Here is a 144,179-nt window from a genome sequence, read left to right on the forward strand (position 1 = left end):
ATTACTATGCGAATTCCACACTACCATAAAACACTTTGTAACTAGTGACAAAATTTTAGCAGCAAAATTGAAGGTACACTGACACTCCACTATTTGGTACATACAATATGCTCACCCTTCTCTGGCTTTCCCTTGCCATGTGTTTTGGGACAGTGCATGGAATTTACTTAACACACACAGAAAATGCATTCACGAGGGAACACATCACTGCCACGAGGTGAGCGTGTGACAATCCTGCAGTGCAGAAATTGCTGACGAGTGCTGCTTATTCAAGCAGAGCTACACACGTTCATGAAAACAATATTTCAATTCAGCCGCCAAAACCATTGCAGAAAATCAGTAATAACTACAATCAGCTTTGTCGAGTAACTTTCCAAAGGATTATCAAAACTGTGTTTAAGAGTACGAACGTCGAAAGATAAATTTGTCACAGGAGACTCTGCTGTCATTGCGACTCAGATCGACGGCCCAGCAGGTTGGTCAGAATAACATGAGCAGGAAAATTTGTAAGTACCTGGTACAGGACATACACTACTTGTGGAGAGATGCGTTACACACAAATTCAATAGCATTTGTGACGTTACTGATTATCAGGAAGAACAACTTGAAAGCCTCTGAAGATATATCCAGAACTAAAGATAACGCCATAGTAATAAAATGAGACAAATAATGTTGAATCCCAACTCGAGTTTATGTGATATTGGAACACAATTCATCTCACACATAATCCTAATCTTCTCTTCAGTACTGTTCAGGGTACATATAGTATTCGTATGTTTGCTTCTAAAGTCCTGTGTCTTATTTACATTCAAGGCATGCATTATACACTTTAAGTAATGCCTAACGTAATATGGTGGCTTAAACCATTTTAACTCTTTTCCGTGAAGATGGATCAAGACTGAAACTGGTAGATATTTGGGTTTAAAATAAAAGCAGCTGATGGTTCAAATATGCAATTTATACATCACACATAATGGGTTAAATGTTCATGGTGCCTTCACTCTGTCAAGTGAAGTGCAAAGTGACGAAAGACTGTTCTGAAACGAATGATACGCTAGCCACTCCCAATGCTTCTGTGGATACTGGCCATACATCGTAATATTTTTATGCCTTTTGTGACCGTACAAGCTGTGGGGCGAGATTAGAGTGGCAGTTTCTCGTCACAGAGCACGTGGCTGGCGGTTGCTATGGGGCTGTGGCGAGCGGCTAGCGTCTACACAGCCTTGGAAAAAACCCGAGTGCTCGGCAAGGACGCATATGGCCGTGTCTGCGCACTTTGAGAAATTTATATGCCTGAGAAATGTAGATAAAAACAAAACTAAGCATGACAGGGAGGTGCGAGTTGGCACTCATGGACAGAAAAATATGTAAAGCTAATTATCTAGATGCACCGAAAAATATACAGGGTGAGTTGCATAAGACTTAACACCCCCTTTATTCCGGGGGCGATTGCACGTATCAGCATGTGGTTTCCAGCGAATCATAGTGGACTATGGGGCACATACATTGGTACACGCACAATAATCACAATGTTTATATTGACCGAGATAATGAGGCAAGTACATGTTTTTTAAATGGGACGTTATACTTTGTTTACCATCATTCAAACGCTCTGGAAAAGACGCGTATAGTGATATAACACATGTTGCTACTGTGATTCAAACTTTGCTTAAAAGAAGCTATGAAATATTGTGCGATTGAAGGTCGAGGCGGTCAGAAGCAGCTGCAGACTGCAATCACACCTCACGCAACCCGGAAAGCAGGCTGCGTCGTACAACTAGTAGGTCATACGACTTTGAATCAGTAGGACGTGCGTCTCCTATCAAGACGTAGTTGCTGCTGGAACATTACGTCAAGATATGTACACAAATCAGGAGAAGTTAGACATATTACTTTTGTATGGCGAATGTCGTAGGAATGCTGTCTAAACCGTATGGAGGTACAGGGATCTGTATCCTGATTGTCAGTGTCCAACTCGCCAGGCCATTGCAAGAATGATTACTACACTAGTGCGAACAGCCAGCTTTAACAGCAAACAGAGGAGGAGGAAGCAGACAGAGACCGACAGAGACCACGTTTATCGATCCTCATTCTGGAACGAGACGTATTGCCGCGGAATGTAGGGTCAGCCAGACAAGTGTCATGCACGTTCTGCACCGGCATAAGTTTCACCCATATCACCTTTCACTCCATCAGGCACTCTAAAGACGCGATTTTGAAAGTCGTAAGGAATTCTGTCAGTTTGCTCTGCGACACCTGCGAGATAATACATTCTTTAAACATGTGCTCTTCACCGACAACGATGACAATGACGATGATGAGTTGGGTTGAGGGGGCGCTCGAACTCACGGTCATCAGCGCCCCGACGAAAAATCAACATGAAATCTCATAGGTGGGGACGAAGGCTGTCCCCACATGCAGAGCAGTTTATAACGTACTAAAGCCTGCCGCCCTTCCCCACGAGTTTAGGGATGAGACCTGATAGTTCACAAAATTTCACCACTCTGTTAACACTGGTATCGGTATCTGCGAGGACGGTGGGGAGATCTCCAGCGAAACCAAGGGCTGCCCTATTATCAGTATACAGGACACACGTAACCACAATATGCTGAACTGAAAGTGGTACGCCACAAACTTCACAGAAAGGTGGATCCTCCCACCAGAGGAGGAAGCTATGTGTGAAAGGGCTATGCCCGATGCTCAGTCTGGTAAGCAAAACCTCCTTCCAGTGGTGAGGCTGACACAAAGTCCGCCAAGCTTTTGTGATCAGTTTGAGTGACCGCAGTTTGTTGTCAGACACTGCAACCATTCAGTCTCCCACTGACGCATGATGCATCTGTCAGAAAATGAGACAATGGCGTGCAACGGGATGGGACACTGATGGACAGCACTATCCCAACATGCTTCTTTGGCAGCTTTATCAGCCATGTCATAACCCTGTATCCCAACATGGCCAGGTACCCAGCAAAAGATCACCTCCTTGCCACGGCAGTCATGGATGAGCTGGATCAGTGAGTCTACTGGATACATTTGGTGAAGTGCTTGCAGTGCACTAAGAGAGTTCACTGACGAAGCAACATTCACTAATCACACGAATGTAAATTTACGTATCGTCCACTACTGGGCAGCTGAGAACCCACACTGGCTTCATCAGGTACAGCACCAAAGGCCATGGCGCGTCAACGTGTGGTGCGGCACTGTAGGAAATTACATTTCATTACAGGAATATTAAATGGAAATAAGTATGGCGACTTTCTTAGGAACATTCTACCTGTTCTGCTAGAGGAGATACCACTCAATGAGCGGTTGTGTATGTGTGTGTGGTCCCAGCTCACTCCTCACATGTTGCAAGTCAAATATTGAACGGGACATTTGCCGACTGCTGGATTGGACGGAATGCTGCAGCACAATGGCCTGCCAGGTCCCCCAATTTGACTCAACTTGACTTCTTTTTGTGGGGAACACTGAAAGATGCGGTCTACCGTGAAGCCCCAACAATGCCAGATGGCACGGGCTGCCGAATCGTCACAGCTTTCTCCGCCATATCATCCACTGCCCTTTCGTCTGTTACCCATTCTCTTGAACGTCGATTACAGATGTGTCTTGCAGTCGAGGGTAAACCGTCTGAGTACATGCTTAAGTAAGGTACAACGCCATGTTTTGTTAAGAAAACTATGAATTGTGAAGGTTATCAGTAGATATCAATGTATTATTAAACGATATGTGTCAATGAGCAGTAACATCCTTGAAGCACAAATGTAATGTGTGTGGACAATGTGTATACCACATAGGTTGTCCTTCTGTCTTATTGTTTGGTGGGAGGTGGTCAGCATATGAATTTGAATAAAATGATTATCTTATCAAGCAAAGCTTAAATGAGAAACTGCGTGACAAAGCAGTTGCTATGTTCACACAATAACTATTCATTTCAGCCTGGGAATGTCCATGCATTTGGCATAGTTCTCATAATCCCCTTTTCATATGCAATTAGCTAGCATGTGCCACAGTTAAATACGAAACACGACTTGCCACCCTTGTACCTATAGTGTATCGTGAAGGCAGGTTTTGCCACGAGAATGATCTGGAAGGATCATTCTGATTGGTCATTCAGATCAATAGCCAATCAGAACTAAGAAGTTCCCGCATGCAGATAATTAGATAGGCAGAGAGGAGAGGAGCATCAAGATAGTCGCTCATTAACCTGTTTCCGAGTAACACCACGTTAGATGTCTCCGTGAAAATAATATGAAAAATGATAAACTAGCGAGTTCATTGCGTTTAAAACATGACGCGACTAAGGCGGCTTAAGTTACGGACATTTTGAGGGAAGTTTGATGTTTCTGAATAAGTTAGTTGAAGCTTTATAAGCGTGTGATCTTTTGGTCGCAGAGACAATTTCGCGTGACATATTCCGTGTTCTTTACGGAACACTTTAGTGAGCACTTCTGACACAGAAGACCACTGAAACGACCGAATGTTAAACTCACTAATAGTGGTGGGTCAGTGACTATTGGATCGCAAATTTAATCGGGTCAGACTTGCAGAAATTCTGGCTGCTTCTTTGTGTGAAAATATGTTGTATAGACTGAACTTGGAATGAGCCATTGCCTTATTAAATATAGACTTGATAGCAATTTCAAGTGCTTTATTAAGAATAACAAGCCATTTCAATAGAATTTTCAAATGCTTACTGAAATTAAACTCCATCCTCTGAACACACGAAATTTTTTAATATGAACTTACAGGAATTGATTTTCAACTTGAGTTACGCAGCCTCTGTGTATTAGGTAGGGGTTTCATCAACGCTGCTTTACACTGCCTAGAGTGTATCTACTACTGCAGAGTGAAGGGACATTGGAAAGAAGAAATATAGAGGTAGGTGAACTGTTCGAAGGACGTTACTGAGAGAGAGTATGGAGACAAAAGAACGGCAGAACGATCCTGCCCCGCCGCAATAGGTGTTCAACAGCAAACTATTGTAGCAGTATGCTGATGTTGCCTGCAACCTATTAATGAGGCTTATCAACATTTAAGTGAGACAAGATATTAATTAGGAATGGTCAAAATAAATTAGGAAACTAATTACATACACAATACTAAGCACAAAATTAGACCTGGTGCTATATTCCTTAAGAATGAGGGCCAACCTTTCTTTTTAATGGAAATGCAGATTATACTCATTCATGTTAATGTTAATTACGCAAAAATGAAAATAAAATTAATTTAAGGAGGCAGATGGTTAGAGAAGAGAGGAAGTAAAGAGATCCTAGCTAGCTTCGTCACATTATAACAGAACGTCACCTTGAGCCCTAAACTAGTATAGTAATACTCGATACAGTAAATAGTTTGGAAGTAACCAATACTCCAATGTCCGATTTGAAGACTGTCAGATTCCTTATATCTATCTTTACACACTTTAACCTTCTTCACGTGGCAATGGTGTCTACAACTTGTGACTATTGAGTAGCATGTAATAGTTTCCAAAGCACATTGAATATACCATTTAGCGTAACCTTGAAGCATGCAGAAAACATTAGCCAGCCTTTTCTGTGCATTCCTCTGTATTTAAACTAATGGCCCGAAACACATTGGCAATTGTGAGAAACATAAAATTCTTTTGATTGTAAATTTGGTGAAAGACAATAAGTTTCATTTTATATTTGTGTAGAAGTGTTGTTAAATGTGAGAAGATTCATTAAATAGTGATGTGCATAAACTAAAGTGACTTTTTCTCTAAAAGACAAAATACCACATGTTACGATAAAAACCAGTTAGTCTCATCCTAACAAAGAAAACCACATGAACCTCTCAGCGGAATCACTCCTAGACTCAATGAAGCCACTATATACTATGAAGAAAATAATGAAGCCATCATCATAAAAGCTATGTGCAAACACTGTTCGTACTTGTTAACGACCTCCATCTAAATTTGAGCCTTCTGTAGATCCTAAATTTACCATGTGGACAAAGGAGTAGGACTTGAATATGATCTAACTTATAGACTGTGGAACTTTAGGAAGGAAGAGGTCTGTTAAAACATGGTGAGTGTATCATCTTCAAAGAGGACCCCCCATGCAACATTAAGCCTCCCCATAGTGTAACACCTGTTCCACCGATAAAATCACACTGCCGGGTTCATTGTGTGTTCCCACTTCTCATCATTTGAGGATACGTCCAGCATCGTCTAACATTATCATTTTGCTGATCCAAGTTTTATCATGTGGGGAGGCATAATTGTTGCATGGGCATATTGATGTCAAAATCTCTGAACATGGTACACTCACCAGTCATCATCATTGTGACACTGCCTCCTTCCCGATGTGCTTCTTTTCAGGGATGCATTCGGACTCGATTCATTTTTACAGATGATAAAGTGCAATTACACAAAAACTGAGTTTGTTGAGGAGCTCTTGGAACAAGAGGATATTTGGCGAATGGACTGGCCTGCCATTTCCCAATTAAAATCCTATCGAGCATGTGTGGGATGCCTTGGGGAAACATACTGCAGTACATCCATACGCAACAATGACCACCCAGCAGTTTTCAACCACACTGGAGGAGGGAATGGAATGCCTTACCAAAAGAACTCTTTACCAACCTTGTTGCCAGCATGGGAGCAAGTTGTAGGGCATGCTTTGCCATCTGTGGTGATCACATACCCCATTAAGGACCATGTCCCAACCTCTGCAATGTCCAAGAAGCATAATTAACTGCGACGACTTCAGTATAATTATTGTCTTTCAATAACAGCATAATTTCTGTTAGTCTCGCGGTCTGTTTCTTTCACTTCTGTACTATACACTAGCAGTTCTTCCTGTTTCACAAAGTTATATTACTTCACAGTGACACATCATGCGAAAGTTACTTTTGTCCTTGCGTTTTTCACACCAGTGTATGTAACGAGATACAGCAAGATCAGATAGCTCCACTTCCTGCATTTGAACTCCTTAAATAACTTTTTTCTTTTTTTCATTTTTACGTTTTACACATAGTATATTCAAGTAGGAGGGTAATATCCGTGGCATGTGTAATGAGGGGTGGTTCCGACCAGAGCAAGGAAGGAAGTTCACAGCCCGTGCCTAGAGGTCACACATGTGCGTCACGTGACTATACAGAGCTAGCAGCAGCATCCATCAATTGTCCATACACTGCCAGATGCATTGCGAACAGTGACAGGGAGGCGTCAAAAGATGAGCAAAGAGGTGTTGTTCGTTTTCTGACAGTGGAAGGAGGAGGAGGAGCAGACTTTCATCGACGAATGTCACAAGTGTATGGCAAACACTGCATGTCCATTGCAAGCGTCAAGGCGTGGCAAAGCGCTTCAGGGAAGGATGGGTGTCGTTAGCCGATGACACACGGTCTGGAGCAGCACACTGCGTTACTGATGACAACATCCGGCTGTTGGATGCACTCATTACCCAGGACCATCGAGTGACAGTGAAAGCCATAGCCACCATGGTCGGATTGAGTGTCTTAAGTGTTCACACGGCCATGAAGGAATAACTGCACATGCACAAAATGGGTTCCCCACAGTCTTCAACCACACCAGGAAGCATGTTGAATGGCTCCCTTCCGAGTCACTTCTTACAGTACGGAAAAACAGTGAATGTCCAGCATTACTCACAAACCTTGACCACCCTTCACCAAGGGATCAAATTAAAACAACCTGTGGGGTCATTCTGCTCCACAACAATGCAAAGCCTCATATAGCTAACACAGTCACAGCACTCCTGCAGAAATTCAAATGGGAGGTTCTCTGCCACACTCCATACAGTCCGGACCTCTCCCCCTGTAATTATGCCGTTTTTTGTCCCCTTAAAAAGGCTCTGAGGGGCAAACAATTCACTTGAGATGACAACATCCAGCTGTACATTCAGAACAGGTTAACATCGCAGACTCAGGAAATTTTTGAGACAGCCATTCACCACCTTGTCACAGTGGGACAAGTGTCTCAACAGCCAGGGTCAATACTTGTGACATACAGGTACTGGTTTCTGTAATTATGCCTCCGGCTCGTTTCTTTTTGAACGCCCCTTATAAAAGTTGTCATGGCCAACAGTTGTGTACATAGTGGCAATGCCGTGAGATTCTGTTATACTTGTGAACTCACATTGTATACTTATTCATCATTCTATACTGGTGTAGTCTACTTTTACCTGACAACAGACTGACTCAAATGAAAAGTTATTAGTTAAATGGTCAGTAGTGCAGCCTGGAGAGTAAATTCTCCAGACAGCAAGTTAGGAGATGACACCACAGGACCCACTGTAAAATTTAAAATGCATGTACAGAGCTCGTTTCTGATCTCTATTGGTAGTATCTTTCTGTATAATCCATTGGGGTGGGGGGGATAATCAGACAAAGCTATGTGACACAGCTGTACTTGCTACAATTCTATTATTCAATTATGTATTTTTTTGTATTTTTTTTTTTCTTTTACATGTAGTACACACTTAAATACAGCTCCACAGCCAGAAATTTGTCAGTCTGTTATTTGCTTCTGTTGTATACAGGTGCCATTATGCCTGACACTAGATTGTGTCTATTATGTTATTGCACTGTTTTGTTTTCCCCTTTAGTCACTCTTTCAAACCTGCTTGCTTATGGGGTCACTTGCACACCTCGTGTTGTCTTTGCGAATGTCTCACTTAGGACATTTGTTGTTTGTTATTTCCACAGATATTCGAGTCTGTTTGGGTTTTTCCCAGTTCACTTGAGATTCTGCTGCTTTGTGGCCACAGCACTATTCCTCCACAAGGGAATACAGAAAGCGTAATTCTAGATGTGAAAATAAGTTAGAAATCAACCTACTGTATCTTCTAAAGATTCCTACACAAGAAGAAAATCCTGAGATTTGCTTTTCTGAATGACACTTTAAGACTGAAAATGACATGTGCCAGTGAGAGCTAAGAGCTTCGACTACTACTGTGTTACTTCAGCTGAACAAGTGGGTTGTTATGGAAATCTTGGGAGAGAAATGAATAAACATACTGGCTGTAACTACCAATTTCGTGTGCGTGCTGCTTCATAGTTCACGTGTGAAGTTTTTTTTTTTTTTGCCACTAGAGGCCATTTGATCTACTAATATGACAGCAGTTTTGTGCGCAGCATGCCGGCTGCACCACCTGTTGGAACTAATGTCTATGTAGGCTGGAGCACAAGGCTCTGCTGGCCACTGACGTATTGCTAATTGTATTGTACCTTGTCCACGCGCCGACTACCTTGTCTTCCATGTGTGTGTACTGTTCGAGCAATAAATTACAGTGTTCTTGGTTAAGTACAATACTCAAAATAATTTCAGTGGTAAACTGTTCACATAAATGAACAATTTCAACTCTTAACAGTGCTAATATTTTAGCAGAAGTGAGTTGTTACACTGCTGAAACGTCGAAGCCGTTTGATCTGCAGCAGAAAATTACATATCTGCAGTCAGTATAATTCTTGAGCCATTATTCATCTGGAGAAAGTTCCTCTGGCAAATATGAGGAAGACGATACGTAAAAACACTTATTTTGGGAGGATATATTACAAGCTTGTCCTTGCTCCTGGCAGAAGAGGATGACCCTCTGAAATCAAATTCTCTAACAGAATGAGAGAACAACAAGACCATTTTTTCACACATTATAAAAACACGCAAGCATTCATTTCCTCAATATGGCAACTTCAGTGCCTCGTGAAACAACAAACACCCCTCCAACCACGAACCTGGCACTCCACTCTCGCAACAGGGAGATCAAATTTTTGCCAAAAACCAACCAAAATAAATATTTTAGGCAGCATATCAAAACAGAATATTTTAGTTAAATGCAACTTTTCACTACGAAAATAGTTTTGTTTTTAAGAATGGCATTTGTGTGTTAGATGAAATTTACATCTATGCCTCTATTTTGGTTGAAATTTTGAAAATTTCACTGTTATTGCTTTGTGTATACTACACTTTATACTGAAGTCAGTTCATGTACATACAGTGTATGTCCCATATTTTGCACTGTATTCTAAACCATTTGTCTTAAAGGAAAGCTCAAAAATATGTAAAACGCCATCAATACCTTGCTGTTTTTTTTCAATATCAATACTTTTGTTCCTATATTATCACGAGACGTATATAACTGTATGTATTGGTATTGATACCAAATATCTTATTGAATCTGGTATTGGAACATCCCTATATCCAGCAGCAGTACATAAGCAAATACAATCTATGGGCAGCAGATGCACTCAAAGATGCCCACTAGCATTTGTTTTGCCTGAAAACACACCACACACACACACACACACACACACACACACACACACACACACAATATTGCATAAGGACACAGTTTAGGAAAAGGGATCTGACGGCAAACCAAGCTTTCAGCATTAAGGTCTGTTTGCCAGTCTAGCCTCCAACCACAATACCACAATAGGGTCAGTTCACGTGGTTTGTCATTGGGAATCCACAGGATGCAAACACACCTGAACATAGCTCTTCAAACTGAAGAGTTTAAACCTTACCAGGACATTTAGGCAAGAACATCATAAGATAATTCTTTGTGTGCCATCATTCCCAATTGTGACCTCAATGGCAGCACAAGCTAGTCGGCACCACAAGGACACATGCACAGCTTATGAAACACTGTACACAAGCATCAATCCACTTGCCCCTAACACCATTCTTCTCGTACATCTTCCTGTAACAAAAGGGAATTTATGTTCATCACCTGACAATATTATTATAAGATAATTTAAGATACACATTTTTACAAAACATTTAAAATATGTTAAAAATGGAGTACAAAAGACATGCAAATGGTCATAATTATCTCAGTGAAAATCATTGTTCTCCTTTTTGTTTATGACTCTGCAGTACTCTGATACATTGAAATTGCAATGTAATCTCTTTGCCTATGCAGCTAAGCAACTGACTCCTTCACATCCCACCAATGGGTATGCGCACACACACACTACTGCACCAGCTTTATGGCGGTGCGTGCGCACCTGCTCTCACTCATTTACCACCGATAACTGGAGGCTGGCCACTCAAGGGCTAGTGCTCACAGTCCTGTTGGATAACTTTTATTGCTGTAAGTTTTCTGGCAGTTTTTACCACAGTTATTCCTGTTAGGAGGGTTTAGCCCAGTTGCCGATTTGGGAATGCTACTTGTGCTGATTCTGTGTAATTTATTTTGTACTCAGGATTACGGTAAGTTCAATTTCACTACTTTCTGTTTTGTTTCAAGCTATGGTTTAAATTTTATTTGTACCTTCTTTTAGTGTACTAGCCCGAGAGATTTGCATTCTACTTGAATTCAATGTTTAACCTACTTATGGGAGTTCAAATAACATTTCTTATATTCTCACTATTTTATAGTTGTCCTTTGATTGATTTGATATGCTCTGTTTACACGAGTTGAAACGTTTTTTTGTCTGTGCTTTATTAAATTTCAGACAGAAGGTCTAATTCATTACTGAAAATCTTAGCTGAAAATTGCTTAATTTCAAATATTAACAGCTTATTGGTAATCATCTTGCATTTACATGTTTATGTCAAATTTCACATTTTATACCCGTTACAACAGTTGGGTGATATTTTTTTTTTTTTTTTTTTTCCTTCATAAATTAGACTGTCCTGGATGAAATCAAAAGTTTCTTATGGCGTGCCATCTTACCACTCCTAGCTCCTGGCTTGCTACCACATTCCAACAGTAGCAGAGCATGGTTGATAGGGGGGAGTGTTGGGGGGTGGGGTGAGTGAGCTTTCATACCAGAAAAGGTATTAAGAGTAACAATTTATTTTGTGAAGTATTTTGCATAGTGTGTACTTCTCCATTTTTTCCTTACATTATTCCATTCTCAATCATGGCTGTAAGGGAAGTGGTCAGGACTGGACATCTGAGAAAAGATGAATTGATACATGAATTACAAATCCAGAACCAGGTAGTCGAATGCAGTGTTAGTGAATTCGCACAGTGCACCCTTGCAGCATTTGACCCCCACTGCAGCAGAGCCCTGCTGTCCTGAGTAAGTCAAGCCATTGTTGTTTGCCTTATGTCCCTAACCAGTGTGCAACACAGTATTTGACCAACTTAAGGACAGCTGTCACTCATGGTCTCCCCATTTCTGGCGCAAGCTCATTTCTATCATTTAAGTAATCTGTTACAGGATTTGTTTAAAATGAATACTGATGTGAAGCAGAGCACAAGAGAAAGTTAGGGAATTTCATCGTCATGCTAATTTACTGGAGTGGAAAGAAATTCCTGACAAACACATAAGCATTGATGATGATAGTATTTTGCAGCATGATAGTGGGCTGCAGATATGGGAACATTTTAATTGTTTACCTACCCCTGTCATGGCTATTATACACGAGACTGATAAACTGTCAATGGAAACTAGTGACCAAATTTTAGAATTTTTGTATTTGTTGGTTAAATTACAATAGGCTAATGTTCTCCAAATTCTTGATCTTAGAGTCTTCAGACCATTTACCCATTAACTATAAGGTGGTTGGCTAGTATTATTGATCATGTTATTCCAGAAGGGGGTGCCTCGAGTGGTTTGCGTGGTGGGACTGTTAACCTAGGTTTGTCAAATAGGCTGAGAAGGTAATTAATTAATGAACATTATTTTTGGGTACAAAGTCAACAAGAAACCTTTGTTAATTATATTGAGGATGTCAGACTGGCTCAATTAGCATTGTGAGTCACGGTCCAGCTCTCGGCTGATTAACACTTTTACCGCCTCTGTAGATGTTTCCTGTCTTCTATTTTCAGTATATTTCTTAAATTTCATGCATGTTTTTCTGTTCCAGAGGTGTAAGCTTGCATTTATGACGTGTAAGTTCAGGAAGTCAGTACCAAGCTTTCATTTCTTCTGAACAGCTAGCTAAATAGCTCATTGAGGCATCAGCATCTATTGGTGATACATCAGAGGGTAGCAAGTTGCATATCTAAGATTATGTCTGCTTTTATGGTTTACTCCTTAAGTTAGTCTTGCTAGGATGGGTAGATGTATGCATGCTGTGTGGACGCAGGAGCAGCTGGCCACAGCTCGCAAAAAGCTGAATGCGCTTTTGGCTATGGCCAGTCACCATCAGGCTGATGCCTCCGAGTGTAGCTATGGCAGAGAATTTGGGGCGTTATATGAGACACCGTAAGTGTCGCTTGTTTCATCCACAGGCTCTGCTACCAAGACATCACCTAGTGAATTCGCCCTCACAGCAGGGAGAGTGGCAGGAGGTAGCACATGCGCATCACTCTAGGCAGAGGGCCAATGTGGAGACTGGCTGTCTAGTGCCTGCGAGTGGATAGGTGGCCGCTCCTTTAGCAGGGTATGAGAAGGCACATGATCAGGGGAGGAGGGGTTTACCAGTTATCGAGAGCTCCACGTAGGCCCTTAGCCAGATGACATTCAGGGCAGGAAAGAAATCCAATGTGCACTTGGTGTGTCTGCTGGGGTGCCTTATCTGAGATGTGGAGGTAGCCTCGCCTGCTACTACGAAGCATGCAGAGTGCAGTCATCTCCAAGTTGTGGCTCAAATCGGCACCGATGGCATCTGTTGCATGGGCTCTGAGGCCATCCTCAGGTCATAAAGGTGACTGGCAGAAGTGGTGAAGGCTGCTGTCCTTTGTGATTAAAAGCTATGACCTTAATTCTCTGAAGAATCTACTGCAGTTAAGTTGTTGTTGTTGTTGTTGTTGTTGTTGTGGTCTTCAGTCCTGAGACTGGTTTGATGCAGCTCTCCATGCTACTCTATCCTGTGCGAGTTTCTTCATCTCCCAGTACCTAATGCAGGCTACATCCTTCTGAATCTGCTTAGTGTATTCATCTCTTGGTCTCCCTCTACGATTTTTACCCTCCATGCTGCCCTCCAGTACCAAATTGGTGATCCCTTGATGCCTCAGAACATGTCCTACCAACCGATCACTTCTTCTAGTCAAGTTGTGCCACAAACTCCTCTTCTCCCCAATTCTGTTCAATACCACCTCATTAGTTATGTGATCTATCCATCTAATCTTCAGCATTCTTCCGTAGCACCACATTTCGAAAGCTTCTATTCTCTTCTTGTCTGAACTATTTATCATCCATGTTTCACTTCCATACATGGCTACACTCCATACAAATACTTTCAGAAATGACTTCCTAACACTTAAATCAATACTCGATGTTAACAAATTTCTCTTCTTCAGAAACACTTTCCTTGCCATTGACAGTCTACACTTTATATCCTCTCTACTTCGACCATCATCAGTTATTTTGTTCCCCAAATAGCAAAACTCCTTTACTACATTAAGTGTCTCATTTCCTAATCTAATTCCCTCAGCAACACCTGACTTAATTAGACTACATTCCATTATCCTCGTTTTGCTTTTGTTGATGTTCATCTTATACCCTCCTTTCAAGATACTGTCCATTCCGTTCAGCTGCCCTTCCAAGTCCTTTGCTGTCTCTGACAGAATTACAATGTCATCGGCGAACCCCAAAGTTTTTATTTCTTCTCCATGGATTTTAATACCTACTCCGAACTTTTCTTTTGTTTCCTTTACTGCTTGCTCAATATACAGATTTAATAGCATCGGGGAGAGGATACAACCCTGTCTCACTCCCTTCCCAACCACTGCTTCCCTTTGATGTCCCTCGACTTTTATAACTGTCATCTGGTTTCTGCACAAATTGTAAATAGCCTTTCGCTCCCTGTATTTTACCCCTGCCACCTTCAGAATTCGAAAGAGAGTATTCCAGTCAAAATTATCAAACGCTTTCTCTAAGTCTACAAATGCTAGGAACGTAGGTTTGCCTTTCCTTAATCTAGCTTCTAAGGTAAGTCGTAGGGTCAGTATTGCCTCACGTGTTCCAACATTTCTACAGAATCCAAACTGATCTTCCCCGAGGCCGACTTCTACCAGTTTTTCCGTTTGTCTGTAAAGAATTTGTGTTAGTTTTTTGCAGCTGTGACTTATTAAACTGATAGTTCGGTAATGTTCACATCTGTCAACACCAGCTTTCTTTGGGATTGGAATTACTACATTCTTCTTGAAGTCTGAGGGAATTTCGCCTGTCTCATACATCTTACTCACCAGATGGTAGAGTTTTGTTAGGCCTGGCTCCCCCAAGGCTGTCAGTAGTTCTAATGGAATGTTGTCTACTCCCGGGGTCTTGTTTCGACTTAGGTCTTTCAGTGCTCTGTCAAACTCTTCACGCAGTATCATAGCTCCCATTTCATCTTCATCTACCTAATCTTCCATTTCCATAGTATTGTCTTCAAGAACATCGCCCCTATATAGGCCCTCTATATACTCCTTCCACCTTTCTGCTTTCCCTTCTTTGTTTAGAACTGGGTTTCCATCTGAGCTCTTGATATTCATGCAAGTGGTTCTCTTTTTTCCAAAGGTCTCTTTAATTTTCCTGTAGGCAGTACCTATCTTACCCCTAGTGAGATAAGCCTCTACATCCTTACATTTGTCCTCTAGCCATCCCTGCTTAGCCATGTTGCACTTCCTGTCGATCTCATTTTTTGAGACGTTTGTATTCCTTTTTGCCTGCTTCACTTACTGCATTTTTATATTTTCTCCTTTTGTCAATCAAATTCAATATTTCTTCTGTTACCCAAGGAGTTCTACTAGCCCTCGTCTTTTTACCTACTTGATCCTCTGCTGCCTTCACCACTTCATCCCTCAGAGCTATCCATTCTTCTTTTACTGTACGTCTTTCCCCCATTCCTGTCAATTGTTCCCCTATGCTCTCCCTGAAACTCAGTACAACCTCTGGTTCTTTCAGTTTATCCAAGTCCCATCTCCTTAAATTCCCGCCTTTTTGCAGTTTCTTCAGTTTCAATCTGCAGTTCATAACCAATAGATTGTGGTCAGAATCCACATCTGCCCCTAGAAATGTCTTACAATTTAAAACCTGGTTCCTAAATCTCTGTCTTACCATTATATAATCTATCTGATACCTTCTAGTATCTCCAGGCTTCTTCCATGCATACAACCTTCTTTCATGATTCTTGAACCAAGTGTTAGCTATGATTAAGTTATGCTCTGTGCAAAATTCTACCAGGCGGCTTTCTCTTTCATTTCTTAGCCCCAATCCATATTCACCTACTACGTTTCCTTCTCTTCCTTTTCCTACTGTCGAATTCTAGTCACCCATGACTATTAAATTTTCGTCTCCCTTCACTACCTGAATAATTTCTTTTATCTGATCATACATTTCCTCAATTTCTTCATCATCTGCAGAGCTAGTTGGCATATAAGCTTGTACTACTGTAGTAGGCGTGGGCTTCGTGTCTATCGTGGCCACAATAATGCATTCACTATGCTGTTAGTAGTAGCTTACCTGCACTCCTACTTTCCTATTCATTATTAAAGCTACTCCTGCATTACCCCTATTTGATTTTGTATTTATAACCCTGTATTCGCCTGACCAAAAGTCTTGTTCCTCCTGCCACCGAACTTCACTAATTCCCGCTATATCTAACTTTAACCTATCCATTTCCCTTTTTAAATTTTCTAACCTACCTGCCCGATTAAGAGCTGTGACATTGCACGCTCCGATCTGTAGAACGCCAGTTTTCTTTCTTTTGATAATGACGTCCTCTTGAGTAGTCCCCGCCCGGAGATCCAAATGGGGGACTATTTTACCTCCGGAATATTTTACCCAAGAGGACGCCATCATCATTTAATCATACAGTAAAGCTGCATACCCTCGGGAAAAATTACGGCTGTAGTTTCCCCTTGCTTTCAGCCGTTCGCAGTACCAAAACAGCAAGGCCGTTTTGGTTACTGTTACAGGGTCAGATCAGTCAATCATCCAGACTGTTGCCCCTGCAACTAGTGAAAAGGCTGCTGCCCCTCTTCAGGAACCACATGTTTGTCTAGCCTCTCAACAGATACCCCTCCGTTGTGGTTGCACCTATGGTACGGCTATCTGAATCGTTGAAGCACGCAAGCCTCCCCACCAACGGCAAGGTCCATGGTTCATGGGGGGGTGCAGTTAAGTAGTTGACAGGAATGGTGATGCATGAAAGATCGTGTATTACAGCTTCTACCCATGTCACATTATTAAGGGTTTGACAGTACTTTCTAAACAAACACTGGAAGCAGCAGATAAGTCATTGTTTCGTGTCCTTTTATCAGGTGATATTTCTCCAGTTTCAGGTCCTCCACCGAATGAACACTTACCAATGATCTGACGTTAAAAAGTCTTTATTGTTTTTATGAAGTGTCATACAGACCTCTAATCTGGAGTCAAGGTACTTTCCCCTCAGGTCAACTTTTATTAAAAAGACCAAGATGAATCTGTCTACACTAATAGTACTGCAGTATACTTTACCAATTGAGATCTGGCCATTGTACTGCATTATTAACCACCAGCAAAGCAAATTCTGATTTCTACACAAAGGAGGAGGATTTAAATTCAAGCACCACCTTCTACGCATTCTCTATACAACAAATTTCAACCTGTACATAATCACCAGGTGTTATTTGGTGAAAATGTGCTATTTTGTTGGTCACTTCAACAGGAGAGTTTGCCACATATACAGGGTGGTCAAAAACAGTCTGTTAAGCTTGTAAGGGTGTTGCAGGATGGTTGTGCGAAGAAATAATTGTTAAGGAAAAAATTTGATACATTGCACCATATCTGTGTTAATTAACACTGAAGTTAGCTAATCATGGCACTGTGCATCCGACTTCAAGCAGCGTACCAAATACAGTAAGAGTCAGTTTTTCTCACAGTGAAGATGATAGTGCACAGGACTGTTCAACTTTTGACTCTGGTTTGATTACTACTATCATCCCACATTCAAGTTTTACATCCCTCTTGTTCGGTTTTAGGAAACCGAATGAAAAATAGGTATGGGAACATAATATCTGACAGGCCACTTGAATTTGCACGCACGAAGGCCTGATTGGCTAACTTCAATGCTAACAAACTCTGAAACAGTGGGACGTATATTATTTTTGTTCTTAACAATTATTTATCAGCACAGTCTACCCTGTAACACCCTTACAAGCTTCCCAGATTGTTTATGACAACCATTAATTTCCGAGTGACTTCCATAACATGGTGGTTGAAGAGGGTTAACTGACTTAATTTTGCTGGAACTATTTACATGACCAGTTCTTAATTTCCTTAATTACTCTGTAACCTTTTGCTCTTTAGACAGGAATGACTGCCACACTTTCTGCTAGTGTCTACATCTATTCATCCACCTTCCCCGTACTATAGTGCAATAGTCCTCATTCCAGCATAGGGCAGACTGATTCTAAGCTACCTAGACAAAACTGGAATGAATATTAGAGGCTTTGTGGATCACAATTGTAATGACATCCACTGTGTTCATAAACAGCATAACCTTTTTTTAAAATTTAGCCACCTAACTGTATTGCTCCCAGTTTGACGACGTGTGTATCCCTCTAGGTGATTTCCTCTTGAGCACTGCTATTTTGGCTAGTATAATCCAGTTTGAGAGTTTTCACTGGAATGTAAATCATCATGAACTTCCCAACAGGAAGTGTTCACAAGATCTAGTGATGATGAGAGGGTCATGTCTGAGAATAATCCTGCTGCAATGCACCATTTGCTCTTTGCTCAAAATAGAGAGAGCGCATGTCATAATGTAGCTTACTGTAATTTGGCCCTTGTAGCAAATGTTAATAGGATCACATAACTGTGCATGGAGATAAAAGACTGTATAGGGGTAAGGGCAGGGGGGAGGGGTTAGTCAACATGGCAGCAATAAAGCACACACTGTGTTCAGTGGTGTACACATTCCGATGGCAATTGCTTTTAATGTGATGGTAGGAGAGAATGGGATGGAATCGTAAATGCCACTATAGAAAACAGCACCAGCAAGTAAATGCTTTATTCTAGCTTTGAAAATGATCACACTGTGACAAAATTATATGAAACAGTAAAAAACGGTTTTGAATTTATACGACCAATGCTGCAGTTTCCCTTGTTTGTAATACTTGTGTGGTCATGGTGCACAAATTTCCTAATGTAGGTTAATTCTTACAAAGAAGAAGACAGCAACCAGCCACTATTAATACTGCTATTTATTTAGGTAAATAGCACCGTTACCAGTTTCGAACTGGCAAGTTCATCATCAGACGCCTGTTCACATAATTTCCAAGATACACTTTACTTCGCCACAGTGGAAGAATACAAATTAAAAACAGACGATAATGTAAAGTGTACTTGGAAATCATGTGAACAGCCATCTCATGATTAACTTGCCAGTTCAAAACCGTTAATGGCGCTATTTACCTAAATAAATAGCAGTATTAATAGTGGCTGGTTGCAGTCTTCTTCTTTTTAAGAATTAACCTACATTAATTGTACACAGCCATGGTCTCACCATGTCAGTTTTAGACAAAACAGGATTAGAATTTCCTAATGAGTTCTATCTCAATTATAGAAAACAAGCACACACCTTTGTACACACCAAGATTTTACTCTTGTGCATTTTGCAATCCTTTAGTGCACACATGCTGTTATCATCAAAACTGTCTCCTGGTGAGTGATGTGTATAAAGCATGTTTCACTTGGGGATATTTACAAATGCCTAGACTTTACTAGCTTTGGAAAGAGGTGGTGTGGATTTAAGGGAAGATATAATTCTTACTATTAATATGGACTCCTGTTTATATGCTTTCATTTTTGTTTTCTTTAGCATCATTACACAAAATTGATCACTGGTACCAGAGAGCACTGTTATGCAGATACATGAGATACCTGACACAATGTCACCTTTTGTGTGTGCTAGGCAATGTGCATTCTTTGGCATACAACCCGGCCACAGACTAAGTCTGAGTCATTCACTTAAGTCATCACAAACTGGCAACCTCTCAGACTCCTAAGTCAGGCCACCTGCACAAAATGGCAACACTTCAGGATGCAGAAGTTTCTGGTGGAAGTGTTGTCTTTTGCTTGAGCACTTGCTGTATCTATTTCCAATTCAGTGGTAAATGTCTCAATGCAGCAGACACTGACCATTACCTGCCTGATGCAACATGTGTCTGCATATCTGATCACAATGTGGCACACCTTGGCCAAGTTTCTGTAGTCTCATTGACAAGTAAAAAATTGCCCACTATTGTAGTTTGATTTTCCATGTGAAGTAATTTCCTTAGATGAACACCAAGCAATAACGCAATAGTACTGCTATTGCTCATACGGGAGTGTGAGGAATACTGGTGTGTGTAATATACCATCACACAGCCACATAAAATTACTTTAGCGTATACTTTTGTAGCATTTATGTCTGCTAAGTTGGTGCACAGATTGCTATTAGTGTGTTTATCGAATTTTCTATTTTGATTATAGTTCCAGTAATTGTCTTGCAGCTACTTATTGGATTTTGCATACTTTAATCTTATTGACATTGTGTAAGATTGACAAAACAGTCTTAAGTGCAAAGAGGTTAACATTTGTGACACGATGTTTGCTTTTGGTGAAGGAAGCAGAGGAAGCTCAAAACATCTGTACCATGTGTGGTGCAATTGTTATTGGAGAAATTATGTCAGAAAATGGTTCTCTCATTTCAAGAAATGATCGTTCTAGCATGAACAATTTTCCACATTCAGCAAGCCTGGAAACTGCCAAATGTGATGAACTGTGACCATTTAACTTATGTGTGACATAGGCATTCAATGGGCAAGGTTCGGAAGGCCAAGCATTCCTATGCAATGTTGGCACTGGTGGTGAGGTTGATGTGATGCCCTTGTGGTAACTTCTTAAGAAGAAATTAATAGCCGAGCCCTAACAAAAGACATCTCCTTAGACAACAAGCAATGGAACAGATAATATTTTGCATCTTGTGCACAGAAAGGATTGTGTGGTATGAACTGCTGCTCCCAAGGGTGTGTGGGTGTGTGTGTGTGTGTGTGTGTGTGTGTGTGTGTGTGTGTGTGTGTGTGAGTGAGTGAGTGAGTGAGAGAGAGAGAGAGAGACACTTGTTTTGGGTACCAAGTAAGAAAAACAACCAAGAAAACTATGTAAAGTGTTGCTGTTGCATAAAAGTAGATGCCTGCCCTGTGTTGAGTTCATAAAAAGCTATCCAAGAGCTCCCTTATGCCCTTATTCTTCTGATCCTGCACACAAATATTTCTTTTTTGCTCTTTATCAAACAACTAGCATGAAAATTCCTTTATAGAAAATACCCTTCAAATCTGAACCACTAGGTGTCTACAGCCATGGAATCAGCAAACTATGTAGGCACTGTCACACTGTTTCAGATAAATTGAGATAATAGTGTTTTGTACTGTTGATGATTCATTTCTTTTATGTTTACTCTTGTGTTCAATAAACTAATGGAAAAATACTATAAAAATATGCACTTATATAAATGAAATAACTTACTATTATAACCTTAAATGCGAACATTTTAGGTTAGGCTTTACCGTGACTGTTATTGACTGTTTAGAAACAGTGACTGGTAACAGTAAATTTGTTGTTTGATTTAATATTATCACCTAATGATGAAAGTTTCTGTAACATAAGCATGCATAAATCTACACGATTTACTAAGATATTATGCATTTTGGTCCGCAACACAGTTTCTGTTTACTTGCATCATACTCAAGTAGTACAAAAAAGTGTCAGTTGGAAGAAACACAAAGAAACTCCATCAACAAATAATTCAGTGACAATTTCATCAACGAAATTAAGTATTTGTGAAAAGTCAAAACTTTTTTGGCAGAAACAGAAAAAAAGTCTGCAATATTGTAAGTTTTTAGCCTTTGGGATATGAGTACTGAAAGTAGCAAGATGACTTATGATGTTGTTGTTGTTGTTTTCTTAAGAGGTCCTTACTGAGTTTTCATCTGGCTGTTTGTAATTCTGTCACAGAAGAGGTACAAAGCTACTTGGAACACAGCTACTGCAGCAGTCACCTTCCAGAACGGCCATGGAACTATCAAATGACTGCAGCATCCACCTTCCCTCCAGTGCCCCAATGGTGGTCAAGACACACAATTTCCAACATAAAAGAGGAGATTAGTAGTAGTTTCTGGGTGGAACGACTCTCCGGAGTCAAAAGCATGTAACTGATAACCTGATTTGACTCCTCATGTGAAAATCACTATGATTCTTTAATGGAAACTGCACAATATCAAATGGATTTAAAATGATAATTCTGTCTTATTCTCAAAGATACAGATGCCGCGGTGACCAATGGACAAAACAATAATGTTTTTTACTCTTATCCCTGTAGCCAGGTGTAAAGGCTACAGTGTAGTTATTAGTAATACAAAAGGAAATTACAGTCTCAGAAATCCAGTTCGGAATTAGACTTCCCACGTTAAGGGCTCTGAAGTTTTACTCAGAACTCATATACCTGTCAGTTTATACGCTATGGTAGCATAGCAAAATGACCACCTGTACCAAACTCGCCAACAGAGGATCCAAGTTCAATCCTAGCTTCAGGTAATTTTTTGTTTTATTCTTTAATGGTTTTAAAAATTATAACATCTTTTAAATGAAGTTAATGACCTAAAATATTATCAATTAATCTTAAAGAAATATTTTATTTATGAAATGACTTTTACAGCTAATTAAAACAAAATGTTAATTTCAATTAATATTTCTTTTTAAAAAATCTGTATAATTTCAAACACATTTTCAGTGAAGGAAAATTAAAGCTTAATTACCATTGCAATAAAATTTTCGGTAGAGTAAAATTTATAAAAATTAACTTTTACAATATTGTCTTTGTCAGTTTCATATTTTATGTGCAAGCGCCAGAATGGTAATTATCATAGAAACATTGAAAACTAAAAGTATTCCGACATCTTGCACAATTTACGAAGGACAATTGTTTACACAAGCATTTTTTAAAAAAAGGGTCTGTTGGAAAACATACTCCATCAACAGTCATGAAAACTTCTCTTTTATCAGAAAGCCTGGAAATGTAACTGGTGTAACGGATCATTTCATTAAAAATTAGTGATGACAGTTGATGATGCACTATCAATTGTACTTCTATACAGCCTTCATGGGAATTTATTTCTCTATTATTTTCAGTCAGACAAGCGCAATTTTGTATACACTGTGTTGCATTCTTTTAGCTGTCTATAAAAATAAATGTCATGAGGTTGAACAACAGGAGTACATTTTGGAATTTTAATCATCCTGAAAGATTTCATCATATAGTTCTAACACTTTGGTTGTCCACCGAAGGAGCCAATAATTAACACTGCTCGTTTCCCCCAATACTAAACAATGGTTGAGAAAGTTAATATACAGTCCTGTCATTGGCTTCTCAGATTTCAAAGACATTATTAAGGTTCGCAGGAGAGCTTCTGTAAAGTTTGGAAGGTAGGAGACGAGATACTGGCGGAAGTAAAGCTGTGAGTACCGGGCGTGAGTCGTGCTTCGATAGCTCAGATGGTAGAGCACTTGCCCGCGAAAGGCAAAGGTCCCGAGTTCGAGTCTCGGTCGGGCACACAGTTTTAATCTGCCAGGAAGTTTCATTATTAAGAGATATTTATATTTCTGCACATATTCATTTACTGTTTTTGAACCTGTGGGGGGGGGGGGGGGGGGGGGGGGCGGCAAGTTACTGGGTGCCTCTCAAACAAAGAAATACTCGAGGTAGGACTTTTTCCAGACACAGTGAGAGCATATTGAAGGGTATATGTATGCATCAGTTTATTCATGTCTCATCTTTACGAAAATAGTTTTCCTTTTTTGTCAGCCAGCGTCCTGTTTTACACTGATTGATACTGACATCCTGGAAAGAGAAAACAACTGAAACCGAAGTATTTTGTCATAGAATCATAAAAATTGAGTGCAAAATAAATTTGTAAAAACTCCACAATAATTTTTTATAACAGATTTTCATTTTTCATTGTCGAAGTCCAGTCTTATTTTAAAATTTATGAAACCAGCTGTCAGAAGCTTTAAATTCGATATCTGCCAATAGACTTGCTGCTGCCAAAGAAAACTGTTTGAAATTCCAAGATGTCGCTTGTTGGTAATTCTCTCAGGCTTCAACAAAATGAGCATATGTCCAGGTATTGAATGTTGTGTACTTACCAAATTAATTGCCTCCGCTTTTCTCTCTTCTTCGAATTGGGGTACATAATCCTTATTTTTAACTGGCTGCAGCCCTTTTTGTAATGTTTGTAGTTTTCACATGGTTTGAGCCTTTGTAATCTTAGCTTCAATTTTGTAATCCAGAGACAGATGGTCAACTTTTTTTCTTCTTCTGGTTCATATCATCTGACGAACACTAGTTTGACTTTTTGAAAAGGTTTCTCATCACAGTTTCCAATTTCTTAAGCACATTAATCATCAGTCACAAGTAGTTTTTCAGCCACCATGTTCATAGTACATTTATAAATTTCTTTACCCATCAACACTGCTTCACAACAAATTGACACTAAAGATTCCAACGTAAATCAAATCATTTTCAGCAAGCAAGCTTTCATAATAAATGGCTGGATCTTCAAAATTCACCTTTGACATTTTCCTGTATAATGAATCTTGACCAATTTCATCTGTGGCTTCTCATACTTTTGCGATGTCTTCATTAAATTTAATTCACAATATTTTAAAACTTCCGATAATATTTTGCAGTACAAAATGCTCCAATCTCTGAATATCAGGAATGAACTGGTACATTAGTTCAAGTTACTATACAAATAAAGGTGGGTACAACTGTGTGTATTATTTTACAGCAGGTAAGGACTATTTGTCAATTAGTCTTCACACTTCCTCACCAGTTGCCCATTTGTATGTAAAATAGGGCAACAGCTATGCTCTTCTCTTTCACGTAGAAACCGATTCCACAGATTTACAACAAATATTTTTAACTTCTCTGCAGCTTACAATATCACTAAATTTATAATAATATTTAATATATAGTTATTAAAGCTTTAATTTACCTCCATTACAAATGCATTTGAAACTATTCAACTTTTTAGAAGAAAATATTAATTTAAATTCACACTTTATGTTAATTAGCTGTAACAGTCCTTTCATAAATAAAATACAGTGGAAACTCGATTAACCGTCATCTTCGGGACCGTGGTCGTGACGGTTGAGCGAATAGACGGATAACAGAAACACTGTGTTCTTCCAAAACATAACCTCAATCAATTATTGTATGTATAGACACATGTAATTTTCACAGTAATATAATAATGTTTCGGAGCGAAAACAAATTAAACATGATTGTAATAGCAAATAAAGCTATTTATTACATGATAAAAACATCCGTACAGTAGCTACAAAAGTTGCAAAATACGTTATGTACAGTACTGTACTGTACTATAAACTTACAGGTGAAATAGTTTATCTAGCTTGAAAATAGTCAGCCAATTTCTTCTGCCACTCTAACCACTCTGACACTTCTTCTGACGTCAAATTTGTGCTGATTTGTAAATTATTGCACAAACTGACCATCTTGTCAACTGTCACACACTCAGGTTCCTCCGATTCTTCACCTCTTGGTTGAGGCCAAAGTTTATTCCAGCCGTTCTTGAGATTTGACACTGACAAATCACTCCATGCACTGGCAACATTGAAAATGGCATCTTTAATACTGTAAGACCTCCAAAACTGTTTTACAGATGTTGATTCATCAGATGAGAGCAAACTTTCAATAAATATTTTTCTGTAATGACGTTTCATGTTTTTGACGATTCCCTGATCCATGGGCTGTATAAGTGAAGTTGTGTTTGCTGGAAGGATGAGACATGTTATGTTGCAGTCATCACTTTTCATTTAACAAGTAGGGTGCGTTGGGGCATTGTCTAATAGCAATAGCGCTTTCTGTGGCAACTTTTTTTCAGCCAAATATGCTATAACTTGAGGTACAAATTGTTTGTGAAACCAGTCAGAAAAAATTGATTGATCCATCCAAGCACTCTTCTGGGCGTAGTATTGTGCAGGGAGAGAATTCAAATTCAAATTCAAATTCTTGAATGCACGAAGTTTTCTTGATTTTCCAATCACAAGTAGGGGTAGCCTATGATCACTGGTCGCATTTGCGCAAGCCATAGCAGTGATGCGATCTTTTTGTACTTTGAAACCTGGAGCAGCTTCTTCAGAGAGTGATGCTAATGTCTTTTGTGGTAAAGCCTTCCAATGAAGCCCAGTTTCATCACAATTGTAAACTTGCTCCCTAACAAGATTCAATTCAGCCAGTTTTTCTTTAAATTGTTCCCGGAACTCAGCAATTACAGAGCTATCCGCACTGAGATTTTCTCCACTGATATCAAGTTGGCGAATGCTATGATGAAACTTAAATTTGTCGAGCCATCCGATACTTGCTTTAAAAGATGAGTCACAACCAAGTTTGTTGTTCATTTCAACAGCCTTGGCCATTATTATAGGCCCTGAAAGTGGAAGCCCCTGACTTCTTGCTTGTATAAACCATCGGTACATTGCAGTGTCCAATTCATCATATTTTCCAGGTTTCATTGGTTTCATCGTCTTTCTTGTTCGCACATCTCCATCCATGCTCTGCATTGTTGACACATGTTGTTCTATTTTATCAGCATCACGTTTTATATCGTTAACTGTTGTTCTTCCAATACCATAAATCAGCACTACACTTGTTGCAGTTTCGCCCTTTCTTAAGCGTTTTATAATTCCAAGTTTTTGACTAAGTCCCAAAACAACACGTTTACATTTTCAGACATTTATCAAGTCACTGTATCACACACACCTGCACTAAATACGGTAGTGTAAAATATTAGTCAATAAAGCTTATTTAAGTGGAAAACACGTAACACGGCACAGCCCGCTAGATACACTGCGACAATTACAGTCTTCTCACCACAACTGGAAACCGATCCAGTGGTGATTGTTGACTCACAAGTGAGATAAAGACAAGAAAAGTGGGAGATGTGTTAGCACGTCAACTGAAGGTCATATTTTATGTACCATTCTACGGCGGGCGGGTACATTCAGTTCCCAATAAAATAGAGTAAATAAACAAAGCGAATGCATCACTGCACCTTAGAGCATTCTGTTATTACAGTATTATTATGCTGTTACAGCAGTGACGGTTAACAGAAACTGACGGTTTAAAGAGTGACGGTTAATCGAGTTTTCACTGTACAATTATTTAAGATTTAATTGATGATAATTTAGGTCATTAACTTTATTTGAAAGTTGTTATAATGTTTAAAACAATTAAAAAACAAAACATTACCCAAAGGTAGGATCGAATCTGGATCACCCATGTGGCATGTGAGTCCACTACAGGCACAGTGATTTCGCTGTGCTGCCATAGTGCACAACATGGCCAGTATACAAGCTGCATGTAAAACTTCAGAGCCCCTTTTTCTCAGAGTCTTCTAGCTGGTGTGCTTTACAACTTTTATGCGGGGGGGGGGGGGGGGGGGGGGGGGGCTTGTTGTTTACTATTAACCTGCAAGTCTCATCCCGAACTGAATTTCAAAGACTTTAGGGTCCCCCCGTCAGATGGGCAGACTGCAAACTGGACATCAAAAATCTGTAGCTGTCAATTTTGTTTTTTTGGCATAAGCTTGCTGCAAATTTAGAAGTGCGTTCACAAGAGAGAGTTCAATTTTTTGGGGCATCTTCAGTGGTTACAGTGCAATACTCTTTAGATCATTTTTGACATAAAGAACTATAAGTTGGTAATCTTGCACACTGCAGGTAAAGGTCATATACTGAATTTTCTTGAAGGGAGAGAAAAATTCAAGGAGGCTTCACTATCACCATCATGAATCTTAACGAACATGCGGTCTGTGACAATTTCATGCAACAACGACTGGTACACTTGTTAGGACTGACTGCTGAGTTAAGCAACTGTGCAGTAACAATTCCCTATAATGTGTTCCCGCACAAGCTTCACAAGGTCGCCTGTAATGACGGGTGGCTGCTGCACAGCTCCTCATGACCATTTTGGTGCTCTGCTGTGAACACACTGCACCAGTAACACACCACCTGCTTGCTTGTGGTGTTAGGACAATAGATCTGACACAGCTGATTACGACTTTCAGTTGGCATTTTGAGGGTGTATACGTGGACAAGGAAAATAAATTCCCAAGTTTTTCCCGGATTTCCTGGTTAAAAATACACTTTCTCCTGGATGAAAACACTTTTTCTGTGTTAGTAAGTGACAATATATTTTCCCTCTGAACTGTAAAACTTATCGATCCTATGAACGGTTATGTTTTTATACATGGGTGTAGAATTTCCCAGCGCTTTAGAAAACAAAACTCAGGGAAGAAAACTCCTTTAGGAAAGATGTTTAATGTGCAGCAAAATGTACACTGTATATTTTCGTATTAAAAAAGTATAAATTTGAATGCCACCAAACACCGCACGTTACTTTCCAAACCGTTGTAATCGAGATTGCAATGCGCTTTTGAAAGCCAGTAATAGCTCATGTCACATGATCCTGCCAGCCAATGACAGCGGATATTCAGACCACAGGACACGTGATGTAGTCAGCTAATAGCAACATCACTGGTAAGTAGCGCGTATACACAAACAGGAGAAGTTAATATTTTAAATTAATATACATACTGTTGCTACAAGAAATGCAAAACTTTAACATATAATATTGGTCTCTAAGGTTAATAAGCTGCAAGAGAAGCTAAGCTTTTACATATAATGTTGATATCTTTTGCGTGTGTTACACTTTAAGATATATCACACAAATGTGCCACTAAAATTTTTATGAGAGTCCAGTGACTTGTCCTCAAAGTTTTCCACAAATAAATTAGCTACCGCAGTGGAGAGAGAACTTCCCACAGCACTACATCAATTTGCTCATAATAACAACATGAATGTCTGATCTTCTGGGCTCTAAATCCTTCTAAATGGCTCGTTATCAAACGCTCTGTGATTTAAGAAATTCGTCATACATTCTCGCACATAGTTCAACTTGCGTAAAAGGAAATTTACTTTGAAAGTAATGCTTTTCAAACTACCATTCGCAATATTTTCCCACGACCTGTTAGAAATAGGTTCGTTTCAGTAGTCGTCATAGACTGCCAGATAAAAGGTGCCACCGCACTTTGGTAGCTGCTACGACACAGGAAGCCCATATCTTCGTATGTGTAAAACATTAAAGGATCTTACATTATCTCATAAAAGAAAAAAATACATCACAGGTCCTGATTTCGTGAACCATACTAAAATTGCACATTTCAAGTGCATACTTAAAGAGCACATTCGTATGTGCAGATTCCCAATGAAGCAGGCCTTGATCTGATATTAAGCTTTTCAGTGTGGGTTTCAGGATGTAAATTTTCTTGGAGTACCAGTACTGTATTAACTAATTTTTTATTCTTTATTATGGCATAATGCCATACGTGCTACAAAATGAAAACGTGCACTTGAAATGTAGCAAGCAGTTGAAATTAGCCAATAGTGTGGAACTAAACACTTTGTTTCAAATACATTGACTACCTCAGCATAAAAGATTAATAAAAACCAAATTTCTTTAGCAAACCGACAAAAATAACTTCATTGTTCCACAAGGCAATTAATGCACGACTGTCAGAAAAGTGGAAATAAAATAAAATCTGAAACTAATAACGTATATTAGCCTTCCATAATTATGTGAATGTATTTTAATTCACTTGACAGTTCCCGGCCACAGAAATCCATTTTGTTTTCATTTGACGTGAGAGCAGTAAACGAAGAGGAAACAGCAAAATCACTAAATGTAAACACGGGTCACGTGGAGACTACATACTTCCCCACTGCTCTGCGCATCAGCCTCGGATCTACGATATTAGGGGGCAATAATAAGATAGTGGCGCCACTCACGCGCCCCCCCCCCCCCCCCCCCCCTCTCTCCCTCGAACATTTGAGATAAGAGGTCAAAAATTTTAAAAAAAATAGAGTTTTCAAGAAATGTTCATTTTGTAGCACACATCTTTCTGAAGAGTCTGATACATAAAACATATATGTTCGAGGAAATGTAAGACAAGTTATTTGGATTTAATGGTGCCACAGTGCAGTGCCACCCCTCTTCCCACAGCATTCTTCGATCATTTCTTCAATTCTTAGCTCCTAGCATTGTAGTCTCTCTAATCTTGTTACAGCTTTACATGGCGTGCTTTCCTTTCTGCGACAGAATCTATTACCTCATCGAAGTTTGTCAAACGTTTTGCTACATGAAAAATCGAAATATCGTTGTCTAATACTGCAAAAGCTGTTAATACAAACAGTACCTAAGAATGGTGTAGTTTCTCGATCTGATTACATCTATTTTGTCACTGTTTGATAGATAAAACGAAATAGGCCTTTATAACACCACAGAAATTTTAACACACACCAAATAAACGAGACTGTTTTGGCACAAATGGTCATTTTTATAACACGACAGAATATAATTCAGGAAGACCAACATAAAATGCCTATTACGCCTACTACAAACAAAAATCCTTATGTTAAAAAATAGTTTCACATTTCATTCATACACTCCAGTTACTCGAGCACGAGATCAAAAAGTAGTAGTATGAGATTTTCATATAAATTTGGAATTTTCATATTCTTCCCTAATTTGTGTGATGTCCCCCTTTCTTCCCCTTCCTCATTCTAACTAACAATCTTGTCATGACTACTTCTAGAACTATTACTGCCTTTGTCAAAACTTATTCACCAGTTAACTTCACTAACCCTGCCAGAATCACTGGTTTAGTTATCCCCGATTATTCGCCGGTTAGGCGTTGTTATGTTTGTACAAACCATTTTCCACGCTACTTCCAGAATAGAACTTAAGCGGCTGCTAGACAGGGACTGTACAATTGGCCCTTACTAGTGTAGCGATCTGGCAAAAAAATTTCTGACAACATTTCATTTTCTTGGCTATACCGAGAAGGTAATACGTTATCTTTCTTACCTGTAATCCCTGTTAGTCGTTTATTTTCACTCTGGCAGTCGGAATCTATGGATTTCTCTAGTAATTATAACACCGCTGATCATTCGCAAACCCAAATAACAACAATCAGACAGTGGATTGGCGTTCACTCGTTTGGCTTTACTCCACTCAGCTTGTATATCCCGGTCCCCATTTGCCTACAGGCAAGTTTATTTCTAGATGCCACGAGGATTTCCTTGACAGAGACATCATGTACACTATGCACACATTCAAAAATCAACTTACGATTTTTTTTTTTTTAACCATGGGACCAAACTGTTGATGTCATCGGACCCTAGGCTTACACACTACTTAATCTACATTAAACTAACTTGTGCTAAGGACAACACATACACCCATGCCCGAGGTAGGATTCGAACCTCCGACAGCGTGAGCCGCTCGAACCAAGACAAGTCGTCTCAGACCGCATGGCTACCCCATGCGGCTTATGATTCATTCAGAAATGAACTTACAGAGTGTGTTCAAAAACCAACAGTGATGCGCATCAAAATCATATGAGTAATCGATAGACCAATGTGCGCTGGATGCTAGGTGCTTTGTGAAACCAGGTTGTTTTTTCTCTTCAAGAATATGACTTCCACCATCATACAATAGTGAAATATCTTGCCGAGTACCCAAGAAAATTCCGGTCCTATGTAAAATAACTACATGGGTCAAAAGCTTCTACCCAGTCACTCTTCAAGCAGTCTGGTGTGGCATGGACATAGTAATAGGCATTGAGAAGCAACTGAAAGCGTTTATAAAGCAAGAAGGTCAAGATGGAATTCCAGTTTGGTTTTACTGAGAGTACTCTCTGGCATTGGCCTCATATTTAGAATTTATCACTTATCTCTCGTCCAATACAAAGTCCCAAGTGGCTGGAAAAAGTCAACCATAGCTGCTGTGTATAAGAAGGGTATAAGATCAGATGCACAAAATTACAGAGCTATATCCTTGATGATAGTTTGCTGCAGAATTCTTTAACATATTTTAAGTTAAAATATAACAAATTTCCTTGAGACAAAAGCTTCTACCCACAAATCACCATTGACAGACAGTATACCTCATGTCAAACTCTGCTTGCCTTGTTTTGCATAATATTTTGCAAATTTTGGACAAATGGCAACGTGTAGTTACTACATTCCTATGTTTCCAGAAAGCATTTTGCGCCACTGGACACTTAAAGATCCACACAAAGGGAATAGGCTCTCAAAAATGTGAGTGGCTCAAGGACTTTATGTAATAGAACCCAGTATGTTGACCTAGATTGTAAGTGTTAATCAGAGACAAGGATATCATCAGGAGTTTCCCAGGGAAATGAAAGAGGATCAATCATTCTCTACATACATAATCTGACAGATAAGAAGAACGGCAATCTGTGATACTTGCTGATAATGCTGTAGTGTATGGGTAAGTGTCATCTGACTGACTGTAGGAGGGTACAACATGACTTGAGGCACAATTTCTCTTTGATGTGATCAATGCCAGCTTTCTCTGAATGTGCAAAAAAGTAAGTTTACACAGAAGAGTAGGAGAAACAATCATGTAATGCTAGAACACTGTACTAGGGGTGTGCTGCTTCACACAGTCAAGTTTATTCAGTCACTAAACATAATGTTACAAAGCAATATGAAATGGAATGAGCACATAGTGTTGGTTACCATAAAAGACAAAGGGTCGGCTTTGGTTTACTGGGAGAATTCTACGAAATTATAGCTCATCAATAAATTAGCCCACATACAAAACACTTGTGGATGCATTCTTCAGTACTCCTCGTGTGTTTGGGGACCCCAATAGGTCGGATAAAAAGAAGACATCAAATTAATTCAGAGGCATGCTGCTAGATTTGTTACCAGTAGATTTATCAACACGAGTATTATGGAATGCTCTGTTAACTCAAATGGGAGTCCCTGGACAGAATACGACTTTTTTTTTTGTGAAACACTATTGAGAAACTTAAAAGAAATGGCATTTGCAGATGACTGCTGAATTAGTCTAGTGCTACCAATGTACATTTTGCCTAAGAACCCAAAGACAAGATAAGAGAAATTAGGGTTCATACATAGGCATATACACATTCATTTTTCCCATACTCCAGTTGCTGGATGAACAGGAAACTGAATGGCTAGTAGTGGTAAATGGTGCCCTCCACCATGTTATTGGCTTTCTTAGTGTGAATGTAGATGTAGGTATTATTACCAGTGACAAGATACAGTTCCTGTATGTTGACTTAATAAAAATAAATTAACTTCTTAGCTCTATTAAAAAAACTCTAGCAGAGGGCTGGGTACATCCTTCATTTTTATGTGGTGGCATAAAGAGGGTGATGTATACTACCAGCTGCTCCCCACATGTGTGTTCACTGCAATTGGCATTTGTTGTCAGAACTGTTGCAAGTATGTTTACAATGGAGAATGTTTCTCAAGATTTTGTTGCCGATTTGTTGATTTTCGATCTAGTAGCTTGTAACTATGAGAGGATAGGTAAAAAGCTGGCAGAAGCATTGAAGGTCCCAGTGAGAATGTGACCAACAACTACGGCAACTTGCCTTTGCTATTACTTAACCAGTGCCGCGGCAGCATGCGTTCCTTGCTCAATGCCGTTGTGGTTGACAACACAGATAATTCACAATGTACAAGATGAGATCAGTTTTAGATTCAGTGTGAAATGAATGACCTTCCTCGATTCAAAAACTTAAAATTTTTTAACTCAAAATCATAGTGTCCGTGAAAAATCACTCAAAATACTTTACTAACCTGATTATTTAAAATGGCAACATTAGGGCCACCATGCCCACCCTTATACCTAACCAAGCATTGTACATATTTTACATTGCATATATTATTGTAAGCATGGCATACTAAACTTAGAAAAATAAAAATTACAATAATACACATATGGAAAACACTCAGTGTTTATATTCCTACATGCTAAATACAAAAATAATTAGAAATTACAATAAGGTAGGTTGGGCATATGTACTGATTTTGGGGAAGTACTATGAAGATGACAGGAGGAATTTCTACAAGTTTTTCTTATAAGTAGCATAAGATTGAACTACACAGACTGTGGGGCAACTTGTTCCATATGCAGACAGCAGTGACAGTGAAGGATTTTGCCAATGATTTTGTTTTATGAATCAACACAGCTAGGATACTAGATAGGTGAGGCCTTTATCACAAACAAGCACTCGTGGTTAGCTTTAACCATCTGGTATTTTCAATGCTTGTACCACGTTTAATTACATCAAAATAGTGGAGGTTCAGAAGAATGAGTGACTGCACAAGTTTGCATTTCAGATCCTGGGGAAATAACTTTCAAAATTTTTTGAGGGCGTAGAGGCAAGATGAAGTCTGCCGGCATACAGTCGCAGTATCCTCTGCCCAATTTCGTGTTCATCCAAAATTAGATCCACGTTCTTCACTGCTTTACGATACAGTATCTGGATGCCGTCAAGTTGAATGGGGGGGCAACTGATGGTGGAATTCTGAACCTATTAATTTCTGATGGGAAATTAAGATTACTTGCAACTTTCCTGCATTTAGTGGAAATCCCAGGTTTCTCGCCTGTGTTGCGCTGAAGACAGATCATCATTCTTCTGAGCATTCACAGTATTTATATCTTCAGGTCTGGACCTTGTGGCACTCCTCAAGGAAGGTATTTCCAGGAAAATTTTTCGTTCCCACAGACAACCCTTTGCCGTTTTGTTTTCAAGTAGGTTTCAAACCACTTCAGGGCACCAAGAAATTTAGCTCAGCAGTAAGTCAAAATTGACCGTATCAAAAGCATTTCTGAAACCTAGTAAAGCCAAAACTGTGGCCTCACAATTGTCCATGGCACATTTTAGGTCATCAGTTACCTTGACTAGCAAAGTGTTAGTCCTGTGGTGTTTATGAAAAATGGATTGATATTTATCTAACAAGTGAAATACGTACAAGTGTCAGTAATTTGGTCGTGAACAATATATTCCAGGGCTTCGGAAACAGTAGCTAATATTCAGACAGGTCAGTAACCACGAGGCAATTGAACGTTTCTGATCTTGGAAATAAACTATGCTGCTTTTCCACGATTTGGGATATCGATCACAGAGTTGCCAAACATATTCTGCGATGGCACAAAGTACAAATCATACTAGCAACAAGATGAATGTTCTTCCATAGCTAATGTGCTTTTTGAGCAGGCTTTAAAGTAAGGAGCACAGCTTGCATCAAAGACTCAGCTGCTGCGTTGACCGAGAGACAAAATACCGGAAGTATCAGCTAATGACTTTTACTCCCATTTCTGTATCTAGGGTTAAGGTCTAGAGCATAGGTACTTACAATATTCAGAGTGATCCACTGCAATGACATTATAAATTAATATTGTATACAATTACTTTTCTGTCTTAAGCATAAGGCAAAGTGAAAAGCTTATTCACCAGATGCGATTTTCCCTTCTGGAGCACCAGCAGTTTTTTATAGTGTAAATATTACTTTTAGGCAACATATTTTCATCAAAAGATTTTTCTTAAGAATACTGTCATTTGCTCTACCCCCAGACAAAGGAACACAAAAGAGAAGACAACAGATGACTGATTACAAAATACTACCATCCACAGAGAAATTCTGGAAGCTTCAAGCAATGTAAGGCCTCAAAGTATTTGTGTGGACACTTTGCAGAAATTTTGTGCAATAACTCACTGGAAAGGCGTGAAGAAACGAAAGCAGGGTATGTAAAACTGAATACAATACACTGACAGTAACGTCTCTAGTATGTCACCTTTAAGCAAAGATACCAGTGAATCTGTAACAACCACAAGAAGGATAAGGTTATTTCTGCCCGTAATGACTACAGAATAATCAATGTTTGTTCATAAAAGCAAAAACCATCTGATGAATTAGCTATTCTGTCTGCAGTATGCTTATGACAGAGAAACTAAAACAGCAACAAGAGGTTCATCTAGTAGAGCATGGGGCAGATTTTCAATGCAATGTCTTGTAGCCAGCATAGTTTGCTCTTAATTTATTGCCTGATTGTTTCATATTAACAATGTTTCTACATGATCACAACATTTACACAAGAATTATTGAGAAGTAATTGCCATAACAGACTGCTAGGACCTGACATGTCTCGTCCTCAATCAGAGACAAAAAGCGACTTGTGAATTGCGCGAGCTCCTAGTGGCCCTAGAAGTTCCAGTTCTCTTCATAACAGCTGTATACAAATGGAGTCATCCAGCATGTGTACTAACCTCAGCCACTAGCTTGTTAAGGTCTCTGAAGTTGCCGCAGTTCGTCCCATTGTGAAGAGGAATCATATGTAAGCTGCAAATCAGAAACTGAGCAGCAACAATCACTCTCCTACCAACTTGATCCTACAGGTGCATAAACTAAATTTTACAAAATATACCTCCCCAAAGAACCAGCTATAACCTGTCCCACAAAATACTGAATCAAGGTTGCCAAGAATTTTAACAGTCAAGTCAATAGGGCCTGCAGTTTAAAAAAAAAGGTAAATCATTCTAGGCTATTTAAGAACACACGTACTTGTCTTTTTGGTAACTGTAGTGCATGTTACACCATTGAACAGTTAGGTAAAATCCTCCAGCATCAATTGCTTTATCATCGTGGTGACCAACCATCTGAAATAATTTTAGATTTATACCTACATTACCAGCTTCCAACTGAGTGTTCTGTTTTTGCTCTCACGGTTTATGGCAGTGATACTTCTATGTGTAAATGTGTGCTGTAAGAATAGCACGTTGGACAAATAAACTCTCTGGCATATCGGTGCTGTGACCTCTGCCACTTCATTTTGAGTACTGTTGTTGCAAGTTCTTCAATGCCTTTTATTCTTATCAATTTGTAACATTAATAATCGAAAATGAAGAACTCTGTACATCCTGAAACCCTATGTAGTGACAGTTATGTAGATAATATATGAAGCTACATAATTAGTGACACTGTCTAAACATTTTCACACCTTTCAGTGTGAATGGCGTAAATGGCTAGCAGCCAAGTTGTGTGAGAATAGCAGTACAGACTGCAAACATTTCCACATCACCTCTGAGGAAATTATCAGGCTCCAGAGTAAAAAGCTTTATTTCGACAAATACGAGTATGAAACACACACAGAACAACAAACACAATGTGAATTCATAAGACAGCATGAAGTCAACAACGCACGCACCATCATAATACAGCAGATGCTTTTGGTGGGGAGCAGGATTATGCTTGGCAATATTTAAAATACCTGCAGGTTCAAGTAAAACACACTGCGTAACAACCAGATATAACAACAAATGCTATAGCAGAGCCAAGCTCACAGTTTGAAACAACATGGTATCCACCCGTCGGTTTCAGCAGTTCACAACCACAGAGCTTTTAATTGTGGACCCTGCCAATCAAACCACCTCAACCGCACATGTGGTTTGCGGTGATGGAAAACATATTACAACAAAGGAAAGGTCACCAACGACACAGTCAATTCACTTGTTGATAAGCAACTTAGACCATCAAACCACAACATTCATATTTGACATTACAATGCACCTGTTGGCAGACACAGCTTACAGCAAGCTGAAGCAAGAGCTAATCTACCAATGCAAAAAACCAATTGACCTCAGGATCAGAGACAGGTGCTAAATCAGGTAACAGAACACCATCTTTGTTCTGGCATTACCTCCGCAACTTAGTACACAGGCTCCACAGTGTTTGACAATTCGTTACACATTTGGCAGCAGGAGCTTCCATCTCAGCCTCATATGGTATATGACACTCAAGTCAACTCCAACAGCTGCAATTACATTGTCAGGCCTGTTGAATAAAATCTACCGCAGTCAGTCAAACCCAACTGAAACTACATCTCTGAACTGCGCACAGCCATTATGCTGCAAATCCCGTCTAAAGTTTCTGGTAAGATTAGAGATTTAAGAGCAACAGTGGAGGCACTGACAATGCAGTTACGCACCAGCAGCGATGACAGTGCTCCATTAATAGAAATCAAGATCACTTCAAACCAGCAACACTGCACAACAAAACACGACAACAGCAGAAAGACTCTCACAAACTGTGTTGTTATACATATTTTGGTCGAGATGGGGCCAAATGCACATCACCACCACTTCCCTGAAGGACAACAAAGTAACAGTGTAGTGCCTACATGCCATCAACAGTCACCCTCTGCACATAGTCTACCACACCAAAATGATTATGTATCACACAAACATATCAGCACAATGTTATTGGGAGACATCATCTCCGACAGCTGCATACTCCCTGTCAATCATGCACCTTGGAATGAACAAGATGTGCTGTAGGCTGCTAATAATTCAACACACAACATATGTGCACAGTCGATGTGCTTTTCTCTAATTGGTTTATGTGGTCTCTTGTTACTGCTGACTTCTTAACATATTTTGCACTAGCAGTTGATGCACAGGGAGCACGATTGTTAAGCTTTATAGACAATAGTGCAGTGTCCTTGAGTATACATCATATAACAAGTATTACACAGAAATGACAATACATTCCCATTGAAGAAACGTAATGCAGCTGAAACACTGAACCCTTTGGACGATCACACAGAAGAATTGGCAAATGTTTCAGAAGAACAGGTTCAATGCAAGTAAATCAAACACTGTATAGTACACTACAACCATACAACACTAGGACAACCCATCTTGCTCTGTGCACACAGAATTGTGTCTGAAAGGCTGAACAGACGAAGAAAATATTCTAAGAAGTGTTACAATCATGAGTTATTTGGCAGTCTGACAGTTTGTGGTCATCACCCTCACACCTAATCTGCAACAAAGTTGGATCTTTGAGACCATATAGAGATTACCATGCACTAAATGAAAGAATGACCCAGGACACATACCGGGTGTCCAGCATACAAGACTTCTTGTGTTCATTGGCTGGCGCTGAAGTTTTTAGTGCTCTCAATAGTGAGAGAGCCTATAATTAAATACCAATAGCTGCTAATTGTGTTCTGAAGACAGCAATGATTATACCGTTCAGTTTGCTCAAATTTTTATTCATGCCTTTTTGGCCTCAAGAACACACCACAAAGTTCACGAAGCTTCATTGACCAGATATTCAAAAAGACATCCATTTTATTCCACTTTAACGATATTTTTAATGTGCTCTCCTAATGCTCAAGTGCATGAACAACACTTGTGCCGGCACGCACATGGTTTGTTGACCATGGGATGGTAGTAAATGAAAAAAAATGCATCACGAGGAAGACTCAAAGTCACATTCTTGGTCCGTTGGTTTAAAGGAGGGGGAGGGAGGGGGGGGGGGGGGAGGTGAAGGGACTAAACTGTGAGGTCATCAGTCCCTTGTTCCCAGAAAAGTAACTACACAAGGGAAAGAAGAAAATAAAGGAGAAGTACAGCACAAAAACAGGAGAATGGAAGAACCAGAAGATGACAGAAGGCCAGCCAACACTGCTATGGACAAAATAGGAAAAGAAAACCACAGAGAGAAGCAAGAAACAGGTAGAAGGGATAAAAACAAGAGAGCATATGACTATGGCTGACCGACCATGAGAATAAAAAGGGAAAGCCAGCCACTCTGCAACACATTAAAACACCCAGCCTAAAAGCATCAGAGTGGAGAACACAAAGGGATAAAGGACATGTGCTAAAACTTATATAGCATGATAAAACCCACAGTCACATATAAAACGTAAAACTAAATTAGCCGACGAGGCGTTATCAGCTAAAATTAACCCCTTAGCTTACAATGTCGTGTGAGAGATATAGCATGCAGACCTGGCCAAACATCACCTAGATGTATCAGAGACGTGGTATGTTTACCGCTCCGAACAAGCGCATGTCGTGTGAGAGACATCATTGGTCAGCTGTGCCAAATGTAAACAGAACATCTGTGACACGTTGCAGATCTGATCAAGTACACGTGGCATACACGAAGTGTTCTTCGGCACTATCGGACCTGCCGACATTATAAAAATACTTTCACAATGTTCCCAACATGTAACAAATGTGTTCACGAGGAAAGGGAGAGATGTGGTGGCATAGCCAACAATGATTTTGCAGGATATTTTGACAGCAGCAGTGACAGTGGTAGCGATGTTTTACCTACTGTATGAAAACTGTGTAAGCGGCTGGTGATTGAAGATGATACTGACGAAGAAGAGCAAACCTACCAGCAACAATCAGAGTCATGGATGTGGCAAAAGGAAGACAATGAACCAAAGATCTGGACGAATATACGGAAATTCCCAGAATAAAGGAAGCAGCTTTACAGCACGTGAGTACAGGCATAAGAGAATTAGACATTTTCTATGAAATATTTAATAGTAGATTTTCGGAAAACATCTTAACTGAGACGAATAGATATGCACAAGACGTACTCAACAATGAATAGAAGAGAGAAAAAACAGACCATAAGTGGTCTCCTATCGGCTGTAATGAAATAAAAATATACATTGCGCTATGTATAATCATGGCTGAAGTACGGAAACCGTCGACTCAGATGTATTGGGCTAGGAGGGCCATTATAGAAATGCCAATATCTAGGAAGACGATGCCATTCAGGAGATTTCTGCACATAAGTAGATTTCTGCATTTAGTGAAAAACAGTTTAGCCAACAACACAGAAAAGCTGTACAAACTAAGGCCAGTCATAGATATGTTCAATCAAAAATTTAAGGAAGTGTACATAATGCAAGAGAATATTACCCCTGATGAATCATTAATTAAATTTAAGGGGTGTTTTATCCTACAAACAATTTAACCCATCAAAAAGAGTGAGGTTTGGTATTAAAATTTATAAATTGTGAGAGTCAAGTTCAGGATACTGCTATGATTTTAAGATATACACGGATAGTAACAAATGTGATGCTAGTGGTAGTGGCTCTGAAAGTGTAGTTCTGGAACTATCACAGTCGATATTACACTAAGGGCATACGCTATTTAGATAACTGGTTTTCTTCACCGAAACTTTCCAAAACTCTCCTCACCAATCAAACTAATGCGATTGGAACAGTACGCTAAAAAAAATATGCCCACAGACTTCCTGAAGGCAAAATTAAAGAAGGGAGAATATACAGTGAGAAGTTGTAATGGAATATTGGCACTAAAATGGAAAGATAAACAACACGTTTACACACTTCCCACAAAACATTCAACAGCAGAAATGATTGCCACAGACACCACTCCGCAATGTGTCGTGGAAACCAAAATGTGTCATCGAATACAATAGAGGCATGATTGGAATTGATCACCAAGATCAGATGCTCGCATGCTACCCTGTGATCAGAAAATGTATGAAAGGATACCGCAAGATATTCTTTTAGCTATTTGATGTTGCTTTATTTAACACGTACTTTTTGTATTACAAAATACATTGCGGCAAACGACAGAGCTACACAGTATATAGGATCCACATTGCAGAATCATTGTTGAAAACTACACCTTTACCGGAATATAACCAGAAGGGACGATTAGCATACGGCGATATACCACAAAGATTGCACGTGCAACACTGGACACATTTTCCCAAACATATTGATCCAACACCATCAAAAGTAAATCCTGCAAAAGCTTGTGTAGTGTGCAGAAAGCATAAACGACGCAGCTAAACAATGTGGGACTGCAAAAAGTGCACGGTTGCATTACATGTGCCAGATTGTTTTGAACAATGTCATACAATCTAAGACTACTAAATTCGTGTACATGTCATTGTGAAGACGTTGCGTTTGAAAATATGTTTGCCAACGTACTAACGTAACAGGTCCCAGAATGTTTTGAACAAAATATTATACAGTCTCAGATCACTGCATTGTTGTGAATATTATTATTAAGATGTATTTCATCAATGTATGTTTGCTTATAAAGGGAAATAAAACATTTGTGAATATATCATTGCATTTGAGACAATGAATGCTTCGTTTCCAATGGCCAACTAATCGTCATTGTTTATGATATCTGTAGAAATGTCACGTTACTGGTATCTCACATACGTACTTACAAAACTCAAGGACATCTGCACGACTTTGGACGCCACCAGGCATAGTGCACCGCAGTCTTAGCGTGTGTAAACACCGGAAATTGTAAGGCGCATCCATACCTTGCAGCCACTTACAGCTCACGCTAACGGAACTAAAATCTTAAGGCAAAGGGTTAATGCCAATGAGTCCAGTAACTGAAGAGTCCATCGCAGGGCAGCCAAAGAAGGACAACTCACCAAGATATGGGCCACTATCAGCCGGGCGCAACACCGAAACTGAGATGGGTGTTTACAGCGCAGGAGGTAGCCATGTGTCGCTCAAGCGTGGCCAATGTGGAGCCGACAGAGTCACAGAGTCCCAGCGAGAGACCCGCAAGGAGTTCCACACATTCATAGTCTCCTCAATGGCACGCAGTTTGTTGTGCATACTGAGGTTATGCCATTCCGTCTCCCAAAGCCGCAAAACCATGCGACATAGTACTGAACACAGGTCAGTTGCAGAGGAGCCTATCTCCATATGCGGTTTCCAGGTAGCCTGTTTGGCCAGCCTGTCGGCAAGATCATTGGCTGGGATTCTGATGTGACCAGGGGTCCACACACACAACATTAAATGACTGTACCGTTCCAGGGCATTGAGGGACTCCTGGATGGTCACTACCAAAGGATGACAAGGATGGCACTGGTCGACAGCGTGTAGGCTGCTCAAGGAGTCCGTTCACAGAAGAAACGACTCACCAGGGCATGAACTGATGTACTCAGCAGAACAAGATGTAGCCACCAGCTCGGCAGTGAAAACACTGCAGCCATTGGGCAAGGAATATTGTTCAATATGTCCTCCATGGACATACGTGAAGCCGACGTGATGATCAGCCATCGAGCTATCAGTGCAAACCACTTCATGGCCTCCACACATGTCTAAGACCGAGAGGAAGTGGCAGCCGAGAGCCGCAGGGTTAACCGAGTCCTTAGGGCCATGTAAAGGTCCAGGCGATGCCGCAGCCTAGGTGTACACCACGGAGGTGTACATGAATGGACCAGAAGTTTAGATGGTAAAGGGAAGGACTCCTTTTCGGCAAGAAGGGATCAGACATGAACTGCAATTGTAAGCCCTGATCTGGGCCGCCGATGCGGGAGATGAACCACCATGGGTGGGAAAAGGAGACGGTGATACAGATGTGCAGGAGAACCACGAACGTGTGCAACGTAACTGGCCAGCAGTTGTGCACGCCTAACATGCAATGGGGGGACTCTGGCCTCCAGAAGGATGCTGGTCACCGGACTCATGCTAAAAGCTCCTGCCACTAGGCGAATGCCACAGTGGTGCACTGGGTCAAGTAAACAATGTTGTGGACGCCGCTGAACCATAAACCAGACTCCCACAGTCAAGGTGGAATTGAGCAAGGGCTCTGCAGAGCAGCAGCAGCAGCAGCGTAGAGCGATGTGCACCCCAGCTGGTGTTGCTCAGGCAGCAGAGGGCATTGAGTTGCTGCCAGCACTTCCGCTTAAGCTGACGAAGGTGAGGAAGCCAAGTCAACCAGGCATCGAAAACCAGTGCTAAAAATCGATACGTCTCCACTACAGTGAGTGGATCATCATTAAGGTAAAGTTCTGGTTCTGGATGAACAATACGATGCCGACAGAAGTGCATAACACACAACTTTGCAGCGAGACCGATGGCCTTACAGCTGTTGCTAGACCATTAACGGCCACTAAAAATAGAGATACATCAATACGGAGCCCTGCAGGAGCCCATTCTCCTGGACATTGGAGAGGGGGGAGGAGAGGGGGGGGGGGGGGAGAAACTATTGGAGGCACCAACTTGGACACATGAACTACAAAGTAACAGGAAATTTTGGATAAAAATCTGGAGTGGGCCTCTGAGACACCACCCGTATAATATGGTAAGGATATGATGTCGCAAGGTCATATCATACGCTTTTCATAAATGAAAATGACGGCAACTAGCTGTTAATGTCTAGAAAAGGCTGTTTGGATGGCGGACTCGAGGGACACACGATTATCAGTGGTAGAGCAACCCTGGCAGAAGCTGCCCTGACATGGACTCAGTAGGCCACGTGACTCCAGGACCCAACACAACCACCGAAACGTTCCAGCAGCTTACAAAGAATGTTGGTGAGGTTGATGAGCCCATAGGTATCCACATCAAGTGGGTTTTTACCGGGTTTGAGCACAGGAATGATGGAGCTCTCCTGTCATTGTGGTGGAAAGACGCCATCGCACCAGATCCGGTTGAAGACGACGAGAAGATGTCGCTTGTAGTCAGATATGTTTAATCATCTGACTGTGGATCCAATCTGGCCCAGGAGCAGTGTTGGGGCAAAGTGCAAGGGCACTGATGAGCTCACACTCTGTAAATGGGGCGTTTTAGGATTCACTGTTGCGTGTAGTGAACGAGAGGACTTTCCCTTCCAGCCACAGTTTGAGAGTGCGAAAGGCTGGGGGGGGGGGGGGGGGGGGGGTAATTCTCTGATGCAGAGGCTTGAGCATACTGCTCAGCAAAGTACTCAGCAATCGCAATTGCGTCGATAGGTAACACGCCATTTATGGTAACACCGCGAGCACCTGTTGGGGTCTGGTACCCGAAAACATGTTTGTTCCTTGCCCAGGCTTGGGAAGGTCATGTATGGCACCCAATGGTCGAGACTTATCTCTGCCAACACTCCTGCTTCCATAATTTGTTAAGTTGGCGATTGCGTGCACGCAGCCATTTGAAGGCTATGAGGTGCTCCAGGTAAAGGTGCCGCTTATGCTGCTGTAGAGCTCGTTGACGCTCCTTAATTGCTTCAGCAACTTCCGGCGATCACCAAGGGACTGCCTTCACAGGGGCACCCTAAGGAGCGAGGGACTGCATTTTTGCCGCAGAAAGGATTGTTGTAGTCACCTGCTCAACCATCACATCGATGTTCCCACATGGGGGATATTCAACAATGGCAGCAGAGGTGAAAGTTTCCTAGTCCGCCTTGTTTAAAGCCCATCTGAGCAGGCGTCAGTGGGCCTGACACCGGGGCAGTGACACAAAGATGGGGAAGTGGTCACTACGACACAGGTCATCATGTTCTCTCCAGTGGATAGATGGCAGAAGTCCTGGGCTGCAAACTGATAAATCAATGGCCAAGTAACTACCATGAGCCACACTGAAATGTGTGGCGGCCCCAGTATTTAAGAGGCAGAGGTCGAACTAAGACAGTAAAGTTTCGACATCTCTGCCTCAGCCAGTAAGCACAATGCCACCTCACAAGGGGTTATGGGCATTAACATCTCCCAAAAGTAGGAAAGGTTTAGGGAGTTGATCAATCAGTGCAGCTAATACATTCAGGGGTACTGCACCATCTAGAGGAAGATATACACTGCTGACAGTTATTTCTTGTGTCGTCCTTATTCTGACAGCCACTGCTTCAAGAGGGGTTTGAAGGGGCACAGTTTCACTACAGACTGAGTTTAGGACATAAACGCCAACTCCACCTGACACTCATTGTAATTGCTACAGTTCCTGTAATATCCGTTATAGCTGTGGAGGGCAGGGGTCCACACTGCCGGGAACCAGGTTTCCTACACGGCAATGCAGACAGCAGGTGTAAAGCTTTACAGTTGCCGTAGCTCAGCCAGGTTGTGGAAGAAACTGCCGAATTCCACTGGAGAATGACGTGATCGTGAGACTGGGAAGGCATGGAACATTCAACGAGGCAGTTTATGTCTCGGGGTCACCTGCTGCCACCAACTTACTGCCTGAGCAGTCTATATCCCTTGTGTCTGAGGGTCCGGTGAGATCTAGGTCCTCAGCAGACACCAGAATCTCCACCTCATCCGCAGACGCAGAGCTTGTAGGTAGCAGTGGTGTGGGTGCCACCACAGTTTTCTTGGTCCTGGGGATCTTCTTTATGGCTTTCTCTCACTGCTCCTTGGGTTTCCCTGGCTGGGAGGACTTCACTGGCTCAGTCTCCATGACTGGGGACAAGTGTGAAGCCCTATGACCGGTTGCTTTTGGGCTCTTCAGCCACCGGCAGGTGTCACTTTTCCACTAGCAGAAACCTGGGAAGGGAGTGACCCAAGTGACCCCTTCCTAGCAAGAGGAGCCAAAGAAGACTTACACTGCTCCAGTGCAGAAATGGGGTCTGATATCCCCGATAGTTGGGGGGATTGGGGGGGGGGGGGGGTGTTGCTCCCTAAGTAGGTGGTGCAGGAGCAACATGGAGGGAAGTGTCTCCCACCATCAAGGTGGCAGGTGTAGTCTTCCAGCTCTGAGATGTGACTAGGGTTGGTGGAACTGATGGGGCTAGAACTGTTGTAGCGGTGGCGTAAGACGAGGTCATACATACAGGATGTCGGCATTCAAATTTCCTCACAGCCTCAGTGTAGGTCAGTCGTCCAGGGTCTTTTACTCCATGGTTTTCCTTGATTTCTGGACAATCCTGCAGTCAACCAAGCAAGGCAAATGGTGCTCTGTGCAGTTGACACAGATGGGAGGCGGAGCACATGGAGTATTGGGATGTGATGGGCATCCATAATGTCGACATGTGATGCTGGAAGTGCAGGGGGAAGACATATGGCCGGACTTCCAACATTTAAAGCACCGCATTGGGGGAGGGATATAGGGCTTCACATCGCAGCAGTAGACAATCACCTTGACCATCTCAGGTAATGTATCACCCTTGAAGGCCAAGATGAAGGCATCTTGGGCCACCTGATTATCCCTTGGATCCCAGTGGACACGCCGAACAAAATGTACACCTCGCCTCTGTAAATTGGCATGCAGCTCATCGTCAGACTGCAAAAGAAGGTCCCTGTGAAATATGATACCCTGGACCATATTTAAGCTTTTATGGGGTGTGATGGTTACAGAAACATCCCCCAGCTTGTCATAAGCAAGTAACACCCGTGACTGGGCAGAGAATGCTGTTTTGATCAAGACTGACCCAGATGTCATTTTGGACAAGCCCTCCACCTCCCCAAACTTGTCCTCTAAACGCTCAAGAAAAAACTGACGCTTCATCATCATGAAAGATTCCCCATCAGCTCTCTAAGATAGAAGGTACCAGGGCGAATAAAAGCCACTGCCATCCTTAGCCTGACATTCCTCCCTTGATGAGGCCAGGGAGGGGAACGATTAGGGGTCATACTAATGTGCATTGAATTGAGCCCAGGAACGCTTAGCGACCGCTGGTGTTTGACCACCAGCAAGAGACGATGTACTACGCTTCATCGCGTGTCATCCGCCCTGATGCCACCCACTTCGACCAAGGGCCCTCCCACGGGCACCACCCAGCCACAGCAAAGGTCGCCTGGCAGGTTGGTTATTGCTGGGAGTCCTGATGCCCCAGGGTGAGGGGCATCTACTTCTCAGCATACATGGGGAGTTAGTGGCACAGGCATCAGCAGAGCGATCCCTGTGTGGTTAGGGGGCTATAACCAACAGGGTACATGGCGGCCCCACCACAACGGACTTGCTACCATGCTGGATATCAGGTGCAACCAAGCAAGCAAGCAAGCCTATGATCATTGTCAGCATAGAAAATGATACTGCACAGTTGATGGAAAAATATGCACCCAGGAGGGTGACCTCACCCAACAGTTGGAGAATGAGCAGAAGTGCAGATCCAAGTCGATGAAGGATGCGATAGGTCTCAGCGCATGGACACGATGCACCATGTAAGGCGTCCTTCCCCAGTTGGCTCACTCTTCGGGAAAATTTTGAAAAATGGAGGTCAAACACTACACATGACCATTACATAAAGGCCAACATGTGGGACTCCTTTTAGTAGCCTCTTACTACAGGCAGGAATAACTCCAGCCTATTCTAACCCCTGGACCTGCAGGGGGGGGGGGGGGGGGGGGGGGTGTTCACATTCTTAGGCTATACTGTTCCAGCTTACAACATCTACACACTGGCAGAAAACTTTGTGAAAAAAATCACAAATCACTAAGAATAGGCTTTTTGTGAATGGTAAATTTTGTAGCGACATCTTCCTGCAATGGTGGAAGACCTGATACCACACATGGATTGACTCACAGGAGACTGCTGGCAATATACAAGACTAAGATATTTCCTTCCGCAAATGGAAAGTCCACTATGTTTGTTTTTATGGATCAGACACCCATTATCTCTGCATTCAAAAATGACAGTTCACAAAGACAGTTCTGAAACATTTTAACATTTTAATTTGTAAGCCACTTTATGAAAGACAACGACAACTCCCACATAAAAGGGGCACAAAATTTAATACCTGATTACTTTTCCTGTATTTGTTAGGTGTCAGATTGTGAACTACAGAGAACTCTAGTGTGGAACAAAGCATGGACCCTCACTTACAACTACTTTTAATTGACTTCCAACTACTTTTAAATGTCTCATCTAAAGGACTAAAACTTTAACAGAGACCTGTACCTGAATCTAAGTTGAAGCTGTGGTGAAACGTTTCTGAAGACCAACCATGACCATACATTTCAGACAAGTTCCAATAGATAACCTTCCACATTTCCCATTGCACATCTCATTGTGAAGCCAACACTATATTCAGATTACTTGTGGACCCTTTCAAGTGGACTGCCACAAAGAAAGGCACACTTGAGTGGACATGTTCCTGCACTCCACGCCTACAAAGTAAAGTGGGCCATAATGTGCACGTTGAGATCGGTAACTTCCAAGGTATACCAGCCAGATTTAGTCACAAACACATCAACCAGTAGGCCCTCTTCCACAGTCTGATGGATACAAATACATATTCACAGCCATACAAGATGTACAAAGTAAGCAGAGGCAGCACTGATAACCCATCAGCTGAAACTACGATAAAAATGTTTACGCGTGTGTGAATTGCAAACTTTGGGTGCCACCTCTATGTTACAACTGATCGCTGTTCCAGGAGGTAACGATACCATGTGGTAACCAATGACAACACAGACAGCTATGATCCTGCCAGTAATGATGCAGTAGAGCGTTGGTACATAAACTCTAAAACATCACTAACATGCCACCCTCAGCATCGTTAGGCCTTTGAATGGCAAGCAAACCGGACATTAGGGTGTTTGTAGCAGAAATGATTTATGGTGAACCTCTATGGATTCTGGCAAACTATTTACTGTTAGTATCCCTTCCAGATACAGAGGAACTTCCACAGCTGGTGCAGCAGTTAAAGCATCACTGCACCAATATACGTCTCCCACCCCCTTCCCACCACGAGGACTATCAGGTGTTTGAACACGAAGATCAAACCCTATAGCAACTGTACACTGGCCCTTTTTCGGTGTTGAGCAGAGATGTTCATATCATAGAGATATCACACAATGTCTAACAGTACCATTTCATTCCCTTTGTCCAAACAAGATAAATATATGTTTTATGATGTAAACCGGGTATTCACATTTCTTTATCAGCTCTATCTGATACGTAAATGCCGGCCGGTGTGGCCGAGCGGTTCTAGGTGCTTCAGTCTGGAACTGCGCGATCGCTATGGTGACAGGTTCGAATCCTGCCTTGGGCATGGATGTGTGTGATGTCCTTAGGTTAGTTAAGTTTAAGTAGTTCCGAGTTCTAGGGGACTGATGACCTCAGATGTTAAGTCCCATAGTGCTCTGAGCCATTTGATACGTAAATGCTATCCAGAATGCGATGGGGAACAATACTGTTGACTAGCAATTTCATTACTGGTTGCTACATTAACTGAAAGCAGTTTTGATACTCATCTTCATTTTTCAAAGTATCTTTCTGCTCAGCCCGTCTTGTATCCTAAGAGTATGATTCTTGAGGTCCAGATTTGTGAAGTATCAACAAAGATATTAATTCACAGGTAAATATTATCCTGCTATATTTCCAGAGTCAACATTTTTAACAATCAACTTCACGTTTTCAACTTTAAGAGCTTGGCTAATGTGAGTCACAGTTACACAAACACTGATTTAAAACTGACGAGACTACTGCATTCTCTTACAGCTCCCTGTATCATCATTATTAGCTGCAGAATTAGGTAAAATTGACCTCTTGTTACACAATGAGTTCACAGTAATCGGGCCGAAGACTTATCTCCACTCCATAACACTGTGACGACTAGACTGTTCTCTTCAAAAGATGAAGACACTGTTACATTAAAAACTATACAATGAAAGCGCAACTCTTTGGTGCGAAGTAGCAGCATTACATTTTATGGCATTAATGTCTATGTCTTTCCAAAACTAACAAATTTACATATTTTTTCTGTACATGTGGGTTGACTTTTACCGAAGGAACATGATTCAGAATATAAACAACATTTATAAAAATAATCATACATATTTTTGAATATAATTTTGAAATGGAATCTCCATGACCAAACACTGCAAAATGTGAGATAAATGCCAACTACAAATGAAATTTACCCAATAATTAACTTCTTTACAATCAGATATAAAAATGGGCTCCCAAAGTTATTACATAAAACACGGAAAAAAAGATATTATAAATAAATGTACATACAATCCCCTGATCCCAAAGGCTTCCTTAGCTAACATAAGATTTGTAGTTTTTGAAAAAAACATAGTTAAAAAAGAAAGGAATCTTAAATTTCATTAATGTACTGTTGAACAAAGGTCCCTGAGGTAATAGTTAGTTACAAATAGCATGTCACTGAAAGTATAAACTGTGAATATCAAACTGGCATGGACTTCACCTGCAACAACCACAGACACCCCACTGACATACACCACACCACATTAAGTCCAGTGCCAATGAGTCATGTTTCATCAACCCCAACAGATCACTCCACAGCTGATGGACATACCAGTGCCACAGTCAACAGTCATCAACACCACAACACCCAACCCACAAAAGAGCCGGTCAGCAGATCAAGCTGAAGTACCAAGAGAGCTGCAGTACACAATACGGGGAGGGAGGAATGGCAGTGATAATTTTGTGTGTCCATAATAATGACGAGTTGTACAAGTGAACTCGCTGGAACGTTGGTGTTGTGACCTCTGACACTTCATTATCATTCTGTTGATTAGTTTTTAAATTCCTTTTATTCTTATCAATTTGTACCATCCATGATTGCAAATTAAGAATTCTGTACATTCTGAAACTATGTACCACCTTTTATTTAGGCAGTTGGTTTATGAAGCTACAGATTAAATGCAAATATTCACTGTGGCAAACAATTTGTCCATTCACTGTGGCAAACAATTTGTCCATCACCATTTAAAAATAGCAATAGAAAAGCTCTTTTGAACAAATAATAATAATAATAATAATAATAATAATAATAATAATAATAATAATAATAACACCAACTACAACAACAATAAAGCAACAGTTTGACACTTCATTTTCAAAAACTGCTTTTTCAGTCTGCACAAAAACTGCAGTACAAACTCTCAGTGGCTTTCTTAATATTCAGTTCTGATTGTTTCCAACCGCATTGAAGGACGAAACAACTGACTTTACACACTGCTTTTCCAGTGAGATTCAGCTGGATGGCTACAATTGCATCCACATCAGCGAACAAGCACTATACCATACAGCTAGCAAGGCACTGACGAGATGAACATTCTCTCACGGCTCTAGTAGCACAAAGTATGGCACATTGGTCAAAAAGAAAAAGACTAGAGAAATTTTAATTTATGCATCAAACTACCCTCTTGCAGCCCAAAAATTAAATTTTGTGGCTCGTTATTACTTTTTACATATGAATTGTTCAAAATTACAATAGAATACCTATGAATGTAGAAGGATAATTCAGCTCTGGTCTAGGAAGCGAGTGATTGACGACAAGGTTGCCAATCCATTTCCAGGATATTGCCGTGTTTCAACTACTCCAGCAGCAGAACACAGTGTTGGGCAGCTCTCAATGTTTCTCTCTAGGGTTGCTACCCACAGCTTGCTTTGGCTGTATTTAGGTTACCAGACGTCAACCTACAGACAGGGTTCATTCAATAAACTTACAGAATACACAACTGAATTTCACGACAATTCTACCTGATATTATCTGAATGTGTACAATACTGCAGAAACATAGTAAATACTTACAAGCAAAATATACTTGATTCAAGCCATTTTATGTGTGTAAGTGTGTAATGAAGAATTTCTCACCAACTAAAATGAAAGCAATATGTAAAATTTTTGGAATGAGTCACACACCTGTGGTAAGGTAGACATATGCCTAGGATTGTTAAACATCAATGGTGGCCAACCTTGACTCTCAGTAGTACTTTTAAAGTTTTACTAAGAGGTGAACTGCACGAGTTTCATATGTGTGGCGCAGACTGAAAGTGCAAAATTGCAGTACGCTGTTGGAAAAATTAATGAAGTATGAACTAGCAGTAAAAAGGAAACACCAATTCGTCAGATGTAGTACACACACTGTTAATCAAGAATTGTTAGGGAGGCATATCTCCTGCCATCTTGCAGCAGCAGAAAAAAGGTGCTTCATTATAGTAAAATTTGTTGTTGAAACAACACTAGTGATTTGCAACTCGTACTTGGAATGAGGCTTGGTTGGCTTTTAGTTTACCTGAAGGGTGTTATACTGTAGTAGTAGTAGTAGTAGTAGTAGTAGTAAAATGCACTGGCCAGCCAAGTCCCAGAAAAAAGGTTTCAAAGTTTTACCCAAACTTTACATACTAGTTTAATGAAACTGAACTTGTGTAAAAATAGCTCACTGGCATCAGCCTCGATTTTTAATCTGCTGATGCAGGTTCAATCTCAGCTTACGAATTTTTTTCCTTCTTTAGCGATAATTACAAGGATTTTTAAATAAAACGAATAACCAAAACTACTATAACTTAAATCATTAATATTTTTTTTTTTATATATGATGCAACTCTTTGTTAGATCTAATGACACAAGTTAAAAATAATATTCTATTTTAAAATTGTTAAGTCATAGTAAATTCTTGTTTTTTTGGATGAGGTAAATATTAATACAGTACTACCGTCATTAAAAAGTCTTTTCTGAAACTCATCATATGTGAATAGGTCCCAGTTGTTCACTGGAACTTTCTTTAACATGTTTATTCCATGGAAGAGAAACTATTGATAGGCAGATGTTTCAAAATTTCCAAAACATAGTAGTACTTACAGGTAACACTGTGTTGCCATATTCTGCATTTTAACTGGTTGTATTGAATAAACTCCATACACGTGACAATTCTCCCTGGAATATTTGTGAGGTTGGAGAGTGTATATTGTTTAAGACCATTTAAGTGAATATGTCTGTCAATAAGCAAACCAAGAGTACCAAAAGCTGGAGATTAAATAACTCAAGAATCATTACACAGTGAAAAATTGAAGTTACTGTTGACACACACACACACACACACACACACACACACACACACACACACACACAGAGAGCGAGAGAGAGTTAGTTGTTCATTACATAGGCTTGCTGACTGATAATTTCATTGCACCAGAACTGTCAACTTCCACTTTCCTGTGAGGCAATGTTGATAGTTGAGGAAAATTTATACATTTACTATGGACATACTGCCAAAGCGGCGGGGGGGACTCATCTACGAAAATGAAGGCTGTTGAGGGGCCTTTTGAAGAAATTTGACAATTGCCCGTTCGATCGATGAATATGAACCAGATGGGGGAAAAAATCTCTTTGGATTATAAAACAAAAGTTTTAAATATTGCAAAAGCTCGTAATACTAAATGGAACCTACAAATATGGAAGAAAAAAAATAAATAAATAAAAATGCAGCTGGTTAAGAATATATACATCCAAATGGTAAGAAGAAATAAAAAAAACATAGGAATAAGTTTAGTAAGTATGCAATCATTGATTATTTTTGGACGTATGGTCTTTTGTGGAAGCTAGAGAAACCTATCAACAAGCGACTACATGGGATTCTTAAAAACGGGCCTTGGCTGCAGTAGCAGCAGGGCAGTTTGCAGATTTTGAATTTAAAGCCTCTGAAAAATGGGTCAAGAAGTTCAAATGTAAGCACGGATGTGTAAATGAAAAGTTACAAAATTTATTTCAAACAAAATAGACTGCGACTAAACAACAAACGTTAGCATTTGCAGAGATTTTTTCCAACACAGACATTGAAATTAATATCTACTTTCAATACAAATTTTATTATTACCACTGACCAAACAGGTTAATTATCACAGATTACTTTAAAAATTTTTGCTTTATTTTTTTCACCCTCCATTCAATGTATTTCAATTTATCTTGCTTTCCCTTTCAGGGACGTCAGTATCAGCCTGTCTACAAGAGAGCTCTTGGAAAAAAAAAAAAAAAAAAAAAAAAAACACTCTACAAAGGCACAACACAAATAAAGTTACACATGCATAGATCACAATATTTTCTAACTGTCTGGGAAATTACTACCCACAGTATTTGCTCGCTTGCTTGAAGTAGCAACTAGTAAACTTGGGCCTCTGCCTCAACGAACAGTAAATGAATATTCTCGGGAATATACCAATGTTAATAATATTGTCAAAATATGGAAAGCTAACAACAGGATTGTACAATGACTTCCGTAACAGCTGTAGATGCCTTATGTGGGGAAAGAAAATTCTCTTTCAGTTACTGACACTCCAGAGTGGCCAAAAGAAGCCTAAATCCTATAATTATATGATGAAGGTCTGCAGCTCTATTGTTTGGTTCAAAGGCAATGGTGCTGTCTTCAGTAAAACATTCCAGACGTAAGATAGTCCAGAGGTAAAACAGTCCCCTATCTGGATCTCAGTGTGGAGACTACTCATGACGATGTCATCAGGTGAAACAAAATTGACATTCTATGGATTGGAGCGTGAAATGTCAGATCCCTGAATCAGGCAGGTAGGTTAGAAAATTTAGAAATGGAAACTCATAGGTTGATGTTAGATGTAGTGGGAATTAATGAAGTTTAGTGATCAGAGGAACAGGACTTCTGATCAAGTAAATACAGGGTTATAACTACATCAAACAGGGGTGATGTGGAAGTGGATTTAATAATGAAAAGGGAAATAGGAATGTGGCTAAGCTACTATGAACAGCATAGCTAATGTATTGTCATAGCCGAGACATATACGAAGCTCTCACCTACCACAATAGTACAAAGTTTATATGCCAACTTGCTCCACAGATGAAAAGATTGAAGAAATGTATCACAGCATAAAAAATTATTCAGATAGTTAAGGGGGCCAAAAATTTAATTGTAATGGGGGGACTGGAATTCAATTGTAGGAAAAGGAAGAGAAGTAAAAATAGTAGATAAATATGGACTGGGGGAAAGGAATGAAAGAAGAAGCAATTTGGCAGAATTTTGCACAGAGCATAATTTATTCATCAATAACACTTGAGTTAAGAATAATGGAAGAAGGCTGTATGCATGGAAGAGACCTGGAGGTATTAGAAGGTTTCAGATTGATTATATAATTGTGAAGACCTTAACTACTAGGGACGTTGTCAGGGACACACTATCGAGGGGTCTCTCAGGCCACCTTTTTATTTTTTATATATAAAACCAGTATATATATGACTTCTTGTCATTCACTGCACTTCTAACAAGTTGACTCTGTGGAAATTTTAATGTTTTTAAATAATGCAGGATTTTAAACATTTAGACAAATGAAATACAGCAAAATTGCAGTATATTTTTAATTTATGTGTTACGAAAATAACAGTAGATAGTTGGCTCTCTTTTCACTCACAAAGCATCATCAGAGAAACTATATTTCAGATTCACAAAATAAGTAACTGCGGAAACACACTTCATTTATGAGAAATTGGATGCAAATTCAGTTTCGAGTTTCTTGCTCATCATACCAAAAGTAGACAGCTACTGCACGTCATAATTCAATAAAGACTTTTAAAAGAACAAATACAAACTAATTATGTAGTCTTAAGAGGTCCTGAATCACATTTTAATCACTTTTGACTTGTATGCATTTCTCACAGATCTTCCTAGAACACTCCAAACAAATCGGAACATGACACTGTTGACAGGAATATCTTTTTTTCCACTCCAGATGAGGAGGTCACAAGGTTCATGCTTTTCATTTTCCTAACTGTTCTTTCTGTGTCTGCGGCTCATCTCGTATGTGAAGTATTCTTCTGCTGGTGTCACTCAACCCTCATGGCAAGCATCCTATAGTAAAAGGCTCAGCAGGATCTCTTGCTAGAGTCTTCATGAAGATCAATCTTGTCATTACTTCTGCCTTTAGATATGCTTGACATACCACATAAGAAGTAACATTACAAGTAACATCAACTAACATGAAGAAAATGGCTAAAGGCCACCTTCTCATCCAGCAGATTGAGGATGAGCTGCACACCTTTGGTCGAAACAGCACACAACCTTTTGTCATGTTATAGACATGATGATCTCAGTTTTACCTGATTCAGGATCATTTGTTTACTGCATGGTACATAGAGATCAGTATTGTAGGTTTTGACTTCTTGGGCATGAAGGAAACCAGTGTAATGTCCTGTGTAGGACCATACACAGTTGTCCTCAAAACCTCATTTCTTATTAGGTAGAAACTGCTGTGCTTTCTCTGGTTTATTTCTTTTGAGTGTGCCAAAGTATGTGAGGTCTTCTTGCGGAAAATTCATTGACTAGATTCCTGATGAATACCAGCTGTCACAGGTAATTTTTCTCCTTTTATTTTCAATAGATTTCACCAATCAAGGAGCAGCTTGTGTGGGAACACTGTGACCTTTCTGATAGTTTGAAAAGGTGTGACCATTGCTGGCTTTTCTGGAATAAATGTATGTATTATACAAGAAATTTGTATGATCATCGGTCAACCACTGAATTTTCAAGTCATATTTTGCCAATTTGTTTGGCATATACATTCTAAACCCACACCTTCCACAGAAAGGTACAAGCACTTCACTGACACACACTGTTGCACCTACAGAGCATAAAAGTTGACCGTTTTCAGTGAAACGCAGAAAGATTTGTGAAATTGCTGCTGACTTGTCAACTTTCTTCCCACCTCCCAATTTAGGTTGTTAAATCGTACTGTTGGTAATAAAACACAAATCTTTCTTTACTAACAGTGCATCTGAAAACAGCTCTGCCTGTCCCATAGGTTGCAAACAAGCTGTAAACCCATTTGTTTCATGATTTGATAATGGCTGAATACACCAATAGACCAATTATTGCCTTCAACTCTATGACATCAGCATCTTGTAGGTAGGATAAGCGATCATTTATGTACTGTGCTTTAAGTTTCTATATCTTCAGATTTGTTCATTGAACGATTTCATCTAGAATACCTTGTGTAAAGGAAAGTTTCCATACTTCCAAAACAGCAGCGTTTTCTCCGAGACTTTTTGCCATTTGTCGCAGTCCAGGAAGCTGCAAGACGACGATGTGTTGTGTTCTTATGTTAGCTGGTGGCTGTTGTTTTCTCCAGCGAAAACATCAGTTCTTACTGAAGAAATAAGCTTCATCATCATCATCATCATCATCATCATCATCTCACATCTTCACCACTTTCTGTTTCCTTCTCTGAATTAAGTGTTGTGATCACTAAAGATCTCTAAATCAAGGTTACCATCACTGTGGTGAAAGTCTTCATCTGAGGATTCACTGAAATGTTCTTGAACATCCGCATCTGTCTTATGTAAAACAAATTCCATAGAAGGTCTAGGTTTCCTGCCACGGAGAAATGGTACACTCAACGGGGCGATGATATGCAAATACTAGGATACATATGAGACCTCAAGGGCCATAAACAAGGAAAGAAGAATAGTAACAGTGCAAGAGTTCCGACACGTATAGCTTGTCAACCAATAGAAAGATACACAGAACAGTCCATTTCACTCTGGAGGGGTGTGTGAAATATAACGAGACAAAAAATTGTAGCAGTCAGAGATGATCCATATTAGTTACTGGCTGAAATTTAAGACATTTGGTTGGTTTAAAATGGGGGAGGGGGGACCAAACTGCGAGGTAATCGGTCCCTTGTTCCCAGTAGAATAATTACCAAAGGCAAAGAAGAAAACAGACGACGTACGGCACAATAAAAGGATAAAGGAAGAACCAGAAGAATGACAGGACAACACTACAATGGACAAAACAGGACAAGAAAACCACAGAGACACAAGAAACAGGGAGGAGAGATTAAAAACAAGAAAGCAGATTACCACGGCTGGCTGACCATGAGAATAAAAAAGGAGAAGCCAGCCACTCTGCAATACATTAAAACCTGCACCCTGTAAGTCCTAGGGTGGAGGACACAGAGGGACAAAGGACGTGCTAAAACTCAGAGCAAATGATAAAACCGAGCCTCACGAATAAAATATAAAACTAAAGCTACTGTTGAGGCATTGTTGCCCAACACCGAAGGTAGGGTGCTGGGAAAGCTAAAAATCCACCACAAAGCGGCTAAAAGTGGGCAGTCTGGCAAGAGGTGGACGAATGTCATTTTGGAGCCGCAGCAACACTGAGGTGGGTCCCCACGACTGAGGAGGTAATCATGTGTGAGCCACGTATGGCCGATGCAGAGCCGACAAAGGACAACTGATTCCCTGCGAGAAGCCCACAGGGAACACTTCCACACATTCAGAGTCTCCTTAATGACACGCAGTTTGTTGTGCATACAGTTATGCCAGTCCGTCCCCCAAAGCTGAAAAACCTTGTGGTGTAGGACAGAATGAATGTCAGTTTCAAAGACGCCCAATTCCAGGAGTGGTTTCCACATAGCCTGTTTGGCCAGCCTGTCAGCAAGTTCATTGCCTGGGATTCCGATCTGTCCTGGGGTCCACACAAACACCACTGAATGATGGGATTGTTCCAGGGCATAGTTTGACTCCTGAATAGACACTATCAAAGGATGAAGAGGGCAGCACTGGTCGATAGCTCATAGGCTGCTGAAGGAGTCAGTACAGAGGAGAAGTGACTCACCAGAGAATGAGCGGACGTGCTCAAGAGCACTAGATATGGCTGCCAGCTCTGCAGTGAAAACAATGCAGCCATCTGACAGGGAGTGCTGTTCAATATGTCCTCCATGAACATACGCAAAGCCTGCGTGACCATCAGCCATCGAGCCGTCAGTGTAACCAACTTCAGAGCACCAGAACAAAAATGGCTCTGAGCACTATGGGACTCAACTGCTGAGGTCATTAGTCCCCTAGAACTTAGAACTAGTTAAACCTAACTAACCTAAGGACATCACAAACATCCATGCCCGAGGCAGGATTCGAACCTGCGACCGTAGCGGTCCTGCGGTTCCAGACTGCAGCGCCTTTAACCGCACGGCCACTTCGGCCGGCTAGCACCAGAACACATCAAGAATCTAGAGGAAGTGACAGTGGAGAGCGGCGGGGTTAACGGAGTTCTTACGGCCATGCAAAAGGCCCAGACAAAGCTCCGGCCGAGGTGTACATCGTGGAGGTGTGAATGGACCTTAAGTAGAGGTGGTAAAGGGAAGGACTCCAGTTCGGAGGGCAGGGATCACACGCAAACTAGTCACGAGCCCTGACCTGGGCCACCGATGCGCGAGATGAACTGCTGCGGGTGGGAAAAGGAGACTGTAATTTGGATGCTCAGAAGAACAACGAATGTGTGCAATGTAACTGGCCAGCGCTTGCGCACATTGGATCCGCAATGGGGGGACTCCAGCCTCCACCAGGACACTGGTCACTGGACTTGCTCTTTAAATTTTCTAACCTACCTACCCGATTAAGAGATCTGACATTCCACGCTCCGATCCGTAGAACTCCAGTTTTCTTTCTCCCGATAACGACATCCTCCTGAGTAGTCCCCACCCGGACATCTGAATCGGAGACTATTTTACCTCCGGAATATTTTACCTAAGAGGACACCATCATCATTAAACCATACGGGAAACCTGCAGGCCCTCGGGGAAAAATTATGGCTTTAGTTTCCCCTTGCTTTCAGCCGTTGCGCAATACCAGCACAGCAAGGCTGTTTTGGTTGATGTTACAAGGCCAGATCAGTCAATCATCCAGACTGTTGCCCCTGCAGCTACTGAAAAGGCTGCTGCCCTCTTCAGGACCCACATGTTTGTCTGTCCTCTCATCGATCAGATACCCCTCCATTGTGGTTGCACCTACGGCACGGCTATATCTATCGCAGAGGCACGCAAGACTCCCCACTGATGGCAAGGTCCCTGGTTCATGAGGGGACAACTTGACTGAAGGAAGTGATCAATTCAGTACTGGAGTGGAGTGTGGGTGTGAAAATTGTACAGGGAGACCAAGAGATGAATACTGTAGGGCAGATTCAGGAGGTTGCTGGCTGCAGCAGATATTCTGAGATTAAGAGGTAATCAGTTACAGTTGAAACAACAGCTTTGGTGTCCAAACCTAATTCACCAGGGATTTCATATAGCATTGTTGCACAAAATTATAGGCATGAGCTCCAAAAAAAATTTGCTGATGTTTTAGATTACCTGTTGAGGGGCCACGATCCAAAAAACCTTTTGTAGTTTGACCAAATGTCTACAATTTTACACACGTTTTGCTTTTTGCAATCATTTTATTTCTGAAATTGTTTCTTATGAAAGTCATCTTTTTCTTGTAAATGTCATTTGGATAGCTACACTGATACTGTAATCTGAATTTTTTTAATTGTTTGGCATTTGAATGAAAAATTAATCCTCAACAGCATTCACTGTGCTCATGGAATGGATAAAAAAAACAGTCAAACATCTCTTGAGAACAATTCATTATTTTTTGTGACACACAGTTTTAAGCCTTCTTTATTCTTGTTTCATATTCTTAGCAAAAGCACAACATTATACAACAGCTTTGGCCCCATGTTTTCTTGTTTTGAGTGTCTCAAGAAGTTCAACACTAATCGGCACTTCAGCACTTCCCTTAATTTGGGCAACCTTAGGTGAGTAACTGAAACACACTGCCGCAATACACTTTTTGTTCAATCTTTCACTATGAAGACTGAAAAAATTAGCATCTAGTAGGGTGAGTGACGATGTTTAATGATGTGATGTCTCCATTTTAGGAGACCTTAGATATATTACAAACTACCGAGTCCTGACTATTTCTTCGTTTCGTAGTACTGCAAACATGAGAAGACCGATTAATTTTAACAATAGGATTCACATCTTTCAGCACTGTAGCACAGCAATCATCTACCGTGACACATCAACAAAGACAAGGACAAAAACCACACACAAGGACAAAAACAAAAACCTGCGCACACTATACTTACCCTGAGAGTGTGCAGCCAATCATGGTAAAGAATGTTAATATGCCTCTTAACAGGACACCGATCCTCTGATAGCAATGCAAAGAACAAGAACTGGCTAGTTGTGACATCATTTAACAATCCTACAAGAAAAAATAACACTCATTAAGTATATATGCATACATGCACATACATGAAGGAAAAGTAACTGGTACTTACACATGAGACAGTAGTCAAATACTAGATCCCCTCTCCATTCAGGAACGGTTATCTGTTGCATTAAATATGCAACTGTATCATTGACAATCAGGAGGGATGACGTGCTATCATGGTCCTTCAGATGTGGTCATTTGCTACCACTGCCACACTACTGGAACACTTCATAAAGATGATGCTGACGACACTACAGATTCTGTGAATAGTGGTGCGACAGACATCTGTTTGGGCCAAACCAAACAAACAAAGGGGCCTGTAAGGTAAGAAATGAGACACAATGAATAAAGGAAGGTCGTTAGGGAATAAGTGGGTATGAAATGAGACAAAAAGTAAGAGTTGTGAGAGGTAACAAGGGAGGGCTTATTGTGGGGAACATGCTGCATAATGTTAAGCCAATGAAGTACTCAAGACACAACTTGAGACCATTTAGGCAAAATCACCTTTACCCCCTCCACTCAGCCTCTGTGAAACACCGTAACACCACCACACAAGGATAGCCAGTTAGGCAATGAAAAGACCTTCAACAGGGAGAGTCTAACAAAAAGCTCCAGAGAAATGGAGGACACAGGGTCCTCGAGAGAAACCAGTGCAGCAGTCTGGAGCAGTCACAGAGGAATCATAGCCTAGACAGTGGCACCGTGAGTCAGTCTGCCATCTTCAGTAAGCAGTGTTAAAGTAGAGACCATGCTCAGCCAACATCAATCCAGGAAAGTCTCGAGGTCAAGAAATGGTAAGCTGGGGAAGATATAGGAGTCTTGCTTGTAAGTTCACAGATAGTCTGGAGGTTGGAAGATGTGACAGGTAGGCAGATTAATGTTGCTACTACCCATGCACCAGGGCTTTGAAGTCCAATGAAGATGACGTTCCGTATGAGTAGATGTTCCTCCTGTAAGAGGTTTCATGAAATGAACTTTGAAGTAACATTTTAGTTTTCGAGTTTTCATTCATCCAAGTCATCTCTCATTCTCATTCCTCTTCACATACAGTTAAATTTCGAAGGGTAATAGGTTTACTCGAGCTAGGGATGTTATTCAAATACAAACTGTGAGAAGCATGTGAGGTGTTACAGCATAGAAATTGCTAGGTTTGCAATGATTAACACGAGGACAACATGCAACATTCCTGAGATGGAGGTAGAAAAGATTGTTAGGCAGATGCAGCAGCAACAGAATAGCTGCAGGCAGGCACCGAGCAGAGGTTAACAAGCAGTAAAGACTGCCAGACAGACGGTCACGAGTTCAAGCCAGTCCTGGACGGTGGCGACTGACAAACCAAGGACACAAATGGAACAGGAGGTACAGGACGGCCAGCATATCCTACACTGAGACCACTGCCCAGCAGCGAAGCCTCATACATCACAGCGCTACATGTCACATCTAACATAGCAAGGAGATAAAATAAAAAATTGGATCTGTTATAATACTACTCTATTTTGTCAGACTGGCTACAACTAATGAAGTAAGCTCGTCAGCAAATTGTAGAATTAGTGCATAGCATGTGCTGTGCATTATAGTCAAATCATTTGACTGTAATAAAAAGGATCTAAAAGTCTGTTTAGAAAATGTAAATTTTGCATTTGACTTAGTGAAGGAGGAGGAATACGAACTTTATTTCAGCAGATAAACCCTAAAATTATCGGAGAGGCAAGGTCAGGTTCCAAATACAAGAGAAGACAGGTAACTGTGATGAAGTGTACTAGGTCCTCAAGGACAATTACACAAGTAAGAGTGTGACCAACTGCTAGGGATGCAAGAGATTTCGAGCTAGGCAAGGATAAGCAGAACCAACTACAATGTGAGTGAAGATTTACGAAATTCAGAACGATTTCGGAGAAGCTGTAAGTACAGCAATGTCTCAACAGAATTTGAAAGGGGATATCAAATTAGTTGACACCCTGGGAATAGCACGTTTCACAGAATCATTAAGTAATGGTCTCTCACAAACTACAGTAAATCAGGCTGATGAGATAAAAACAGGCCAAGGCATTTAACTTAGCGTTGCACTAAGATTGTTCCCTACTGTCAGTACAAGAGAGGTATAAATCCACAAGAAAAGTTGAAATGCTGTGTAGTAAATTTACACAGGGGTACAAGAGAACTACAGTGTTTCAAGATACTAGGATCCATATAATGACAGGTAAAAAATTCACTAGTAATGTGATAGTGACATTCACACAGATGTAGACAGTAGGGCCAGAGTGAGAGAGATAAAACCTGGTACCTAAAAGGGAAATTGTAAAGAGTATGAATGTCTGAAAGTAATAAGGTGTCACAACTAACTCGTTGGGACACACTGGAATATGCACAAATGCAAAAGCACTCATTTATTTTAAATGTAAGTGAAAAGGGCACCATGTTATAGGCTGCAACAAAAGTGTGTGGCATACACAGACAAAAGGTAGGGTGCCAATGCCAAGCAGAAAGAGAAATAACCAGAGAAACTAAGAAGTGACCAAGCCACAAGTCTGGCAATTTCACATTAAATAAGCCCACCGTCAGGGTAATAGACTATGCTACATACTGAGGTATTGTGCAGAACTAAGGAAGCAACTGAAACTATTTATTTTAACACAGGGCACAGTTATGCTTGATAATGAACACAAGTATTCCTGTTAATAACATTAAAATGAATGAAGCAGAGAGGCTTCAGCTGATAGGTATGACCAGTGAAGCAGTATGTACTACAAGTGTGGCAAGAATACACTTAAGTGTACAAAGTGCCAGAAAAGAAGGGCATAAATTCCACGCATATGGGTCGGAATTGGGTATCCCATACAATGGATTAATCAGTAGAAATTTGTTAAAAAGTCTGAAGGTTAATTTTTTTATCATAACTACCAACTGCTGTTCAGTTTTTATAAAATGCGTAACACACAGCTGTGTGGCATGCATGTCATAAAATAAGTTAAGTTATAATACACGTGAAAACTTGAGAATACAAGAGCAGAAAGTACCCTTAACAAAACAATAGAAACAAAGGTTCTAAGTTCACAGGTGATCGAGTTTCTGATTGGCAGATCAGGTAGAGAGAAGAAAAGATAGTGTTATTAAAAGTGGACGGTATCATACTACAAGATAGTTAAAGGGATGGTCGTTCCAGCGCAGGAGATTGTACATAGGGTGCAAATACCAAGACGTTAGTGAAATTTTGAAACAGAAGGTGTATAATGATTTCAATGAATTTGTCAGAGAGCAAAGTTCGATAAAAGTCACGCTAGTGGCAAATACAGCAACTAGTAAACTAGTAACAGTCTACTAAAGTAATGACATGTCAGAGGAAAGAGGAAGTCATGTTAGTATGTTACATAAACAAGTGCACAGAGTGTCCCATTGCCATTTGTTCTCAAAAGTACATATGTCTGTGGCAAACAGAAATGGCGAGTCTTAGTCGACTACAGGCAATTAAACAGTATCACAATACATGCATTTCCACTAACAAATACCTTCGATATCAAGTATTTCTCGACACTTTATCTTGCAAGTGGATACCATTAAATATTCAGAGATGAGAAGACAGACGGAAAACAGAATTTAGTTCAAACTACCAGTACTATAGGTACAAGATAATGCCACCAGGACAAAGTAGCCCCAGAATATTTTCAGCAGCTCGTAAACAGTCTCGAGAACCAGCAAGGAATAACATGTTTTGTCAATTTAGACAATATAGTGTGCTATGGTAGAAAACTGCAGGAGCATAATGAGCAGCTCCAAGAAATTCTGGACAGGTTGCGAGAGCATAATACCAGAGCTGCAACCAGATACATATGAGTTCCTAAGGAAAGATATGATCCTTTTAGGCCACTGCACTGCAGACAAAGGAACCTCACCAGACATGGTAAAGGTGGAAGAAATGAAATTCTTCCACCAGTTGAGAATGGTGCAAGAACCAAAAGGATCCATAGATTTAGTCAGATATTACTGAAGATTCATAGCAAAGTTTAGCAGAATTGGGAAGCCACTTCATGAACTGGCTAAAAAGGAGTAGAATAAGAATGGGACAAAAGATGAAACAATACCTTTCAGGAACTAAAGCACACACTGAATAATCCTCCACTACTTCAGTATCCAAACTTTCAGGAGCATTCATAGTGAGGAGAGACATGAGCAATGAAGTACTCTGAACAGTCTTGTCACAGGAAAACAAAGTCAGCTCAGATGTCTCTGCTGCATACACATCCCAATCGTTGAATAAGCTGACCTGAATTCCAGTAGGACAGAAGGAACTGCACACCAAGCTGTAGAACTGTTCCAAATGTGTGTCTAGACATGGATCTTTAGCTTGAGAGGTCTAAGCTCAAGACCCTTGAAGTGGAGACTTAAGCTTGGAGAGAATGATTATGAGAATTTACAAGACTGGTAGATTAAATAGAAATGCATAAGAACTGGGCAGTGCAGTACGCAGGAAAACAGGATAGACAAATATGAATCAAAAGGAAAGTGAAAAATAAGGAGATGGCTCTGCAATGAGAAGGTCTGAGTTGAAGAAAGTAATTTGTGTGTGTATATATATATATATATATATATATATATAAAAAAAAACAGGATGATTCACATTTCTCCATTTAACCACTACCCATTCAGGATGGTGTGATAGCTACACTTCAAGAAAAGAATTCAAAATTTAAAAAATCACTGTTTAAAACTCTGCCTGTCAAACACCTTACAAATCTAAGAAAATTTGTATTTAAAAATGCTGTATTCCAAGTTTCTTACAAATTATCGATAGATAATTCATAAATAACACCACTAGTTGTAATTGTGGTAAACCTTAGTGGTTCCCTTGGTTAAAGCAGCCTGCCATTTAATATTTCTAAATTTTCAAAATTTAGATATTGCAGTTGCAATGATTTCTAGTTTGTCTTCTGCAGTTACTTCTTTACCTAATTTGTCAGTGAGTTCATTTCCCGGAATATCCACATGGCTTGGTACCCAGACAGAAGTTACAGTGGTTTAGGAGCTGTGGAGGTCAACTAATAGATCTCGGATGCTGGTAACCGAAAGTTTTGTGGGATAGCACGGGGATATTCCTTGTGAGCAGCTCATGGAGTCCTTTCTTGCAAGAGTTTTAATGTATTGCATAGCCTGTGATACAGCAACCAACTCTGCAGTATATACTGCATGCACTCAGCAGTGAACACTTCTTGTGCCCCTTGTAAGTGTGAAAGTATAACCAACCCTGTCATTGACTTTCCATCTACCCCAGCAAATATATGTCGAATTGTGTGTGTGAGAAGAGGGGTCTGGGGGGGGGGGGGGGGGATTCACTGAAGACAAGAGATGGCAGTTGGTGCCCCCTGCATAGAGGCTCGAATCTAATCTCAGATTGTCTACCCATTTTTGAGTTGTGTGTAACCAGTCTGAAAAACTGTTGATTGTGATACAGAGTAAAGTAACAGATGAATAGATATCTGACAGATCATATAAACTGAAGTTGCAGGGGGAAGAAAGAAAAAATGAAACTAATGATATCAGCTGCAATAGGACTTTGTAAGGAATCAATGGCCACAAGTGAAAATGTGTGCCAGACTGTGACTCAAACCCAGCATCTCCTGCTTACTAGGCAGTTGTGCTTATCACTGCGCCACCAGGATTGAATGTTTATTACAAATGCATGGACTATCTCTGTACACTCCCCGGCTAACCCACACTCACCTAGCACCACCCATCTGCAGTCTTCATTTATGTTCTCTATACTCACTAATTTTAGATTCCTGCTGGAGGTTGAATGTAAATGTGCATCTGTGCACTGAATGTTGTGAATTCATTGTCCATCAAGGCAAATCAATTATATGAATGTGTGGTGAACTGTTCTTTCACACATGTCCGATGGGAAATGGAACAACCACCTCCAGTGTGGATGCACATTTACATCCAAACTCCAACAGGAATCTAAAATCAGTGAGCAGGAAGGACACAGACAGAACTACAGACAGATGGCATTAGGCGAGAGTGTGGGTCAACAGGGGATCATACCAAGATTGTCCTCACATTTATGATAAACACCATGTCCGGGTAGCACAGTAGTTACTTGCACTGCCTAGTAAGCAGGAGATCCTGGGTTCAAGTCCTGGTGCGGCATACATTTTTGACTCATTGCTGCCGATTCTGCATAAAGTCCTGATGCAGCTGTCGTGTGTTGCTTGTTCTTGCAGACATATGGTGGCAATGGTCTACCAAGCTCACTACTGGTAGTTGTGCTGGCCTGTAGTCAACACATTCATAGTGGTGGGATAAAATCAAAGCTTAGTAGAATCACGGAAGAACTGTGCTGTCTGAATCTTGGGAGGTGCAACTGAGAAATCTGAGGGTAGTAAGTTTCCTCATCCAATCTGCCTCAAACTGGTGTACACATGGTAACCATGTTAACTTATTGTCTAATACAGGATCCAAATTTCAACAACTTCAAGTAACTGGTGGCCAATGTATACTTCTGGTTGGGGATGCACAGTCCCGAGTCAACTGAACAGGGTTGCCAGAAGTTTCCCCAAGTGAAATTCCCTGATCTCCAGACAAATTTTAGCATTTTTCCCTAACAAATTTTGAGATATTAAGGGTGAGTAAAGACATAAGCTGACAAAAAACTGTCAGGACTTTTGTATTTCAAAATGTGTGAGCAAAAATTTGAAGTACTAACATCAGCATCTTTTGTAATGAACTGTATTTAAATGAAGAAAGCAAGCCAAATGGTAAAATGTGTTTCATTAAGAGCACTGATGTTCAGAAATAACCTCCGAGAAAAGTAGGCCTCTTGAAAGAACTGTACAAGGTGGGGAAGAGTTGTGTAAGACACTACTATGGGTGACTGCCAATGAAATGTTGGTTCTACTATGTTCATTATTGTCAGTTATTACCCACTGTGTTACATCTATTAATTTAGTGGTATTGTATGTCTGCCTGCCTGCTTAGCTGAGTGGTAGTGCGTCCACCTACCATGCACCGTATCCTGGTTCGCTTCTTGGCCAGGATGGGGATTTTCTCTGCTCATAGATTGGGTGCTGTGTTATCCTCATCATTATTTCATAATCAGTGACACACAAGGAGGCCAATGTGGTATCACCTGAACGAAGTATTTCAACCCGGTGGCCGAACTTCCCTGGATGGGGCCTCACGGCCATCAATGCCACACGATCATTTCATTATACAGGTATTGTGCGATTTTTCTTTCGAGAAATACAGGCGTACATAGCATACAAACTGCCAGCAACTGCCACAATTTTCTTCTTCTTATCGTCCATACTTTCTAATATACAAACTACTTTCAAAGTGCCAAAATGTGCTAGAACAATAAAATGTCTATAAAACACCACACTGTACAATGCACTTGCAATGAGACAGTCACAATTCCCAAAATCTATTGCCTGTGGCCTCTGACCTGCCGAACAGCACCACAGTCCACGACTAAACTCTGCCGCATTACACCACACACAAACGGACCCAGCCTGCAGGCAGATCGGCGAGACTAAATCCGATGGGCAGGGCCTGTACATTTATAGGAAATGACAGGCTTCAGATCGGCAGGCCCAATCCATTGGAGATGCCCGCAGAAATGACCAGCGGTTTTGGCCCATTGTGGAAGTCCACTCGTGGGGCCAGCTTTTCAAGAGTCACAGACACCATGCTAATGAAATGAATCACATGATCATTCCAACCAACAGATAACTCGCGCCAATACTCTGAGAATCAGCATTTTCACATAATCACTCTACACAAATCACAACCACGTGACCACTGTTTCCAGCCACTGCATCAACTGTCTCTGAGAATCAGATCCATACAAACCACTCCTCACATCTCCCAGCCTCTTGTCGGCAGCTGCTAGGTTAATGGCAAGAACTGGTGGTAGCGCTGCCTGCAAGCTGAGGGGAATGGTAGGAAGGGGAGACACAGTAAGAATGAGGGAGTAGGGAAGCAGTGGGCATACTCAGCTGCACGCAACCAGTGACTATGCACGACATCTCAATAAACAAACCATTTCATCTACTAAAACAAAAACGAGATTTTTCCAGTGGTTTTTTTTTTCCAAATTTCCCTGCCATGTTTGAAATTCCCTGATATTCCTCGATTTCCAGAACTTGTGGCAATCCTGCTGAATGGAGTGGTGCAAGTTTTCATAGGAGAAAGTTGATATGCACAATTCATTCCAGACCTAGTAATGTACTTTCTGTATGGCATTCTGTGGTGAACAATGATGTAAGAGATGTAATATAGGCAAACTGGGATATACACATTCAGAATTTAATTTTAAACCTCTTCATGCCGTATAATGTGTCTTGTAGTGCCTGTCACCAGAACTGGATGAGCAACTCCAATTCACTCATCCAACTAAAAAACATTCTTCTTAAAATCTGCATCTCCTCAAGTAATCCTACTTGGTACAGACTAACAAGTGATACTCAAGAAACATTAATCACAAAGATTTGGTAGATGAATTAAATTTCCTTGTGATTCTTCCAGGGAGACACACTGTGGCATTTGCTATTTCTAGAACTAATTACATGCAGCTGTTTCACTGTAAGTCATTCTGGACACACACTAGTTCATCTTTAACTCTTGAGACTGTTACCAGCGACTGGTTGCCATTTGTGTAATTGTGTGGTTTTTCCTAGTAACTGATGGCCAACTGTGTTGAAGTGAGTTTCCCACTAACATATGAGAAATACTTTAATCAAACAATAATGGTTCTTGGTAAATATTTTTCCGCAATACACCACATTTGTTTGTGTTAAGGGTCAAATACCAGTCTGTGTGTCATACATTGATCCCATGCAAGATTTATAGCATTTTACTACAACTTCTGGTGGTGTGATCTACACGACAGCATCATCTGAGACTATCAAGCCTCTCCCTCTGCCCCCCCCCCCCCCCCCCACACACACACACACACACACACACACACACACACACACACACACACACACACTTCCTTTACTGATCACCTATTACATTAAAAAAATTATCACCCTCAATGTACTCTCCTTGGAATCAGCACAACACTCCCCCCTGTTCAAGGTAGTGATGAAAGTTTACTTCTGTCAGCTTGATCACAAACTTCATCACTTTTGCTTTCATCGCTTCAACACTGTCAAGTCTTGTCTCTTAAGTACCGATTTGACCTAACGAAATAAGAAGAAGTCATAGGGAGCCATGTCAAGCAATATGCTGGGTAGTCCACCAGACAAAGCAGAATGGGTTGGCACATTGTCTTTGTGGAGCTCCAGGACTTCCAGTTCCACAAATCCTATCTTCGTCTCATCACTTATTCACAATCAGCAGTCAGAACCTCAACATCATGATGTTGATTGACCGCCTGACCCTATAGAATGATTTTCAAGGATCAATTTACCAATTTTCTCAATGTTATTGTCCATTTCTGATGTTGAGGGTTGTTCAGAGTGTGAATCATCATTGCTCATTTCATGTCACTCCTTGTATCTTTTAAATCAGTGGATAGCTTGTAACTGCGATAAACGTTAACTTCCGTACACTTCCTTCAATATGGCATGATCTTCTGTATCAGTTTTTCCCAGTTTCAAAAGAAATTTGAAGTTAACTCATTGTGCTATCTGAACACTTTGCATTTTCCACCAAGGTGCTAATGCAAGGGCTTCAATCAATGATTGCCATAGTGAGATTGTGTGATGTATAACCTTTCCTGTCAGGTTGAGGGTGTGTGAAACAGTCAATGACAAACATGATCACACCTGCCACAGCGCACTCACTGTTGCCAGTAGCACAACCAGACAATGAGCATTTGGATGAGGCTATTAACAGGTGATGCTGCTGTGTAAGGCACAACACCAGAAAATGTGTTGTTTTACACACAACATTTGGCAACAACCGTTATTATTTGATTAAACTATTTGGCATCAATTTCTAGGAAACGCCATTTGATTACACAAATGGCAACTAGTCACGGGAAACAATCAAGAGTTAAATATATACAAGTGTGTGTCCAGAGTGACTATGTGCAACAATCATATAAAATCAGTTCCAGAAGGGACAAATGTCACAAAATCACTGGAAGAATCAAAAGGAAATTTAATTCATCCATCAAAGAGGTAGCTTATAAAATCATTTTATTTTATGTTTCGTATGTATTACTTTTTAGTCTGTCCAAAGTAAGATTAATAGAGAAGATAGAGATTTAAAGAAAAATGGAGCATTTTGTCATAGGCTTGTTTAGTAACTGGAAGAGTGAACTGGGGATGCTCATCCAATTCTGGCAGAAGGCACTGCAAAGGACACTGTACATCACAGGGAGGTTTACTATTAAGTTCCATATGAGCACATCTTAAGAAGAAACAGCAGCAGTATATGCGGTTGGTAAAGTATAAGAAATTTAAGCTCATACCAAGGCTCACCATAGTTATTCTTCACACACACTATTAGCAAATGAAATACGGAAATGAGTAAATGATAGTTGTGCAGTAAGGACCCTCTGCCACACACTGGCTAATGGATTAGATACAGACGTAGACACATCACCATCAAAATGTATAAGAATGCTGTAGTTTACTACAGCAAGCAGAGGAACTTCTCTGATAGGCACCACAAATTACTACACACATGTAATAAAGGAATCACAATGGTTTCTTTCAGTTTCAGCATTTAGTTTTTATGCAATTGAAAATATATTTTTGGCATTCTGTGAAAAATGCTTCCCCACATAAATGAATGTGACAAAACTGTTTCAAATGTGACTTCTGTCAAATTCTACAACACAAGTGTAATGCAGCAAAATTTGTAATATAGTATTCAATATCCCATAATGGTTAAACAAGTGTAAGATGAAATTTAAATAACTGCCTACACATTGTATGAAACTTGTTACAGGACGATATATAATGTGTTGCCTTCACCTGCCATTAGTCACCATCTCTCCCTCTTGCTCTTCTCTCTAGCTCCTCCTCTTGTCCCCTCCCCGCATTAGCATGGCGAGTCATGACAGCACAATTACGATGTTGTATTCACACATAACTGTTGGGGAAATATTCCTTCACATCTTTACCATGTTGAAGAAGAGAGTTTAGGGAAGAAGAGAATTTAGGAACTCCTTGGAAAGTAACAGATGCCTAGGTATTTTACCCATGTATACAGCAAAAGGACCAAAATGCTTCTAATTTTGTTGCTTTAAGTTTATCAAAATACATTCTTACATGGGAAATGGGTTAATGAAAAAGTGAGGAAGGGTATAATCTGACTTATTTACCTTATGTTTCTGGTGACTTTCATTCTACATCCAGTCTGTTTCTCCAATTTCACCGTAGCCCTCACTTCACATCAACTAAATCTTTTAGGTCCCTTTTCTTGAAAAGGGAGCAGTGTCCAATATGGTGCCCTTCTGCATGAATGCAATAATCTGAAATTAATATAAGAATTAAGCAATGACAGTGTGTGCTTTGCATGTTGTTGGCACAGTTAACATATTTGTCATTTTCAAAGACAGTCAAAGAAGGAACAGCATATCATTTATAAAGAGAAGCATATAATAGCAAAAGCAATGTATATTTTTGAATGTTGATGAAGTGTAAGCACTATCAGTCTGTTAGATCAAGTCATTACAAAATCATCTTAACATAAAAACACAGCACAATCACTCTGGAAGGAGATGATCACAGCTGCTGCTAATTGTGGGTTCAAGGAGACTAAACATCTGAAGTCGTCCAGCTCCTACTCACTCTGCACGATGGAATCAGTATACGCAACTGTGTGCACCTAGAGTAAATTCCATGTGCAAATGTGAGAAAGATTTCTAAGTGTTTGCATAACATGTATCTTAGATGAGTCATTCAGGCTGGCAAGCACACTGACTCATCAAACTGCTGGGCAGACTCGAACCCAGGCTGGCATGTCTCCCTGTCTTGGAAGCGGGTGCTTTAATAACCATAGTTGGCCAGGTGGGTGAGATCTAAGTTAAAAAAAAAAATGGTTCAAATGGCTCTGAGCACTATGGGACTTAACATCTATGGTCATCAGTCCCCTAGAACTTAGAACTACTTAAACCTAACTAACCTAAGGACATCACGTAACAACCAGTCATCACGAGGCAGAGAAAATCCCTGACCCCGCCGGGAATCGAACCCGGGAACCCGGGCGAGAGCGCTACCGCATGACCATGAGCTGCGGACTGAGATTTAAGTAGTAGAAGATTTTAGTATCAGTGTAATCTTGGCAATTCTGAATCTTCTGATGGCATATGGCATATGACATATGATAATTGTTGAAAGTGAAACATTGAATTTTATGCAACAAGTTAGGCAAGAACTCAGTATTACAGTGAGGCTTCCAAAATGCAGTCATCACATAGTATTCAAAACATGCTCTGTACATATAAATTACAATCATCATCTTTATGAAGTCTTTAGACCTCTTTCATTGTGTCTTGTCTAAGGAAACTTCTAGGTTTACATTATTATTTATAGTTGTGGATCCTTTTTCAATGCATTAAGAACAGGCTTCTTCCAGAAACCTCAAGGTCTTTTGCACTGTACATGCAAATTAATTTCAGATCTCTTAATACAGAGAACTGATGCGCATGCCTATCCTATTACATCATATCAATGTTAGCATCATAGGAACAAAGAAAATAAAATAAAGAACAAAGTATATCTTACAATAAATGCGCAACAGCAGCTAACAAACTGCTCATATGTGCCTCATAAGAATGAAGCATCTGTAGAGTGTTGAAAGTATAAAGTAGTAAATATACAAATAGCATATACTATGAGGACAAAAATCTCAAGCAAACCTTAGAAAATTTATTTGTGAAGCCAGCTCAAGAAAGAAGAATGTATGAAGGCATGCACAATGTGTCAACATAAAAAAAAGGCCTATCAGAATGATCTAATGGAGATAATTTATAGAGTTCAAATAAGACACTATTTTAGCTCCCTTACAAGTTCTGGCATTCTGAAAGATGAGTAACACAATTTCCATGTACCCTAATCAACCATTAACAATGTTATTTCAGGGCGTATACGTGAGCAAGAAAAAATAAATTCCCGAATATTTCAAGGATTACCGGTTAAGAAAGCGTTTTTCTTCATGTGAAAATACACTTCTTCCATGGTGAAAAATACACTTTTTCCATGACAAGTAACAGTATACTTTCCCTCATAGATATTAAAGTATCAATCCTTTGAATGGTAAAGGTTTTAAAACACCAGTGTAGAACATCCTGGCACTTACGAAATGAAAAAACTCAGCAAAAAGAAGTTTTGGAAAGATCTTCGATGTGCAGCAATATTTACACTGCATATTTTTGTATTCATATTACGAAAGTATATGATTCGAACTCCAAACACAGAACGTTAGTTTCTGAAGCACTGAAATCAAGAGTCAAATGCGCCTTTGTAAGCCAATCAGTCTGGCAGCAGTAGCCGACCGAGACAGATACAGCACCAGGGAAGTAACTGCTTCTGTGACATTTACGAGTTCCTAACCAGGAGCGAATTTTATTATATCATCTGTGTGCTTTAATAGTTTAGTTTCTTGAATTGCTGCATGTAAATTTAATATCTAACAGCCACTGTTTTCGCATTTTCGTTTGCATCTGAAAGTAAATAGATTTTGTGACATACTACAAGTTCGTAATCAGGGGCGAATTATTTAGTTTCATCCGAGTGCTTTGGTAGTTAGGTTTTTGAATATCTGCATATTATTAGACACAGTTCCTGCATTTTCGTCAGGGTCTACAATAGAGTTCTGCAGTACATGCCGATAGTCTGTTTATCTGCATAGTTTAGTTTTCCACGATCTTTAGTACAGACAGGGACTGCAATTGTTGTGTTCGGATGCGAGCCAAGTTGGTGACACATCGCTCTCAGCTTCAGGCTGTGATGGCTTCGGTTACACAGCTTGCGGCTGCAATGGATGGGCACCACTTTTGTGGGCCGGCTGTGGGGTGAAGCAGGCGGTGAAAGACTTTCCAGGTGGCCACACCTAAGGCCTCCCCGGTTTGTCTGTTGCTGAGCCAGATGCTGTCACCTGTCCTATTTCAGAGGAAACCACTCAGCCTGCAAGATTCGGGCAATCACAGAGGGTGGGATTATTGGTAGTTGGAAGCTCCAACATTAGGCGCGTTTTGGGGCCCCTTAGGGACTTGGCTGACAAGACCAGTAAGAAAACCAATGTGCACTCTGTGTGGAGTCATTCCAGATGTGGAAAGGGTCCTCACAGATGCCAAGAAGAGCACAGGGTGCAGCGAACTGCAGGCAGTTGCTCACGTCAGTACCAATGATGTGTCACTTTGGATCAGAAAAGATTCTCTCTGGTTTCAAGTGGCTAACAGAAGTGGTAAAGACTGCCAGTCTTGCTTGCAAGATGAAAGCAGAGCTGACCATTTGCAGCATAGTCGACAGGATCGATTGCGGAGCTCTGGTACAGAGCCAAGTGGATGGTCTGAATCAGAGGCTCAGATGGTTCTGCGACCATGTAGGCTGCAGATTCCTTGACTTGCACCAAAGGGTGGTTGGATTTCAGGTTCCGCTGAATAGGTCAGGTGTCCACTATACACAGGAGGCGTCTATGTGGGTAGCAGGGGCTGTGTGGCATGGACTGGGCAGTTTTTTAGGTTAGAGGGTCTCAGAAAACACAAAAACAGCTTCAGTCACAAAGGGTGCAGGCTGAACACAGAAAGAACACAGATACAGGAACCATTGGTATAACAGTTGTAAATTGTCGTAGCTGTGTTGGGAAAGTAAACCACTGATGCTCAAATCGTTATAGGGACTGAAAGCTGGCTAAAACCAGATATAAGCTCTGCCGAAATTTTTGTGAAGAACCTAACGGTGTTCCAAAAGGATAGGCTAAACAAGGTTAGCGGTGGCGTGTTTGTTGCTGTTAGAAGTAGTTTAACTTGTTGCGAAATTGAAGCAGATACTTTCTTGAGTTAGTATGGGCAGAGATCATTGTTGGCAACTGGAATAAAATAATAATTGGATCCTTTTACTAACCTTCCAATTCAGATGATACAGTTGCTGAAAGGTTCAAAGAAAACTTGAGTTTGATTTCAAACACGAACCCGAGTCATACGAAAATAGTTGGCGGTGACTTTAATTTACCCTCGATATGTTAGCGAAAATACATGTTTAATTCTGGAGGTACACATAAAATATCATCCAAAATTGTGCTAAACACATTCTCTAAAAATTATTTCGAGCAGTCAGTTCATGAGCCCACGTGAATAGTAAATGGTTGTGAAAACACACTTGACCTCTTATTAACTCGGGATTATTTGTTGCTAACTAGCATCATAACCGATGCAGGGATTAATGAACACAGGGTTGTCATAGCGAGAGTGAATATTTTAATCCCCAAATCCTTGAAAAATAATCAAAAAATATACCTATTCAAAAAATCAGATAATTCACTTGATGCTTTCCTGAGAGACAATCTCCACTCATTCCAAATTAATAATATAAGTGTAGACCAGATGTGGCTTAGATTCAAAGACATAGTATAGGCAGCAATTGAAAGATTTATACCAAATAAATTAACAAACGACGAAGCTGATCCTTTTTGGTACACAAAACGAGTTAGAACACTGTTGCAGAAACAATGAAACAAACGTGCCAAATTTAAACAGATGCAAAATCCCCATGATTGGCGATCTTTTACAGAAGCTCGAAATTTAGCACAGACTTCAATACGAGATGCTTATAACAGTTCTTACAATGGAACTGTCTCCAAACCTGGCAGAAAATTCAAAGAGATTCTGGTTGTACGTGAAGTACGTTAGCGGCAAGAAACAATCAATGCCTTCTCTGTGCGATAGCAATGGAGATACTATCTAAGACAGTGCTGCCAAAGCAGAGTTACTAAACACAGTCTTCCAAAATGCCTTCATGAAATAAGATGAAGTAAATATTCCAGAATTCGAATCGAGAACAGCTGCCAACATGAGTAACATAAATCACTTAATAGAAGCAAGTCTTCTGGTCCAGAATGAATACCAATTAGGTTCCTTTCAGAGTATGCTGATGCATTAGCTCCATACGTAACAATTGTATACAACCATTCGCTCGACAAAAGATTCGTACCCAAAGACTGGAAAGTTGCACAGGTCACACCAGTATTCAAGCAAGGTAGTAGGAGTAATCCACTAAATTACAGGCCCATATCGTCAACGTCGATATGCAGCAGAATTTTAGAACGTATATTGTGTTAGAACGTTATGAATTACCTCGAAGAAAATGGTATATTGACACAGTCAACATGGGTTTAGAAAACATCGTTCCTGTGAAACACAACTAGTTCTTTATTCACATGGAGTGTTGAGTGGTATTGACAAGGGATTTAAGATCGATTCCGTATTTCTGGAAGGCTTTTGACACTGTACCACACAAGCAGTTTGTAGTGGAATTGCATGCTTATGGAATATCGTCTCAGTTATGTGACTGGATTTTTGATTTCCTGTCGGAGAGGTCACAGTTCGTAGCAATCGATGGAAAGTCATCGAATAAAACAGGAGTGAATTCTGGCATTCCCCAAGGTAGTGTTATAGGCCCTTTGCTGTTCCTTATCTATATAAACAATTTGGGAGACAATCTGAGCAGCTGTCTTCGGTTGTTTGCAGATGACACTGTTGCTTATCGACTAACAAGTCATCGTAAGATCAAAACAAACTGCAAAACGATTTAGAAAAGATACCTGAATGGTGTGAAAAGTGGCAGTTGACCCTAAATAACGAAAAGTGTGAGCTCATCCACATGAGTGCTGAAAGGAACTTGTTAATCTTTGGTTACACAATAAATCAGTCTAATCTAAAAGCCGTAAATTCAACTAAATACCTAGGTATTACAATTACGAACAACTTAAATTGGAAGAAACACATAGAAAATGTTGTGGGGGAGGCTAACTAAACACTGCATTTTATTGATAGGACACTTACAAAATGTAACAGACCTACTAAGGAGACTGCCTACACTACACTTGTGCGTCCTCTTTTAGAATACTGCTGCGCGGTGTCAGATCCTTATCAGATAGGACTGACGGAGCACACTGAAAAAGTTCAAAGAAGGGCAGCACATTTTGTATTATCGCGAAGTATGGGACAGAGTGTCACTGAAATGATACAGTATTTGGGCTGGACATCATTAAAAGAAAGGTGTTTTTCGTTGCGACAGAATCTTCTCACGGAATCCCAATCACCAACTTTCACCTCCAAATGCAAAAAAATTTTGCTGACACCGACCTACATAGGGAGGAACTATCACCACAATAAAATAAGGGAAATCAGAGCTAGTACGGAAAGATACAGGTGTTCATTCTTTCTGTGTGCTATACAAGATTGGAACAACAGAGAATTGTGAAGGTGGTTCGATGAACCCTCTGCCAGGCACTTAAATGTGATTCGCAGAGTATCGATGTAGATGCAGATCAATAATATCTCATGTCACGTGATCGCACCAGCCAATTACAGGCAACAGATGTTCAGAGCATACGACACGTGATCTAGTCAGCCAATAGCAACATCATTGTTACATAGCGTGAACAACAAATAGAAAAAGTTAATGGTTTAAGTTAATGTACATAGTGTAGCTACAAGAAAAGCTAAGCTTTCACATATAATATTAGTCTTTTTGTGTGTGTTACACTTTAAGATACATCACCCAAATGTGCCAGTAAAATTTTAAATAATGATATTGATGTCTGCTGTTTTGAGCGTGAAATTCTTCTAAGTGGCCGGTCCTCAGTGTGTTAAGTTTTAGATAAAAGTCACACACTCTGCGATTTAAGAAATTCATTGCACATTCTCACACGCATCATAGCTCATCTTCTGTAAAAGGAAAATTACTTTGAAAGTAACACTTTACACAGCATCACTCACAGTATTTTCCAGCAACCTGTTAGAAATAGTTTCGTTTCGGCAGTTGCCACAGAGCACCAGAAAACAGGCGTTACTGAGCTTGGGTGGCTGCAGTGAGAGATCTTACACGACATCGCAAAAGGAATAGATCATCAGAGGATACTGGAGCATCAGAATTTCGTAAACCATACTAAAATGCGTAATTAGCTTAAAGTACACATTCATATGTCTGGGTTCACAATGAAGTGGGCCAAACCTGATATTAAGCTTTACATTGCTGTTTTCGGGATGCAAATTTTCTTTGAGTGCCAGTACTCTACTATATCAATGCCATACATGCCAGAAGATGAAAAAGTGCACTTGAAATTCAGTGAACAGTTTAAACTAACCAATAGTGTGGAATGAAAGACTTCATTTCTAATAAATTCACTGCCTCAACAGAAAAGATCAATAAAAGCCACTTTATTTTTTTTAGTAAACCGACAAAAATTACTTCACTGTTCTGCAAGGCGACTAATACTCAACTGCCAAAGACATGGAAACAAAACTGTAACTAATAACATATTTTAGCCTTCCATAATTATGTGAATGTATTTTAGTCACTTGACAGCTCCCAGCCACACAAACCTGTTTTGTTTTCATTTGACATGAGAAATGTAAACGAAGAGGAAAAGCAAAATCACTAAACGTAAACACGGCCCATGTGTAGACTAACCCCTTCCCTACTACAACCCAGACTGCTCCACGTATGAGCGAATCTGGCAGCTTGGCCGCACCAGAACAATTTTTCCAGGCAGCATCTGGATACTTGTTACCATTGCTGATACAGTTAACAGCCACACTTCAAACAGTCGGAAGCGGGAGAAGATACTGCCTATACGCAACTCACCTGCTCATGCGCATGAGCCTGCAGGCAACTGCTCATACGAACTTTATGTATACGGCTGTGATGTCGCGCTCATCAGCAGCAGTTTATTGTTGTTAAGTATTCCGCAGTCTTTGTCCTAAAGCCTTTGACACATTTTGCTATTTATCAGTTCCTACCAGTCAAAATTACAAAAATTTAACTGAAGACTAAAACAATGAAAAATTTACAAAATTCTAAAAAATTCCAGGGTTTTTCCCAGTTTTCTCCTGGATGAAAATATGCCCGGGTTTTTCCCGGAGCGTATACACCCTGTATTTTGATACAGAAAGATCAGGGAAACACGCAAGGAATGCACGACTCATGTCAACTGTTCAAAGCAGACAAACAAAACCTATTTTGAATCTTCATAGCAAATCAAATACTTATGTCAATGAAAGAATTATCCATTAAGAGACCAAAAGACATTTTCATGATCCTGTTGACTTCTGTAAACCACCAACTGCATACACAAATGTGCGACATTGTTCAGGGTGGTGCATGTGTTATTGCAATTTACTTGTGGAGCAGCGGAAGGTTCTATGGAATGATTAGTAATGATACATTTGTGCCTGGAAAGTAGTACTTATGTGAGATGTTGGAGCAACAGAAAAATTTGGAGGACTCGGTATGGTAGCCTTGGGCCGATTTCTTTTTGGTTTGCACCTTCACCATTATATTTTAGCTGGTGGAAAAATAAAAATGAAGGTGTTTATATACATTTTAAACAGCAATATGCTCCCCACAATGATCCGTCAGTATCACTGCATCTCAGTTCTAAGGAATACTGTGGATTTGCAGTACCTGTCTGCCAAAACAGTTTGAGACAAATGTCAGTGAAATACACTAAAGAGGAGTATAACACAGCACATAAAATAAAGGTAACAGAAGTTGTAATACTATGTGTACCCACATAGAAGCACCGAACATAGTATCACCAATATTCAGACGAGCTAAAAAGGAAGAAACTGGTATAAAGAGCTAAAACAATAAACCACATGGATGTTACTGGCTGACTGCGGCTGACTGCAAGAATAAAAGAGTAGGAGCCAGATACTCTGCAACACACTAAAACATCCAGCCTAAAAGCTTAGCCAGGAGTCCAGACATCACAAAACTTTGTCTCATCATCAGCTAAAATAGAGGGCAGATTCCCACCAATATTTGCTTCTTCCCTTGTGTCACAGTAGAATCCGTTAGAATATGGTGTACAGAGATTTGCATGCCACAAGCATCACAAAACGCGATATCTTCTCGGCGTAGTAAAAAGTCATGTGTAAGAGGGCAGTGCCCAATTTGAAGACGTGTGAAGGGCACTTCATCCCGTGTAAGCAACTGGCAGGATGAATGCCACTGCCAGACAGCTGACTTCACCAACTGTAGCTTATTGTCTGTTACTGCCAGGCAAGCCTCATCCCACAACAGCAGAAACTACTTGTGTAGCACAGAAATGATAGCCTGCGGGGGAAAAGGGCAACGTGCCACATCATGTCCTCTGCAGGTCTCCTTGGCAGCCCAATCTGCCTCTTCATTACACCCATATCCCTACATGACATGGCATCCAGCAGAATGACACCTGCTTTCCCTGCCGTTGGAGCAAGTATAGTTGATCATGTATCAGTTAGGCCAGCTTCTCAGCTGGGTACAGGTTCCTTAAGAATTGTAAGGCACTTAAGGGAATCGGAGCAGATGAGAAACCTTTTGCCCTGAATACATCGCATCTGCTCCAGTGCCTTCAGGACTCTGTGGAGCTCCACTGAGAAAATGGTATATGTTACGGAGGCGAATCCTAGTGACACGGTTGGGGAACACAACAGAGCAGCCAATGTAATTCTCTTGTTTGGAGCCATCTGTGTACACTACTGTGAAATCGTGATGCATATCTAAAACGTTAAATAAACTGAGTGAAATGTAAAATCTGGTGTACTATCTTTCTTCAAATTGGTCAAGTATAAAATAAATCTGTGCCTCCTGAGGAGCCAAGGTGGAAATCTGCTACAACCTCTATGTGAAATATTGAGACCCTTCACACCCATCTCTATAAGGCAACCCTGTGCGTGAATACCATAGGGCCTTATTGTCCATTGCTGGTTACGAAAAAGCCTTTGCAATGGAGGCTGAGCAATGGTACAGTATGTGGGTGTGTATGGTGTGAACAGTGTTTGATATGCCTGGCACCCCATGAAGTAGCCATTGCCTGATGGGAAGTGGCAGTTCACCAGCCTCTCCATAGAGGTTTGGTATGGGGCTTGTTCTGAATGCCCCAATGGCCAACTGAATCCCTTCAGGACACACCACGTCCAACATCTTTAAATAAGAGGGTCTCGCAAACCCATACACTGGCCATCCTTAATCTAGCCCATATCACACAAATGATCGGTGAAACTGTAGCAGCCAAGTCCTGTCTGCTCCCCATGTACTGTGGCTGAGTCATTTTAAAATACAGCTCTAAGGGACTGTTTTTTCTGTTCCTTAAGATGTGTCAACCACGTAAGTTTGCAGTCAAATATGAGGCCCAGAAACCCCACTGTGTGTGTAATTTAAGAACAGAGTCCTTCATTCCCAACTCAAAGTTAAAAATGACTGAGAACAGTTAAAAAGAACCCACACAGATTTCTTGGATGAAAACTTAAAAACGCTCTTCTGTGCCCATTCATCCAAACATTGAAGAGTTAGTTGCAACTGTTGTGTTGTCGTTGAAGGGCTTGAAGAAGAGCAAAACACAGAAGTTTACCACAAACAAAGAACACTGGACAGAAGTTTTCACTACTGGCATACTGCTATTAGCAGCTACAGCAAAGACAGTCACACTTAAAGCACTACCTTGATGGACACCGTTCTCCTGCTCAAAGCGATCGGACAGGATGTCATGACTCAACGTCGAAAATACTGTGGCAAGAGAAAGGACTGAATAAAAATGGGAAGACAACTATGAAAACCCCATTCACAAATCTACTCGAGCATTAGATGCCTCCAAATAGTATCATAGGCCTTCTCAATGTCAAAAAATATACTTAGAAGGTGATGCTGGCACATGAAACCCTGTTGTGTAGCCACCTCCAGGAGGGCCAGGTTATCAAAGGTGGAGAGATACCTCCTGAACCCACACTAAAAGCTATTAAGGAGTTGCCTCGATTCTAAGATCCAGATGAGGCAGTGGTTGACCAACACTACGGTAACTACTTGGGCAGGTATGGTCTTTCCCGGGTTTTGAAAGAGGAATTAATATTGCCTCAGGCCCCAAGTCGGAAAAGTGAACAGATGCCCAAATTGCATTAAAGTGCAAGGAGCATATCTTTGTTTCACTTTGGGAGGTACAGTAGCATACTGTAATGTACTGTCATTACCAGGGGATGTCATAAGCTGCAGGCAATGCAGAATCCATATCACACATTGAAAATGCGCAGTTGTAATCTTCATCAGTGGTGGACCGGAAGCTCCTCTAGGCAACCGCTCTATGATGCTGGAAACCTGGATCCTGACTGGTGGTGGCAAAATAGGCCACCACAGTTTGGGCAACATCTCGTGGACTGGTTTCAAGAGTGCTGTTCCCCATTACAGCAGCCATGGGGCACCTTGCCCCCCTCCCAGAAATTCTCCTGATGGTTTCCCATACAACAAAGGTCACTGTGGAATGATTAATGGTGTTCAGGAACTGTTGCCACGATCTCTCCTTGCTCTCTTGAATAATCCAGCAACATTTCACCCTTGCCAGGCTGCAAGATTCTCTTCAGTTGGCTGGCACTTGAACAGAGCCACATGCTAGTCCTGACTGCAGAGCGGGATTTGTCACTCCACCAAGGGGCAGGCTGCCGCTTCAATTGTCCTGTGGACTGAGAATTGGATGCTGCAGCAGCATGGTGGATCCTTTTGGTAATATGATCCACCCATTCTTCAACATTGACTTTATGTTCATACTGGACTAGCTGCCTGTAAAGTGTCCAGCCTGCTCTACTGAGCACCAAATGTGGCAGTTTCCTTTCACGTTCCACACTATCTGGCAGGTGAATTAAGATCCAGAAGTGACCACTTCCAATCAAGTCATTGATCACTTCGCATTGCGTCATGTGAGAAAGTGCTAGGGAGCAAACAGAGACTGGCGACAGAGAACAACTCAGCTGCAGTGCTGAAGTGCGGGCTCTATCCCATATTTAGCAAATACACATGACAATATGACAAGCCTCTCAATTGCTCTACCCCTGAGACAGATAGTTGCGCAGCCCCAACGCCCACTGTGTACATTACAATCACCAACAAGGGATGAAGGGGTGGGGGGAGTTGTGCAAGAAGATCGTTTAGAGCCTCTTTGCCGAGCACATCAAGTGGCAGCAGGTAAAGGAAACACACTGTCAATGGATAGTACACATGCACTCATATGGCAACTGACTGTCAATTCGTTGAAAGTGAGAAGCGAGGAATGGTAGTCTGTACTGGTAAAAATACGTACTCTGCTTCGAGCTCGCTCTCCACTCAGGTCATTCTTTTATGGAGTACATAGCCCCGTAGCTCAGATGTGTACAACTGATTGGTCACCTGGACACACACACACACACACACACACACACACACACACACACACACACAGTGGTTTATGCAGAGATAGTAGACAAAGTTTCACCACATCTATATCTACATTCTACATTTATACTCCGCAAGCCACCCAATGGTGTGTGGCGGAGGGCACTTTACGTGCCACTGTCATTACCTCCATTTCCTGTTCCAATCGCATATGGTTCGCGGGAAGAACGACTGCCGGAAAGCCTCTATGCGCACTCGAATCTCTCTAATTTTACATTCGTGATCGCCTAGGGGGGAAATATATTCGATACCTTATCCAGAAATGCACCCTCTCGAATCCTGGACAGCAAGCTACACCACGATGCAAAGCGCCTCTCTTGCAGAGTCTGCAACTTGAGTTTGCTAAACATCTCCGTAACGCTATCACGCTTACCAAATAACCCTGTGACGAAATGCGCCGCTCTTCTCTATCTCCTCTGTCAACTCGACCTGGTATGGATCCCACACTGATGAGCAATACTTAAGTATAGGTCGAATGAGTGCTTTGTAAGCCACCTCCTTTGTTGATGGACTACGTGCATCCTCACCTTCATCCTGTCTCTCTGCCGGGGTGGGAGACTGCAGAGGGTAGAGGTTCAGTCGCGGGGTGATACGATTGCCCCACACATACCTCATACTCCATCAGCTCTGGGAAAGTCAGATGAAGCATCAGGTAGAATCTCATTGATATGGTCCAAAGGTTTACTACTTGATTTTACCTGTTATTGCTGCTTTACAGTAGCTTTCTTAGGGGATATGCCTTGTTGTTTTCATTTCCTGTACTTTGTGTTCCTCTAGAAAGATTCTGCAGTCCCTACTCCAAACAGGGTGGTTTCCAGAGCAGCTGACACATTTGGCAGAAGATGAGCAACCAACTCCACGAGCAGCCTTACTGCAGCTGCTACACGTCGCTTCTCCTTTACATCCTAAGGTTGTATGCCCAAAATGCTGGCATTTAAAACAGCTTATCAGGTCTGGGACATACAGCTGTATGTTTAGGCACAGAAAGCCTGCCTTGATGTGCTCTGGTAGTTTTTGGGTACTGAAGGGAAGAATGGAAGAGTCAGATTTCACCAGGTCTCCATCCAACCTTTTCATAATGTTCTGAACATCAACAATTCCCTCCAGAGTCTACTCACTCTTCAGTTGTTTGATAGGTATAGCAACTAGGTCCCTACACGATACAGAACTTTTGCTGAAGTTCAAAGTGCTGTGGAACTCTCTGTTGAAGGCATATTCCCAGGCATTTAGCACTTTGTAGGTTAACAGCTTGTTGGGAACTGATGTTTCAACCAACACAGTCACATATCACAACCACTTTACAGATTTTAGAGTCGCAACAATTCCTTTTAAGCCTTTCTGGATGCAGTAAGGCAAGATTTTATCGAAACTTCTTTCTTTTCTTTTTATAACTACACACACACATTCTGATTACTGGCCTGAGTTCTGTTACTGTTGTGTACTGCTTTAATCTTGCATCTGCCCTCTTATTAGTTTGAGTGTTAGTACCTTCCAGAGGCCCACCCTTTCCACTGGGAGGAGGAAAAGAAAATTTTGAAGGATTCACTTCAGTTCCACAAACAGTTCGGAAAATAAGAGTCCACTCTGACAGATCCCTGCAAGCCCCAGTAAGCCTTAACTGAGGTTAATGAAAGAAACAGTCAAGTTGGTAAACAACCATCATTTATGTGCTGTAACACAATGGTGTGCAAAATAAAGAGAACTTTTGTTCCAAGGTGCTGAGTGGTTATTCTCATGTCTGTAGGTAGTGGGAGTAAGTCGATTTTTTTCAAAGTTCTACCTGTTTGCATTACTGACCACACATATCTTACATACTTGTGTGGCTGCTCTACTTTGGTCTTATCAAATTCAGCATGTCCAAGTACTCCAATTTGCAGTCACTGACATACATCCACTAATACAGTTCACAGGTGCCTTAATGAAGGTTGTTTATCTGAGTTAACTTTCCACTGTCACTGAGACAGTCTGAAGTAATCAAGAAATTACTATTCAGAGGCAGTTATGTTCCCAGGCAAGTCTCAGCTTTCTCTATTGCAAGTACACTTGTCTGAAGAGAATCAGCTCATTTCCAACTAACCAATATCATTGGAAGTGATCAATGTGGAAATAAAGAGGCAATACGTATTTATGAGCATACATGCATGCACTGAAAGGGGTACTTCTTAGCTTTATTTCAAGAAGAGAGCCAGGAAAAATGAATTAAGAAAATGAACAGATTCCTTTAAACAATGGAAAACCCAGGATGTAATGTAACAATATTATGAAAAGGATAGTTGCTACACACCATATCGTGGAGATGTTGAGTCACAGATATGCACCACAAAGAGACTGTTGAAAAAAGAGATTTGTACCAGCAAGGCCTTTGTTGTAAACAAACAAACACACACACACACACACACACACACACACACACACACACAGTGGAGAACAGTAAAGTGCTGCTTGTGGGAGCACGCAAGAACGGTGGCCATTCATGTGGACAGACAGCTTATTGGTTGTCATGCTCACGGACAATGCAGCACAGTGGTTGAAGCTTAGCTTCTACATCACATGATTGGTTTCGCAGGCAGCCCTGCCTTTGATTGGACAGGTGATGTTTGCGACTGGATTGGTCTATGTGGTGGTGGGAGGATGTACATGACAAGCAGTCCTCCTCAAAATATACCAAGAATCTCACTGAGGACTTCACAGTTCGTAATTACCCTTCCAACCTTGTACAAAAACAGATCTCCCATGCCGTATCTTTCCAGTTGCTCTCCGCCTTCCAAAGTTCCACCGCCTGGCCACAGAGAAGTATTCCCCTCACCTACAACTGGAGCAACTGAATTACATTCTCCCCAGGTTTTCCACTACCTCTCATCGTGCCTTGAAATGAGAACTATCCTACCAACTATCCTCCCCACCCCTCCCACAATTTTATTCCACCGCCCACCAAACCTACACATTATCCTTGTACATCCCTATACAACCGCTGCTCCTAGCCCCTTGCCTCCTGGTTCATATCCCTCTAATAGACCTAGATGCAAGATCTGTCCCACACATTCTCCCCCCACCACCCCCACCAGCTACTCCAGTTCAGTCACAAACAGCACCCATAACATCGAAGGCAGGCCTACCTGTGAAACCAGTCATGTGATTTACGCTGCAACGACTGTGCTGTATTCTCCGTGGCCATGACAACCAACAAGCTACCTGCCCGCACGAATGGCCAATGACAAACTGTGGCATGAAACAACTGGACAGTCCTGTTTGTAAGCACACCACCCAACACTACGTTCTTGATTTCAAAGACTGCTTCAAAGCCTGTGCCATCTGGAACCTTCCCATCAACACCAGTTTTTCTGAATAGCCTAGGTGGGAATTCTCCCTGTAATCTAGCCTCCTTCCAGTAATCTTCCTGGCTTCAACCTTCATTAGTCATTGTCTTTATCCATCTAGCCCCTTCCCTGTTCCCATACCAGCACTACACAGCTCTCTACTCCACCTACACACCCAGTTTTCCTACTTTTCTCTTTTTACGCTACCCCCTCCCTCCCCCACACACTGTCTAACCTCTTGACAGAGAGAGAGAGAGAGAGAGAGAGAGAGAGAGAGAGCACATTTTGTCTTTTCGACAAAGACCTTGTTGGCCGAAAGCTCTTTTTCTGGCAGTCTTTTTGTTGTGCCTATCTGTGACTCAGCATGGTGAGTAGCAACTATTCTTTTCATAATAGAGGTTTCTTTAAAAGTAGATAATGAGCCAATTGAAGAGGGCCCAAAACTGCAGAAACTTCTAACAACTTTTTTCTCCCAGTAGCTGATATGAGGTGTATACAGAAACAAAGTTCCCCTGGTCATGAAAACAAAATTAGTACAGGTAAAGAAAAACTATTTATTGAGAAAATTAAATAAAAATCTTAAACTAGCTTCCTACTTAGCTCTCACCATTTTGTAGAGACAGTATGACACTGGTTTTTGTAGGTCTTCCTCACAGAATGTTGCTGCTTGTGTTGTGAACCATGTGGTAACTTATTATTTGACCTCATTATCGTTAAATTTTCTCGAACGACTCTGCACATGGCTGTTCTAGGTGTCAAGATTTGCTCCTTACTGGCGATGAACTGTGTTTTCATTTTACTGATTACTGTTTCGATTTAGGTGTATCTTGATTAGAAAATAATAATTGTCTGTTGTAGTGAGCCATAAAGTCACATGCACTATCCACATGGTGTTTTTCTGCGTTGCTTTATAAGAGTTTCTGGCACACAACGAGCACACAGTTTTTAAAAGTTCAGTTTTTCAGAATGAATTTCATGAAGAAGTGGTCTTTAAATCTGTGTAAAGTTTTTAGAAGCATCAGCTACCGTAAACTTGCTGTTTTTCTTTACCAGTTTTTCAACAGCACGAACCAATTCATTAACCAAATATGGCCTCCCAATTCATTCATCATAACACACTTTAACACACCTTTCACTGAACTGTTACATCCAACTCCTTTCCATTGAATCACTCATTGCATCCTCTCTGCAAATTTCACAAATCTATTCATGAAAGCTAATTGGTTTAGTGTTCTTCACATTCAGAAAAACAATTGCAGGTCAAATACCACCAACATCGGGATGTCTCCATCACCTTCACCATTTTGAGCGAATGCTATACAGTAGAAACACCACACAACCAACTCTAGTTGTTATCTCCTTGTTGACACAAAGTAATCACCATGCACATGCCAAACTGCTATTTTAGAGCTGCTGTGGAAAAAACACTACACACATGAATGAAACTTAATTTGTGGACATCCCTCATTCAACTTCAACCTCCATCTAGGAAATAAGTTTTCAACGTTCTCAACACCCTTAAGTGGTTATGAAGAAATTAGTAGCAAATTGGTGACAAGTGATCAGCTGAACTTGTTAATATATTGAGTTATTGATATAATGAATCTTTTCCAGTAACATTCTCCAAAAGATACTTCAATATGCTGTTTTAATGGCATTTCACAAAAATGAGAAAACAGTAGTAAAGAATTTCTGAGCTATCTCGTTACTGCCAGTATTTTTGAGAAGACCAAGTACAATAGACGTTATGAACACAGAGTATGGAAAAACAGTCAGTAACAAACTGTACAGGATTATAAATGAAAAGACATTGCAGTTGTTCTACAGTATTTTGTAATATCCACAATTTTGTTCTTACCAATCATAACTACGAAATCATTCTAACAAGAAGTGATAGAAGAATCAGTCAACAAACAGTTTGGATTTCAAAAAGGACTGTGAACCAAACAGGCTATATTTACTTTGTCGTAAAACAAAAACACACACACACACTTTTTGCACGGCACCTTTATTTTGAAATTTGTGACATAGCAAACAAAACTTGGCTCTGGTGCATATGTATTTATGCATTTGGAATGTGTCCTGATCACAGAATTAAAAAACTGTAGTGACAAAACTGTGTTTCCCATGAGGGGTTTCCACAGCATTCCTGAACAATGGTAATAACACATGGTGGAACGTTCCCTTGTTCAGATGCAGACTTGGATCCATCCTGGCATATCGCCAATGGTATCATCCACCTGCCCTTGTCCAAACTGCCCCACTCTTCAATGGCAATTCTGCGTAAGTCGCGCAGAGTATGTGGTCATTGTCAACATCAAAAAACGGCTCATATCCATCGCTCCTACCCATTTTAGATTGGGTTCAGGTCCAGGGAGCAGGCAGGACACTCCAGTCTGGTGAAGGAGTAAGTTTAGAAGAACAGTACGATGGGCCCATGAGTTATCATCCATCAAGATGAAATTGTGACCAAAATGTTGGCAATACGGTCCCACTATTGCCTGCAAAATCTTATCCCAAGTACCACAGAGCATTGAGATTGCCCTCAACAACCACGAGAGGTTTACAATGGCCGCATGAAATGCTACAATAGAACATCACTACTACACCAACTTGTTGCACATGTGGGGAGTCAGTGTTGGAGGTGTTCAATATCACCAGGTTGTCTGCAAAGATGTTGTCTGCGAATATCAGAGTACTAACACATCTGAGTTTCATTTGTAACCAATACTCACAGCCAATTCTGGGGCGTCCATTCTACATCATTTCCTGCCCATTGCAACGGAGTCCATGCTTTTGTGGTGTACACCTGGTTCCCACTATGGTCACTGAGAAAGGAGTTTTGCAACATGTAAACACCTCAAAGTTTGATGCGATACACGATGCCCTGTATCCTCTTTGAACACCAAATTCATTTCAGGGTTCCTGCGACTCTGAAGTCGAAGGTATCTATCATCCTGTGGCACCTGCCAAATGTGGATGACCTGTGCAGTTTAAGTCCTGAACACTTTCTGTCCATTGAAACTGATGGCATAGCTGCACCATGTTACTTTGACTCCAGTACACATGTCGAGCAACATCCCTAATCAACAAGCCTTCTGTGCTTAACACTGATGTGAACCCAATCATTTGTTGTAATTATCCTTCATGGCATAACGGATGATCACTCTACTGTTACACAGACATCACTCACGTGTCCCAACTAGTGCTTTACCTTCAATTGTAACACTGCAATCTATCAACGTGTGGCATTCCACCTGTATGCAGTGCTCACGAACATCAGGGTGACCTTCCGATTGATACAAGAACAGTCACAGTAGCAACACATCTGCAAAACTGTTGATGTTGGTACCAACATCAATAAATCTTAAATTACCACCACTGGGATGCTTTGACTTTCCTATGGATTTTTGATTGTGTGAACCATGGTACCCTTTTGCAAAAGTTAAAATATTGTGGAAAAGTAGACAGCAAGCTTATGGTTTCTATTTTATCCATAAGACAGAAAGTAATGTGTACGAGTTCCATGTCAAACTCAAAAACATGCAATCAGAATCTGAAGCAATCACACAGTGTATTGCAATGCTTGTTTGATGGTTCTCTGTTTCTGATACACATTTCTCACTTGGAGTTTCATAAGATCCAAAACTTTTCATTTTGTAGATGATACAATTATAGGAATAAAAAATAGTATCACACCCATTACTGAAAATGGCAGATAATTAAATATTTGATAATATCACTAGATGGTTCAAGGCAAATGGATTATCACTGGACTTTGACAAGACTCAGTCATACAGTTGAGTACTTCTCATAAAACTGCACAAGCTATCAAAATCGTGTTTCTGGAACAATGACATACACTAAGTAGAAAAAGCCGAGTTTTCAGGGCTATAGATCACGACCTTAAATGGAAAACCCACTGTCTAGAATTAATGATCCCCTTGGTTCAGCTGCATTTGCAGTATGCATAACTATTGTTACAAGTGATTTAAAATGTATCATTTGTTGTTAGTAGGGAGCTGGAAAATTAACATCTGCGTAAATGTGAATTCTGCTTTAAAGTGTGAATGTACCTAATAAATGCTACTTCACAGCAAATTTTAGCCAGATGAGCTATTTTATTGGAGGTAGTTGGAAATGGTTTTCTTTTCTGGATATAAATATAAAAAATATAACCAATTTTTCATTACTGATATTGCACATTATTTGGTGAAAGAAAGTTTATGCAAAATAAAAAGTGCACAAATGCAACAAAGTATCAGTATTCTCTATGCTCTGGTGCCACACCAAACTTGAGTGGTTGAATGGTCTGCATAAGATACACACTACATAATGCAATGTACGACTAAGCCACTGAAACTAGCACCTTAGAACAGAAAAATGTGGGCATTTGTCTTCTAGCTGAAGTTCAAAACTTTGTATAATGTGACAGTTTAGGTGGCAGATGTTTTCAACTATGGTCATGTCAAATACTGGTAGACATCAGGCCTGAACTAGCGATTACTCAGTAGCCATTCGAGAACGCTTTGTGTTGCGTGTTGCCGATAGTTTTCTTTTCTTATTTTGATAATTCTAGTTTATTTACACACCCTGTTAACTGTCCATTTATAGTATTCACACTCTGCACTATAGAGCCACATGAAAACAAAACCTGTCACTGGATTTCGACTACGCCAGAGGTTCTCTCCTAGGATGCGAATAGTTATTTTTGGTTCTACTTCTATGCTAAGTACCCTATTGGTTCTATCTGCAGCAACATCAAGTATGGGCTACACAGCTATGAATACCCACGAAAGGTCTCAATCAGTAATCTGGAGATTTTGTAATTATCAAGTCAGGTGGAGAAAGAAAAATAATGTTGAGAAAACACTTAAATCAGACCAGCACTCTCTTGACCAGTGTGAAAACACTTCTGCTTCTCAACAGAAACAATTATTTGTTGTAAGCTTACACAGAGACAAAAGAAGAAGACCATTTTGTGCAGAGTGAGGTGTTGCAGTGGTTAGCACACTGGACTCATTCAGGAGGATGAGGATTCAAACCCAAATCTGGCCACCCTGATTTACGTTTTCCACGATTTCCCTAAATTGCTTCAAGCAAATGCCGGGCTGGTGCCTTTGAAAGGGCATGGCCAATTTCCTTTCCCATCCTTCCCTAATCCGATGGGACCAATAACCTTCCAGTTCAGTTCAGTTTCCTTTCTCTTTCCCTTCCCCTTCCAGAGTCTCCAGGTCTCTTCCACGTATACAACCTTCTTTCGCAATTCTTAAACCAAGTGTTAGCTACGATTATGCTCTGTGTGAAATTCTACCAGGCTGCTTGGTCTTTCATTCCTTTCCCCTAGTCCATATTCACGTATGACTTTTCCTTCTCTTCCTTTTCCTGCTATCTAATTCCAGTCCCCCATTGCAATTAAATTTTCATCTGCCATTACTATCTGAATAATTTCTTTTATCTCCTCACTCCCTTCATCAAATGCAGAGCTAGTTGGCATATAAATTTTACTACTGTGGTGGGTGTGGGCTTTGTTTCTATCTTGGCTTCAATAATGCATTCACTACGTTGTTCCTAGTAGCCCTATTCCTGCATTACCCCTATTCAATTTTTTATTTGCAACCCTGTATTCACCTAACCAGAAGTCCTGTTCCTCCTGCCACTGAATTTCACTAATTCCGTACAATGCCAGTTTTGTTTCTCCTGATAATGACATCCCTCTGAGTAGTCCCCACCTGGAGATCCAAATGGAGGACTATTTTACCTCAAAAATTTTACCCAAGAGGATGCCATCATCATCTAACAAAACAGTAGAGCTGCATGCCCTCGGGAAAAATTAAGACTGTTGTTTCCCCTTGCTTTCAGCCAGTCACAGTACCAGCACACCAAAGTTGTTTTGGTTGATGTTGCAAGGCCAGTTCAGTCAATCATCCAGACTGTTGCCCCTGCAACTACTGAAAAAGGCTGCTGCCCCTCTTCAGAAACCACCCATCTGTATCGCTGAGACATGCAAGCCTCCCCACCAATGGCAAGTTACATGGTTCATGGTTACAAATACTAACTACGAGCACAGAAATGGAAGTACAATTGTTTTCAATGGTCAGCTTTTAAAGAAACCTTTTGCACATTGTGGACATGACCTGTTTCGGACCACTGCATCTACTAGATTCCAAACCTGTTTAGTGTTTGCCCTCCCCCAATGGTCCCACTGAGTAGTACCAACTATTATTCTTGCCATGTTCAGGTCCATTACATTTCTTTAGGACCTTAGGCATTCGTACATGTATCTTATTTTCTTCTTGTGTTATTCTAAAACAGTGGCAGATGTATCATATACACAAACGATGAACAAGAGGATATGCTTCTGGTCATTGATGCAACTGATAACCAGGCTGGTGTTCCCACTTGTGAATATTCTACTTGACATCCTCATTGACATTATCCAGATAAAAATGTGTTTTGTCATTTGGAGCTACTAAGGAAGCTATTCTGGAGGTCATACACAAAGAACTTGAGTGAAGTACACAGTATAGCAAGGCAGCTGTGTACCTTGCAACACATGGCCATTGACATGCTGCACAGGCATGGGCATCACCCCTAGCATTACTGTTCAGAGCAACATCTGCATCCTGCAGGTCATTTGTGGATGGAATTCTGTGAATGGTTCCAACAACAGCAGTGAGCCAACAATGACTTCATAAACACCGTAATATGGTCAGATGAAACAGCGTTCACTCTTGAGGGTGTTTTCAATAAGCACAGCCCCCACCATGGGTATGATGCCAACCCGCACATCACTCCTGACCGTGGATATCAAGTTCACCTCAGCTTCAATGTCTAGGCCGGAATACTGGGCGACAGGAGTTTGGGTCGCTACATGTTGCCGAATTGGTTGACTGCATATGGTATCTAAATCTATATCTACATATATACTCCACTAGCCACCAAGCGGTGTGTGGCGGAGGGCACAAAGTCGTATTTCCCCCCCTCTGTTCCACTCACGGATCACGCGAGGGAAAAACGACTGAACGCCTCAATACAAGCCCTTATTTCACTTATCTTTGAATGATGATCATTATGCGATTTGAAATTTGGTGGTAATAATATATGCTCTACATCCTCAGTGAAGATTGTATTTCGGAATTTAGAGAGCAGCCCCTTGTGTTTAGCGCGTCGTCTATCTGCAAGTGTGTCCCACTTCAAACTTTCTATGAGATTTGTAACACTCTCGCGATGGCTAGATGTACCAGTCACAAATCTTGCCGCTCTTCTTTGGACTTTATCAATCTCTTGAATCAGACCCAACTGGTAAGGGCCCCATACAGACGGACAATACTCCAAGACTGGACGAACTAACGTGTTTTAAGCTATTGCCTTTGTTGAATGACTGCATCGCGTCAGGATTCTACCAATAAACCGCAATCTAGAGTTCGCCTTACCCGTTACTTGCGTAATCTGATCATTTATTTTGTACTCTTACATTAACGGGGATTTTCGCCTTGTTATACGCAGTAGGTTACACTTACTAATATTGAGAGATAACTGCCAGTCATTACACCACGCATTTATTTTCAGCAAATTCTCATCGATTTGTTCAGAACTTTCGTGTGATACTACTTTCCTGTAGACTACAGCATCACTGGCAAACAGTCTAAGGCCACAGTCAATACCATCAACCAGATCGTTTATGTAAATCGTAAAAAGCAGAGGACCTATTACGCTGCCGGGGGGCACACCTGAAGTTACTCTTGTTTCTGTGGAAGTTACCCCATTCAGGACGACATACTGCTTCCTGTCTGTTATAAAACTTTCTATCTAACCGCATATGTCATTGGATAGACCGTAAGCGCGCACTTCTTGTAGCAAGCAACAGTGCGGAACTGAGTCGAATGCCTTCCCCTCAAATTATTTGCCTGAAATACTGCAAGATGTTCCATCTCACGTTCAGCGGAGGTTATGGTTCCAACATTATTGGATTTCATGTGTCACTGTACTCGGACAGAACATATCCAGGGAAATGGCACTGACGGAGAGGTCAAGTTGTATGGCCTCTGCGTTCAGCTGACCTAAATCCCCTGGATTTCTTCCTGTGGGGACACATTACGGAGCACATGTATCCTACTCGTCTGACACACGTAGACGAGTTGATATGGCATGTTCAAGCTGCTCTTGTCTCTGTGGATGCAGACACATTGCAAAGGGTCCAGAGTGTACAATCCAGCGGGTCACACAATTTTTGGACATGCTGGCGGTCACTTTGAGCATCTGCTCTGAGGACAATGTATTAATTTGTATGTCGTGTGGTCATTAACATTGAAATAATTATTTTTCACTGGTTGCTAATATGTAACACCTGAGCAGACATACTGCATATAGTATAAATGACCAGTCGACAGTTATTTAACTGCGAAATCATCTTTAGCATCTCCAAATCTGTATTCTTTTTGTAGTAGTTGTGTCCTAAAACAAATCATCTGTATCAACTGTATTTCTGACTTGTCTGCCCACGTTTTTGTTATGTTCACCATTACAAAATACAGTATTATGTAAATGACGAGTAAATGTGGCTTAAGAAACGGTGTACACCACAGTATTGTAGGACAGAATAAAATCGGTAAATAAAAATAAATACACCTCGACTCAGAATCGAACCCTCAACCTCGTACTGAAATTTGTTGCAGCTCTAATCTCAAGTAAGCATACTTCCACTTCTGAAATTAACTTTGCTATCACTTGGCCCCAGCCAGGTGTGATTTTGACAACCCACAGAGGATTGAAGGCATTGAAGCCCCCAGTACGAGGAAGAGTCGAAGTAGCTGTTCCACTAGCTCCAACACCTCATGATATGGTAAGAATCTGTCCGGTGGTAGACAAATGTTACATGCTGCTACTCTAAGAGGTTGGCACAGAGAGCACCACCTGTAACACAGTAATTAGCGGTACCTGCTCACTGGAAGTATCAGAGCCTATGGGCGTGTTGACTTTTCTAGACAGCCTCTCAGCATTAACCGCAATTTTTACAATAGGATTTGTAATTTTTTATGGTAGGGAGTCGGGTCTCTAAGTAACTTGTCTCCTAAAACGCCACACCAACAGCTGAGTAAATAGCATTAACTGACAGTTCAGCCATTACAGTTCCACTGAAGGAACATCAGACTAGGATTGACAGAGCAGCCAAGTAAAAGTTACGTTTCTGCTGAGTCGGCTCCACAGAAATGTGCGTTTGTTCATTGGTATTCCTTGGGGAGGGGGAGAGGGGGGAGGGAGAGAGAGAGGGGGGGGGGAGAGAGAGAGAGAGAGAGAGAGAGAGAGAGAGAGAGAGAGAGAGAGAGAGAGAGAGAGAGAGAGAGAGGAGGGGGGAGGGGGGAGGGGGGGGGGGCAGATTGACCAAACTAGCTGAACACCGATTCACTTTGATTTTTTTCCTACTTGCACCTGTGCAGTTTTGAAATCGGCACGTTTTCCTGTTCTCAATTCTGGGGCAAACCAGACCAGCAGCCTGAGGCTCTTTCAGTCAAGGATTGATGGTATACTGCTGGTTTGTTTCATTCTCGGTGTAGGGCACTTTGGCAGGTATCCTCTTCCCTGGTGACGTCAGAGTTATTTTCAGCTGCATTGATGGGGTGGTTACCACTAGAGCTGTTGTGGGTTTGAAGGTCAAGGGAGCTGACTGAATTTTATGAGAGTTGCTTTTTTAATATACTGCAGTTATTTTTCCTCTTTAACTGTTTGTCTCTATGCTTTCTACTATATTTAAAAAATGATTATTAAATATATTTGCTACCTGTGACCCACCATTTATAGCCCTTCCATTCAGTTCAGCAGTGACGTTACCCTGTGCTGTGGCTGGCTGTCTTGTCCCTCTTTTCATTACATTTAATATAGCTTTCAATCTGTTGTCTGCATTACTGATTTATGACATTACATGCATGTTCCTTGATTTTTTTAATAACCTTTGATAGCAATTTGGAGCATTGTTTACAGTGTGCAACTACTGCAGGATATCTACAGTGAAGAGCTGAAGAAACTGGTGCACCTGCCTAATATCATGTAGGGGCCCCACAAGCAGACAGAAGTGCTGCAGCACAATGTGGCATGGACTCTACTACTGTCTCAAGTAGTGCTGGATGGAATTGGCACCATGAATCCTGCAGGGCTGTCCATAAATCCGTAAGAGTACGAAGGGGTGGACATCTCTTGTGAACTGCTCGTTGCAAGGCATCCTGGGAGTTTGGTGGCCATCAGAAGTGTTAACCCAGAAGACTGTTCCTGGAGCCGCTCGGTAAGAATTCTGGATGTGTAGGGTTTCAAATTGTCCTGCCAGAGCTGCAAGAGTCCATCAGAATGCACAATGTACACGAACTGGTGCAGGTGATCAGACAGGAAGCTTACGTACGTGTCACCTGTCAGAGTAGTGTCTAGACATATCAAGAGTCCCCTACAACTCCAACTGCACACTCCCCACATCATTCTTTACCCCCCCCCCCCCAATTAAACCAACCAACCAACCAACCCACACCATTACAGAGCTTCCACCAGCTTGAACAGTCCCCTGCTGGCATGCAGGATCCATGGATTCATGATGTTTTCTCCATACCCATACATCTCCATCCGTGCGATACAACTTGAAACAAGACTCATCTGACCAGGCACCATGTCTCCTGTCATCAACATTCCAATGTCGGTGTTGATGGGCCCAAGTGTGGCATTAAGCTTTGTGTCATGCAGTCATCAAGGGTACACGAGAGGTCCTTCGGCTCCAAAAGCCCATATCGATGATGTTTTGTTGAATGGTTCGCACGCTGACACTTTTTGATGGCCCAGCACTGAATTCCGCAGCAATTTGCAGAAGAGTTGCATTTCTGTCACATCAAAGAATTCTCTTTAGTCATCGTTGGGACCGTTCTAGCAGGGATCTTTTTCTGGCTGCAGCGATGTCCCAGATTTTATGTTTTACTGGATTCCTGATATTCACAGTAGACTCACAAAATGGTCGTATGGAAATATCCCCACTTCATCGCTACCTTGGAGATGCCGTGTCCCATCGCTCGTGCACCGACTATGACAACATGTTCAAACTCACTTAAATATTGGTGACCTCAATTGGAGCAGCAATAACCGATCTACCAAAAGCACCAGACCCTTCTTGTCTTACAAGTGTTTCCAACCACAGCATCGTATTCTGCCTGTTTACATATCACTCACTGTATTTGAACATGTATGACTACACCAGTTTCTTTGGCGCTTCAGAGTATTGTTCTTGCCAAAATATAAACTTTCCCATTCCTTTTTCCTTTAAGAAGATACTTATCATACCTCTAGTGAGCAATGGTTTTTTTACACAGCTGTTCACTGTCTTGTCTGATTTGCTTATGTGGAAAGCCATTTCCAAATAATATGAATTCATCATGGACTAGATTCAATTTTATGTTAGCATTATAAATTTCATCCCAGGTTCTCCCTTGTAAAAATTGTTAAAAACATTTGTCATTAGTTATTGTACACTATGTGCTCAAATGTATCTGGCCACACTCCAAAAACCTACGTTTTTCATATTAAGTGCATTGTGCTGCCACCTACTGCCAGGTATTCTATCAGCGACCTCGATAGTCATTGGACATTATGAGAGAGCTGAATGGGGCGCTCCGCGGAACTTACGTGACTTCGAACGTGATCAGGTGATTGGGTGTCACTTGAGTCAAACGTCTGTACACGAGATTTCCACACTCCTAAACATCCCTAGGTCCATTGTTTCCAATGTGATAGTTAAGTGGGAATGTGAAGGGACACATACAGCACAAAACCGTACAGGCCGACCTCGTCTTCTGATAGATCGCCAACAGTTGAAAAGGGTCTTAATGTGTAATAGGCAGACATCTAGTCAGACTAGAGATGGGTCATTCGCAAACAGACGGGTCCAAAGGAACGGTTCACCAAGATGAGCAGAAGGGGCGAGGAACAAATTCTAATGAATGGTCTTTCATAGTTCACTTTGGTTGCGGCTTTCTACTTATAGTTCCCAGGGACAAGAAATGTTCGGTCTCACTCCCACAACGGCACATCGGCCAGTCTCAGTCTCCTTCCCTTCTCTGTCTCTGTATCGGTCTACCTCAGACAGACCCATCGTCCTCCATGTGGCCACTCATCACAGTTCCACTGCCGACTGCTCCTAGTTACTTCAGTATCTAGTTGTTCGTTTCGTCTGCTGCACATGCTTATTCTAGATCTGTTTCAAACCTTTCTTCAACTCTGGACTTCTGGTTCTTTTCATATCCTATTCAGCGTCCAAAACCGGTAATTAAAATGTAACGTAAATTACATAAAAATTAAGTCGTGTGTAATGCATACATCTTTTCAAGTAACAAAAGGGCACATCAGCTTACTTCTTTATTTCAATAAACAGCAGAAGACATACAGAGGCAAGTTTTTTGTTAATACACATGCAAAAGAAGTCAGCAAGGCACACACGAGTGCTCATTTTCCATCTTTTTTTCGATCTAAGGTAAAACACCACGTTCATTATTATGCAAGGCAGACCGACTTACAACTGAATGAAGCCCGCACTCCATAATCGAGAGTCTGGTCTCATATTTTGTAAAGACAATATGGTAGCTTCCACAATATTATTTCTGTGGTACAGGGTGGTGCACGAAAAATTGGCCCGAGTACTAGACTGCTCACTGTAACCCACCAGTTAGATTGCTTCAAAAAAATTTTTTTTTTCCATTAGATTATTTGTTATTTCTTTACTGCTTAATTATTACATGTTTATCTATTCTGCTCGTAGTGGTCAACAAATCATGCATAACTGACAAGCAGTCTGTACTTGAGGCCGGTTTTTCATGCCCCACCTTATATTATTTCACTGCGATCAACCACATGACACTACACTTGGCTAAATGAGAAGTTTTGCAAAATCATGGAAATTACATCTACAAGTGTGTGAGAATTCTGTAACGAACAAAAACTCTGTACTTCAGGGGGGAGGCAAATGCCCCCAGTTGGCACCTTCCATCCTTCAGTCACCTACACTACTAATTTTAAATTTTTCATAAAAACCATACACCACACACAAATGAATGGTGTATGAGTAAACACGAACAGTTCCCAAAAAGGAGCCATCACCTGTAAACTAGTTCCTAAGGATGAACGAGTTTGCCAATCTCTAAATCCAGAACATCACACAGGAATTTCAAACTGCATCAGGATCCACTGCAAGTACTATGACAGTTACGTTGGAGGTGAGGAAACTTTGATTTCATGGTCGAGCTGCTGCTTATAAGCCACACATCATGTCGGTAAATACCAAACGACGCTTTGCTTGGTGTAAGGAGCCTAAACATTGGATGACAGTGTAAAAACATTGTGTGGAGTGACAAATCACGGTACGTAATGTGGCGATCCGATGGCAGGGAGTGGGTATGCCAAATGCCTGGTGAACGTCATCTGGCAGCCTGTGTAGTGTCAACAATAAAATTCGGAGGCAGTGGTGTTATGGTGTGTTCGTGTTTTTCATGGTGGGGGCTTGCACCCCTTGTGGTTTTGCGTGACACTACCACAGCACAGGTCTACATTGATGTTTTAAGCACCTTCTTGCATTCCACCATTTAAGAGCAATTCGGGGATGGCGGTTACGTCTTTCAACATGATCGAGCACCTGTTCATTATGCACTGCCTGTGGCGGAGTGGTTACACAACAATAACTACCCTGTAATGGACTGGCCTGCACAGAGTACTGACCTGAATCCTACAAAACACTTCTGGGACATTTTGGTATGCCAATTTCGTGCCAGGCCTCACTGACCGACATCGATACCTCTCCTCAGTGCAGCACTTTGTAAAGAATGGACTGCAATTCCCCAAGAAACCTTCCAGCATCTGATTGAACGTATGCCTGTGAGAGTGGAAGCTGTCATCAAGGCTAAGGGTGGGACAACACCATACTGAATTCCAGCATTAGCGACAGAGTGCGCTAAGAAATTTTAATTCATTTTCAGCCAGGTGTCTGGATACTTTTAATCACATAGTGTAACTGATTTCCACTGAGGGAGGAGTAGCCATAGGGTCTGTGCATTAAGCTCAGAGACCGTATTTGTTACCGGGTAAACAGTTCTTTTCTTGCTTTAAGTTTCACCAAAGACAACATTATCAATTACGATCCTACTGTTTTTATCCATCCTTGCTGGAAAGTTGATTACCGAGATGAAATTCTACAATCCAAATAAGGTCTCCAGATCATCTTTCCTCTCACAGTCCCTTAGAAAATCTACATTGAAATCAGCACAGACTGAACTGCTTGCTGCTGTCTGACAGATTCCTTGGATGGGGAATGAAACTGGACATGTGTTCTTCAAACAAACCATCCCAGCAGTTGCCTCAAAGGCTTGAAGGAAACCACGTAATACCCAAATCGGTACGACGACTGAAATTTATAACCCACTCACACCTGAAAGAAGTTAAACAGTCTTAACCACTGTGCAACCTTTCACAGATGACAATCCCATTCTCTCAATAAGTATTTAATATCACAAGTTAATTTCAGAAGTTTATCTTTATTCATGAAGGATGCTTATGAAATTCAAATATATAAAAGAAACTTTCACAAATTAATGTCATATAGAAACCTCATGCCATTTGTTTGTATATTGTTGTAATGAACTAATAATTGCAGGGTCAATTTCAAAGTGTAAACTTGAGATGAAGCTCGATATTGATCCGAACAAAGGACACACTACTTACACTTGATCTCTCATTTGAAGTACGGGATTCAACTCTCCATATGACAGATTTGTTTTCTTGAAAGGCAGGTGTAGGATACGAGCTAGTGGAGAGTGCAAGTGTAGTTGAGTGGGCACAAGTTGATCGCTGATGGTTGTAATTGGTAGGCATGGCAGCATGCTCCAAGTGAGATGCAAGATCATTTCATGTTCTCAGGTAGTGTAAAACTGTTACTACGAAGTGCCAGATACAACCCATCAGCTAAGACCTGTGATGTCGCCGATATGACAGACATTGCCATTTTACACTTAAGTCATATGGTGGCCATGTCACAATTAACATACGAAGAAATGCTGCATCAGACAACCTATAATCTAATTAATTGATGAAAAGACATCAGCCTAACAGAATAACTGTGAGAATTGGAGTTTTGGGGTATGTACAAACAAACTAAACAACATTCATTCATAATATAAATACGTAGCAATACCACCACGCAAAATAGAGAAGTAGCACCGACAGAAATCTGGTGTTGAAAATTTCACTTGACCCCATTCCTCCTCAATCCTAGGCCTCTTAACACCACTTGCCCATCTGCTAATACCCATCCCCAACACAGTATCCAAATAAAAATATAAAAACCAATAATAGCATGGATAAGTTTGGAAAAAATGAGGTACAAAACAACACTGTGGGTATAATTGAAATATTTATTCAAAAGTATTCCAGTGTTTTACAATCTGGAGGCTGTAACAAGAGCCAGTTTCCACTGTGTCCTTCAGTTAGTTGTCATAGTTGAATCACTTGCCTTTGAGGGTGGGGTGGTTTCTTTTTTAACAAAACACACAGACGTCGCAGGGCAATGTGCCCAGCATGCTGGGCGGGTGCTCAAGCTGATCATGCTTGAACTTAGCCATTACAATTTGTGTGACATTGGAGATGTGTGGACATGCGTTGTTGTGGAGCAGAATCACTCCCTCCATGAGCAGCCCACGCCATTTGCTCTCTGACTTGCATAGGTGATTCAGTGTGTCACAGAACATGTCACTGTTAATGATTCTTCCATGCGCAAGGAATTCAGGGAGTACCGGACCTCAGATGTTGAAAAAGACTGAGCATCACCTTGCGTGCTGCAGGCACAGCATTAAACTTCTTATGGGGATGTAATGATGCTTGCTTCCATTACATGCATGTCTCCCTGCATTAACCCAAGGTGGCATAAGCAGATTTCAACTGGTTTGGTTGTTAAGACCTTCCATATATTTTATTTGAACGTTCCTTATAAACAAAACAAGCCAAACAAAGCACAATTAAAACAATCCTAATTCCACCCTATATATACGTATTCTGCCACATACTTCTTCCCTTTTTTGAGATGCAGCAACTTTGGTGAATTTTGTTGATTACCACACTGTTGACACTTCACATATTCCACCACAAAACCATATAACTTAAGAAATTTAATTATAGTGACCATATTATTACCCATAGTGGTAACTAAGTAAATTTCGTCATAAGATCCATAACTAGTAAAAATGAAAAACAAAAAAATATAATTGAAACCATCAACAAAGTGAACTAACAATTCCAAAACCAAATGAGCAGTCAATTGACATACCAGCAAAAACAAACTTCCAAATCAAGTAGTAACATACAGCACTAAGCCTACTTTATTTTGAGAGTTATGAATTTTATAATTTTAAATGGTACACCTTACAGTATTGTCAAATCCTTCAAAGCAGATGTTGTGATGATTACTTTGAAATAGGTGCAGCCGATTTCCTTCTCAGTCTTTAAGTTATCTTCTGTTTACAACTCAATTTAATTTTATTCTATGCTAACGGATTTTGCTCCGAGGACCATGTAGCGTAGTAGCAATTTGTATTATGAAGCTTTATACACATTTCTCATTCATGTTTATTGTAATTATGTGAATCTCCTGCACTGGGGTTTAATATTCCACCACTGCTGATTTGTTGCACTTGCCAAACTGTATGTAGCAGTTGGGCCTAATGTGCTATCCCATCTTGCCAGTGTACACCAGACCACATTCACATTAGGATTGTAGAGTCCAGGCACTTTAATGTTATCAATAGCTTCCTTAGTGCAACCAAGGAAATTTCTAATTTTGTAACCAAGTAGGGCAATGATTAAGTACAACATTCAGGTTGAGTGGGATTAAAATCCCTGACAAGGCATTCCAATTTAAGTTTCCAGCAGATTCCATAAACACACATAAATTAATGGTGGGTTAGTTACTTTAAGACATGACCAGTTTTGTTCCATATCCTGGTCCTATCGGAACTTCTACTCTGGTTCCAATGACCTTGTTGTCAACTTTAATATTTCTTTCACCTGAATTTGTGACTACTGTAGCACGCTGGGTTATCTGCCCGTATAGAATCTTTCCTACCCTGTCACTGGTTAGCTTTCTTTCAGTAAGTTGTGTGTACTTTGTGACATGTTCTATAGCACTACATTGTTTACACAGATACCCAGCCAGATAAAAATAAAGACAATGTAATCCAGAAAATTCTCATTTGAGCTTCTCCTGACAGGGAGGGGGGCTTATATTTTAGTGGCAACACAATTTGGAAATCAGGTGTCAGTAGCCATAGCAGTTTGCTTCATCATGTGTGTGGATACTTGTTTCCCAAATAGACCCCCTTACCTTGTTAGGAACCATTCGATGATTGTATCACATAAGTTGTAATGGAGGTTTGTGATAATGTATTGTTGATCATAATTTTCATTTACAGATTATTCTCCCTATCTTAAAGGATGTAAGTGATTTCTAATTTTAATCTTATAAAAAATATACTTGTAAAATGGTTCTTAAACGGCATGCCTGTGCTGCCCCATGTGTAAAGTGACCGAATCTCCCTGGTATGCTGAGGGCAGATTCTAGCATTTTTGTCCAAATGTTCTTTCAAATATTTGTCAAGTTATGTCCCTAATCTAAGAAAATGTTGAGATGTTGCCTAGTTCTTTTGTATCCTGTCACCCTTCAACACCTTCTGTTTGGAATTAATTTGTTACTGTCCACTTTTACATTCCATGGTAGATTTTTAAATTTTCAGATTCAATTTGTACAGTGTCACCCTTATTCCAGAGCTGCTAATGTTCACAGGAATTTTAAAAATAATTCAGAGATACATTTTGGTTGAGGACATTATGCCAAATGTGTACGTAGCAGTTCATATGTCATTTAACCAGTTCACTATAGCAAGAGTAAATGTGGTGGTCATAGAAGCTGTAGCACTATTTCTTCTGACCTTAAACTTATCTGAGAATTGCACCAAATTTCTTTCTGCAGAAAGATTTAATAATTTAGTTCTGTAAAGGATTTGAGTTTCAGGTTAACAACTTTCCCATTTGTAAATTTGGAAGATTATTGAAAATGTGCAGAAGAACAGGTGGTGGTGTGTTTCCTTGTACAAAACATTTACTTTTCTGTGTGAAAAGAACCAAGATATGTGGTAGTGAATACAAACAAAAAATGTGTTAATAATTAGTTGAGGCGGGCTGGTTGGCGACAAGAGGAACTCTTAACACATCTAATTTTCAACAGTTTCACTGTGTTCGTTGCGATTTAGTCCATCTGATGCCGAAACCAATAGCTTTGATGTACGGATGTGACTTCATAGTTGTATGTACTAAGAAATCAACAAGCTTTCTTATTTTAATATTACCATTACAAGTTCACCCTGTGGCATCAGTGTCTAGAATATACCTGGGGTAATTTGTTGCTTCTCACAAGAGGTGAGTAAAAGGAATCTTACACTTAGTGAAGCTTTTACATTATTGACTGCTATTATTCAGACATTTGTCAGTTTTAGCAGTTTTTGTCAGAGAGAGAGAGAGAGAGAGAGAGAGAGAGAGAGAGAGAGAGAGAGAGATATTTTCTTTGAGATGTGGGGATCAAAATTAATGTTACAGTGTCTTCCTCCTCTTCTATTTTTATTATTAGTTGATATTGGTGGTAACCAGAGTGTGTCGTCGTCATTTTGGGCAGGTTAGGTTTTAGATACTACATACAAGTGTTCTGGTTTGTTGGTACTGTGAGCCTCCGTTAGGCTACGTATGTCATTTGAAGCTTTCAGTACAGGTTTTTGGAGCAATCTCTGCTTTCATGGGCTTGGTTCAGGTCATATGGGCCAACAAAATTTTTGATACCAGGTTTTTGTTGTCAATGCTACTTGTATATCTCACACATTTCTTTTGATGTGTATTTACAAGTGTTGCTTAGTTTGTTCGGACGTAGCAAAAATATCCAATTCGCACAGTTATTCTGTTTGATGTCTTTTCATCAATTAATTAGATTATAGATCATCTGATGCAGCATTTCTTCGTATGTTAATTGTGACATGGCCGCCATATGACTTAAGTGTAAAATGGCAATGTCTGTCATATCGGTGACATCACAGGTCTTAGCTGATGGGTTGTATCTGGCACTTCAGTATTCCCTATGTAGTAACAGTTTTACACTACCTGAGAACATGAAATGATCTTGCATCTCACTTGGAGCATGCTGCCATGCCTACCAATTACAACCATCAGCGATCAACTTGTGCCCACTCAACTACACTTGCACTCTCCACTAGCTCGTATCCTACACCCGCCTTTCAAGAAAACAAATCTGTCATATGGAGAGTTGAATCCCGTACTTCAAATGAGAGATCAAGTGTAAATAGTGTGTCCCTTGTTCGGATCAATATCGAGCTTCATCTCAAGTTTACACTTTGAAATTGACCCTGCAATTATTAGCTCATTACAACAATATACAAACAAATGGCATGAGGTTTCTATATGACATTAATTTGTGAAAGTTTCTTTCATATATTTGAATTTCATAAGCATCCTTCATGAATAAAGATAAACTTCTGAAATTAACTTGTGATATTAAATACTTATTGAGAGAATGGGATTGTCATCTGTGAAAGGTTGCACAGTGGTTAAGACTGTTTAACTTCTTTCAGGTGTGAGTGGGTTATAAATTTCAGTCGCCGTACCGATTTGGGTATTACGTGGTTTCCTTCAAGCCTTTGAGGCAACTGCCTGGGATGGTTTGTTTGAAAAACACATGTCCAGTTTCATTCCCCATCCAAGGCAGCAGCAAGCAGTTCAGTCTGTGCTGATTTCAATGTAGATTTTCTAAGGAACTGTGAGAGGAAAGATGATCTGGAGACCTTATTTGGACCCTAAAATTTCATCTCGGTAATCAACTTTCCATCAAGGGTGGAGAAAGACAGTAGGATCGTAATTGATAATGTTGTCTTTGGTGAAACTTAAAGCAAGAAAAGAACTGTTTACCCAGTAACAAACGCAGTCTCTGAGCTTAATGCACAGTTAGGATTAATAATGTAGTGCCTTACCCTATGGCTACTCCTCCCTGAGAGGAAATCAGAATAATTAATGACTCCAGGACAAATGTTTTCAACAATCGTTTACAAGGGAGGACCTGGGACGAAATTTATGATGAACCAAATGCTAAAGTAAAACTTAAGCTATTCCATGCAAATTCACATCATTATTTGGAAATAGCTTTCCGCATAAGCTAATCAGAGAAGACATTAAGCAGCTGTGTAAAAAACCATTAATCACTAGAGGCATTAAAGTATCTTGTGAAGGAAAAGGGTAATGTCCCTATTAGCAAGAACACACAGATATCTTGCAGTAGCTGCACACTGCAAAAACTACTCGAAATTACTATTAAAGGTTATTAAAAAAAAAAAAAAAAATCAAGGAAAACACGTGTTGTCATAAATCAGTAATTTAGACAAGAGACTGAAGGCTGTATTGAGTGTAATACAAAGAGGGACAAGACAGACAGCCACAGTACATGGTAACGTCACTACTAAACTGAATGGAAGGCCTATAAATGATGGGTCACAGGCTGCAAATGTATATAATCATTTTTTACATGTAGTAGAAAGCTTGGGGACAACAGTTAGAGAGAAATCACGGAGGTATGCTGAAAAAGCAACTCCCATATAATTCAGTCATTTGACTACATCAACTTCTTGTGAAATTTACAAAATTGTACAATATCTCAAAAGTAAAAGCTATATTAGTTTTGATGGTGTTCCCAATTGAGTACTAAAGATCCATTCCCATATAATAAGCCCAGCCTTACCCGAAATATGTAATGCATCACTAACTGACAAACTTGCCATTGTTAAACCCACCTTTAAGAGACATGATAACATGTCAATACTTAATGACCTGTTTCACTGCTGACATCATTCTTCGAAGTATATGAGAAGGCAACGTATTCTGGAATAAAATCCTTCCTTAGCAACAATAATATCATCAGGAAATTATTCTCTGCTCTACTGCTGCTCTACTGAAAGTGCTATATACATGTTCACCGGCCATATTTTAGGGACATTAAATAATAAAATAGAGCCCGCTGGGTTCCTCACATATGTAAATGACATTCTGTGTAATATACAGCAAACGTAGTTAATTCTTTTTTTTACAGGTGACAGTCAAAATGTGGCTGAACTAAATTGTTTTAGGAGTTCCAAAGTGTGTTTTTTCCAGTTTAAATTCTCATCAATATGGACACCTAACAATTTATTGTCTCTTCAACATGTGTTACACTTATCATTTGTGTACTACCTCAAGATGTGCGGAACTAAATACATTTTGTCTTTTTTGAAATTGAGGATATATCCGTCCGCAGAAAATCAGTCAATGACACCCTTAAGAATTTTGTTTACCGTTTCTGTATGTATGCTTGGATTGATGACAATAGTAGCATCATCTGCAAAAAGAATTCTCCTTGTAGGATATTTCACATATTTACATATATGAGGAACGAGAGGAACTAAGATTGAACCTTGGGGAACCCCATACGCAGTTTCTCTCCAGTCAGAATTATGTCCCCGGACTACATTGGTTGAATTAATAAGTACAAGTTCGTGCATATTTTTTTTTGTTAGAGATGACATCCACTGGTTGGCAATCCCACACTCCCACAAAAACTTCAACTTATCTAGGCGACTACTGTGATTCATACACTCAAATGCGTTCGGTAGGTCGCAGAGCACACTGCTCAATGATATTTTATTAGTTAATGGCTGTAGAATCTAGTGAATGAACATGCAAATGGCATTTTCAATAGAGGAACCCTTCTTAAACCTGCAATGTGATTTGCTAAGGGTATTATTATTAAGACGAGAAAGTATTCTCAAATACATCACCATCTCAAAAATTTTGGAAAATGTCAGCAGTGAAACAGGCCAGTAGTTACTGACATCTCCTTTACTCGCCTTTCTATAAGAGTGGTTTAACAGTGGCATATTTGTCTCTCTGGAACAATGCCTGGAGTTAGTAATGCATTACAAATTTCAGGTAAGACTGTGCTTGTATGGCAACAAATCTTTAGTACTCCATTGGAAACTAAAAACTAGGTGACCTTTTATTTGAGACAAAGTATAATTTTCTTTAAAGAAACACTGACTGATTTTCTGGAAATGGTCTCATCCTCAATGTTAAAAAGGACAACATATTTAGTTTTGCCCATTTCGAGATACTAACCCAATGATAAGTTTAATACATGGTGAGCAAATAATAAATAGGGTGCGAACTTAAAAATTCTTCAGTGTACATATTGATGAAAGTATACTGTAAAAAGCATTTTTGAAACTCCTAAAACATTTAGCCACATTTGCACTTATAATCACCAAAAATCTTGGGGAGAGAAATCAGCACATTGACATATTTTCATTCAACAGCATCATATGGAATAATGATTCTGGGATAACTAATCTTTAAGAATCAGAGCGTTTGTTGCTGAAACGTGCTGGAAGAGTAATATGTGGTACTTATCCACAATAGTCTTGTTTAAGGGGCTAGACATTCTGACTACTGCTTCACGGCATATTTATTGCCCCATAACGTTTATTTTTGATCATTCACAACAATTCGACAGAACAATGATTTATATAATTACAATACCAGACGGAAAAATGTAATTCATTACTCCACATGAAGGTTACCTTTAGAACAGAAAGGGGTGAACAATGCTGCAACAAATTTTGTCTTTCTACCCAATGATGTAAGATATTTGACAGCAATGCAAAATCTGAAAATAAATTGAGAACGTTTCTCCTTGACAACTATTTTTATTCCATAGAAGAATTTCTCTTACAGAAATGTGTTAAATGTGATGGATACGAGCTACTAATTTGCACCTCTTTTTTCATTAAAAAAACACCTTAATGTTCAGCATGTAACCATATGTACAAACATGGTGATTTTTAGAGTACAAATAGTCGCACAAATTAATTTGCAATATGAATGTAAAATAACTCAGTCCCCCTCATGCCTATTGTGCTAAACCATCCATGGAATATGAGTAACTAAGTAATAAATTAACTTGCAATGTAAATGTAAAATGAGTTTTTCCACATGTTTACAAATCACTGTGCAAAACGATCTACGGAGAGCTCACAGCCCAATTTGAAGAAACTTTTCACTTTGATGTTTCCTAATATTCGTTTTTAATCCCACGCATACAGGTGATACATCACGAAATTTGTGGAGTCCTGCACCATGAACTATAATACATGTTTTCAATAGCAACAACATGTTCTTTCCTGAAACTGCATATTTGTTTTCATTTGTTCTTGGCATATTTTCAGAATAATTCAGGTATTTTTATTTGTTTGAACACAAATACAACTATCATCAAGTCATGATTTTTTAGTATATGATTAGAATTTGGACCAATAATAATGTGGAGTGCAGTCACCACTCTGCTGCATCCAGTTCACATATGCTTCTTGCTTCAGCATGTGCTGCACTGTACCCCACAGATACGGGAGGAGTTATTCCATAGAACGATGATACAAGACTACTAAAGGGTGAGGTTTCTGGAAAATATTGCACTTTTTTTTAATGCTATGCAAATGGTCATCCCCAATGCTGGAAATCTTAACTGTCCCCTACGTATGTACTTTTCAGACTTATGTACCTTAAAACGTAAAAAAATTGACTACGGCTAAAATTGTATAGTACATCATTATAAAACTAGAAACCATTAATTTGCATCAGGGCTGGAAAAAAAAGCTAAAACTCTGTAGAATCTATTGTACAATGGCATCAAATTAGGCAAATTACCACAACACATAGGACATAGATAATACCTTCTCTTTCAAAACAAAACTGAAAAATTACTTACAAAATAAAAATTTTTTATACGGTGATGAGTGCGCCCACCTGAATTAAAACAGGTTACCAAATTTAAGACTCTGTATCACAATCAACATTGAAATAATAATTACATGAAAATACAAAACAAATTTAATTTGATTACAAGAAAATTCATTGTCAATTACTGTGTGAAAAAAAATTTTTAAGCTGTTAATGTTTTCAATATTTGAATGACAAAATCCGTACAATATAAACTGTTTTACGGATTAATAAAGAAATCTGTCTATGAGAACCAGTGGCACAGAACAAACAAACTGTTTCATTGTCTAATAAAGAAATCATTTGAATGACAAAATCCGTACAATTTAACTTGTTTTACGGATTAATTATGCAATCAATAGATACGAGTGGACCAGTGCAAAGCGAGATCATACTTGACATACACAATGATTCCTTGACGACTGATTCATGGTTAATGTCCAGCTTCTACCAAAAAGTCCACAATTCACTTACACCCAGATTTTAATACCTATGTGGGGCACTAAGAAGGAAACTGAATGACAAAGCTGTGGACAGTGAGATGCAACTGTAAAGGCATTATCAATTAAAATGAGAATTACTGTTTAATTTCATCCATGACGGTCATTAACAGATGAAGCACAACTTCAGATCTGTGAAAGAAATCAGCCCTGTCCTTTCAAAGGAATCCTCTTTGTACTTATGTGATTTGCAGAATTCAAGGAAAAAAAAACAGTAAATCAGCAGTCGACTTTAACAGTAGTCAGTATCTCACCACTGCTCCACCCCAGACAGTTAACCTAAAGCTGCAGGTATCCTTTCTTGCCATTTTACCGCTAGCAGATACTATATTACTACTACTTGGTGACCACTTAGCAAATAAAAATTTAGACCAGATGTTAAACATTTCTTACAAAAACCTCTGCAAAACTTTCTTTTGCCCATGTAAGAGCTTTGAACGAATGCAGACTCTAAACAAACAATCATTCTGCAAATCCAACATCGTATGTTAAAACTAGTTTAATCGGTTTTCTGGTGACTGAAGGAAAAGTAAAGAAAATCAAGTAAATGAAACTGTCAATCACTTGCTACTGCATTCTTAAATAGATTTTATATTTACAGCTATTTTGACGTAATATACCAGTATATAACGAAAGTAAATTCTCTTAACTAATATAGTCGTGTATTTTATCCGAAAGCAATTTACTTCCTTATTTCCAAAACTTACCTTACGATGAGGGACAAATAAATTTGCATTATTATGAAATATAAATGGTTGTTCATATCAGCCCATATTAAGGAGCGTCTGCGATGATTTGTTACTCTTCTAAATAAAAAGCGCTGTCCTATAACAACATAGCATGGAGTACGCCCAAAACGACATTAAAAAGTCTCATTTACAACTTGTTAATTACTTACTTTTATCTTTTCGGTACAACCAGAAATGATGGTTTGGCATTTTTTCTCTCTATATATATCCTTATTTCTCGTACTAAAATATTTCTCAGCAAAAATATGTAACAGTGCGAAACAAAAGTCATTGCTTCGAAACAGATTCAGTACAATGCCTTCCGCTTCTGCCGTCCAGTGCCCATACTGCGCCCCACAGCCCACAACTCTGTATTGATCCGACTCGCTTGAAAATTGTGAATATACCCTTCAGCAGCGTTGCCAACATAGGAAAATTTATTCCGCTCAACTGAAGTTAAAATCCCGCTAAATGCTTATTATTGTTATTTAAACTCCTGAAATTGAAATTTCAATGCACTGACAACTTACCAAAAACTTTTTTGTCATCGACACTGCATATTATTATTATTATCCACTCACCACATTAATGTACTTCAAGCCACAGAATTTAATTTTCCTCTTCATCTTACAGTAGGGTGTCTTCCATGTCCACCGCTGAAGTACTGATTCCGGTGAAGCAATAACTGTGCCATATCTCCTCACGGTGCTGATTTCTTGGAGAACATTCTCTGGCAGCTTGTAATAGCGACAACACTTACCAACGCGATTAAGACCAGCTCTTTTTGTACTAATAGCGTTCGCCATGATGGTTGTTAATCTGTTTCGAAGAGATATCTTTATGAAATGTAGTTGGCTGAAGTCCCTTCCTATTATCACATTGGACCATGGTAAAACCAAAAGCGTAATAGTCGTATCTGAAAATCATTGGAAAGGATGTAAGCCTATAGCATCTCTGTAGGACGTAATTTCATTCCAGAACGTCGCAGTATTGTTTATTTCTTTCCACTGGACAGCAGGGAGCTTCGACCACTGAAAATCGGTTTTGGTTACTGTAATGTCTGACAAGCTTACTTCCTCAGCCAAAGATACTGCTAGTTCTTTTATCACTTGCAAACATTCTCTTGGGACGATTAAGGATACGCGTTGCAACACTTTTACATTTTGGAGCAAGGGGCGTTGCTGCTCAGAGGTAAGAGAAATAAGAAAATGTTCACATATTTTCCTTATGGCATGCTAAACCTCAGATGAAATTTTATTGAAAGTATTCATATTTTGCAGTAAGAGTCCGACTTCATGACCTAAGTGTACTCTTCGGTGACATATTTTCGAACGTCTACTGTTAAAATAACACCTCTATACTCTAGTACAACAATTTTCCATACAAGTCCAGTAATTAATGAAAGAACTTCATTTAGGAGCCGTAAGTGCACTGCAGGATTTGACTGGAATGCCTTGTTTACCACATGACATTCTTCCAAACGATGTTTCAGAAAATGTGATATTTTCCTCTGTGATTAGTGCGAAAAGAAGAAACTTATGAGGGAAAAATGTAAACGCCCAGTTTAAGAAATCTAAAAAGATTTACATTACTATCGGTGCAATTTCAGTGACAACAGAGTTTGCGTGTTTTCGCTTTTTAAATACAGCAAACCGCGTGTGAAATTTCGGCAGCTTCCAGTGTTTACTTCGTGAGTGAAAAGTGCGGATGAAATACATTACAGTGCCCTATGTTTACACTTGTTCGTAACCTATATTTATTAATGACTGTAAACGACACAAACTTCATGTCTAATGAATTGCGTTACTGTAGGAAAAAGAGTATCAAAGGCGTTTGTTGTTCAAAGTGCGGTAAAAAGCTTCACTTCTCCTGTGCAAATGTTACCGAAAGAGTAGGCCTAAAAACATGGACTTTTACACTTTGTTTACATCGTAACACCCAGCTCCACCTACAGGTCTCTTACATACTAGAAGAGACTTATCAGCAGCCCCAGCATCAGAAGTAGCAAAAGATCCTGCAAAAGAAGCAACAACTGACTCCTCAACAGTACATCCACCCCAAATGTCAGATGCTCTTCCACCACAAGAAGATTTGGAAGTAGCTTCAGAAAAGCATGTGTCTGGTAATTATGCAACTGCAGATATTCCTTATTCTTCATCAGGTGTTCTTCCACAACAAGAAGATATGACAATAGCTCAGGTGTGTCAGGAGATGATGCAATGTTGTTGCTAGTCACTCATCTCCAGTTGCTCTCCCAGCACAAGAAGTTATAGAAGTTCTTGCTTCAGCAACAGGTGTTTGTGCAGGTGCAGTTGCTAATAACTCATCATCAGATATTTCTACTGCAGCAGCTCCACCTCAAAGTTCAGGTAACAGAAAAATGCCTCTAAGCCTGAGACGACCTACTGTCAAAAGGGAGGATTTTTACTACCCCCTCAACAAGAAATGCTTGACGTAACAACTGTACGTCACATAGATAATCTTTTTTGCAATAGTCCTGTAGATGATAAATCCACCCATTTAAATGCAACTGCCAAAGTAGCCCTAATTGTTGATAAAAAAAATAATTATCTAGATATAATTAATGAAGAACCTAATTGTAAAGACTTCCTCTCAAAAATTTACTTTCATAATGTACAAATGTACAAGGTCTTAGAAGTAAAATATGTGACCTAGAAGTTTTAATAAGCTCTGTAAATGAAATTTCAGACGCAAATATTCTATGTGTAACTGAGCACTTAATGGAAACACAAGCAATCGAATGTACAAGGCTCCCACAATTCAAACTAATAGACAATTTTTCAAGAAAAGTTTACAAAGGTGGAGGGAGTTGCATATTTGAAAGAGAATGAATTGCAACCCATCCACTCTAAATATGCTGTTCTTACAGTGTTGAAAAGGATATAGAATTGTCTTGGATTCAACTTTCCCGGTCTCAGTCTACTCTTATAACTGTTTACAGATCACCCTCTGGTGTCGTAGGCTCATTCTTTAAAACCTTTACATTCCTTCTTGAAACTCAACAAATAGAAGCATTCCAAATATCTTAATCTGTGACGATTTTAATATTGACTTCTTGAATGATGGCACCACTCAGACAATCTTCATAAATTTGAAGAATTCTTTCAACTTTCTTTTGAAAGTAAAATCTGCAACTAGAATCACATCCCATAGTAGTAGCTGTATTGACCAAGTAGTCACTAATATAATATGTATTGCAAATCCTGTACACCTAGGATTCTCAGACCACAATGCTATAATTATAAATGCAAAGTTACGACATAGGGACACCTTAGCCAAAAAAAGTAGTAAGAGAAAGCATAAACTTTTCAGAAAGCAATATTCTAAATTTTCTATCCCACATGAATAAAGAGAACTGGCAGACAGTCTTCCAATCACAAACAGTAGATGATAAGTATGAAACCTTTCTAAACATTTTCTCCTATTACTTCAATTACCATTTTCTTTTAAAATAAAAAAAGTCATTCCTGGCTATTCCCGAAGGTGGATCACTTCAGGATTAATAGTTTCCTCCAAAAGAAAGAGAGAGCTTTTCTCCCTGAGCAAAACGAACTTTGTCAGGAGAGTTACGTTTAAGAAATACTTCACTGCTTGTAAAAAGATTCTCAGAAATTTTGTCAAGGAAGCCAAAAAACTTCATTATAACATACTTCTCAAAACCTCAGCTAACAAAAGTAAATGTATGTGTCAGATATTTAACATTAATACAGGTAGGACTAAAAACGTTACAAATATCAGTAACCTGGAAATAAATGGAAGATTGATTACTAACAAAAATGAAATGGCCTCATGACTTTAACTCCTTCTACATAAATTCTGTTGAAAACCTTATGCCAGCCCCCTTTCGAGCAACCCTACTGCTTCACTATTCTTATCACCAGCCTCAGAAGCTGAAATCGAAAACACAATCGGCCAAAAAATAAAAAAGGTTCGTTCTACTGGACAAGATGAAATCCCTCGTTTCCTTGTTCACAGACGTTCAAGTATAATAATTAAGCCTCTATTGCATATCATTAATTCTTCATTTTTGGAAGGCATATTCCCTAAATTACTTACCATTGCAAATATTATACCGATACACAAAAAAGACTCTCAACAAGATCCCAATAACTGTAGGCCTATAGCAGTCGATCTCTGTGTTTAGTAAAATATTTGACTGTGTAGTGGCTGATAGACTAAAATCATTTCTGAATAAGTATAGTATCCTCTCACCAGCTCAATATGGATTCTAGGACGGGAAAACAACAGTAGATGCTGTTTATAAATTTCTAGATACAACTCTCACACTCATAGATAAAAAAACAGCCAGCTATGGGGTTGTTCCTTGATCCTACAAAGGCCTTCGATACTGTAAACCACAGAATACTATTACAGAAACTATACAGGGTGAGTCACCTAACATTACCGCTGGATATATTTCGTAAACCACATCAAATACTGACGAACCGATTCCACAGACGGAATGTGAGGAGAGGGGCTAGTGTAATTGGTTAATACAAACCATAAAAAAATGCACGGAAGTATGTTTTTTAACACAAACCTACGTTTTTTTAAATGGAACCCCGTTAGTTTTGTTAGCACATCTGAACATATAAACAAATACGTAATCACTGCCGTTTGTTGCATTGTAAAATGTTAATTACATCCGGAGATATTGTAACCTAAAGTTGACGCTTGAGTCCCACTCCTCCGCTGTTCGACCGTGTGTATCGGAGAGCACCGAATTACGTAGAGATCCAAAGGGAACGGTGATGCACCTTAGGTACAGAAGAGACTGGAACAACACATTACGTCCACATGCTAACACCTTTTTATTGGTCTTTTTCACTGACGCACATGTACATTACCATGAGGGGTGAGGTACATGTACACACGTGGTTTCCATTTTCAATTATGGAGTGGAATAGAGTGTGTCCCGACATGTCAGGCCAATAGATGTTCAATGTGGTGGCCATCATTTGCTGCACACAATTGCAATCTCTGGCGTAATGAATGTCGTACACGCCGCAGTACATCTGGTGTAATGTCGCCGCAGGCTGCCACAATACGTTGTTTCATATCCTCTGGGGTTGTAGGCACATCACGGTACACATTCTCCTTTAACGTACCCCACAGAAAGAAGTCCAGAGGTGTAACATGAGGAGAATGGACTGGCCAATTTATGCGTCCTCCACGTCCTATGAAACGCCCGTCGAACATCCAGTCAAGGTTCAGCCTAGTGTTAGTTGCGGAATGTGCAGGTGCACCATCATGCTGATACCACATACGTCGACGCGTTTCCAGTGGGACATTTTCGAGCAACGTTGGCAGATCATTCTGTAGAAACGCGATGTATGTTGCAGCTGTTTGGGCCCCTGCAATGAAGTGAGGACCAATGAGGTAGTCGCCAATGATTCCGCACCATACATTTACAGTCCATGGTCGCTGTCGCTTTACCTGTCTGAGCCAGAACCACAACAGTGCACTACAGCCACACTTGTAAACACGGTCGTCATCGTAAACATGTCCCTGCAGATGCTGCTCGCCGACCGTGGCCCGTGTTTGTTACAACACGCAACTGAATGTCGGAGGTTTCAAGTGTCAACTTTAGGTTACAATATCTCCGGATGTAATTAACATTTTACAATGCAACAAACGGCACTGATTACGTATTTGTTTATTTGTTCAGATGTGCTAACAAAACTAACGTGGTTCCATTTTAAAAAACGTAGGTTTGTGTTAAAAAACATACTTCCGTGCATTTTTTTATGGTTTGTATTAAACAATTACACTAGCCCCTCTCCTCACGTTCGGTCTGTGGAATCGGTTCGTCAGTATTTGATGTGGTTTACGAAATATATCCAGTGGTAGCGTTAGGTGACTCACCCCGTATAATTATGGTATACGGGGAACTGCCTATGATTGGTTTACAAGCTACCTACTTAACAGAAAACATTATATGCAGTTGTGTGAGGTCACTCCTTCAGGAATATCCATGGTTTCGTGTTCTGATACGCAAACTGTAAAACATGGTGTCCATCAAGGATCAGTTTTAGGCCCAATCCTATTTCTCCGGTTCATTAATGATCTTCCTTTTCACCAACCAAGCTGGCCAGTGTGGCTGAGCGGTTCTAGGTGCTTCAGTCTGGAACCGCACGACCGCTATGGTCGCAGGTTCGAATCCTGTCTCGGGCATAGATGTGTGTGATGTCCCTAGGTTAGTTAGGTTTAAGTAGTTCTAAGTTCTAGGGGACTGATGACCTAAGGTGTTAAGTCCTATAGTGCTCAGAGCCGTTCACCAACCAACTTGCAATACATTCCTTTTTGCAGTATTCTGATATCTGACTCAGATGATCATATTGAAGCTGCAGTCAGCCAATCTACAGCTCTACTAGATTCATGGCTTATGGCTAATAGGCAACTTGTTAATGCAAAAAAGACTGTAGGCTTAACAATTCATACAACCCAGAACAGAAATCCCACCGGTCCAACTATACAAATAGGTGTAAATAGTACTGAACTGGAAAATATAACTAAATTCGTTGGAATATCTATCTCTGACACTCTAAGCTGAAAAAGGCACTCTGACATCTTAGTTACTAGGCTAAGTAAAGTATATTTTATGCTTCTGTCAGTCAGGGAAGCGACGAGTATTAGTATGCTAATCTCAGTGTACCATGCTCTCTTTCACTCAGTCCTAACATATGGCCTTATATTGTGGGGCCACAGTTCTGAGTCCAATAAAATATTTAAGCTCCAAAAGAAAGCTGTCAGGATAATGTTATTTAAAAAGCAGAGACTCATGTACACAGCTATTTCAAAAACTAGATATTCGTTCACTTCCATGCCAGTACATATTGGAGAAACTAAGTTTTACGAAGCTAAATATTGGCAATCTGGAGCATAATTGGGACCATCACCAGCATGACAGTAGAGGGAAATACTTGTTGACACGGTTTCCCTATTCCACCAAATTATATGCTGATATTGTAAAATGCATTGGGATTCAACTTTACAATCATCTACCACTAAAAATAAAAAACATCAACAATCCAGCACGTTTCAAGTGAAGGCTTAAATCGATATTATTAAAATACTCTTTTTATAACTTACATGAATATTTTGAATGTTATTTTTCTATGAAATATATTTGCTCCCTTGTCTTTCTGTACTATTATTTATCTCCAAAATGTAAATTTCTATAATGCCTAACCGACTGTTAAAAATTGATCTACTTGTATGTACTTATTATATTGATCTAGTAAATCTTAACTAATCTATAAATTATGTAATGCTTACCTGCGCTTAGTTTAATTTTAAATGTATCCACAGATTTTAATGTTAATCAGGCCTTGACCTTAATTTTGAACACCTTATGAGTATAGTAATACTATATCTTGTAAACTGTAACTTTCAGACAATTGTGTACATCTAGGTGTATTTAATTAAATGATATGTATTTTTTAAATGTTTAACCACTATAACGACTTGTCCCATATCATGTAGTATTCTCTGTACACAAAATGACTCAGTGGATCAACAAAGGATGAATGAATGAATGTAGGGAAGTGCAGTCACAAACCTAGGAAAAAAAAATTTATTGACTGTGACGAAGATAAATTTTGTTTACGTTTTCACTGTACATATTATGGAGTCGCTGACCAGGAGAGCACTTCTCATAAAGTGCTGATATCTCAAAGTTGTGTTTAGTTTTAGACACTGAGACAAAACACGAGAAACAACCTCCAAACTAGACAGCCAACCTGTATTGCACATGTGAACTATCTTCAATGGAGTAGCTGCATCATTTATTGCACTGAATAACTTTCTATAAGCAATCTCAGGAAACGAAGACTTAGGAAACTAAAAATGCGTTTCTGACAAAAAACTCCAAATTATGAGGCAAAGTTTCATCTGTAATAGAACATTCCGCCAGCTGCACAGAATGGAAGACACAAGTAACAAGACAAGATGAGAAACTTCTCTTTTCAAATTATGATACACACCATTATTGATGCTTACCTTAAATGTTATACTGTCAGTAACCAAACACACATTAAATGAATATTCAGCCCATACTCTTTAAGCAAATTTTCCAGACCATTGGTTATTTCCATTGCATTGCCTTCTGATAACTCTACCATTCCCAAAAATATGGAAACAACGTGACCTTGGGACTCAGCAAAGTATACAACACCATGCAGTTAACAGTTTATTGACACTAATGTTTGTAGATTCGTCTAAAATTACATTGAAATATCTGTGCTCTAAGTCCTTTTCAGTCTTTCCTTGAAATGAGGGTAAAGAACTTTTTTAATCACACCGTTATACTTGCTTCCGTGCAAACACATCTGAGGGACATGGTTAACACCTTTAAAATATCTTTTTGAAAGACTGCAGAGGTGCCCCACAGGTCATATTATGCAATGGATAGCCACAAATAAATTTAATATGGCTTCTGCAACAGAAATTTCGCTGGATTGCCTAAGTACATGTGAATATAGTTTCAACTGCCCCAGTGAAGAACAAGGTGCTTCAGCTTCTACAGTTTTTTGCTTTTTGAATGATTCAAAAAATCCAACAGGTGTGAATTTGAATTGCACTGGCAAAATCGACGTCTTATATGAATGCATGGTGTCTGTTCTTCCAGACATGTCCATAAGAACAGACCTCACGCAGAAACCGCAGCTGTTATACATTACATGTAAATTGAAGGTGGAGAGGGCAAGAAAGGAAAAGAAATTGAGGAGATCAGTGCTTTCAGCTGCATTGGGACATATCGCGGAATTAGCGGGGACGAGTGAAAATGTGTGCTGGTCTAGGATTCAAACCCGGGATCACATACTTACTAGGCAGGTGCAGTAACCACTGCACCATTCGAGACACAGCGTTATCGCAACTGCATGGACTGTCTCGAAACGCGTCACGACCAATTCACGCTCCCACTGCGCGTCACCTATCTGAAGTCCCAGTCCATTTCTTCCATGTTCGCTGTCTGAGATTCCCACAGGAGGTCGGATGTATTTGTGCATCCACACTGAAGATCGTGGATCCATTGCCCAGTTAGACCTTTCAAATTACATGAATGCATGGCGTCTGGAAGGACAGACACCATGTATTCATATAATTTGATAAGGCAGGAGAAGGCAGAATTGAAACTGTGGGGCAGGTGGTGAGTCGTGAGTGGATAGCTCAGTCGGGAGGGCACTTTCCTGCCTAAGGCTAATGCCCTGAGTTCCATTCTCGGTCTGGCACACAATTTTAATCTGCCAGGCAGTTTCATATCAGTGCACACTCCGCTCCAGAGTGAAAATTCATTCTCAAACAATCCCCTAGGCTGAAGCTAAGCCATATCTCTGCAATATCCTTTCTTCAAGAAGTGCTAGTCTTGCTAGGTTCGCTGGAGAGCTCCTGTCAAGTTTCGAAGATAGGAGATGAGGTACTGGCAGAATTGAAGCTGTGTGTGTGTGGGAGGGGGGGCGGGGGGGGGGGGGTGAGTTGCGCATGGATAGCTCAGTCGGTAGAGCACTTGCCTGCAAAAGACAAAGGTCGTGAGTTCGAGTCTCGGTCCGACACATTGTTTTAATCTGCCAGGAAGTTTTTACACTGACAAGTTCATTAAAGAGGTTCGTAATCGATGTAAAGCAGCTTGGAAACTAGCAAATGAGCTCTGCCTTAAATTCCTGTAGTCCTGATGTCTTCAATCACTACCTCAAGAGGACGGTAAGAAATTTTTTAAACGAAATTCCAGACTCAAGCCAAGATCCCACAGTTCATACAAAAATGTAAGCTGTTTCACTATTAAAAACTGGAAGGAGGTGCACCTGAGAGACACAGTGAAAATAGTGAATACACATTAACATTCAGAGAGTGCAGATGTCTATAGCATGGGCTGCACAGTCCTGAAGACGATTACTCCAGAGCTTGCTCAATTACAGGCCATAGTAATCAACAAATGTTTATCTTTTGGTGTCTTCCCAGAATTCCTGAAACTGGCACAGACAGTACCAGTCTATAAAAAATGTGACCCACATGAAGAATCCAGTTTCAGACCAATTTCCGTAATTCCCATCCTGCCTAAAGTTATGGAGTCTGTAATGAAACACCATGCTATAGATTTATTAGAAAGACAAAAAAACTCTTTCAGGACACACAGCATTCTTTTTGCAAGGGAAAGTCAACTGTCACTGCAGAAATGGCCTTAACTAGGAAGCTAAAGCTGCAGAAATGGCCTTAATTAGGAAGCTAAAGAGTTTGAAGACAGGGAAAGTGCAGCACTGTACTCTGTGACTTCAACTAGGCATCTGACTGCACTTCCCACAAAATACTGCATACTAAATTAAAGTGTTCTGGTATTGGAGGTGTTGTGCTGGCTACTCTTCAATTCTATCTTGAAAACTGAAAGCAGATAGTATCAGTTCATGGTGGAATCTTCTAAGAACAAAAAATGGAGCATGGCATAGCCCAGGGGTCCATGATAGGACTCTCCTGTTCCTTATTTATGTCAACGATCTGGGTTGTAACATCAAAATGTTACAGTTTGCTGGTGACACCACTCTTTTTGAGAAAGGATAAGCTGCTGCACAATCTCTGCAAGCAACAAATGTGCTCTTTGAAAACATCAAAGAATGGTTCATCGAAAATGAAATGAAAATAAATGAAGAAATATGGCATCATCTGATATGCAGTCTTAGCACTGTTGGATACCATGATAATAAGAAGGCTGTCAAACTGCTAGGACTCAAGATTGACAACAAACTATCAATGAATGAACACCCAGCATACGTGTGCTCCATGCCTTACCATGCAATACAGCTTCTGAGGAGATTAAAATGTGTATTAACTGACCCATACCTAATAATAGTGTATAATGCACTATGTCATAGCCACATAGATTACAGTATGCTCTTATAGGGATACTCTGCAGGTTGCAAAGCTATATTAATGCTACAAAAGAGAGCATTCAGAATCAATGCATCAAGCAAAAGACTGGAGCACTGCAAGCCTATACTCACCCACTTAGGAAGAATGAAAAGCTTCAACCAGTATGCATTCTTATGCCTCGTCAATGTAAAAGAAAACCAGGGGGTTTTAACCATGAGGCAGAACATACATAATCATAACACCCAGAACAAAAGGAAGATTGATCCCCGAAGCTGTCAATTGTCTGGAACACAAGTTAGTTTTCCACTGGTTGTTTTACAAATGTTTAACTTGCCGTCCTGAGAAGTTCACCAGGACCATTTAAAATGAAAAATACGTAGGAGTATATATATATATATATATATATATATATATATATATATATATATATATATATATATATATATATATAGAAATTGAAATAAGAACACCGTGAATTCATTGTCCCAGGAAGGGGAAACTTTATTGACACATTCCTGGGGTCAGATACATCACATGATCACACTGACAGAACCACAGGCACATAGACACAGGCAACAGAGCATGCACAATGTCGGCACTAGTACAGTGTATATCCACCTTTCGCAGCAATGCAGGCTGCTATTCTCCCATGGAGACGATCGTAGAGATGCTGGATGTAGTCCTGTGGAACGGCTTGCCATGCCATTTCCACCTGGCGCCTCAGTTGGACCAGCGTTCGTGCTGGACGTGCAGACCGCGTGAGACGACGCTTCATCCAGTCCCAAACATGCTCAATGGGGGACAGATCCGGAGATCTTGCTGGCCAGGGTAGTTGACTTACACCTTCTAGAGCACGTTGGGTGGCACGGGATACATGCGGACGTGCATTGTCCTGTTGGAACAGCAAGTTCCCTTGCCGGTCTAGGAATGGTAGAACGATGGGTTCGATGACGGTTTGGATGTACCGTGCACTGTTCAGTGTCCCCTCGACGATCACCAGTGGTGTACGGCCAGTGTAGGAGATCGCTCCCCACACCATGATGCCGGGTGTTGGTCCTGTGTGCCTCGGTCGTATGCAGTCCTGATTGTGGCGCTCACCTGCACGGCGCCAAACACGGATACGACCATCATTGGCACCAAGGCAGAAGCGACTCTCATCGCTGAAGACGACACGTCTCCATTCGTCCCTCCATTCACGCCTGTCGCGACACCACTGGAGGCGGGCTGCACGATGTTGGGGCGTGAGCGGAAGACGGCCTAACGGTGTGCGGGACCGTAGCCCAGCTTTATGGAGACGGTTGCAAATGGTCCTCGCCGATACCCCAGGAGCAACAGTGTCCCTAATTTGCTGGGAAGTGGCGGTGCGGTCCCCTACGGCACTGCGTAGGATCCTACAGTCTTGGCGTGCATCCGTGCGTCGCTGCGGTCCGGTCCCAGATCGACGGGCACGTGCACCTTCCGCCGACCACTGGCGACAACATCGATGTACTGTGGAGACCTCACGCCCCACGTGTTGAGCAATTCGGCGGTACGTCCACCCGGCCTCCCGCATGCCCACTATACGCCCTCGCTCAAAGTCCGTCAACTGCACATACGGTTCACGTCCACGCTGTCGCGGCATGCTACCAGTGTTAAAGACTGCGATGGAGCTCCGTATGCCACGGCAAACTGGCTGACACTGACGGCGGCGGTGCACAAATGCTGCGCAGCTAGCGCCATTCGACGGCCAACACCGCGGTTCCTGGTGTGTCCGCTGTGCCGTGCGTGTGATCATTGCTTGTACAGCCCTCTCGCAGTGTCCGGAGCAAGTATGGTGGATCTGACACACCGGTGTCAATGTGTTCTTTTTTCCATTTCCAGGAGTATATATATATATATATATATATATATATATATATATATATATATATATATATACAGGGTTATTACAAATGATTGAAGCGATTTCACAGCTCTACAATAACTTTATTATTTGAGATATTTCCACAATGCTTTGCACACACATACAAAAACTGAAAAAGTTTTTTTAGGCATTCACAAATGTTCGATATGTGCCCCTTTAGTGATTCGGCAGACATCAAGCCGATAATCAAGTTCCTCCCACACTCGGCGCAGCATGTCCCCATCAATGAGTTCGAAAGCATCGTTGATGCGAGCTCGCAGTTCTGACACGTTTCTTGGTAGAGGAGGTTTAAACACCGAATCTTTCACATAACCCCACAGAAAGAAATCGCATGGGGTTAAGTCGGGAGAGCGTGGAGGCCGTGACATGAATTGCTGATCATGATCTCCATCACGACTGATCCATCGGTTTTCCAATCTCCTGTTTAAGAAATGCCGAACATCATGATGGAAGTGTGGTGGAGCACCATCCTGTTGAAAGATGAAGTCGGCGCTATCGGTCTCCAGTTGTGGCATGAGCCAATTTTCCAGCATGTCCAGATACACGTGTCCTGTAACGTTTTTTTTTTTTGCAGAAGAGAAAGGGGCCGTAAACTTTGAACCGTGAGACTGCACAAAACACGTTAACTTTTGGTGAATTGCGAATTTCCTGCCCGAATGCGTGAGGATTCTCTACCGCCCAGATTCGCACATTGTGTCTGTTCACTTCACCATTAAGGAAAAATGTTGCTTCATCACTGAAAACAAGTTTCGCACTGAACTCATCCTCTTCCATGAGCTGTTGCAACCGCGCCGAAAATTCAAAGCGTTTGACTTTGTCATCGGGTGTCAGGGCTTGTAGCAATTGTAATTCCGTAAGATTTTCCAAACTGTCGGCTGTGGTACGTTTAGCTCACTGCTTGCTTTATACGTCGACTTCCTAGGGCTACGCGTGAAACTTGCCCGCACGCGTTCAACCGTTTCTTCGCTCACTGCAGGTCGACCCGTTGATTTCCCCTTACAGAGGCATCCAGAAGCTTTAGACTGCGCATACCATCGCCGAATGGAGTTAGCAGTTGGTGGATCCTTGTTGAACTTCGTCCTGAAGTGTCGTTGCACTGTTATGACTGACTGATGTGAGTGCATTTCAAGCACGACATACGCTTTCTCGGCTCCTGTCGCCATTTTGTCTCACTGCGCTCTCGAGCGCTCTGGCGGCAGAAACCTGAAGTGCGGCTTCAGCCGAACAAAACTTTATGAGTTTTTCTACATATCTGTAGTGTGTCGTGACCATATGTCAATGAATGGAGCTACAGTGAATTTATGAAATCGCTTCAATCATTAGTAATAGCCCTGTATATATATATATATATATATATATATATATATATATATATATATATATATATGTTGTCGTCGTGCAAGACAGACAATATATAAAACAATTGAAGACGTCGAAATGACAACATCTGCTGCCGACAAGAAGAAAAATACTATAAAATCTGTCGCCGCACATTCACTACTAGATGGACCCGCTGTCTTTTGTGGATGTAGACTGAACTTCAGTATTGATCTAAATGATACATTTTCTCATGGTAATGGCTGGTTGTCAGTCGCTATTGTACGAGGTGGTACAGGCGTACCTAATGTATCAGGACTGGAAAGCTTCGTCGACTGTGACGTCATAGCCTACCGCACATTCCACGTTTGTGAAAATGCAAATAAAGACTTTGGCAAATCATCATATATGTCACCCTCACCCTTCTCTTTGTATACCCGCAATAGACGTAAAATATCTATCAATGAAACTGTATTTATTTGGATTAAAGGTAAAGGTACTTGTGAATATGTAAAATTTGTTGGAGACTGTACTTTGTATTTTCATATTCTAAGTCCCTTATCTGGCGCCGCGCCAGTGCGTGGCTATAAAAGCGAGCGCTGCCCACGGAGCGGATAATTCGCGCTGCTGCTGCTGCACAGGCAACTGCATTGAACGCTGCCAAGATGCCATACAGAAGATACCGTCGCCGTGCGAGACAGACAATATATAAAACAATTGAAGACGTCCAAATGACAACATCTGCCGCTGACAAGAAGAAGAATACTATAAAAACTGTCGCTGCACATTCACTTCTAGATGGACCTGCTGTCTTCTGTGGATGTAGACTGAACTTCAGTATTGATCTTAATGATACATTTTCTCATGGCAACGGCCGGCTAACTGTTGCAAAAGAGTCTATCATCTAGTATCGACATTAGCCAAAAAACAAAAGATGGACGAAAATGTTTCAGAAGCGACAAAAATCACAAGTATGTTGATGACATTCGAGCCAAATTGTTACCAGAACATTTGTTACACATTATATATAAGATACAGGAAATGACTGAACCTGCCATTCAAAAATAAAACACAACCGAGAGATGCAAGTCCAAGCCATAACTTAAGTGTAGCTGTTTAATCACGTACAGTAGAAGGTTTCATGAAAAAAGCTACCAGTACATGCAAAATCTGTGCAACTGACACGTTTATTTACTTATATTTCCGTTTAAATGCTCACTCCCAAGCATAATCGGTGTGTCAGATAAATGGTTTAAACGTACTTTCATGTTATCTTTATCAAAACTCGTTTATTGCGGCATGGAGTATTTTTAATAGTTTGGAAGATGAATGACGACTTGCAAGTAACCATTAAAGTGGTCCAGCTCTGACATTGTTAAAAACCTGTGAAATACCAACGTTTCAATCATTTTCTCGAAAGAAAAACACCAGACTACACTATATTACTTTCTCTCCCTGAGAGCTGGATGGAGGCAGCGGCATCCCCTTGTCCTTGGGCGTCATTGCCAACAGGGTGACTTTGTTTGGTCTCTGGGCATCTCCAGGAGTACTGTGTTTGAGATATGGACACCAGTGTCCTACATGCCTGACCAACTACCATGATAATCTGTCCAGCACATGTAGCTGCTACCTACCAGAGGTCTGACATCATTCTCATGTCTGCACGGTCACAGCAGCCCCTGATAGCTTGCTGAGGCAACACTCTTGCCCAGTGTCCTTGCACTGCTGCAACCAAGCATGCCGCTGTGTACTGTGCTGAGCAAGCAGATGCTGCCTTTGGGTCTACACATGCCACTGAGGCACTGCCATCAACCACTGTATGAGGATGTTACTGAATAAAGAATGTTATTGCCAAATGAGCTCTTCTGTTTCTACAACTGCCAGGGAGCTGGTAGTATGCAACCCACACCATCCTGAGATGACCATCCTGGCGTTAATGATATCAACAGCACACAACTCGATTACACTTGGTGTCAGAAGAAAGCCACTGACAAAGGCCAACATCATGGGACAGCTACCATTATCGCCATCTCAACATGGTGACTGCGTTGAGAGTATCCAGTCATTTGGCTTGGGGAGTTGGCTGGAGGGTGTGACTGGTGAAGACAGACTCAGTCAGGGATTTAAGTGACTTTATGGGAAAACTAAAAAAACTGATAGTGGTTTATGGCCAATTACGTGTGGCCAGTATAATTTGCTGGTGCACAGTGCTCCATGCACTCAGTCTTCTCAGGTGATCTGTTTTAAATGTAGAAGGCCTTGGGATTATGTCAGAGAACGTAAGGAATAAGCGTGGTTAATGGTCAGTTTAAGGACTAGGAATGTCTGTATCAGAAAGTGTAATTATGATATTACACTACTGGCCATTAAAATTGGTACACCTGGGCATTGAGTCAAACAGAGCTTGGATGGCGTGTACAGGTACAGCTGCCCATGCAGCTTCAACACGGTACCACAGTTCATCAAGAGTAGTGACTGGCGTATTGTGACGAGCCAGTTGCTCGGCCACCATTCACCAGACGTTTTCAATTGGTGAGAGATCCGGAGAATGTGCTGGCCAGGGCAACAGTCGAACATTTTCTGTATCCAGAAAGGCCCGTACAGGACCTGCAACATACGGTCGTGCATTATCCTGCTGAAATGTAGGGTTTCGCAGGGATTGAATGAAGGTTAGAGCCACGGGTCGTAACACATCTGAAATGTAACGGCCACTGTTCAAAGTGCCGTCAATGCGAACAAGAGGTGACCGAGACATGTAACCAATGATACCCCATACCATCACGCCCAGTGATGACGAATACACGCTTCCAATGTGCGTTCACCGCGATGTCGCCAAACATGGATGCGACCATCATGATGCTGTAAACAGAACCTGGATTCATCCGAAAAAATGACGTTTTGCCATTCGTGTACCCAGGTTTGTCATTGAGTACACCATCGCAGGCGCTCCTGCGATGCAGTGTCAAGGGTAACTGCAGCCATGGTCTCCAAGCTGATAGTCCATGTTGCTGCAAACGTCGTCGAACTGTTGATGCAGATGGTTGTTGTCTTGCAAACGTCCCCATCTGTTGACTCACAGATCGAGATGTGGCTGTACGATCTCGACTGCTAGTGATACGAGGCCGTTGGGATCCAGCACGGCGTTCCTTATTACCCTCCTGAACCCACCGACTCAATATTCTGCTAGCAGTCATTGGATCTCGACAAACACGAGCAGCAATGTCGTGATATGATAAACCGCAATCGCGATAGGCTGCAATCCGACCTTCATCAAAGTCGGAAACGTGATGGTACGCATTTTTTCTCCTTTCATGAGGCATCACAACAATATTTCACCAGGCAACACCGGTAAACTGCTGTTTGTGTATGAGAAATCGGATGGAAACTTCCCTCATGTCAGGACGTTGTAGGTGTCACCACCGGCGCCAAACTTGTGTGAATGCTCTGAGAAGATAATCATTTGTATATCACAGCATCTCCTTCCTGTCGGTTAAATTTCGCTCTGTAGCACGTCATCTTCGTGGTGTAGCAATTTAAGAGAAGATAGAACCTCACACAGTTTTTAGCACCCCTCCTAGATTCCAGTATTGCTATTGTAGTTTCTGCATGTTCAGGTAAAGCAGGAAAGGATGTGATTGTAGACAACCTGTTGATGGTCACAAAGCTTGGATGTTGGTCAGAGGAGTATTTGTTACACGTGGCCAAGTTATGGCAGGTAGGAGAAGCAAAATCATATGTTGTGTATCACGGACATTTGAAGTTCTTAGGACAGGCGTAATACAGGGAGGTAAGAGGAAGTATAGTTTTAGATTTTAGCGAGAGCTTTTAATAGTTTACCACAGAAGCAGGTTGAGGCCATCAAGAATTTTGTGGACTGGTTAATAAAGGTTAATATAAATATAAATGAGGTGATGGAAAGTGATGACACTAACAAGGTCCTCCTGCAAGAAGCAGAAAAATGGTTCAAATGGGTCTGAGCACTATGGGACTTAACTTCTGAGGTCATCAGTCCCCTAGAACTTAGAACTACTTAAAGCTAACTAACCTAAGGATTTCACACACATCCATGCCCGAGGCCGGATTCAAACCTGCGACCGTAGTGGTCGTGGGGTTCCAGACGGTAGCGCCTAGAACCGCTCGGCCACCTCGGCCGGCCAAGAAGTAGAACAGAGAGCATTAGACGCATTTCTGCATGGATTACCATCTGGTGTATCAAGATAGTTATGGTCAGAGATCCTTAAAGACTGAGCTGTAGCCATAGGACTGGCAACAGCCATGGAGGAGATGAACACAGTGACCCGGGTTCATGATAAGAGGGGGATTTTTCGCTGCCATCAAACATTGCCACTGTGGATGCTCTGACCACCTATGGGGAGATTGCTGTCAGCCACATTGTAGGAAATGTGGGAGAGTAGGGTACTAGCAACAATATTGTAGGCAGAAAATTAGACCTATTAGAAAGATATCGAATGGGAAAGGTAGCCTGCTGTTAAGTGTCAATGGCGGCTACAGGACCTCCAGTGGCACTCCCAGTAAATTTTAGCACAACTAAACTGTGTGCATAGGTGGAATTTTGCTCTACTGGCTTGGTGGATGACACAAATTCATATTTGACACGGGTGTGCATGTGTCCGTGGAAAGTTTGGACCTCATAGAAAGGAAATAGAGTTAAATCAATACCATTAGCTGGAGATGAGCGTTGATATACATCAAGGGGGACAGTTAAAAATATGTGCCCGGACCGGGATTATAACCTGGGATCTCCTGCTTACATGGCAGATGCTCTATCCACTTGAGCCACCAAGGGCACAGAGAATAGTGCAACTGCAGGGACTTATCGCCGGCACGCTCCGCGCGAGACCCACATTCTCAACTTATAGTCCACACACTACATTCGTAATGCCCCTGCCATTATACCCATTACTCCCGGCAGACAATCCACCGAGTCCCGTAAGAGTTCAGGCAATTCGTGTGCATCCACACTGAAGAAGGTCATCAAGTGGTTAATCTTAACGATATGAAGATGGCATCTGTTCTTTCGGACATATCATAGAAAGGAGGCGATTAAGCCCACTTCGATCTAATCTAATCTTGTTCGCTGGTATCTGCGAATCTGAGTTTTCAAGTAGGAGGCAAACGTTTCCAGGGATGTAAGGTGGTTTTGCCTCATACAGGAAATGATTATTGTGTAATCCTGGGGCTAGATTTTCTATATGAACATCATGCTAAAACCCACTATGGATGGCGAACATTGAAACTCGATGGAACATTTTTTCATCTGAGGGTAACTGCTGTCAGTATCACATTGCCACAAGGTTCAACCCGGGTACAAAGGGAACACACTGTGGGTGAGTTTAGGAACTGCTTTACTGGAAAACATACACTTCTGGAAATTGAAATAAGAACACCATGAATTCATTGTCCCAGGAAGGGGAAACTTTGTTGACACATTCCTGGGGTCAGATACATCACATGATCACACTGACAGACCCACAGGCACATAGACACAGTTAATAGAGCATGCACAATGTCGGCACTAGTACAGTGTATATCCACCTTTCGCAGCAATGCAGGCTGCTATTCTCCCACGGAGACGATCGTAGAGATGCTGGATGTAATCCTGTGGAACGGCTTGCCATGCCATTTCCACCTGGCGCCTCAGTTGGACCAGCGTTCGTGCTGGACGTGCAGACCGCGTGAGACGACGCTTCATCCAGTCCCAAACATGCTCAATGGGGGACAGATCCGGAGATCTTGCTGGCCAGGGTAGTTGACTTAAACCTTCTAGAGCACGTTGGGTGGCACGGGATACATGCGGACGTGGATTGTCCTGTTGGAACAGCAAGTTCCATTGCCGGTCTAGGAATGGTAGAACGATGGGTTCGATGACAGTTTGGATGTACTGTGCACTGTTCAGTGTCCCCTCGACGATCACCAGTGGTGTACGGCCAGTGTAGGAGATCGCTCCCCACACCATGATGCCGGGTGTTGGCCCTGTGTGCCTCGGTCGTATGCAGTCCTGATTGTGGCGCTCACCTGCACGGCGCCAAACACGCATACGACCATCATTGGCACCAAGGCAGAAGCGACTCTCATCGCTGAAGACGACACGTCTCCATTCGTCCCTCCATTCACGCCTGTCGCGACACCACTGGAGGCGGGCTGCACGATGTTGGGACGTGAGCGGAAGACGGCCTAACGGTGTGCGGGACCGTAGCCCAGCTTCATGGAGACGGTTGCGAATGGTCCTCGCCGATACCCCAGGAGCAACAGTGTCCCTAATTTGCTGGGAAGTGGCGGTGCGGTCCCCTACGGCACTGCGTAGGATCCTACGGTCTTGGCGTGCATCCGTGCGTCGCTGCGGTCCGGTCCCAGGTCGACGGGCACGTGCACCTTCCGCCGACCACTGGCGACAACATCGATGTACTGTGGAGACCTCACGCCCCACGTGTTGAGCAATTCGGCGGTACGTCCACCCGGCCTCCCGCATGCCCACTATACGCCCTCGCTCAAAGTCCGTCAACTGCACATACGGTTCACGTCCACGCTGTCGCGGCATGCTACCAGTGTTAAAGACTGCGATGGAGCTCCGTATGCCACGGCAAACTGGCTGACACTGACGGCGGCGGTGCACAAATGCTGCGCAGCTAGCGCCATTCGACTGCCAACACCGCGGTTCATGGTGTGTCCGCTGTGCCGTGCATGTGATCATTGCTTGTACAGCCCTCTCGCAGTGTCCGGAGCAAGTATGGTGGGTCTGACACACCGGTGTCAATGTGTTCTTTTTTCCATTTCCAGGAGTGTATTTTGTGTTGTTGAGCCACTAAAAATGAATGATGAGTTGGATTAGGCATGGCATTTTATATACAGGAGTGCTGCTTATATACAGAAGGTAGATGGTGAACAGGTAGTGCCCACTGGAATAGGTAACTTTAAGACCGAAGACATGGAATTTTCTAAAGTTTTGTTGGTCACAAACTTGGAGATTTTGGAGGAAGATGATATAGAAAGTGTAAATTCAGGTCCTAAAAGTAAGCAACACGCCAGTTCAATTGCATTACAGCAGAAAGCAAGGCATTTGGAGGGAACTAAAACATTAGCAAAGCAGCAGTTGTAGTTAGAATTTGAGGACCTGTAAAAGCCTGATGGATCTTTGCCAGCAGCCTCAATGAGACCGCTTATATTCTCAACTGCGAATGAGCGCCAATGTATTGTAAGTCATACCCAATTTCCTGCAATTGATAATGGAGGGTCTTATTAGTCAAGTTATGGGCCAGTGTTATTGGAGAGAGTACCAGTCCTTCGGGAGCACTGAAGGTGTTCATTCCAAAAATGAGAATGTTTGAACCAAAACTTGTCGTTTTTGCTATGATTACAGATATATTAATAATTTACGACAACAGACAGTATCCAATCAAAAATGTAAAGGGAACTTCAGACAATTTTGAGCAGTCCAGATATTTTTAGACCCTGGATCTGCTGAGTGGCTATCACCAGTTAGAATTAATGATGGTGGACAGGCCTAAAACACCATATACTGTTCATTTGGGATACTATCAATAGTGTTCTATGTTGTTTGGGTTAAAGAATACACTATCTTTAAAGCAGTGTACAGTATATTTGGATGACATAATTGTCTTTGCAAAGGATATGAAAGAACATGTGCTATGACTAAGAGAAGTGTTTAGAAGCTATACACAGTGCACCTAACACTAATTATAGAAGAGTCTGACTTCACAGTACAAGAAGTATGATATTTAGGTCATGTGATTAGTCATGATGGAGTCTGGACAGTGTAGTGGCCCCACCCATACTAAGAATTTTTAGAAGAGATGAATGTTCCAGCCATGACACATCACTGCATTGGGCATGGTAACCACACAAGTTGTAGTTTGTGAATTGTTGCATATGGAGGTCTAGACTGATCAATCTGTGAAGAAGGGATCCAGCAATTTTCACCTCATTTTCCTTATCTCTTCTTATCTAAAGTTGTCTTGATTCCTCATTGGATTTCTTCTCTGTTAGCCACATCTCCTAACACAGGATCAATAGACAGTGAATTTTTGAATGGATTTTGAGAATTCTATGATGATGCTACAATAAAGTATCACAAACAAGCAAGCCCAATAGAGTTAGGATAGACCAGAGTAGGTCTATGACTAAAATCCATGTTCTGAGTGTAGTTATTACATTTGAGTAGGAGTGAGTTAATGCTTAACTTTGCTACAGAAAAGTTTGTATGTAGTCTTATACTGCCATCAAGAACATGAGGAAACAGATGTTGTGTGCCAGATTGCGAATATTAAGGTACTCAGTTAAATATAAATAGGCTCAGTGCTTGTAGAGTGACACTCAGATAGGATTCGTTGTGAGATCACGTTTTCCTCATTTTGATATGAATTAATAAATGAGGTTGCAAACCAGATATGTGAAACTTTATTGTAGCATCATCATAGAATTCCCAAAAGCCACTCAAAATTCATTGTCTATTGACCCCATGTTAGGAGCTGTGGTCAACATTGAACAAGTCCAAGGGGGGGGGGCATCAAGACAACTTTAAATAAGAAGTGGTAGGCAAATCTTCTTCTGATGAACTAAGGAAGAGTTAGGTGAAAATTACTGAACCCATTCTTTACAGAGTGATCAGTGAAGCTCTCCATATGCAACAATTCATGGTTAGCATGTCCATCACAATAATTTGTCACAACAGAAATGTTAATATTTTCTACAAATTCTTAGTAGTGATGATACCGATACACCTGCTATCACTTTGCAGGAATGAGAACATTGTTAGGACTCCCAAAGAAATTGATAATAGCAGTTTATTATATGGAATTACAGATGTCAAAATTACTTCATATGAGGTTAAACAAACCAATAATAAAACTGAATACACTAACAATGAGATTGTACAAATTAACAATAATATTGAATGAACCAGTAAATCAATTACTGAGTGAATTGACCAACTGGCCAAATCTGCTGAAGAGTCAGATAAGGAATTCAAATTTCAGTGGTCCAAAATTTGATCTAAAATGCAAAGTATAAAAAATATGCTCGCAAAGAAAATGAGAAGAAATTAGAAGAAGAATTATATCACCTGAGTAATTTGCTTAAAAAAAGAAAGAAACAGAAGGGGAATTATGAGAAAGAATTTTTAGTAATAAAATAAAATACAGGAACATGGAACTAAAATTGGGGAACAGGATATTCAAGTTAGAGAATTAACTTCTCAGGATAGGATCACACTGTTAAATTTTGTTGTAATAAAGTTTCACATTTTGAGTTGAAAATCAAGGAAGTAGACAGAAAATGGTCTCATTTAGGGGTAAGAGGTATTGGAGCTAATGATGCAAAGAGTAAGCTGATAAGAAAGCAAGCAATGCTGGAAGTTGAGATTCAAGGCAGAAGCTTTAATTGTGATGTGGTGATAATTCCAGGATTATGTGTGGGACTAACTTTGGAAGTGAACTTGTTGATAGAATCTGTACGGTTTTTGATTTCACAAGAAATGTGTAAGCATAAATATAACCAAAGAGGAAACTGAATCAATGTTCATGGGATGTGTGATCCTAAAGAATAAACAGAGTGAGGTTCATGTTAAAATACTGTAATCACCCTGATGAAAGTAGCTACAGAACAATGGAAGATACACATAGTGCAAAAGCAAAATGTAGGGAGAAATAGAATTGTGCCTTGTTTAATGTGGAAAATACAGTATTTCTTTTGATAATGTAGATGATAGCAGGTTTAAATTACACATATTAAAGTTAAATTTGTAGCACCCCAGAAAAATAGTGATGAAGTAACCAATGACAAGGTGTGTCAAGTAGAGGAGGCTGGACGTGACGAAAAAGAGGCACTCGGAAGGTTGTTGAACAAACATATGAAAGTTTTATCCAGAAGATCTGGTGTTAGGAAGGACTATGTCTACTGGTTTGAGATAAAATAATGCAGTACCTTAAAACTGCAGCTTGATATCATGCTGATAGCAATGCAGGAGGCCATTGTCAAGGAAATTATTCAGGTACTGCAAAACTAATATTGTAGTCCAATTACTGCTGTAATCTACATCTACATCTATCTACATCCATACTCCGCAAGCCACCTGACGGTGTGTGGCGGAGGGTACCTTGAGTACCTCTATCGGTTCTCCCTTCTATTCCAGTCTCGTATTGTTCGTGGAAAGAAGGATTGTCGGTATGCCTCTGTGTGGGCTCTAATCCCTCTGATTTTATCCTCATGGTCTCTTCGCGAGATATACGTAGGAGGGAGCAATATACTGCTTGACTCTTCGGTGAAGGTATGTTCTCGAAACTTTGACAAAAGCCCGTACCGAGCTACTGAGCGTCTCTCCTGCAGAGTCTTCCACTGGAGTTTATTTATCATCTCCGTAACGCTTTCGCGATTACTAAATGATCCTGAAATGAAGCGCACTGCTCTTCGTTGGATCTTCTCTATATCTTCTATCAACCCTATCTGGTACGGATCCCACACTGCTGAGCAGTATTCAAGCAGTGGGCGAACAAGCGTACTGTAACCTACTTCCTTTGTTTTCGGATTGCATTTCCTTAGGATTCTTCCAATGAATCTCAGTCTGGCATCTGCTTTACCGACGATCAACATTATATGATCATTCCATTTTAAATCACTCCTAATGCGTACTCCCAGATAATTTATGGTATTAACTGCTTCCAGTTGCTGACCTGCTATTTTGTAGCTAAATGATAAAGGATCTATCTTTCTGTGTATTCGCAGCACATTACACTTGTCTACATTGAGATTCAATTGCCATTCCCCGCACCATGCGTCAATTCGCTGCAGATCCTCCTGCATTTCAGTACAATTTTCCATTGTTACAACCTTTCGATACACCACAGCATCATCTGCAAAAAGCCTCAGTGAACTTCCGATGTCATCCACAAGGTCATTTATGTATATTGTGAATAGCAACGGTCCTATGACACTCCCCTGCGGCACACCTGATATCACTCTTACTTTGGAAGACTTCTCTCCATGCTGCGTCCTGTTATCTAGGAACTCCTCAATCCAATCACACAATTGGTCTGATAGTCCATATGCTCTTACTTTGTTCATTAAACGACTGTGGGGAACTGTATCGAACGCCTTGCGGAAGTCAAGAAACACGGCATCTACCTGTGAACCCGTGTCTATGGCCCTCTGAGTCTCGTGGACGAATAGCGCGAGCTGGGTTTCACATGTCCGTCTTTTTCGAAACCCATGCTGATTCCTACAGAGTAGATTTCTAGTCTCCAGAAAAGTCATTATACTCGAACACAATACGTGTTCCAAAATTCTACAACTGATCGACGTTAGAGATATAGGTCTATAGTTCTGCACATCTGCTCGACGTCCCTTCTTGAAAACGGGGATGACCTGTGCCCTTTTCCAATCCTTTGGAACGCTACGCTCTTCTAAGAGACCTACGGTACACCGCTGCAAGAAGGGGGGCAAGTTCCTTCGCGTACTCTGTGTAAAATTGAACTGGTATCCCATCAGGTCCAGAGGCCTTTCCTCTTTTGAGCGATTTTAATTGTTTCTCTATCCCTCTGTCGTCTATTTCGATATCTACCATTTTGTCATCTGTGCGACAATCTAGAGAAGGAACTACAGTGCAATCTTCCTCTGTGGAACAACTTTGGAAAAAGACATTTAGTATTTCGGCCTTTAGTCTGTCATCCTCTGTTTCAGTACCATTTTGGTCACAGAGTGTCTGGACATTTTGTTTTGATTCACCTACCGCTTTGATATAAGACCAAAATTTCTTAGGATTTTCTGCCAAGTCAGTACAGAGAACTTTACTTTCGAATTCATTGAACGCCTCTCGCATAGCCCTCCTCACACTACATTTCGCTTCGCGTAATTTTTGTTTGTCTGCAAGGCTTTGGCTATGTTTATGTTTGCTGTGAAGTTCCCTTTGCTTCCGCAGCAGTTTTCTAACTCGGTTGTTGTACCACGGTGGCTCTTTTCCACCTCTTACGATCTTGCTTGGCACATACTCATCTAACGCATTATGTACGACGGTTTTGAACTTTGTCCACTGATCCTCAACACTATCTGTACTTGAGACAAAACTTTTGTGTTGAGCCAACAGGTACTCTGAAATCTGCTTTTTGTCACTTTTTCTAAACAGAAAAATCTTCCTACCCTTTTTAATATTCCTATTTACCGCTGAAATCATCGATGCCGTAACAGCTTTATGATCGCTGATTCCCTGTTCTGCGTTAACTTTTTCAAATAGTTCGGGTCTGTTTGTCACCAGAAGGTCTAATATGTTATCGCCACGAGTCGGTTCTCTGTTTAACTGCTCAAGGTAGTTTTCAGATAAAGCACTTAAAAAAATTTCACTGGATTCTTTGTCCCTGCCACCCGTTATGAACGTCTGAGTCTCCCAGTCTATATCCGGCAAATTAAAATCTCCACCCAGAACTATAACATGGTGGGGAAATCTACTCGAAATATTTTCCAAATTATCCTTCAGGTGCTCAGCCACAACAGCTGCTGAGCCAGGAGGCCTATAGAGACATCCAATTACCATGTCTGAGCCTGCTATAACCGTGACCTTCACCCAAATCATTTCACATTTCGGATCTCCATCAATTTCCTTCGATACTATTGCACTTCTTATCGCTATAAACACGCCTCCCCTTTCACTGTCCAGCCTGTCGCTGCGGTATACATTCCAATCTGAGTTTAGGATTTCATTACTATTTACGTCTGGTTTCAGCCAACTTTCTGTCCCTAGTTCTATATGAGCGTTGTGACCGTTTATTAATGAGAGCAGTTCTGGGACCTTTCTGTAGACGGTCCTGCAGTTTACTATTAGCACATTAATATTGTTATTCCCTGTTGCACTTTGCCTACTCCTACCTTGCTGCGTCTCAGGAGGCGTCTTGTCGGGCCTAGGGAGGGGATTCTCTAACCTAAAAAACCCCCATGTGCACTCCACACGTACTCCGCTACCCTTGTAGCCGCTTCCGGCGTGTAGTGCACGCCTGACCTATTCAGGGGTACCCTACATTTCTCCACCCGATAGCGGAGGTCGAGAAATTTGCACCCCAGATCTCCGCAGAATCGTCTGAGCCTCTGGTTTAAGCCTTCCACTCGGCTCCAAACCAGAGGCCCGCGATCGGTTCTGGGAACATAATGAAGAAAGATGTATAACGTTAGACACAAGGGTAATAAATAAAATACTCATTCCACATATGTATAGACCAGATATATTAGAGGAGCTGATCCAAAAATTTAATAATATACAAATTATGACTAGCACTTATTTAACTAGTTTCTAGCAAGTGTCACTCGCAGTGGCCGGCCGAAGTGGCCGTGCGGTTAAAGGCGCTGCAGTCTGGAACCGCAAGACCGCTACGGTCGCAGGTTCGAATCCTGCCTCGGGCATGGATGTTTGTGGTGTCCTTGGGTTAGTTAGGTTTAACTAGTTCTAAGTTCTAGGGGACTAATGACCTCAGCAGTTGAGTCCCATAGTGCTCAGAGCCATTTTTTTCACTCGCAGTGGAATGCAGAAAATACGTAGCATTCAGTTACAAGTTTTGATGTTACCATTTCAGAGTGACCTTATAACCTTGTCAAGGTTTGACATCGCCTGTCTACCGAGCAACAGGCGTCTCTGGATTTCATGGCTGCAGTCACCATCAGCAGAAATCTGGGAACCAAGATAACTGAATGTGGTCACTACCTCCATGGTTTCTCCTGCTATATCCCACGAATTGGTAGGTGTAGTTGCCATAATTTTCGTTTTTTCACATTCAGCATAAGACCGGCCTTTTCACTTTCGTCTTTCACCTTCAGTAAGAGTGTTCTCAATTCTTCTTCACTTTCTGCCAACAGGATCGTATCATCTGCGTACCTGCGGTTGTTTACAGTTATTCCAGCTATTTTAATTCCTGTTTCTCCTTCATCTAGCCTCGCATTCCTCATAACATGTTCTGCATACATATTGCAAAGAGAACCAACAGATCAATATTGGAGCAAATTAAACCAGATTTCTCCCAGGAAGGTCTAATGTTAAAACAAAAGCTGACCTACTTTGGACACACAATGCGAAGGCATGCCTCGCTGGAAAAAACATTAATGCTGGGGAAGATTGAAGGAACTAGAAGAAGAGGACGTCAGAGGATGAGATGGATCGATGGCATCACAGAAGCAATGTCTTGCAACCTGGAAGGTCTATGGGAGAAAGTGCGAGACAGGAAAAAGTGGCGTGATTTGGTTCATGGGGTCATGAAGAGTCTGAACCGACTAAACGAATAGAGAGAGGACCTATTGTCAAGAGCTACGTATTATGTAGATGATGTATTCATCCCAGGCAATAATTAGAAAGAACGCATTGTTATCTTATATAAAGCATCAAGTATATTCTCAGACAATGGCATCAAGGTCAGTGTTAAGAAGTCTAAATTTGGATGAAAGGCAGTTAAATTATTAGGACACATTATTTCAGCGAATGTTAATTGGCCAAATCCAGAACACATACACACAATAAATGAAGCTCCAGAACCCAGAAATAAAAAGCACATTAAAACCTTTCTCACATTACGTGGTTTTTATAGAAAATTCGTAAATAACCAGCCTCAGAAAGTATGAGCACAATTATCCTTCACAAGGAAAAATTTCCCATGGGCTTGAACAATGTAGGCATCAATTAAGAAAAAATAGAAGAAACATTATTTAAGACTATAGTGTTAGTTTACCAAGATTTGTCAAAAGAAATGTTTCAGAATATGGGACAGCAGCAGAAATGTTCTGGATAGTAGAGATCCCAAATGGTAGTGAATGAAGGATAATCAGCCTTGCTAGCCAAATATTAAATAAATGGATGGGACAGTTCTCAGAAAAGGAAAGGTTCTATTGGTAGAAAGATTCTATTTTATGCTGACCATAATGCGCTGTCGTTCCTACAGGACTGTGAGATGACTCATACTATTGTTACCATGTGGGCATTGGTATTAAAGAAATATAATTTTGAATCAAGGTACCAGCCAGGGAAATAAAACATCACTGCAGATGTGCTCTCAGTTGCCAAGAAATAAGAATAACATCGACTTTACAGATAAAAGTGGTAAGGATCTCAAAATATTACCTATGACAAACTTTCCCCCTGAATGTTTTGTAGAAAGAAGTCTAAGGGATATGAGGAGAGAAGAGAATGATGTTGCCCATTTAGAAGATATTCAGACTATTTGGCGAAAGAGAAATGAAGTTAAATTTCATAATTAAATATGATAAAAGATGGGATTCTGTTCTGTAGCATCAACTGAGAAACAGATGATTGGAGGATCTCTCTTCCAGAACAAGAAACATAATTTTAAACAATCTTTACATCTTGGATATGGTCACAGTGAGAAGTGTCCTGATAAACTCAAAGAAAAATGTATATTTAGTAACATGGAAATGAGCACACAGAAAGTATTTTAAAAATTCGAACTACACCAACAGCCTAAAACAACAAATCAATGGATGAAAGGGCTTATGTACAATATAGTCCCGTTCTCAGGCTTAGCAACAGTTGCTGGAGACATATGAGCCAATACTCACAACTGAAGAAGGGATTATATATATTTAGTGGCAGTGGGTAATGGATAATGGTAATAATCTGCAGGTTATGTCAAAAGTATGGCAAGTCCTATAAAGGGAAGAGGAATTAATGCTAATATACATTTCTAAGTGCCATTTATTTACACATTTATTTATTTTTGTTTATTTATTTCATGTTCTGTAGATCTCAAATTGTGAGCACATCACATGAGATGAGTCAAATATCTAAAGTAATATACATACAAAGAGATACAAAATAATCTTCCTTAAATTTCTGAGAATGTTCAATATAATTGAACTTTGATTTAACACAAGATTTAAAAGAAAAATAGATAATGTACATATAACAGCTTCTTTGATTATCAAAAAATGAATAGCAGTACTATAATTTCATATGTTTTAAATTACAAAACTGAAAGCACATTTCTTTGTTCACGAAATGGAGAGATCTATCTAAATGCAGTATCCCCTTTTTGTATATCCACTATGTCTGTTCTGCGATTGTCTTCTTTTGTCTCATTAGTTTTTTCTGTGGCCGAAGAGCAGCGTAGTATGCCACTGCTGGCCTACCTGTATCAGGTGTGAAATTAACAATAAAGAAAAAAAAAAGAGAACTGCTGCAGCAGTCCACCGGCTGAGCGGCACATTCGCTCCCGACTGCTACAGAAGTTCACCGTAGCGAAAAGGGTTACAAGAACAAATTTCAGTCAATCAAATATTACAACACGTGAAACAATGTCATGAGAAATGTAAACAAAACGATGTCGTTTGCAGTTCATCAATGATAAGCATAATTTTGGTTCTGTATTTATTTGTGCAACTTACTTTTGTATAAAGTGTAAGATATCTCAATCACATGGACAACCAGTCACCAGACACATGTAGAATGGATATATATCAGTAATAAGTAGTAGAAGAAGAAACGTAAATAAAGCAGTCAATCAGGGCAATATGACAAAGTAGATTTATTAAGCTCACTAAGATTCAAGACTTTGGTTACAAAGCAACGTAGGAAACAGTTCTAAACCATTTTTTAAAAATATAAGGCAGGTGTTGACTAAGTAGTAATCAGTAAAAAAGGGAAAATTAGAAACGAACTTTGTTAATAAGGAGGGATGTGTTATGGCACAGAATAGTAAGTGACTGAAAATTAGAAAATTTCATTAAAACTCATTCACTTTGCCACAAGCAAAGTGCGGTCATTCCAGAGGCAGAGACAGAACCAGGAAATAAGCGGTATCTCACAAGTGGGTCGGGCCTCGGCACGTTACAACACTGCGCCGAGAGAGAGAAAGGACAGGCTGAGCAGAATATAGCATGGGACAGAAAACCAGTGGAAATGTGACATGCATATTTGTTGGCTCGTAATCGATGACGAAAGAAACTGTACCTATTTCGTAAGAAACAGTATCAGAGGACCTACACAGCAGTTAAGAGCCTGTTAGGTGAATATAGCAGATTAAGAAGTACACACGTGGTCATAACGAGCCGGCCATTGCGTCATAGCCGCATGTTACCTCGCTTTAAATACTCGAGCTCTCCAGTTTTGAAGGAGCTGATCACTGGGAGCAATGGTGTTCACAGTAATGGCACTAGCTTACATGGTTACGATACTGTAGCGAATCTATGT

General features: G+C 40.7%; 1 long non-coding RNA gene across 1 annotated transcript; it reads right to left on the minus strand.

The window, feature by feature from the left end:
• Nucleotides 1–8,024: 8,024 nt before the first annotated feature.
• Nucleotides 8,025–113,225, minus strand: LOC124555812. Its single transcript, XR_006968594.1, has 6 exons — nt 113,040–113,225; nt 72,327–72,476; nt 61,122–61,371; nt 60,927–61,045; nt 51,500–51,697; nt 8,025–10,673 (listed from the first exon to the last, which is right to left on the minus strand). It is a non-coding gene; the product is annotated as an uncharacterized LOC124555812 (long non-coding RNA).
• Nucleotides 113,226–144,179: the final 30,954 nt, after the last annotated feature.

Source organism: Schistocerca americana, chromosome X (assembly GCF_021461395.2).
Source record: "Schistocerca americana isolate TAMUIC-IGC-003095 chromosome X, iqSchAmer2.1, whole genome shotgun sequence".
In the NCBI taxonomy this organism is placed as follows: Eukaryota; Metazoa; Arthropoda; class Insecta; order Orthoptera; family Acrididae; genus Schistocerca; species Schistocerca americana.